The sequence below is a fragment of the Cydia splendana genome, chromosome 9 (assembly GCF_910591565.1).
Source record: "Cydia splendana chromosome 9, ilCydSple1.2, whole genome shotgun sequence".
NCBI classification, from domain to species: domain Eukaryota; kingdom Metazoa; phylum Arthropoda; class Insecta; order Lepidoptera; family Tortricidae; genus Cydia; species Cydia splendana.
In genome coordinates this window covers 5761059-5905237 of record NC_085968.1, presented here as the reverse complement: position 1 = coordinate 5905237, position 144179 = coordinate 5761059, and the positions used below count along the sequence as shown (strand labels likewise).

General features: G+C 36.6%; 6 protein-coding genes across 8 annotated transcripts; 5 read left to right on the top strand and 1 right to left on the bottom strand.

The window, feature by feature from the left end:
• Nucleotides 1-1019: 1019 nt before the first annotated feature.
• On the bottom strand, nucleotides 1020-6387 carry LOC134793979 (uncharacterized). The gene is made up of 2 exons (XM_063765691.1): nucleotides 6295-6387; nucleotides 1020-1938 (listed from the first exon to the last, which is right to left on the bottom strand). The coding sequence occupies exon 2, from the start codon at nucleotides 1936-1938 to the stop codon at nucleotides 1021-1023; it is 918 nt and encodes a 305-aa protein (XP_063621761.1). The 5' UTR covers nucleotides 6295-6387; the 3' UTR covers nucleotide 1020.
• A 5209-nt stretch (nucleotides 6388-11596) lies between these two features.
• On the top strand, nucleotides 11597-21030 carry LOC134793436 (cytochrome P450 4c21-like). Its single transcript, XM_063765008.1, has 10 exons — nucleotides 11597-11824; nucleotides 12786-12875; nucleotides 13205-13318; nucleotides 13872-14057; nucleotides 17482-17678; nucleotides 17783-17837; nucleotides 18230-18434; nucleotides 19884-20035; nucleotides 20442-20618; nucleotides 20803-21030. The coding sequence occupies exons 1-10, from the start codon at nucleotides 11668-11670 to the stop codon at nucleotides 20979-20981; spliced, it is 1512 nt and encodes a 503-aa protein (XP_063621078.1). The 5' UTR covers nucleotides 11597-11667; the 3' UTR covers nucleotides 20982-21030.
• A 12195-nt stretch (nucleotides 21031-33225) lies between these two features.
• Nucleotides 33226-46623, top strand: LOC134793438 (cytochrome P450 4C1-like). The gene is made up of 10 exons (XM_063765009.1): nucleotides 33226-33451; nucleotides 33904-33993; nucleotides 39730-39843; nucleotides 39991-40176; nucleotides 40678-40874; nucleotides 41138-41192; nucleotides 41717-41921; nucleotides 43730-43881; nucleotides 44513-44689; nucleotides 45863-46623. Exons 1-10 carry the CDS (start codon nucleotides 33295-33297, stop codon nucleotides 46039-46041), a joined length of 1512 nt encoding a protein of 503 aa, XP_063621079.1. The 5' UTR covers nucleotides 33226-33294; the 3' UTR covers nucleotides 46042-46623.
• A 23294-nt stretch (nucleotides 46624-69917) lies between these two features.
• Nucleotides 69918-86464, top strand: LOC134793433 (cytochrome P450 4d8-like). 2 transcript variants are annotated; one of them, XM_063765004.1, is made up of 11 exons: nucleotides 69918-70105; nucleotides 77704-77793; nucleotides 78327-78437; nucleotides 79113-79298; nucleotides 81708-81898; nucleotides 83247-83316; nucleotides 84016-84159; nucleotides 84341-84539; nucleotides 84954-85105; nucleotides 85424-85600; nucleotides 86252-86464. In XM_063765004.1, exons 1-11 carry the CDS (start codon nucleotides 69949-69951, stop codon nucleotides 86452-86454), a joined length of 1680 nt encoding a protein of 559 aa, XP_063621074.1. In that variant the 5' UTR covers nucleotides 69918-69948; the 3' UTR covers nucleotides 86455-86464. The 2 variants fall into 2 exon arrangements, with proteins under 2 accessions (XP_063621074.1, XP_063621075.1); XM_063765005.1 differs by lacking the exon at nucleotides 84016-84159.
• A 2860-nt stretch (nucleotides 86465-89324) lies between these two features.
• On the top strand, nucleotides 89325-99315 carry LOC134793439 (cytochrome P450 4d2-like). Of its 2 annotated transcripts, XM_063765010.1 has the most exons (10): nucleotides 89334-89636; nucleotides 94423-94512; nucleotides 94605-94715; nucleotides 95346-95531; nucleotides 96042-96238; nucleotides 96355-96418; nucleotides 96726-96909; nucleotides 97405-97556; nucleotides 98171-98347; nucleotides 99056-99315. In XM_063765010.1, exons 1-10 carry the CDS (start codon nucleotides 89480-89482, stop codon nucleotides 99232-99234), a joined length of 1497 nt encoding a protein of 498 aa, XP_063621080.1. In that variant the 5' UTR covers nucleotides 89334-89479; the 3' UTR covers nucleotides 99235-99315. The 2 variants fall into 2 exon arrangements, with proteins under 2 accessions (XP_063621081.1, XP_063621080.1); XM_063765011.1 differs by lacking the exon at nucleotides 95346-95531 and having other exon boundaries at nucleotides 89325-89636.
• Nucleotides 99316-100894: 1579 nt separating this feature from the next.
• LOC134793429 (netrin receptor UNC5C-like) lies at nucleotides 100895-112552 on the top strand. The gene is made up of 13 exons (XM_063764996.1): nucleotides 100895-101469; nucleotides 101569-101954; nucleotides 104375-104585; nucleotides 105116-105315; nucleotides 105517-105595; nucleotides 105785-105967; nucleotides 106281-106337; nucleotides 107803-107964; nucleotides 108329-108460; nucleotides 108631-108799; nucleotides 108980-109071; nucleotides 109696-109950; nucleotides 110620-112552. The coding sequence occupies exons 1-13, from the start codon at nucleotides 101388-101390 to the stop codon at nucleotides 111777-111779; spliced, it is 3168 nt and encodes a 1055-aa protein (XP_063621066.1). The 5' UTR covers nucleotides 100895-101387; the 3' UTR covers nucleotides 111780-112552.
• Nucleotides 112553-144179: the final 31627 nt, after the last annotated feature.

Sequence of the window (144179 nt, the reverse complement as noted above, 5' to 3'; positions counted from 1 at the left end):
TTAACCTCAAACATGGTAGTTTGAATGCACAAAAAAATATCGCCAAAGATAATCTATTATTAAAAAATATTATCCAGTAGCTAATTGTATCCGAAAGGCAATGTAAACATTTTGAATTTTATTAGAACAAAATATTGTCTAAACTAGTTTTTATGGTAAAATTATTTCTAGTTAAAACACTTGCACTTATTACTTAATTCATCTAGTTCCAAATATCATCATTAAATTATAGTATTTATCACTAAATTATAAATAAAACAACAAATAAAATGTTCTTAGCTACTTTATTTTAAACTTAAAAAGCCTGTGTCTGATTGACAACCCTATAAAAGACTGAACCGAGCGTCGCGAACTTTGACACTAGAGTTCAAAAGAGTTATCTATCAATCATCTTCATTTAAAGCCTTAAGGTGACCTCTTAATGCCATTTTAGTAATTAACGAACATAAAATACATAATTATATGTTTAGCAGTGTGCTTAGATTATTTTACATTATAAAATACGCTATTACATTTCTTAGTACTAATTAGGACACATTTATGTATTGTAATATCTATCCAAACTAATTAAATTGCACAGATTTATTTATCATAAGTTTTATATTAAAATTACTTAACGAGCCGCTCTAGGAAAACGTACTTTCAACTTATTAAAATTTTTCATTGCTTATATTCTACTAACAATTACGAGTTCTTTCGACCTGGTAATCACATTTGATGCGGTTTCTGAATATGGCGCCAGTGCAAGTGTGATTACCGCTTAATACTCGTAAGAAGAGTGTGAAATTTGTTTCTCTTACCTTTACGTACGTTACCGTCATGTACGAAGTATAAATGGAAAATGATACATAAAAGACGGAACAAGAAACGTTGTAGATCAGTTTAGTGCTTTAATCATTATCATACTCAATTAACCTTATTTAACTTTACTTACCTAGCTTAACCTGATCAGCTCGTCTGAACAAATACTGCTAAACGTAAATGTTAGACCACTATCATTACATGTCTCATAACATAATTTTAGATTGAAAACAAAATTTGAAATACATTCTTAAATGAACGTCCGCTGCGATCATCATCATCCGGATTAACAGTCGCTGTCTCACACATCATCATGTCCTCTTCTATTTTCGGTTTCACATCTCTGGCAACCACTTTTATGTCTTGCTTAACTTTCTTCGTCTCCGTTTCACCTTTCCTAAACTCTGCATCCATTATCCCTTTCTCTAATTTAACTTCTTGGTGTATATTGAAAACGTTCTGAGGTACTATCTCAGGAACAATGCTGCTTACGTTCTTGCCATCTTCTATTCGTACAGTTCCTTGTTTATAATTTTCATTGGTGCGAAAGTTTACAACAATATTTGGCGTAACGACCATGTGATAATCTTTATTTCCTATGTGACTTTCATCAGCCATTGTGTTAACTATGGGCACTTTGAGACTTTTGTTTCCATCGTCAACTACTGATCCCAGATTTGGAAATTTCTCTTTACCGGGTTTGGATGGCTTTCTTTTATTCTTCTGCGTAGTTGTTTTAGGTGGTTCAGATGTGCTTATAAAGATGACTATTTCTTCTTGTTTAGGTTTTTCATTGAGATCATTGTCCTTGGATTTTTCAATGGGGCTTGTTTCATTGACAGTTAAACTTTTAGGAAGCCTGTACTTCATGGATGGCAATGCGATTCTGTCGTTCCTTCTGGGTATGAATTCGGCGTCATTAGGAAGATGTATATCCTCGTTTTCGTATCCATATCTTTCGTAGATTTGACCGAGATTGTTTTCATCATTGCGATTAGTGTCTTCGGGGAGCTGGGCTCTGATCTTTAGAGACTCGATGACATCATGGAAGAGAGATCGCTGCTCTGGCTTGACATCGCGGCGCGGGTAGGCGCTGCAGATGAAAAACATGTACGTCACACAAATGAAGCACTGCATCTGAAATTAATAAGTCAAGGTGAAGATGACATTCAGACAAGTAAAATGTAATACCAATTTGATTCTAGTAGGTAAGTCGAATGCGAGTATTTATATAGTATAAAATCATATTTTATATTACGGGACGCGCTTAAAGGATGAATCTCAGAACGAGCACAAAAGTATAGAAAACAAAAATACTAAAAACGGAGTCAGTAGAAAAAAATATTGGGGATAAGTAAAGATTTTTTTTTTTCCAAAAAATGATTGGCCATTGTATGGAGGGCCGGCTTGGACGACCTAGCTGCCATATAGAAAATAAAAGATTTTACGATAAAAAAAATTCTTCTTCTTTTTCCTAATCAGAACACAATACCAAACATGCCCGTAAACGGATGCCCACTAGTTTTGTTAGGTACACTTTGTATGTATATCTTTCGTTGTAGGTACAATATTTTTTATTAAAATTTAGCCGCATTGAAGTCCTTGTACGTATGTCCGTATATTTTTGTATATTTTTCTTTAAACAAATCTGTTACGTTCGTCGTACTATCGAATCGATCATTTACTTACGGGCACATCCTGTAAGTATAGCTACTTTTTTTTAATACAATAGATATAGTCAAGCAAATCTTGTCAGTAGAAAAAGGCGCAAAATTCAAATTTTCTATGAGACGATATCCCTTCGCGCCTACATTTTTCAAATTTGCCGCCTTTTTCTACTGACAAGATCTGCTTGACCAACTATAATTGACATTTCACACTGAAACTGGTCATAACCGTCTTTATGACTACTCATTATGCATTGTAATAATTTCTAGACTTAAGAAGAAATTACAAATTGCGTAAGACGCCATTCATTTATTACGTAAGACGATTTAGGGGGAGAGGGGGGTCGAGCATTATTTTTTCTTACAAGGGGGAGGGAGGGGTTTTCACAAAAATGCGATTTTTTATTTAAATAATACCTACTTCCACAGTCTATGCTATCAAACACGGTGCAGAGTTAGCGGGCTCCAGTACCGTTGTAGGTACAAATAAACATTCCAAAAATTATTTTTTTGAAAAATAAACACTGAAACAAACCAAACGTGTACTATTTTTTTTTCCTTTAGATTCTTACGTAATATATGGTAATATAGGGGGGAGCTGGTCAGCCTCAAATCAACTTACGTAATAAACTAATAAATGAATGGCGCCTAAGAACCATTTAAGGCGCTCTTATACTCGAGTTTTACGTTTTCAAGGGGGTGAAGCAGACGCGTGGTAGAACGGGCAGGCGGGCGCCCCGCGCGGCGCACCGCACCATTCCCGCGCAGCACGTCTACGTCCTTATTCTGACGACATCGGTATTCTGAATTGTCAGTTCCGGGATTTTTTCCGGCAATTAATATTGAATAAGATTTATTAGCAAATTCGAATTTTGATGAGTACTTAATGAAATTAAAAATGGTAGGTAAGACGGTGAGTGTAAATAATTATTAATTATATATACAATATGAGTGTATACCGCGACAAACTGAGAATCTAATCAAATGATACCAAATTATTATGAGACAAATAATAGTTCTTACTAATAGACATTAAAAATGTAATAGAGCTAGACCAAGAAAAGTCTGCAACGATTTTGATTGCACACGCAGTGCAAGTGTTATTTTAAACGTCAAACTTCTATGAAATTATGTATAACACTTGCACTGCCTATGCTATCAAAATCGTTGCAGACTTGGTCTAACTCTAGCAGTCAATTTCGGGCAAGTAGGTAGTGAAAATAAGGAAGAATACTAGCAAAGCTAAGATAATTTAGCTATCTTCACAAAAATAATTATAACAATTTATAACTCTAACTGTAATTACTTACTATTTTTCTAATTTTGAATTGACGAGTAAAAGTCAAGCATTTAAAGATTGTAATGACAAAAAACACTTCTACTTCGACATTCGAGTTAGTTAATAGCTCAAGAAAATAAAAAAAATCTGCGGAAATAATTCGTATAATTTTGAAAATTGGCACAGTTATACCTTGTGGTGTCCAGATAACCATACTTAATGTCCTCGAGCTTAGCGGGTGTGCTGGGGGTGTAGGGGGGAGGGGAGTGAAGGTACCTTTTTCATATTTTTGCTCATATCTCGAATATCTGTACGAATAGCATAGGTACAAAACAATAACAAAAGTTTTAACATAAAATTTCCTACAAATTTGGATCTTTTTATTTTTACGTTACGATCAATACTTTAGGGTTGTTAAAGTTAACAAAGAGATAAAAAGTTGATTTAAGAAAACGTTTCGTCGTTCCAAATATTGATCCTAGAGAAAAGTGTTATGTTTTTCGTAGAAAATTGTATGCCGATTATTTATTTACAAGAACATTAAGAACTTATTTTGCTATGAGCCTTATTTTACGAATCATTTACGAAAACCAAAAAATAGGGACCTGGAAATTGATTCTAATTAACTTACCCCCTTTAATACCTCTTTAAATATTGATCGTAGCGAAAAAGTGTAAAGAACCTTTTTTGTGGACAATTTTATGTTCAATATTTATGTATAATATTTTTTTGCAACGGGCCACCGTTTACGAGTTATTTACGAAAAAATAAAAAAAAAGTGACCTGTGAACTGATTGTAATTAACTTTCTTCCTTTAATATCGTTTTAAATTTGATCCTAGAGAAAAAAAGTTCAAGATGTTTTTGGAGAAAATTTTATGTAAATTATTTATTAATTAAAACCTATTTTGCTATGGGACACCGTTTACGAGTTATTTACAAAAAACTAAAAAGGTACTTTAAAGTTGATTATAATTAACTTACCCGCTGCTTTGTCTTTTTTAATATTGATCCTAGCGAAAAGTTCTACATGTTTAGTAGGAAATTTTATGTTTATTATTTATGTATAAGATGCAATGAGTCATACTTTTCAAATTATTAACGAAAACATACAAACAATGAACCTTAGAATTTATTATAATTAACTTTCCTTTTTTATTATCTTTTTGAATATTGATGCCTGCGAAAAGTGTACTGAATCTTTTTGGTACAAAATTTTGTGTAGATTATTAACGTTTTATAACATTTTTTGATATTGGCCACCGTTTAGGAGTTATTTACGAAAATCTAAAAAAGGGGACCTTAGAATTGATTATAATTGAATTTCCCGCGTTAATATCTCTTTGAATATTGATCCTAGCAAAAAATTGTACTAAATCTTTCTTGTAGGCAATTTTATGCAGATTACTTATGTAATAGAATATTTTTTGCTATGCGCCACCGTTTAAGAGTTATTTACGAAAAACTAAAAAAAGGGTCCTTTAATATCAAATATCTCACTTCCAGTCAAGAATTCGATCAAGCAACCAGCAAATTCGGATTCAGCGGGCTCTAATTAGGTTAAAAAACCCGGTTGCCAAAAAGTAATACGATTTGCCAATTGAAATCGATTTTATGAAAAATATGACCAGTCTAAAATATTTGAATCCTGTATATCGGTGATCGGTCTGGGTGATCTATGTTTAAAAATTATTCAATTTGATTAATTTTATAGTCTTTTAAAATATGTTTACACAATTTATCAATCGTGACTGAATTCCGGATTGGTTAGATGGGTGTGTGCCTTTGCTGCCCAACTTGCTATAAAATGACAATATGACGGACGAATGTCTGAAATGTCACCGTATTTAAGAATTATTTTGCTTTTCTTCGCAAGTATTTTGAAAAACATTGTGTGTATAACATATTTGCATATTTATACTGTGATTACCCATTTTATGAAACGTCCGCTAAACTAGCATAGGTCCGACGCTGACAGTGGTCACGGGCGTACTGGCGTGAGGAATGGGCGCAAGGTATTGCCGCGTAGGATGTAATTTAGTAGGCAAAATGTTGAATTCATCAAATGATGAATGAAAAAATTAACGTATCGCTAAAAGGACAAGCAATAATGAAGATTTACTTAAAAGCTATCGACTGAAGTAAGTTTCATATACATTTTCGTCGTAGTACTTCTAACATAAGGAAATAAAGACAGTGTTAGGCATGTTTTCAACTTAAGATTCTATCGATAAAATAATGAGCCGTCGTGTTTCTGACAAGCAATAACGTAGTTCAAGGACTGAAGTTATACATACTAGAAAATAATGCATGAAATCCTTGTAAAAGTCTGTAAATATGGTGGCAAAAAAGCGCATTTTACTACACACCGCGCCTTAAGATACCTAAACGTTCTAGCGTTTGACAGCCTGATACTAATAATTGGCAGCCCGTTTATCACCTAAATTACTTGGAATTAAGATTAAAGGATGCAAATATTGGGGCAGTGTCAAACACTAGGATTTTTACATTATATCAAAGAAAATAAAAGTAAAAGAACGAAACTAACCTTGACAACGTCAGGTGCGCTCGCGCTAGTCGATCGACTGCGGGAGGGCGCAAAACTAGGGTTTACTGAACTTGAGCAACAAAACCAGGGGTAGAAAACTCTTAAGAATATCCTTGTTTTTTAAAATCTCTTTGATACGACACGACTAGTCATCATAGTAGATAAGACAGCATCAAAGATTGTGAGTGCTACTTAATTGAAAATTTTGTGGAACGCCACGATTAGATTCTTGATAATCTTCTTATAGTTTAAATATTTTTGAGTGAATACAACACGCAACCTACAAAGTGAATTGACGATCTACTCTTAGAAAAAATTGCATGGAAACTTGTGTCTGGTGCAAGCCGCTCTGAACAAATAACTTAAAAAAATATTTTTTTTCCCAAAAATACTCGGGTACCTATTTTAATATTTGCCCCGGTAAGCAGTCATATCACATTTTTACATTTTCCTACAACATTGCTTGTTTAATTAGTAAAGGCGTTAATCGACGACGAATACAGTGATCGATCGTTCGTACTCGAATGACGTCACATTAACGCCTTGTTCTTTTTTTAGGACCAGTTTATTAAATGTTACTTTACCTCAATCCCTAATTTCAAGATAGTCATCCTGCAAAAATGCATAAAAAACATAATATTGAATAACCTCCGTCCAAACTCTTGGTAACAACAAAAATGATTGAGATTACAAAATTTGCCATGGTTCACTTTGAAACTATCCATGTGTGGAGATTTCATATAAATAGGTACCTACATATATATCTTAGTTGAACCTGTCAATGATGTTGGCACTTAATTAGGTAACTTACTTACAATTTATTTAAGTATCTGACGTTTCGCATCAAGAGCAGTAAAACTAGCGTCTTCAAAGTTCTTTACGCTCGTCTTGACACTAGAACGCCATTCTAGCCGCAGAGAAGCATACTCTTCCCATTTGTCAGGTATACCGCAATCAGTTAGGTGGCGCTTAAGCACGTCCTTGTTACGTAGGTGCTGCCCACGCTGCCCACCTTGGTTCCATTTACCAGCTGATAGCTGGGAATAGAAGACGGCTTTCGGTAGTCTGCAATCACTCATACGCCAAACATGCCAGGCACACCACCTTTTTAGCTGACCCTTCACCAAGAGCGCCTCCATGCCAGGCATCTTACAACGACGAAGTACTTCTTGCCATCTTATACGCAGAATGATACGTAGACAATGTAAGTGGAAGCATACAAAAAACAATAATCTTCCTATAATATAGCGTTTTTCCGGCTATTTGCCACGGCTCGTGGGAGCATGGGGCCCGCATAGCAACAAATTCTAGAAATTGGCGTAGGCACGGTTTTTACGAAAGCGACTGCCATGTGACCTTCCAAATTCCAACCCAGAGGAAAAACTCGGTCCTATTGGGGTTGATCCGGTTTCATCACGAGGTTTTCCTTCACCGAAAAGCGAATGGTAAATGTCAAATGACATTAAAGTAGGTACATGAGGTCCGAAAATGTTATTGGTACAAGCCGGAGATTTGAAATGAAATGTCGTATTACAAGTACAAATTAAATTTGAGTTAGGAACTCTTAAGGGGCCGCCCACTGATTAACAGTCCGCCGGACGGTATCGGCCTGTCAGTTAGAACAAAATTTTGACTGTTCCGAACAACTGACAGGCCGATACCGTCCGGCGGACTGTCAATCAGTAAGCCCCTTTATAGAAATAAAAGAAAGTTCCAAATTCAAACGCGCAAAAATTGTCTTGGGTCTTACGAGGTTAAAGTTGCAAAATGTATTTGGCATAGGTTGGCGATCTCTGGATCGATTACACAGAAAATAGTCTATCCCAGACGGGAACTAAGCCCCATCCGGAAACAAACTCTTGTTTCTAAACTTACATTACATTCAGTTCACAGCAAATTAGCTCTTATTCCTTCTCTATAACGACTATAACATCTGCACACGTATCCTGCACTACCTGTATCTTGATCCATAAATGCATAGTTTTATGCCGATCGAGCATAAATATACTAGTTTTTTAGAGTTAGCACTGGAATTACGCAAGTGGATGTGTTTTTATACTTTTTATTCGTATTTTTTGTGAACCATATAACTTATAAGTAATAAAGACTGACAGTCTCCATACATATGGAGCAAGGGGGTAACATACATGATAGTTTTGAAAATTGCAAATACATAATATATGTGTGAGTTATTTGCAAAAAAAATGTGCATGAGTAGTTAAGGGCCAGTAATTAGTCAAAAGATAATTGATTCCATTGTGTTACGACATTTAAGTTATACACATGAAAGTGTGTAAGCGGCTTATGTTATGCACAATTTTTATGCAAATACCTCACATTAAGCGTATGCGTGTATAAGGGGCTGTCCATAAATTACGTCATCGATTTTTGACGATTTTGGACCCCCCCCCCCCCCTATAATCATCCAAAAATCATGCATCAAATGACCCCATTTCCTCCTACTTCATGCTACCGTCATCCGATGTCCAGATCCCCCCCCCCCTAATTTGAAATGACGTAATTTATGAATAGCCCCTAAGTAGATGACTTATGTGCAAACATCGGATTCTACGGGATCCCTATCCGTCATACAATTTGCCCCCTAGAATCCGATGTATGCTTATATGTCCGAATTAAGTATAAACAGTAAATAAATACAATACAATTTACATGGTTAATTTTCGTAAAGGGGCCCACTGATTAACAGTCCGCCGGACGGTATCGGCCTGTCAGTTAGAACAAATTTTTTACAGTTCCGAACAACTGACAGGCCGATACCGTCCGGCGGACTGTTAATCTGAATAAATTCGCAGCTTCTTAACTATTTAGGTACGCTTAATTACACTACATTTATTTTGCAATTCACCCATCTACTAAATTAGTAGCACTTTGTACTGTAACAATGTAAATATGTAGTTATTAACAAAGAGAAATATAAAAAACTTCAGGATGGAAACGAGTGACATTTTGCATTCCTTGTACTCCTAATTGTGATCAGTTTCATTGTTTACACTTTTTCCTTGGACTGCTACGTAAGTACAATTTATTAAATAGAAGTTTTTTATTGCAAGAAATTAATTGACCTAGGATCATTAAAGTAGCCTTATTCACAAGTCTTAGTTACCTAAGTGTTATAAGGGTAATTCTTATTCTTATGCATTTTTTGTGTAACACGTAAGAATAACATGTATTTTTGTGAAAATAAGTAAACTCTATATCAATATACTTAGCAATTTACCTCTAGTTTTAGGTCAACCTAAATGTATTGTCCTAAGAGTATTAGAAACATATTTAAAAAAAATTACAAGTGTGAAATGTCACGGACCGTGTAGTGTGACTTCCCCAGATTTTGTGATATTTGATTTTTTTTTGAAAAATATGAAGTGATTTTGCAATAATTTATATCAAATATAAAACACTAATCCTTATTCTACAACACTGTTTAAAAATTGTATGGATTTATAACGATTTTATATAATTTTAAACATGTGGTACTCGGTAGAAAATTATCTTTACTACTGGCAGCCTTATTAAAGTTTTTTTAAGAACAGCAACACTGTGTTGTTGTCAGGTTTACAAATGGCTGAAGGGAGAAGTTTTGTCGAAAATTATTAATTTGTCTTCATTTGAAAAAACGGTCAACCTTAACGCGTCACCGCCGTGTTAGAGTTTTAAAAGCAAGTTGCAGTTTCACGTTATTGTTTGGAACGTAAGATCTTACGTTAGGTATTATATTTTTAGGTATATATACCTCATACATTGCAGATTAAGCTAATTATTTAACATTTGCAAAATCAAAGGAAATGTTTATGTAATATCGAACATGATCCACATTATCACGACCGTGGCTTCAAAAATCTGTCACCGCCACGGACTTTTGAGTCCACGTTCATGACATAAAGACACGTGGTCGTGTCATTCTTAATTCGTTTGATTAATTTAGAGGCACATGCACTTTTCAGAAATGCATTTTTATTAGCTACAGATCATTTGCTATTATTGCCCGACTGCCAAAGCAAAAAAAATGTTTTTCGCTTGTATGTATGTATGATGTGTATCGAATTCTTTGTCACGCTCTGCAGCCTTTATAGTTTGACGGATTTCAACGTCTGAGCTGTCATTAGGTTTGTCGTAGTCATAGAAGTGACTTAGGCTATGTTAAAATAACTATATAAATCAAAATAGCCGAGTTGGCCACCAAAATGCCGAAATGTCACGACTGAGGGACACTTTGTCACAACCGTGTTTATGTACTCATTTTATTTACCTTTCCTGAGGGTATTAAGCTTGACCATATGCATCAAAAAATTGCTTTTTGTATGTACTTTTGATATATGTAATAATATGTAAAAATAAAAACGTTTATGAAAAAAAATTTTTTTTGGACACAATTTAAGAATCACCCATAATTTACAGTAGCCATGCACTTGAACGTGTCTAAGCTAGATGCAATTAATTAATACACGTCTTTTCTTAGCGATTTCTTAGGGCTATAATTCTTCACAGTCAAAAACTTTACTACTCCTCTATATTCATCAGGTTGTGTTCTGTGTGTGGCACCTATTTAAAACCATTTTCCTATATTATTACCCCCCCCCCCCCCCTGAAGCCCTCGCGTAATTAATGGACGCCCCCAAACCATGGAGGAACAATTCGAGTACATTTGCATGGAGAAATGACCACTCCATTAGCCTCTTAAGAGTTCGGACGAATTTCACCTTCCCATACAAAAGGAGTTTTGTTCTCATTTTAAAATTACGTGTTAGATTGTAATGAAACTGTGCACATACAATGACATGAGGTATATCTAGTTTATATAGCTCGAGTTTATAAAACAAACAAAATAGGGCAAAAATAGGTTTTGTATGAAAAAGTTAAATACGCTGTATTTTTTTACTCTTTTATCTGAAGCTACATAAACTAATTACAGGACTAGATATACCTTATCCTATGGTAAGTACGAAGTTTCAGAGTAATCTAGCTAGTCGTTTTAAAATGAGAGCGTAACTACGTTTGTATGGAGAACCGAGCTTGCTGGGGACTCTTAAAGGGGCCCACAGATTACCAGTTCACCGGACGATATCCACCCTGTCAGTTAATCGTAAAAAGGGACAGTTCCGAACAACCGACAGGCTGATATCGTCCGGCGAACTAGTAATCTGGCCCAAAAAGGAAACCATTGGCATATTTCTAGATTGCACTTGGTTATATTTTTCCCACGCCTTACAATAGGGCTTGTAATACATAAATAGTATCAAGTAATTAATCTTATTCATTTACCGCGAAGTAAGACTCTTGTCTAGTTGTTGCGACACATTGGCAGTTTCTTTTATATTTAATATAATTGTGTAACCAATTATAATTTTATAAATAATGACGTGGCTGCTTATACTGCTGGGATTATGGATTTGGTGGATGTCTGGATATAAACATAGAAAAAGACTGAGGCAAATAGTTAAAGAGCTGCCTACAAGTCTTCCAGCGATGCCGCTGGTTGGACACGCGTATTTATTTATGGGGAATGATGAAGGTAAGGAAGTTATTTAGATAAATAATAAAATTCGTTTAACTTTGTCTAAAGATGACATTTGTGTGATGACTGCAGTAGTCACTACTGTGGCGTGGTAGTTAGTGACCGATTGATCGTCCTAATCGTAACAGCTATGTGGATGTTACTGAGATGCAATTTATCAAGAAAATTTACAATGTAATCTACCATTTTCCGCTTTTGCAACACTGCAGCAGTAATTTAACCACTCACTTGCTTTTGGTAACTGTAGCTACCAGCTGTCACCCTTATTTTATAATAATAGAGGTCACTGAAAAATATCAAGCATGTGAGTGGTTAAAATACATGCTCCGTTCCTAATGTTATTTTACGCGGTTATCACACTGATGCGAATTTGCACGTCGCTCCGGTGTAATATGAGCGTGATAACGCTATGCGCGTATATAGCGATGTCCAGCTCGCACACCAGGGAGGAATATATGCGAATTCGCAACCAATGTGAAGACCGCCTTATTGTTAAACTTAACAGAAAAATGCTGGTAGAATAGTTCAGTAATATCAAAGAGTATAGATAGTATAGAGGGGTCCTGTCATAGTAAGTTTTGTAGTCACAGTAAATTTACTGCCATCTATCGACACACAACTAAAACTCAAAATGAAAACGTATAAAACTATCAAAAAAATATATATATATGGATAAATGATTTATTATTTTTATATCATTTTGACCCATGTTCATTCACTGATAACTATGTGTTAAAATTGTTAAATCTAGCCGACCATAGGCCAAAGGTGTGTGCGCCATCTATCCGAGAATGACTTTTTCTTGATTTCCGAGGCACGTTTTTTCCTTAGACTTTATTCATCTTATACGAAGTTACATATGTCTTTGGTAATATACAGGTAGCCTTACACTCTTGCTTTGAAAGTTAGGTATTAATTAACTCGATACAATGCCTCTAAAAAATAATTCATGTTGCAGACAGAATGAAAGGTCTCCAAAGGATTGGACGAGATGCCATTCAACAGGGCGGGACCATGGGATATTGGCTAGGCCACGACTTAAATATCGGTACGTTTTATTTTCGAATTATTCCAAAATATAACTACATACATTATTTAAAAGAATATTGATAGTTACGTGTTCCAAACTCCACCAGTTTCCTTATTAATTAATATACCTACTTAATAATATTTGTAATCCAATACTTGTGTTATCTACATTTAGTGGTAAAAGTAGCAGGCAATGAATTACAATTTAATCTAAACAAAACATAGAGGTACCTACTTAAGAGCGTATGTACAGATATTTGAATACCTCGTCCGCTCGCCACTTGCCCTGCTCGTGTGCTCGGTGAATTGACGTAAATTTTATTATAGTGTAATATTTATAATTTTTAGCCGTTGCGGACCCTGTGGTGGCAGACTTGCTTCTAAAAAACTGCCTGTCAAAACATGAAAGCATAATGAACTGCACACGTATTTTCACTGGCAATGGAAGCTTAGCTGCTCCAGGTTAGTTAAGACATTATGTTCGTATAAAATTCTGCAGATATAAAGTCTGATAATAAAGTACTGCTTTTTTAAATTTGATATTATATAACAATATTTGAAAAAGATATACTGATAAAAAAATATCTTATAACTTGATTAAATTGTGTAGCTTACTGTGTCAATTCAAACAAATTCGAATGAATAAAAATCCTTAGTGTTTAACAACTTATCAAAATGCCATCGTATCGTGCGATTTTACTAACTATAACATTTTACTAGTAAAGGCTCTCTTTATTATTCAAACACTGATGAGAAAGTTGCATTTTATCCACAAGACTCGCGAAGTATTTTGATGCAAATTAATTTAATTAATTTTCTTTTAGACATCACCAAGATACGATAACGTCGATAACGATATGTTTAAGATCTAACCTGTCAAATTCGACATTTTACTTATATTTATCGTCGAGCCGACCACAGATCAAAATTCAAAAGAGTCAGCCAGCGGATTAGCATTATGCAGTTCTGGAATTTAACCACGAACTTACCCTAAAATCTTGTATTAATTCCATAGTGCACATTTGGCGACCACGCCGTAAGATTCTGTCACCAATCTTCAGCCCGAGGAACCTAAACGCCTTCGTCGGAATATTCGCGAAGCAGAGTGCCACGATGGTGGAGCTTCTACGCCCTATGGCGGGGGCCGGGGAGTTCTCCATTTGGAAATACATGGCTACATACACCTTCGATGCTGTGACAGGTTAGTAGTTGGCTATCTGGCTGTTTTGTTCAGTAGGGGAGACCGAGGTGAGTTGTGACAGAGGAGAGTTGTGACATCATCGATTTTTTGGAATCAATTAACTAAAAACTACCCAACTAGCAAAATAGTCGTATAAGAATTGATTTACTCAGCCTGTAATCGTATAACAGCCGAGTTACGGTTGTTGAAACACCAATATATCGTATAATAGCGGTTAACTCGACTATTTAGCAATTTTCGCTAATTAGTGCTATAATCATGTCGTATAAACGTTTATAGCACTATCTTTTAGCACTTTTATTCCACCTTTTAATAAATGCTGAGTTAGCGCTACTAAATCACTTTTATTCCGCATAATTGTTCTATTAAAATCATATAACAGCTATAGAATAGCTAATTGTCTGAATAAGGCGCTTTAATACAACTGTTACTCAATTCTCTTCTCTGTTGCTATAAAAGCTTATTAAACGCAATCCAATAACCATTTGGCAACAATGCTGCTGTAACAGCGCGCTTATATCATAATTCGGGTAATGGGGTTCAAACCGCTGTTATAGGAGCTGAAGTGTATTTACAGGTTTTATTCAAAATGTATTCAGCTTAGAGTACTTTGAAAGAGTTTTGAACTACATTAACAGCACAAGTCAGCCATGTTGTCGTTTCAATATAGTCCGGTGGCCAACTGCATGAAACCCTACCTGATAAAAAAAATTGAAAAATCCTACTCTGTAGGGGTAGCTGACTTTTAGTAGCATCAACTGCTCTTGGTCGGCCGCGGCTTAATTTGGCAAATTTTGCGCAAATGGCAAAATAGTGGCACAAAAATTCATCAAAAAAAAACCCCATCGTATAATAGAATTGAGGACAGCAAAACAAAAGTGGTCAGCTACATCCTGTGTTGGCAGGTTCCTGTGTCCTACCGAATTTGTGGTACAACGTGACAGCTACAATTTACCTCATCGAAAAATAGAATGAAAAAAACTGATTGTAATACCTACATTAAATTTGTTGACGTATGTCTTGGTCGGTCTCACCTTAGCCTGGCAGCTTTTGCAGTCCGTCCGCATTAAAAAAAATGTCAATGGCAGCTATCCTACCATACAAGTGACATTCTATTTTTCGATGAGGTAAATTGTAGCTCACTTGGTACCACAAATTCGGTCGGACACATGAACCAGCCAACACAGGATGTAGCTGACCACTTTTGTTTTTTGATGAATATTTGTACCACTTTTTTGCCACTTGCGCAAAATTTGCCAAGTTAAGCCACGGCCGTCCAAGAGCAGTTGAAGCTGCTAAAAGTCAGCTACCCCTACAGAGTAGGATTTTTCTATTTTTTTATCAGGTAGGGTTTCATGCAGTCGGCCACCGGACTATAAATCCATAAACATGGCGACATCATGTGCTATAAGTGTAGCAGTAAACGCAGTTACTCGACTTATAGTCGAATTAATGAGATATAAGAGAAACTAGATCGTGTAAGCAAACTTTTACTTATTTTAATTAATATTTTTTTATTGAAATTTAAGAAAATAGACGGTCCATGAATATATATGAACCAGTGCCTTTAGTTTTATCAATAAAGTATTTTTCGCGCTAGGTTTTACTGTATTACGTGTACTTACAGACAGTAAAAACTTATGTACACAATCACGGTAAAAATAAATGTCATGGATGACAGCAGTAAAAAAATACTTAAGTACCTTTTTGTTTTATTAGACACGTGAAGACGATTAGGCCTCAAACATAATAAAATAATTGTAATATAATCGCTTACCTGAGATCGTTTTTAGCACATATTAGTTGAATAAAAGCATTTACTGCACTCTTACACATTTAAAATGCCGAGTAAAAGCAATTCGGCTACTTTTACGAAACATTTTTGCTGAGAAAAAGCAGTGCGGCTGCTTTTATAGAACACTTTCACTGAGTAATAGTAAATTGCTAATGTTTATAGAACGTGCAGAAAATAAAAACGTGCTCTCAACTTTTATAGCACATAGATTTGCTAGTTGGGTAGGTCTCAATAATGCGCGTATGTTAGTTCAAGTTACGAGCTAACAAACGCACACTGTTGCGAGCTAGCTAACAGTTATTAGATTCCAAAAAAAATCGACAGTGTCACAACTCTCCCCTGTCACAACTCACCTCGGTCTCCCCTAAATACGTAGCATTTTTCAACAGATTCTAATTGTTTTTTTTAAGTTTTCGTTAATAAACGTACGTACCAACGATCCACGATCTCTGCACATCTTTTAAGGGGCCCACAGATTGCCAGTTCGTCGGACGATATCAGCCTGTCAGTTAATCGCAAAAGGTGACAGTTCCGAACAACTGACAGGCTGGTATCGTCCGGCGAACTGGTAATCTGTGGCCCCTTTAGGATGCCTGTGGGCCCGATTCGGATTTTGAAATAGACATCTATTAGACATCTTTTAGACATCACCAAGATACGATAACGATATGTTTAAGATCTAACCTGTCAAATTCGACATTTGCGCGATTCTGGAGATACTGTTGAACGATTTCCACAGGATATGACTTAGAGATGCAATTCACATCTAATAGATATCTTACTCTATCTAACGTAAAAGTGACATTGGTTGCCCGAATTGCGCTGCAAAAGAGAACTAGTTGATATCTAAACTATAACGTATCTAGAATGGATCTAGTACGTGTCGTCTCTTGTGAATATCTTGAAGTTCGAATACGGCAGTGTGTGACTATGCGATCAATTCAGTAGAAATATGTGGATCTTGGACTCAGGATTTCATGCGAATTGTTGGCAAGTCGGTCGCATTACTTGCTATATTACACATACCTTTGGGTACTGTAAAAATATGGGTGTAGACAACTTACTCAAAAATATGTCCCATAGTTCTTAATTCACTGACATATTAAGAGTTATGGGACATATTTTTGAGATGATTTGTACAGCTATATTTTTAGAGTTGACTGTACCTACGTAATTATGTTTTTTTTATTAAATAACTAAAAAAATATCTAATAAAAACATCATGAAAAGGCGATTTATATAAAAGATTCTCTCGCATTATGGAGGACGATGAGAACATCTTTAATTAGTTACTGTAATAATCTCTATAGTGTAAAACACTTCCTGGTTTTTTTTATCTTTGAGAAAAAATAATCATTCTGTTATGGCGACCAGTTTCTAAGACAAAGACCTACTGTTAAACTCTGTTATGTACTCGGTTATTTTTCAATTTACTTTATTTTCACCTGATACTGCGACCTGTAAAACTTCTAAAATTGTGTACCTAATGACTACAGCCTACAATACCTTGGTCTGTAAGTCTATTATCTATACCAAATTATCTAAATCAAAGTCACGATGGTTTAATATCATAAATTAAGAAAACTTGGACTGAGATAGCCGTGATAGGTATTTTATTTAATTTTTCAGAGACCAATTTAGGCGTAAAGATGAACTCGCAGAAGAATATGGACCACCCATACCTAGATGCATTCGACAAATGTGTCAGTTTTATAGGCGCCAGAATGTTGTCACCTTGGCTTCATCGAGATTTTATCTATCGCATGGTGCCAAGTTACAGACAATGTAAAAGTTACGTTAGCTACATTGACAAATTTGTGAGTGAGGTGAGTGACTTGATACCGTAGGTACATTAGTAGTTACCTTTAGAGACATACCTACATTACGGGTATTAAAATAAGCTAACCTCTGGTTTTACATACCTTTTCAGACCATTTCAGAAAAGAGAAAAGCATTAAACGGATTACGTGGAAAGATAGAAAGTGGTAAGTGAATGCTGATGCATGATGTTGTTTTAGCTTAGACAACCAACCTCCAAGAGGGCACTGTTTCCACCAATTATCCTGGAGACCTATTCGAATGTACATTTTGATATCTAACTGATGTCATTATGTTATCATTCACGCGTACATTTCGCTCTACATGTCCGTACCGTACATATCGAGCGAGACGCACGGACGAATGATAGTAATATGAAATCATTTTGATGTCAAAAAGTTAGTTTAGATTAGTCTCCTAGGCTAATTTCTCCCGGTTTGAAGATCGTTTTCAGTTTAATTTAATACTATCGGTTAAAAAACCAGCTGCCACAATGAAAAATCAATGTTAAATTAATCGGTCTATTTATAAGAAGCCGTAAAACATTATTCAATTTCAGATGCCATGGAACCGAAGAAGATACGAACCTTAGTGGAGTTGTTAATGGAGACACCAGAAAATGAAAGAAAGCTTACCGACTTGGAGCTTGTAGAAGAATCGAAGGTTATCATAAGTGCAGGCACCGACACGTCAGCCATAGGAGCGTGCAACACATTACTCATGCTCGCCCGCCATCCCAAAGTCCAAAAAGCTGTTTATAAGGAGTAAGTAGGGTAGACCGAGGCGATTCGGATCACTGGGGAAATCGGATCAAAATAAGCATTTCTGTAAAATTTTAAAAATCGCGGTTAGTTACAGCCAGTCAATCAGCGTCCCGCGTTCGCTCTGTTCCTAACGCATGTCGCCACAGTTACTGCCATTGGAAAAGACTCACGCGTCGGTCACGGTGACACTTCCCGATGAGTCGGTCGTACAGGTGTATTGTGATTTTACCGCCGATGCAAAAAATGTGCAAATACAGTCCGTGATAAAAGTAAACGCAAAAGGCTAAAGGTTTGTAATTGTTGTTACTTATTGTTAATGGCGCATAGTGTTTCCTGATTTGATTTTGTTTTTATTGTATTTAAAGGTATATTCCGTTACGCGAAAATAATTCAAACATATGATATGGGGTTATTCGGATCATCTGATTGGGGGCGATTAGGATCACATTATAAAACAAGGTTTTTGGACGTTTTTTTTTGGCTTATTTTATGTTCGCATGTTTTAGATGGTGCGTACGTATAAAAAGAAGAGGTATCAGGGGGAATGGTCGGAAGAAAATATGACTACTGCTGCTAATAAGGTTTTAACGAAACCGCTGTCCCTACGTAGAGTTTTTTGTTACCAACAACTAATTTTCTCATTTGGGGTGAATCGGATATGTGTGATTTTTCATGTTTTGGTTTGCAAAAGTTTACAGTTTTTGTTTATTTTCATTTAAGTTATTTGATTTTGTTGCTAAATGGCCATTAGCATGTTTTGGATTTATTGTTAAAATATATAGTAGCATATAGGAGTGATATTATGTTGCGCTTTCTGTAGTTGGCGTGATAAAAATTGAACTAGAAAGGAGGAATAAAAATAATGCTCAAATGCAACATTAAAGATACCAATAATAGTTGATCTCAATTATTTGACCTTTGTGATTCTTAATCATATGATTAACATTGTTAACCATTATTAATTAAGATTTTATGACAGAGTTTTTTTGATCCGTTTTACCCCTTAAAATGGGGCGAATCGGATTTTTTAAGAGGTTTTGTATTTTATTTTAAAAATTGTATTTACTGACCGTCAAACAAAAAATGACCCGATTCGCCTCGGTCTACCCTATATCCTTTGTGCAGATGAATGAGAAATTATTAAATATATAAGTATAGGTTGGATACAATAAGCTCAAGACCGAGGAAAATGGCATGCTGATGAAGATATAATACCAAACAGTTCGTGAAAATAGTTGAAGAATAAGAAAAAGAGATATGTGGTGGAAATCTTCCGCAAGCGATCTAGAGCGATGTAGGCATGCCATTAAGCAATAGTCATGAGCGGTCACATAGATAAAATGTTGGGAATTATTTTCTAGAACTCTGACTTAAAAGAACTTTGCAATTATTTTTAATAATTTTCAAATGAACATAAAGCAAATAATTAACTTTTGTATTTGTCTACAGGCTGCATGAAGTATTCGGTGATTCAGATAGAGAGGCGACTATGGAGGATTTGTATCGTCTCAAATACTTGGAAATGGTCATCAAGGAATCGTTGCGAATGTATCCCCCTGTGCCAGCGATTGTTAGAGAGCCAATCGACGACATTAAATTGCGTTTGTATCAATGTTTCACTAAATTAAAGCAGCATTTCTATGAAAGTCCTTCTTGTTGCCTATGGCCGTCGCCAGGGCTTAAGATTTTCTCATGGCAAATTTCATCAAAATCTGTTCATTTAGCTGTAAAAAGGTAAGAATAGCAGCAAATGTATAATAGGTCCGGTCCGTAAACTTACCAAAATTAACAGCTTCTAAATTGAAAAATTGAACTCTCGTCGTCCTTTTTCTGGTTATTACATATCCTCTAACCGCCCAGAGACCTATAAAAAGGTCTCTTGTTCCATTCTAATTGGAATCTTTGTTTGGACAAATCAAAATTGAATTTTTCTTGGCAAATTTTGACATCTGGGCGGCTAGAAGTTATTATAATTTTTACCTATAGGTATGCATTTTTTTTGTGCAGCAAACGGAACGACCCTGCCTAAAGGGATCGCTATAGTGGTAAACATCTGGGCCGTGAACCGGAACCCTCACTACTGGGGAGACGACGCAGATAGTTTCCGACCTGAGCGATTCCTTGAACCCCTCAAGCATCCGGCCCAGTTCATCCCTTTTAGCTGGGGGATGAGGAATTGTCTAGGTAAGGACTTTATTATCAATTTAACTAGATCGATTGATTAAATTACGTGAACTATTAATTTCAATTTAATCCCTGGAGCTTTTGGAAAAGAAGGTCAGATCTTGAACAATCGTCTCGTCTTTTCTTTTTTTTAAAGGTATAAATTATTTGTGAATATGTGTCTGAATTGTAATATCTGTTTCAGGGTACCAATACGCACTGCTGTCCTTGAAGACGGTAACATCCACCATTCTGAGAAGATACCAATTGCTTCCACCTGCGGGCTTGGAGCCAGCCCACTATGAGGACCCGCTTAGGGTCAGATTTAAGGTCATGATGATGGATGTGGACAATTTTATGGTGCGTTTGAAGGAAAGAATTTGAATGCGGAACTAAACTTGGTTATTTTACTAAAATATATAATATAATAATTTCTAACTTTTTTTATTCGAATCGAGAATCCTGGAGTAGCATTAGAGAACTGGCCAAGAGCATTACAATAGGCTATTTAGGTTTAGTTGATATGATATGTTATGGAAGACTTTTTGTAAAAAATAAAAAACGGCTTAGCCGATCTTTACTTTCTTGTTTTTTTAGGGTTCCGTACCTCAAAAAAAAATGGAACCCTTATAGGATCACTAAAGCGTCTGTCTGCCTGTCTGTCCGACCATTCCTCCCCTCCCCTCCTTTATTTCCGAAACTACTGGGTCCAAAATTTTGAAAAAAAAAAAACACAAAATAGTTATTTTATTTACTTTTTATTTTATTTTATTTTATTATGGCAACAAACAGTCATTACATCAAAAGATACAAAGGATGGATTACAGAGAAGACAAACAGTGCCGAAGTTTACAAGTGTTATTGTAGAAACATTATAGGAGTTAATACTGAGTGGTAGAGAGAGATCCATCGTACAACCCAACAGACAGGCTCACAACATTTCAACTGACAATTTATTACTTTGTATACATAATTATGTATATTATAATATATTTTGAAAACCTGCCAGTTAAGTTGCCGACGAAATCCGGCTAACAATTTAAATGACAATGAATAGGAAATATTAAATGGTAAAGAACAAAGGTTCTTAAAATCTATATCCTTATGGTCTATGATATATCATTCATATATCATCAGGTTTTACATTATTCAAAGTTCCAATTATCAAGAGTTATTGAGTGGGATGTGTTAATAAGCAATTACATATTTCATTTTTAAAAGATGAAATGGATACATTAAAAGGGTTAATATGTAAAAATTTATTGTTAAGTATACATTTGAGGCGCACGGGAGAGAAAACAATTTTTTGTGTATTTTTTCTTAAAGTTGGGGGGTGAAATTAGATATTTTTTACGTGAGGAGCGAGCTGGACGATTACTACACGAAAGCCTTATTTTAGATAATAAATAAATAAATAAATAAATAAATAGGACATTTCTTACACAAATTGACTAAGCCCCACGGTAAGCTCAAGGCTTGTGTTGTGGGCATAACAAAGTAGGAGAATCGATTAGATTATTTATAATTTTAAATAAAATTGTCGCATCTGTTAAATTGCGTCTGTTTTCTAAAGATAGAAGTCGGTAGTACTGTAGAGATTCCTGGTAACTTGAGTTAATACGAAAATTGCGATAGTTGAGTATTTTAATAATTTTTTTTTGGACCTTTTTCTATTCTAGATTTATGGCACTGGAAGTAAGGGCTCCATACAATACTACCGAAGTCTAATATGGATCTTACAAACGAGAAGTAAAGTATTTTTATTGTTTTGTTATTTTTAAAGGGTTTACTGAGTCTATTGATGAGGCCTAAATTTCTAAATGCTCTTTGAACTATTTAGTCTATATGTGCATTAAATGATACCTTGTCATCCATTATAATACGTTATTTACCTATATATGACAGGAAAACCTATTAGAAGTGTGCAGTCAAGCGTGAGTCGGACTTAATTACTTAGTTTTTGATCCAACCCCTACGGACATTTCATTTACGTTCCACATAAAAAATACATTGTTAAAAATTGGGTAATATACGGAACCCTTGGAACGCGAGTCCGACTCGCACTTGACCGGTTTATAGGTAGGTTTTGCACCCATAGCTCAAAAAGGGGGGGGGGGGGACATATTTTTCGTTCAGAGCTATTATTTCCAAAAATATTCACTTAATCAAAAAATGGTTTCTGAATACCCCCTTTTAATTTGCTTAATTTGCTTGAAAATGCTTCGAAAATTTAAATAATTTTAATAGATGTTTCGTTTACTAAATTGTTGATAATAATTGGCCTAATGCCGTAAACCTTCTGTTTTTTATTAGTCTTCAGCCAATCATCAGCATAAAGCTGACACATAATTATAACAAATATTCTATCCTGAAATGGAGAGTGTGATCGATTTCTGTTACTAAACAAAATCGTGCCATTTGTAACAATTACTTACAACAGTTACAACCTTTAAATGTATGGCTGTTGAAATGATAGTGGAAGACTGCATCTACATACAAACGTGGTCCCCATAACCATTCTATGCCCCTTCGTTTATCTGTTATGGGCGAAAAACATACAATTTTAAAAACTCCCAATTCGTATTAACTTAAACACATCTAAAAAAATCATAGCTATAGTAAATACCTATACATGTGATGATGTGTGTGATGTGTATACCTACATCAAATTGCGTTAAAAAACTTTCTATAATATTTACATCCAGGAAGGAAAATGGGGACTGCGTTGTAGGTATATGGAGAAGCGGAAACGTGACGTGACTCCGTTCAGGACTCCGTCCGCCTATATAGTAGGAAATAGAGTTGATTTTGCGTTGTTGGAAAATTGAACGAAACAAAGGAAAAGCGACTGTGTTCCAATTGAATAGGATTTAAATTTCATCGAACTGAATACTGAATAGGTGCTATAAATAGAACTGTGGGCCTTAGGATGTTAAGTAGAGTCTGTGCGGAAAGAGAAGAGTAGTGGCATGTATGGGGTCCAATACATTCCACGACTCATGTCTTTTCGAACAAACTCTAATGTACGAACATTATCATGGGTGCCGCATTGCTTTTATAAATTGCGTAGGCGCTGAATTGTCTGAATAAGTCACAAGTGTCACAATACTCGTATGATTCTGCAATACGAATTCAGTTACCAGATAGGGGAACCAATGAAATTCTTTAATCGGAACTTGACTCTTAAACTTAATACAACTTTTAGAGCCTCAAATTTTATTTTAGTAACGCCTTTGAGTTTAATAGGTACCTACCTACTTAAAATTTAACTTGATAAAGTGAAACAATAAGTGATTTTCGGAATGCCCCAACATTCGGAGGTGATTCGGAATGCTGAATCGGGCAATTACCCGAATCCACCATAATGCTATTAGAAAGAAAGAAAATAGATTTACTCAAACACATCCTAAAATAGAAAACTAAGCATTATGACAATCAATGGATTCAACCAAAGGCGAAATTAATAAATTAAAGGCAAGGGAAAAAAACGATGAATAGACTGCGTTAAGAGAATCGTCGAAAAATGGGAAAGTAAGTAACATACAAATCATCAGATGAAGAATCGGAGCAAATGGAAAAGCGATAGATTGTAACGCCATATGGAGTAAGTATTAAGATTTATATCGCATGAAAACGCTCCAGATGTATTGTGTGGTAGGGACATCATCAAACAAGGAGGTAGTATAACAATGTGACAAGCAAACAAGCTTTACCTATATTTATATCAGCATGTTGACCATGATTAAGTTGATAATTAATAATAATAAGTACCTACCTGAACCCATACCAGTAAGTTATCAAAATCCTAACTACATACTTAGCTTAATGATAGGTTGAAGATTAAATACATTATCATTAATTTTATAAAATACGTATAGGTACAGTCGCCATCAGATATATCGGAGCGGCCAAGGTGCTCACAAATATCGGAACACGCCTCTATTGTCAGGGCGTTAGAGCGCGTGTTCAGATATTGTGAACACCTTGGCCGCTCCGATATATCTGATGGCGACTGTACACTGTTATACTTGTATAGGTATTTTATAAAATGAATGACTGTATTGTATACGGCAGTTAGCAAAATGATAATTTGATCTACCCGTGACTGTAATTTTACAAATAGGTACTGTTATTATATTTTATTTATTATAATTTTGACCCATTTGACGAAAATACCTGCTACCGTTGGCCGCTTTTCCGTAAGTAAGTACTAAAGTACCTACTTAATTATTATTATTTTCAGGCGTGTCTATAACAGGTAGGAATCTAGGAATTACTTAGGTACCGTAAACCGGGGTTACTTTGATTTGCGGGTCGACTTTGATAACAACTTCCCTCCGCTACTAAAGTGCTGGTTTTAACAAGTTGAAAAATACCTTTGCAGTTATTGTTTCTTTATTGGCAACACTGATAGTTGCTTCACGCGTAGTAATCGGTTGCGAGCATAGTCTAATATAGTGGGTCAAGCAAATCTTGTCAGTAGCAAACGGCGGCAAATTTTAAAAATCGCGGGTTAGCAACACTGTGTTCAAATAATTCGAAAATCGCGTGTCATCTGTGTTTTATCTGTGGAAGGTGGATCGTGAATGACAACCATCATCTTGTAAGTCTTGTTTGTTTACATTCTGAATCGTTTCTATATCAAGAGATATTAATTTCTGCTGTCACCATTAAATACCAATATAAGTATTAAATAAGATTGTGCATGACCTTAAGCAAAGCTAAGGCGCTTACAATGCCTACAGTGCCAACTGAGAAATAAAATAAAATATTAAAATCCAGGATGATATCTACCTGCGGAAGCAATGATTTTATTCATACATACATTCTTGTTTGACGGCATAGTCCGCTTCTAATTTTATTTTGAGATCTTCAAATTTGTTAATCATTTTGTTTAATTTCGTTTTCACACCGCTTTTGTCCGTCCATATTTAATAACAATTTCAAAAAATTACAATAAACTGCGAATGACAATTTGAATTGACGTACGTAGGGCGCGCGGAAAAAAAAGGTTTGGTTCGATGTACATTGCTGCTTTTCTTAGCCCAATGCTGCTCTTTGAGTGTTGCCCTACTTTAGTTTGCTTTACATTGCTACTGACAAGATTTGCTTGACCCACTATAAAACATGGTTTTCTCTTCCCAGAGTGACACAAGCCTACGTCACAATAACATTGCCACTTTATATAGCGCTATCGCATATTATCATAGCGCTGTCGCATGATGACGTAGGCTTGTGTCAGTTACGTGACCACGAAAAGACGGGAAGAGAGTACCAGGCGGAGTATATTACGAGTATTATACCATGGTTGCGAGTGTAATATTATTATTTCGTCTAGAAATAAATATTAATGGCGGGTACGCTTTTCTTCGTGGTTTTATTGGTTGAAAAACTTTGACTGTATTTGTACCGAATGTATTAAACATGTAATTTTATAGTGTCTTAGGTTAATCAGTGTTTATTCGTGAGTTTATAAAAAAATACCGGAATTCGACAACCTACACATGCGCACGTAGCCGGGGAATCCATGGGTCGGGGTGTCTTTGATCACTTATACGTGGTGAAATTGATCCAAAGATTAAAGTAACACCATGAATTATTTTGGCCGCTTACGATTTTTTAATGTATTTTTTCAATAGTTATATAATAAATAGGTATCGTTGAGTCAGTGGAAGAGGTAGAGGTTGTAAAATTATAAGTTTCTATGTAGGAGTTGATCTCCGGAACTGCTCATTTGATTTCAAATATTCTTTTACCCGTTTCTATAGTATGGAATTAACTTTCTCGGTGGAATTTGGCTATATTTTATCCTACGGCTTTGCTTTAGGTTTTTAATTATACGTGCGTGAGGCCACGACCCTACCAGGGTATTAATACTACAATAAATAAATATGATTTTTTTTATAGAAACAACGCCAGTGATTACAAAAGAAATATATCGGGTCACGAGACTACAAAAAATACCAAGAACAACAACTCAATGATGCACTCGCAAACATAGTGGCGGACACAAAATCTATTCGTGCCTCATCGAAAGCACACTATATTTTATATAAAACTTTATACAATAAGTATACCTAAAGGCAACATATCAAAAACCCGGGTGCACAGACCAAATTTACTGAAACGGAAAAGCTTGCAATTCAAAAATCTGTTGCTAAGTGCGATGATAAGTTAAATCCCTACGTCATTTAATAGTAAATAATCGTTTTATAGTAAATAATCTAATAAGCGCTTAAAGTTATTAATTTTTATCATTTGGTATGTTATCAAAGTAACCCCCACACCTTAAAAATATATAAAACTTAAAAAGTACTTAACAACATTTTATTTTATTATTTTTTACGGGCTTATTAGCGGGTCTACTTTAGATTGTCAGCAAAAAAATTAGTGGTTTCAAAGTAACCCCATTCTCAATATAACTTTGATCACGTTGTTTTTATTTAATTCTGAAAAAAATATAAGTCCTATTTTTTTTTTATTTGGCAGTCTGAAAGAAGAAGAAAAACCGATTATTATATTTTTATTTCATACTAGCTGTGCCCGCGGCTCTGCCCGCGTGGAATTCGGTCTGTGTCAGTAAGCGGCTAATTTCTAATCCTAATTTCTCTCCCTCTCCCCTGGAGGCGGAACTTGAAGTAGGTAAAGTTGACAGATGGATATGCTAGAGGACTGTAGTCCAGATAAAATATTTTACAATTAGGTACCACTAAATAAAACTACACTCCAAAGTCAATAGTTTTTTCGCCCTTATTCAAATTTTACACGTGATTTAAACGACAGAGTAGGTAGTAGGTGTATATCGGACGATACAGTAAGCCGTAAGGTATACGCGCGCGAGCGAAAGCGAAGCGGCCTGCCTGTGGCTAGACCGCCACTCACCGTGGTCTTCTTCAGACTCTTGAGGAAGACACGTGCCCCTTGTAACCTCAATGCGTTGCGAGACTTTCGGGAATGATTCGATTGTTTTCGGGAATGCATGGTAATGTGTATAAAATGCGAGTCCCAAATCATTTGACTCCGCAAACGACCAGTGCCGGATTAAGATATTTTGATACCCTAAGCATTTCTAGACCATGGTGCCCCCTCTCCCTAGGGTCATCAAGATTACATTGATTTTTTTTGGTAAATTGAGTGACGTTCATTGCCGCATTACAGCTAAGAATGGAAATTAATCACATCATTTTATCACGACAATTGACAGTGCCGCAGCAGTAACGTTGCAACAGAGTACTTAATGCTGCTGCAGTCGCCACCCGAATGTCACCTTTATCACATCTTAGAATGTAATTGAAAACGCGAGCGAAGCGAGCGCGAAAATGTTTCTATATAAAAACGCAATTTTATAGACAGTTGTACATTTTTACTTTTAGTATGGAAATCAGTCACATCATTTTATCACGAAAATTTAGTGCTGCAGCAATAACGTTGCAACAGAATAATACTGCTGCAGTCGCCATAGCTTAGAAAGTGATTGAAAACGCGAGCGAAGCGAGCGCGAAAATGTTTCGATATAAAAACGCAATTTGATAGACAGATTTGTACATTTTTACTTTTAGTATGGAAATCAGTCACATCATTTTATCACGACAATTGACAGTGCCGCAGCAGTAACGTTGCAACAGAGTACTTAATGCTGCTGCAGTCGCCACCCGAATGTCACCTTTATCACATCTTAGAATGTAATTGAAAACGCGAGCGAAGCGAGCGCGAAAATTTTTCGATATAAAAACGCAATTTTATAGACAGTTGTACATTTTTACTTTTAGTATGGAAATCAGTCACATCATTTTATCACGAAAATTGACAGTGCTGCAGAAATAACGTTGCAACAGAGTAATACTGCTGCAGTCGCCATAGCTTAGAAAGTGATTGAAAACGCGAGCGAAGCGAGCGCGAAAATGTTTCGATATAAAAACGCAATTTGATAGACAGATTTGTACATTTTTACTTTTAGTATGGAAATCAGTCACATCATTTTATCACAAAAATTGACAGTGCTGCAGCAGCAACGTTGCAACAGAGTAATGCTGCTGCAGTCGCCACATCTTAGAAAGTGATTAAAAACGCGAGCGAAGCGAGCGCGAAAATTTTTCGATATAAAAACGCAATTTGATAGACAGTTAGACAGTTGTGCATTTTTACTTTTAGTATGGAAGTCAGTCACATCATTTTATCACGAAAATTGACAGTGCTGCAGCAGCAACGTTGCAACAGAGTAATGCTGCTGCAGTCGCCATATCTTAGAAAGTTATTGAAAACGCGAGCGAAGCGAGCGCGAACATTTTTCGATATATTATTAATTTATTAAATCAACATAATTATTCAATTATTTTTGTTGATATCCGTGTCTTCTAAACTTAGAGTTAATTTGGCAAAATCTTTCCTCGGTGGCTTATTCATGTCACAACGTATTAAATTCAGCTCCATCTGTTAGTTTACCAGGGTACTCAATAGTGGTAGAACATATTTGAAAAAAGTTTGCCCCTCCTTCCTAAGTAGCGCCATAAGATTCAGGGGCAAACTTAAGTCAATCGTGTTTTGTGGCTACCCCCCCTTTTAGGGGTTGAATTTATATAGCCTATAACCTGGCCGGGGATTTTCTCGAAAGATTAGTAAAGTTTTCATCAAAATCCGTTTAGCCGTTTTCACGTGATGCGCGTTCAAATAAACAGACAAACAGATAAACAGATAAACAGACAAACAGACAAAAATTCTAAAAACTTTTGGAACGTGTTCTGTTATCGATTCTAAGTAGCCCCAGCCAACTTTTTTTCAAATATCTTCCATGTACAGACTTTCGACCGTCTTCAGCTTTATTATATGTATAGACATAATTATTCAATTATTTTTGTTGATATCCGTGTCTTCTAAACTTAGAGTTAATTTGGCAAAATCTTTCCTCGGTGGCTTATTCATGTCACAACGTATTAAATTCAGCTCCATCTGTTAGTTTACCAGGGTACTCAATAGTGGTAGAACATATTTGAAAAAAGTTTGCCCCTCCTTCCTAAGTAGCGCCATAAGATTCAGGGGCAAACTTAAGTCAATCGGGTTTTGTGGCTACCCCCCCTTTTAGGGGTTGAATTTATATAGCCTATAACCTGGCCGGGGATTTTCTCGAAAGATTAGTAAAGTTTTCATCAAAATCCGTTTAGCCGTTTTCACGTGATGCGCGTTCAAATAAACAGACAAACAGATAAACAGATAAACAGACAAACAGACAAAAATTCTAAAAACTTTTGGAACGTGTTCTGTTATCGATTCTAAGTAGCCCCAGCCAACTTTTTTTCAAATATCTTCCATGTACAGACTTTCGACCGTCTTCAGCTTTATTATATGTATAGATAGATAGATTTTTACCTATATTAGGATCGTCAAAAAATGGTGCCAAACTCTAAAATTGATCAAAGTAACCCCGGTTTACGGTATATATAAAAAAAAAATCTTTGTTAAAACAACGATAAAAAGTTCAGAAAAGAGTTGTGAATAGAGCATTCTACTCATAATTGTGTTCAATTTAATTTTTTACACTTATTTACTAGACGAAGCATATTTAATAACGTTAGGTACTAGAAAGAGGTATTTTTTGCAAGAAATTAATTGACCTAGAATAATGAAACACAGGTCCAAAGAGTTAATAGTGTTATAATTGGCAATTACCAGCGACAAGGAACGCGTGTAAGGGCCGATACAGACGGACAGCAACCCGACTGCAATTTGTATGGGAACTGCACGCCGACCGCGTCAAGTATACTTAGTTAAAAAAAAAAACAGAAATACCTAGCTACAAAAACTTGAGATTTCTATAAGCTTCAGAATTGTAATATAGTATAAACAACATTATTTGCGGTATTTGACGTCTGTCACTCACAACAGCAATACTACGTTAAATGTCTTGCACATCGAAATCACAAAGGAAAACAACTGCACTGCGAACGTTTACGTTCTACGTCTTTTTTTTTTTAATTTTAGGGTTGGCCGGACACCACCGTTATGAATCGGTAGTCGTCTAAGTAAATCGATATGAATTTTTAATTTTTTTTGAATAGAAATAAGGAAAAGGTGGATAACTGTAAATATGGATATATTTATCGTCACTTAACAGACAACAAATTTGACACAGAAATAACATAAATGTGACGTTCCACGGGAAAAGGTACCTTATGAGGGTTTCTAGTTTCGGAGATATTAAATGTTTTGTAAAGAGGTGAAAAAATGCTCAATTTTTTTTTATTGTGTGATCTGAAACCTTAATGCCTAACGTTTGTTTACCTGTTTTTATTTTTGTTATAAGTTAGTTATAAGCCTAGTAATGTCGTCTCAGAGTTTAGTAGAAAAGGTACCTTATGGAAAAAAGATTGAAAATTCCCAAAAAAACTAGTCAATACGGGAAAAGAAGTTTGGTAGAGAACTGTATTAGCATTCTGCAAAACTAATTTGATAATTTCAGTTCTGGTTGGGGCGCCTCGCAAATATTATAACCGTACATAGACCGACATCACAAATCCAAGTAGACTGCTATTATACCAAAGTTACTCTCGTCAAGTCTTTCTTAACTAGAATAATCTTCATTTGGTTTGGTCGCATGCAGTAAATCAGCCATTGGTTTGCTGAAAAATGCCAATACCCGACGCATTACCTTATGGAATATCTGAGGTCATTGAACCTCAATGCCGCTTATCTTCAATAGCAACCGAAATATATTATTGATAAGAAATAGACGATTTATACCATCTTAACCCCAAAATATTATTAGTTTATCCTAACTGTTCCATCATCATCATGCCTCATCATGTAACTTGACCACAAGGTACCTTTTCATTACATACAAATTATTGGTCTTTTTTAAGATTATTATGACGAAGAACTAATTAAATTGGGGGCAGTTTAATGTAAATTAATATTTTCTATTCATAAAAGATAAACTATAATATGATTGATATTTTGTAGTGATGTATTATTAGATTTATTTCCATAAGGTACCTTTTCGTAAATGTATGGAGCAAATACTGTTATTGTTATGTAAGTTTAAAGTGGCATAAGGGGTTAAATATAGTATTTAGTTGGGGTTTTAGGATTTATTTCATTTGAATGACAGAATTTCTTTCATATGTGCTCAGAAAAATTGATTGTGTGTCACATTAAAAGTAAAAATATTCAATTTTGTGATTTTATATGAAAAAGTCAGAAAATACATTTTCACCTCTAAATCGGTATTGTTTTTTGCTTAAACTGTCTGTCAGTGTCGTTTTCTAATAGATAAAATTTAAATCTTGAGAGCTCATTGCAATCAATCGTGAAAATGAAATAAAACTTTATTTTCAAGAGATTGGTTAGTGTACACATAAATCAGTCGATATCAAAAGTTTATATTTGCATTACAGAACAAGTCGCAATATTTTTTTAATCTCAGATATATAAGGCATTATTATTTGTAGTCAACTATGTAACTTACTTCAGGAACATAGTTTTTTAGGCGGCTAAACTTAAAACTTCTCTATCGTAAAGTTGCTCATTTCACAACATTATTTTCAAAAAATCATATCTCTGTAACTACGCAACCTAGAAGGTTGATCTTTTGTGTTATCGATAGCTTATTTATTGTAGATTACTGGGGTATGCATAACTCCATACCCGCCATAAGGTACCTTTGACCGTGGGACGTCACAAATAAACTTTAAAATAGATCCCCAGTTAGTTTCAATTTTGACAAAGGGTGCGAACTACTCGGTCGGTGTATTAAATGCATTTAGCTTACGGGAAAACCGTATAATTCTAGCTTTATTTAAATCTTAAATAAAAATTCATTATACATCACAATTCGATACCACAGTCTACGTGCCATCCAATCGTAATCGCTTGCTGTGACAATCGATTTGCGTTAGCTACATCTCTATATACGTCAGTCATAATGTGTCAAATACCGCAAATAATGTTGTTTATTACTATAGTTACGCATAATATTTATTTAAAATTCATCTTAAAGAATTTGCGCGTCATTTTGTCAAATGTTATTGGTAAAACCTCGACCTAAGCCTTTGTTATAAAAATAAATATTTTGCCCGGAAAATATACATATAGGTATATATTTATAAGAAATAGGTACTACTAATAAGTAATTCGGTCCCAAATATATAGTCACATTAAGTCGAGAAATTCAGGCCCTAAAATCGTTAAAGCTTTTTATGACAATTCCGCATTAAGCCGGGGCCCACAGATTACCAATTCGCCGGACGATATCAGCCTGTCAGTTGTTCGGAACTGTCAAATTTTGCTTTTAACTGACAGGCCGATATCGTCCGGTGGACTGGTAATCAGTGGGCCCCTTTAAGCCGCGGACTGGACGCAAGCGTAAGGGGTGCGCGGCGCCGGAGAGCGGCAAATCAAGGCCGTTCATACATTGGTCGAGTGCAATGTATGAATGGCCTTCATTTGCCGCGCGCCGCTCCGCGCTCCGTTTGCGTCCAGACCGCGGCCTTAATTGGAGCCATTGACATATTTCTAGTTTGTACTTTTTCAGTTACATTTTTCCCATGCTATTGCCTTACAATAGGGCTTGTAATACATAAATAGTATCAGGAAATTAATCTAATTCATTTACCGCGAAGTAAGACTCTTGTCTTGTTGTTGTGACACTTTGTGCAGTTTTTTTAACTTTAGATTAGATTTGAAACCAATTATAATTTTATAAAAAATGACGTGGTTACTTATACTGCTGGGATTATGGATTTGGTGGATGTCTGGATATAAACATAGGAAAAAACTGAGACAAATAGCTGAAGAGCTGCCTACAACTATTCCAGCGTTACCGCTGGTAGGACAAGCGTACATATATTTTGGGAATGATGAAGGTAAGTAAGGACGAATTAAAGGTTTTCTCGAAGAACTCAGCATGGGGTTCTTCAAAAAAGTAGTGTACAGGTTTCTGAAGGGTCGCGCGGCGACGCGCATGATGAAAACCCCTGAACTTGCAGGTGTCCAAATGCTACGCCGGCTACGGTGACCGCTCACCATCATGCAGGCCGTATGCTTGTTTGCCACCGACGTGGTATTAAAACAAGACCAAAGTGATCCCATAAGTGTTCCGTGAACAAAGTTTTGTACGGAACACTAAAAAGGATTCATTTAGCGGGGTTTTCTTAACATCCAACAGACTATTTAACCATATCATGTGCTCAAAACCACACGTTTCTTCCCAATGTTATTTTATTGTAAAAACTTAACCTCGGCAGTGGCCACTAAAGCTTAATGGTTCAGTGGGTATTGTTACTATACGGTCGGTAAATGGTAATTCATGTTTCAGACAGAATGAATGCCCTCCAAAAGCTTGGACGAGATGCAATACAACAGGGCGGGACCATAGCATATTGGATGGGCCCAGAGTTGACCATCGGTACGTTATATCTTGATTTTTTCCAAGATAGATATGTACCTATATTATTTTAGAGCGTTAGGTTGAGGTTTAGTTTACCCAATTCTTTATGCCTTTAATCTTAAAGGTTTTCATCTATTAGGTTGTTGCATAATTTTTTTCCCACTTCAAAATTTTCTTGATATTTTCAGTAGTCTCGGGAATATTCTAGAATAAATCTAGTGTATAGTAGAATGTTCTCGAATCTTTCACGTAGGGTATATAAGCGCGGGCTTGTTACAGAGATTTAGTTAAAATCGAAAAAATGGACCAACAACATCTTCGAGTGATTTACTTATACGAACACCAATTGGGAACCAGTTCGAGGGAAACAGCAAATAAGATTAACACTGCTTTTGGCCCAAACACTACTACCGATCGCACAGTACGAAATTGGTTCCAGCGCTTTAATGAAGGAGACACAAGTCTAAAAGACATTCCTCATAGTGGTCGCCCCGTCACGTTTGATGAAGAAGCATTGCGGCGTGACCTTGAGTTGCATCCGGATTCCACCACCAGGGTTTTAGAGAAAACTCTTAAAATTTAAGATGCTGATAAGCAATAATGTGTCAACTTACAAAAACTAAAAAAATTAGATTTTAATCCCATATTGTAGCTGGTCCGCTCGACTTTTTTTTTGCAAAAATGACCTTCGTGATTTAAAATTTATAAATATTCCAAAATTAGGAAAAAAGGTTAACACAAATCCGTTAACACATGTTGTCTGTTTTGCATTAATGCGTTTAGTACCTTAACTTATTGCAGTAATGGACAGAACGCATACTAAAATGTCAATAATGACTTAAGAGAGGTTAACTCATTATTGCGGAAATCACATTCCATTAGTTCTGTTTTACCAGAAGTGCTTTGAAGGTAAGTGTACTAAAAATTGTGTCTATAATAAGTGATTTTACGAATTTAGTGTACAAATCTATTAATTCTAGCGGTTTTAAAAAGGTAAATACTAAAGCTGATCGAACTAACGTATTTATAAAACGTAATCACACTAGTTTTGAAGGGTTTTGTTTTTGAGATAAGTTTGCCGAAATAAATTAAACAAAACCGCAAAATGCTGCAGGTTTCTTAGCAATTCATTTTAAATGCCAAGTTCAACAATTTGAATGTATGCACAATCGTAAAATAATTTTATTTTTATAAGTATAATGATTTTAAATAACTTGTTGGACTTGAATCATTCTTGCAAATCGAAAAACTTATCATATCGATGCTTTATGTGGCTTGATTGATTATTGCAAAACATGTATAATAAATTACATAGTATTAAACAACAACAAGTTAAGTGCTATATCATGTTGATTATAAGTTCAAAGGCAGATTAACACAATTAGCAAAACTGTGTTAAGTATAATGACACGTCCTTGAGAAAGTTTCACGTCATCGTGCAATTCGCAATAAACAAAAAGGGGTTTATTGCGACTAATCTAAATTTATTTCGAATATTATCATTATAAATAACTAGTATTCATTGTATTTAAACTGACAAATTCAACAGTTGGAACAAAATCCTAAATTTTTAGAACAAACACCCAAAAACCAAGAAATAATCTTTGGACGTCATTTTCTCAAAATGGTGCTCATGTGGGTTAACACTATCAGCATCCAAATATCACTACAGTACCATAGATCGCCATCTGCAGTCGATGGGTTACCGTAAAGTTTTGTCAGACGAAGTTTTGTGGAGACGAGTCCTGGGTCTTGTACGAGAACGTTACACGAAAAGCCTTTCGGATGCCTTCCGGTAAACGGCCACCAACACAGCCGAAAAGCTGTACGCATGGCCAGAAACTTCTCCTGTCAGTTTTATGGGATTCGCAAGGAATGTTGTTGTGGGAGTTACTGGACGACCATCAGACTATCAATGCCGAAGCCTACGTGGTATCACGTAGGCTTCATGATAATATTGATAATGCAAGACCACATACGGCGAAAACGACCTGTAAATTTCTAGTGGAGCTCGGTTGGACAACAATACCTCTCCCACCTTATAGCCCTGATCTAGCACCTTCCGACTATCTTTTTCGGGCTTTGAAACAGCATCTTCTTAAAAAGAAATTCGAAAATTCCGGCGACCTAAAAAATGACCTTGCCAACGTCTTTGTTTCTCAGCCACTTTCATTCTGGGCTAAGGGTATTGAAACTTTGCCTAGCAGATGGTTACATGTTCTAGATAATGATGGTGATTGTATTGTCGATTAATTGTTTCAATAAATAATTATTACAAAAAAATAGTTTTATTCCAAAGTGGGATAAGAATTATGCAACAACCTAATAAAAGTGGACGACAGCGCGAAATCTTATTTCCATACAAACGTAGTCCTATTTTATGTCTCTAGATATTAACATGATTGAATATATGTTTTGACACAATTGTGTCCCCTTCGTCCCGTTTCATGATGAATATATTTGTAATCCAATACCTGTAAACATACAGTTAGCAGCAGAAATAGTCACTTTTGTTGCTGACTGTACGTAGTTCGCTGCTCGTACAGTCACCCTACGGGATTGTTACAACATTTAGAGCTTTTGCTAAATTGGTAATTATATAGCGTAAGTATTGAACAACCAATTTAGCTGGGATGTTAAATGGCGTAGGGTAGACCGGGGACAATAGAAACACGTCATGATTGAAACAAGTCAATTTTCTCGAAAACTATAATACCTACGCGTCTGACGCAACACTCGGTACACGCGGTCGGCCATGTTTGAATCCTTGACCAGTAGGGCTCGAGCGATGGTGCGAGACAGGGGTGTCCACGAGCTAAACAAGTTTTTCGCGGTAAAAAGTAAGAACTTGCGCTCTCGTATATTTTCTTATAACTTCGTTTACTCTTGTATTTTGACTAATCTAATTATTTTGGTGTTCGAGTTAGGAATAAACGAATGTTTTTAATGGCCATTGATCAGCGTTCGAGTCTTTTTTTTATATAATATTTGACCTTGAAATGAAAAACGAGGTGTGGGGACCATAGAAACAACTTGCTTGTGGAGGATTGAAACGTTTCAATCGTCCTCGCGTTTTAATCGTCCCCAAAAGTAGCTGACTTCAAAATATAAGGAGGTTCTATATTCGATGCACATGTTTGTTCTATTGATGTTCACTATTATTTATGTACCTAGTTTTTGATCTAGTTGATAAATTGTGGATCTACGAAGTTTTTTTTAGAAATCTGCAGTTTTTTTATGTGAACATTTGTTTTTAACAGACTTAATAAAAAAGGAAGTTCTCAGTTTGACCCGTATGTTTCTATGTATGTTTGTTTGTTCGCGATATCTCGCGTTCGGCTAAACCGATTGTGATGCGGTTTTCAGAAAAGTATTTTGTTACTTTCTGGAGAAGGTTTTTGTGTATATAACAAATGGTTATTAACAGATTAAAAAAAAGGAGGATCTCTGTTTGACCCGTATGTTTGTAGCTACCTATACAATATAACAAATGGTTAGTAACTCATGCAGCTGCTCTCAAAAATAATCACTTGGTGATTGTGACGATAAGCTGATGATGAAGGCAAAAAAATAATATTTTAAATAAAAACAAAAATAAACAGATAAAATCAAATTTAAAAAATAACGGCCTTAAATAAAAACTGAAAAACCAAAAATAATCCGTTCATGTAGGTAAATCACGTTTTAAAGTCGGTGACAAACCTAACGTAATAGTTATTTGTTTTATAGAGTTTAGGGTTTTTTTTATTTGGCATATTGCCATGTTGTTTTTAATAATAAAATAAAATAAAATAAAATAAAAAAGCCTTTTATTTCTTGCAAACTAGTACAAAGTCAACTTATTTAGTTTAAATTAAGTTTAAAGAGGAATAAACATTATAATTATGATAGTTAATCAAATGTCATTATTTTCACAAAAATTAAATTAAAAATTGAATTAAAATACTATGCATATTCCTACGAAGCAAGAACCCCTTCTCGGGTAAAGGCCTCCTCCAGAGAGTGCCAGTTAGATCTGTCTTGTGCTGTTAGAGCCCACTTTTGGCCTCGCATCGCATGTAAGGTCTTCCATCTCTACGTTTGCCTACTGGTCCGGGCCACGTCGTTCTGGTTTGTCCATCTTTTGTCTGTCATCCGTGCGACGTGACCTCCCACTTCCATTTCAACTTTTTTGCATAATCTAGTGCGTCTATCACATTTGTTTTTTTCCTAATCAGTGTATGTCTAATTTTTTGTATCTTCTTTATGTTTGTAATACTGCGTTCCATGCTTCTCTGACATGTTTTTATTTTGTTTTTTACATTATTCGATTGAAAGTTTGTTCCAAGTTTGTGCGCCATATGTAAGTGATGGAAGCAGACACGAATCCATAAGGAAGACCTTTTAAAATTAATCGGTAAGTGCTTACTCTTGAGTACTTCTTTATGACTCCAAAATTTATTCCACGCAATCCTTATCCTTCTCTCTACTTCGCGTTCATTGTTGCTTCTGTCGAAAGAAATTTGTTTGCCAAGATATATGAAATCATTGACGTATTCTATTTCGATGCCTTCGATAATAAGTGGGATTATTTTGCTGTTTGTCTATTTTTGTCTTATTAAAATTTATTTCAAGTCCCGTCTCTCTGCTAGCTGTCTGTAAAGTACGTATCATGTAGTCTATTTCCGAGAACAGTTCAGAAACGAGCAGGATGTCATCAGCAAATCTAAGGTGGTGAAGGTATTTGCCATTTATTCGTATTCCCATATGAGTCCAGTTTAGTTTTCTTATTATTGATTCCAAAACTGCAATAAATAACTTTGGGGATATAGGATCGCCCTGTCGTACGCCCCTTTCAATTCGTATGGGCGGGCCGATCGTCTCTAGGTGCACTCTACTTATACTATTTTTGTACAGCTGTTTTAGCACATTAATATATTGAGTCACTACATGTTGAGCTTTCAGTGATTCTCATATAGACGAGTGGGACAGAGTATCGAAAGCTTTTTATCGAAAAATAATCAGTTTAAATTGTTTTTAATAAAACAATTTAAACTGATTATTTTATTGCGTCTATTATTTCATTTTACATCCCGACGTTTGCAACACTCGTTTCAGAGGGTAGGTACACGGAATGGTTGTGATTGAAACATTGTTATAGTTGAAACAAGCACTTTTGTATGAAACATGATTATGCTTTTTTCTGCGATTCTATATCGTTATATTTTATAATTGCATTAAAACTACTTTGGTTAAGATAAATGTATAAGGTCGCAGCAACAAATAAAACTGAAAGTAGTAAACTTTTTTTTTTCTCCCGCGTGGTTTTATCGAGATGTTCAGATGCTCATAAATTAAGAAATATTTATTTTATGCTTGCGAACTTTTGATGAGCTCATTGTATGCAGAGGTAGTGATGAAAAAGATTAAAACAAATATAAGTACTTGCATTGTGCCGAAGATATTCGAGTGTTTCAATTGACCTTACATAGTGTTTCAATTGACAGTCATGTGAGGTCAATTGAACCATGCTGCCCCATTCTCTTTATTAAATTATTGTCAAAAAACTATGGATTATAGACCATCCAAATACATTTCATTTAGGAACCAGATAACGTACATATTTCTACTCATAAAAATATAACGGTTACAGGCGGTTAAAGGAAAATTGTTTCTATTGTCCCCGGTCTCCCCTACCTAACAATCGCGGAGCGCGATGGTACATTAGGCAATTTGATGTAAAATTAATTTTAGTTTGATAATTAAAATTTTTAGGCGTCGCTGACCCTGTGGTAGCAGACTTGCTTCTAAAAAATTGCCTGTCAAAAGATGAAAACATGATGCGCATCGTACGCACTTTCACTGCTAATGGAAGCATTACCGCTCCAGGTAAGTCAAGACTTTATTTTGTTATATTATTAGTATTCACAGATTTTATTCAGATAATAATTATACTGCAGCAGTAATGCTAGAGTCTGAATTCAACCGATATCTTTAAAATCGTGCAAATATTTGTGACCTCATGCGCCTTCACAGTGCACCTTTGGCGGCCGCGCCGTAAAATCCTGTCACCGATCTTCAGCCTGAAAAACCTGCACGCCTTCGTTGAAGTATTCGTGAAACAGAGTGCCACAATGGTGGAGCTTCTACGCCCTATGGCGGGGGCCGGGGATTTCTCCATTTGGAATTACATGGCTACGTACACTTTCGACTCTGTGGCAGGTTAGTAGATCTGAGCTTCTGTGTGTAGTTCCGTGTAAGTACACACTTACACATGAATACTATATATACCACTTACAAGTTGTTGCAAGTTGATCGCATTCATACTTTCTATTATACATTTGGTTACGTGTGTAGGTAATAATGTTTTATTCATCAAATAACTAAAACCTATTAGAAGAACTAAAACAATAACCAACAATGATGTGAAGATGTGAAAGGTTCTCACGTTTTATTGTTGTAGACTTAACAAGGATAATGACAAAAACCTTAATAACTGAAATGGTCTCGATAATTAAATCCTGGTTTTTATATTTTTGAGAAAAAAAAATAATCATTCTCGCCTTCTATTTCCAATTGTTCAGTACAGTAAATATATCAGTTGCCTATTGTTAAGTACCTAGTCAGTAAATTTTCAAATTGCCTTCTTTCATCTGAAACTGCAGTGCTAAGTCTAAAACGTCCAAAATGTTGTAATGCCTAGAAGACTACTTGATTTTTCAGAAACCAATTTAGGCATAAAGTTGAACTCACAGAAGAATAGGGACCACCCGTTCCTGGGGGCATTCGATAGATGTGGCAGTTTTTTAGGCGAACGACTGGTTTCACCCTGGCTTCATCCAAATTTCATCTATTACATGCTGCCAAGTTGGAGACAGTGTAAAAGTTGCGTTAGCTTGATTGACAATTTTTTAAGTGAGGTGAGTATATTATTAGTAGTTTAGAGACATACCTACCTAAGTACACTACGAGTACTTATTAAAATAAGCTGACCTATGAAAAATTGCGTTGTCTTATAAATATTACTTATAAACGTTTTTCGGCTTAAAGTTGCATTTGATTTCATGTTTCTTTTCCTTCTGATTCATTTTTTAAACTGCTGTTAGTTACTCTGTCTTTTTTCTAGTCTTATATTCACATATTCAAATAATGGCGTAAAAATTGGTATGACTTACTTTTTCAGACTATTACAGAAAAAAGAAAAGCCTTAAACAGATTACGTGAAAAGAAAGAAAGTGGTAAGTGAATGCAAATGCGTTAGTTGTTTGTTTTAGCATAGACCACCGATCACGAAGATTTCACATGCGCTTGGCAGTCATTTAATTTAATCTGTTGAAAATCTTTATCAGTTTAATTTAATATAATACCGTTTAAAACGGTGTACTTTCATTTGGGCCAAATACCTATCGCCAAATTTTACTTCCCAACAAACCTATTGCAATAGTTTCATTTCCCAAATGAATCTTTAGCAAATTTACACTTCGCAATTAATTTGTTTGGTCAAATTATCATTTGGCATCATTTATATTTGTCAAATTTCATAAAGACAAAAACTTATTTAGCCAGCGTTTTTTATTGGCTAATATTATATTCCAAAACGATGTTTGGTCTAAATGGTTAAATTTGTATAGGTACGGTACAGTCGTTTAAAACAGACCGACATAATGGGAAATCGGTGTTAAATAAATCGGTATATTTATTAGAAGCCAAGGCAATCAAAAAGTTCGAGAGTCGAGATTATAATACAAAAATTTAATTTCAGATGCCACATCACCAAAGATGATACGAACCTTAGTGGAGTTATTAATGGATACACCAGAACAAGAAAAGAAGTTTAATGACAAAGAGCTTCTAGAAGAATCAAAGGTGATCATAGGTGCAGGCACTGACACATCAGCCATTGGAGCGTGCTACATTTTGCTCATGCTCGCACGCCATCCCAAAGTTCAAGAAGCTGTTTATAAGGAGTAAGTATGCCGTTATTGTAGTTTTGGTTAGGTGCTTGAGAAAAATGGTAATGTTGGAGACAAAGATTGGGGCAGGGAAAAGGGCGTGCTGATGAAGAAATACTAAACAGTGGGTGGAAAAGAGTTAAAGAATAAGAAGTAAAGACAGGTAGTGGAAATCGAATGAAGATTGTAGCGCGAACATTTTTTCTTCCTTCCGTAAGCGATCAAGAGAAATGTATGTATCATGTTGAGTCAGGTATAAGAAATACTCACAAGCTGTCACCTATATAAAAAAATCGGAACATTCTATTTGATACAATATTTTGTAGAACCGTCTTAACCCTACAATGCATGACTTTTTTGTTTTAAGAAATAAAATGATATGTGATAAATATATGTGTTTACTCTTAGGGAAAAAAATATATATACAACGCATATTTTGGAAAATAAAGGGTTTTTTATCTGTGTTCCATATGTGGAACTTCTGTGGAACTGTGGAAGGTATAGAGTATATATGACACATTTTCGTTTTTATATGTTCCGTTTCTTTTTGTAATGCTATCAACAGTTTTTATAGTTGTGGATTGCTTTTAAGTGACTTTTATGGATTTAGCGACCTCGTATGATGATTTTAATGAGATTTTTGTATTTTTACTTAGTCCTGATGAGGCCAGCTTGGAGCTCTAGTGGTGATGTATGTACCAGCATCAGCATTACCAAAACTTATGATGTTGTATGTGGATTCTACAAAATCAGAGTGTAGGACGTGTAGAGGTGATCATGGAACACATTGGTGACCTATCATTGAACTTGATGCCAACTCCGAAATTCTGACAGGTGATTCCGATGTATGGAGTTGAGTATTAGTTAAAAATAAGTCCTAATGTAACTGGCGTCAACTCAACTAACTCAGGAGATAACGATCGACTATTTTATGAATCGCTAAATTTTCACAGGCCTGATTTATGGTTGTCCGCAATATTTCAAAGTCAAATTCACTATCGGCACCCGAAGATCCCATCATCCTGACCCCGATTATCTTTACTTGCAAAGGATTCATAAATAATGCTCATTATCCGCATCCCGTTAGGATTACTTTCGCATCATCTAAAACTATACATAATTATTAATTTAATCATCTGTTATCAGCTCTAAAAAAAGGTTAATAATTTTGAACCTTATGTCTTGGACAGAAGTTCTCAAATGTGTACATATTTTAACGTGAGTGTGCCGTAAAACCATAAATAACCGTTCCTACAGATTACACCAGATTAAAACTTATGCCAACGTCATAAAGACTCTGACAAGTGCAAACGTTCCTCACTTGTTTTGTATAAGCAATATGAACCTCAATGCATGGTTTACCATATCGGGAACGTTTGAAAAATATTGCTCAACGTTATCTAAACATTGCAAAACTATAAAATTAAACTTACCATGGAATAATACACAGTTTAACATTCACAATATATATTTTTTTCTTGTTGTTTAACTTTAAAATGATTTGTTGTCGCACTTCGAAACTTATCAAAACTGATTTTTGCACCAACTCCCGAAATTTAATCGATCACCCGACACCTTGGATATTTACTGCTACCTAGCGGCAACACGCCGAACTATTGTAGTAGCCTTGAATGTAAAGTAACCTTCAAAGTATAACAGCTGTCGCTGCCTACCTGATTCTTGACACAATTCGCACATATTTCGGTTGTGCCATATATGGAACTGTATGCATTGTAGGGTTAATCATTCTTAACTTTGCAATAATTTTCTAATTATGAAAAAAAAAATAAGCAAACTAAATCACTTATAATTTTTTTTTACAGGCTGCATGAAATATTCGGTGATTCGGATAGAAAGGTGACTGTGGAGGATTTATCTCGTCTCAAATACTTGGAACTTGTCATCAAGGAATCTTTGCGAATGTATCCCCCTGTGCCAGCGATTGTGAGAGAGGTCATCGACGACATTACGTTGCGTTTGTATCAATGTTTCACTAAATTTAAACAGAAAAAGTTATATTACATAGTAATTTAAGCTAATTAATAATAGTTCATGCACATTGTTTATGGACTCTGCTGAAAGGCTAAATTATCCAGGTATTTTCCACATCACCTTTTTGCTGTCTATGGCCATCGCCAGGGCTAAAGATTATCACATGCTAAATTACACCAAAATCGGTTATTTCTATTATTTAGATGTAAAAATGTAAGGACAACCAAGACCAAATAAATACCTAGGTACTATAACTTTACAAAATGAATAGCCTCTATATTTAAAAATAAATCGTGTTGTTCCTCTCCTAGACCATTAAGAGTAGGTCAAGATTTTTTTATTTGCATAAACATATACACCGTATAAACTAAACCTAAACCAAACTAAGTAAATCAATTAAAATTAACTTAGAGCGAGCGTGTTTACATATTGATTAGTGTTTCAGTGCGTGTTCATATATTAATTACTTGCGTTTAGTAGCAAATATAAACTCTCTCTAAACACTGATCAATGTGTAACCAGGCCCTAAATTAAAAATCCTTTAAAACTAAAAGTGTATTTATAAACTTGCCTCCTATTCTATATGTATACTAAATGAAACTTTTTTTCTGTAGCGAACGGAACGACCCTCACGAAAGGTGTGAGTATAGCGATGTACATCTTTGCCGTGAACCGGAACCCTCACTATTGGGGAGACGACGCAGACAGTTTCCGACCTGAGCGATTCCTTGAACCCCTGAAACATCCGGCCCAGTTCATACCTTTTAGCTGGGGCATGAGAAACTGTATAGGTAAGGTTCAACGTCATTGTCAATTAAAGTAGATTGATCTAGATTTAATCGACCATTCTTACTGAGGGTACTCTCAGTTGATTTCATGGACTTTTTGGGTAAAATACTTCACATTTTCGTAAGTATTCGAGGGTGGCGGATACTTAGGGTCTCCCCTGATATATCGACGCGCATTCGGCAAAAGCCGATAGGAAAAAGCTTTATGTCCACGCAATAAGAGCGAAAAAGTCGTCGTTCGGCTCGGCTCGCATCAGCCGGCGCCTGCCGACGCGTCGACGGCTTTTTCGCTCTTATTGCGTGGACATAAAGCTTTTTCCTATCGGCTTTTGCCGAATGCGCGTCGATATATCAGGGGAGACCCTAATGCTTCAATCGCTACTTTAGACGCTGAAATATTCCATATGACAGTGGCAAATGTACTGTTCTCTGAATCTTACGGCTGATCGTCACTGCTAATCAATCCGTCACATGGTGCTAGAATGCCCCAACACCAAATTCGGTGGAAACATTGAAGAGCTCAACACCTTGACTGGGAAAGCCGTAAATTATTTTTAGAATTCTAGTTTTCAATTTAAATTTTATACTTAATGCTGTGACATGTAAAGATATGCCATACGATAAATAAATACAGTGACAACTGGAAATTGTACCGCGTTGTATATCGCCTATATGACTTCATAATTATAATACTTTAAAACAATCTACCTATATAACATGCTAGTTTTCGTTTTTTGCTATTTTTGACATTCACACTACAAAAAGACAAAGATTTTGCGACTAGAGGTTTTTTTTTATGTAAGTACCTACCTAACTCGTAATAAAATTTTAATCAGTGGCTATAAAACCAAATCACACGCGTTTCTGAAAACCATTAACTAGATTAAGGTTTTCCTTATTGTTTTGTTACTTTTGGCCTTAACTTCTTATTTTAGTGTTTATTTTAGATGAATAGAGTCATCAACTTAGAGTTTCCCTCCACAATAAAAAATCTTTATTATTTTACCAAAGTGAGGCCAATTTGGATAGGTGTATTATAATAATATTTTTCATATTTGGGAATGACGGAGTTTTGCTGTACAAAAAAAAAGACTGATTGACATGTCTTCTTTTCTTTTAGATATTTCAAAATAAATTCGAATAACCAAATATGTCTCTCTAAATTGCGATTTTTAGGGTACCAGTACGCAATGCTCTCCTTGAAGACGGTCATATCCACCGTCCTGAGAAGCTACCAAGTGCTGCCTCCTTCGGACCTGGATCCAGCCCACTATGAGGACCCAATAAGGGTTAGATTCAACATTATGATGAAAGATGTGGACAATTTTATGGTGCGCTTGAAGGAAAGAGCTTGAATGCGAAGCTTAGCATGGTCACATTCTATACAGTCATTCGACGAGGGGTGAGGGGGGGGGAAGGTCGCGCGCACCCGAGCTGCATACATCGCTGTCATCGCCATTGTTAGTAGCTCGGTACATGTCAAAGGCCGTCGGACCACTATTACTTTTTACACTGTGGCATGGTTATGGTTGTCTTGTTTCTGAAATGTATTATATTTATCAAATACAACTTTTTATTTTAAATTGTGAATCCTGAAATAATATAAAAAATAGCCTCAAACTTTAATTTTACTTTTAAGAATAAGTAGTTTTAAGAATAGTATGTAAAAATGAATAAACATAATTAAAATCAAATAATGTAAAATTTGTCAATTTTGTACAATTTACAAGTTTGTTAATTCATTATAGAATTGATAATATTAACTTCATTAACTTTTCATTAACTTCTCTTAGGATTGATTTTTTTAAATGTAATCTGGAAGAGCGAGGTCTCCTGATACAGGTAGTTTATACCTAATAGGAGGACTCGACCACTATGTATTTACCAACTAAGATTGAAATGAAATAAATTATTATCTTATCTTTAAAAAAAAATAACCTCAAACTATATAGAACGCGTCCTCCTTCACAAAATTGAAGTCGATTTTTTTAGCCAATTTGAGTGTCCCGTTGCTGGGAAAGGGCATCTTCCTAGAATTCTAAGCGGATTGCGGATAACTACCGTCGTTTGGTACCATACTATTATGCTATTAGAAAGGATGTCAGTCATCCGATCAGAACGAATGAAAGCGCTCCAGATGTTTGGGAGGGACACCATCAAACAAGGAGAAGGAGGTTCTATAAACAATTCGTAAAATGTAGGTGATAGGTTCGATATCCCATAGTAAGTTTGAATTTCGCCCCTATTTCTACTACAAAAATGGTTTGCAAGACTATAATTAAAAAAGATAATTAAATATACCTGTTGCGAACGCAACTCTTTATTTGTATAAAATTCTAATGCAGTAGCTATAACGCAGCCGTCGGGCTCGGCTAGTATTTGGAAGCTTTTTCTAAAGCACCAATAGAAGCGCTCCACATACCATGTAACGCGGCCAATTAGAGGCACCTAAATCTTAACCACCATTTCGTACATTCAAATTATGCAAATCACTCTTTCATCAGCCTCCATACAACAACCACACCACTTCTACATCTAACCGTTTAGTCAAGGAACCCTTGTAAACCAGTAACTTTGGAAATTATAATAGTTTACTTCAAATCGAAGCTTTTTATTTGAGTCGTCGAGATCCTGACCTGCACGGCGGCTACAATACCTAAGTCCAGATTAGTTCATAATTTATTTTAAAACCAAAATCCCAATCTCATGGCTTAAGAATATTTTATGTTCAAGAGTACGCCTCAAAGACTCAATTGTGTTCTTCGAGGTAAACTTTAAAAGAATACCTATATCTCAGTCAGTGATGATAATTTGAAATACCCGTCGCTCCAATGCGAATAGTTCCAACAAAAAACCTATTCATTCAATATTTTGATGTCTAAGGTCACGTTGCGGCCCACGTTTACTCTTCCACTCTCAAAACTAGTTTGCTCTAATCTAACGGTATTTTTTATGTTATATTGACTGTTGACCAAAGGTATTTCTTATATTGAATGTGTTTTAATTTTGCTATTGACCCTTGAGGTAACGATAGAATTATGGCAGTAATGCTGCCTGTGGTCGCAGTTGACTGCAGTGATACTAAGTTTATAAGTATCCTATGCAATACGTTTGAGTTGCAGTGATAGTCTCGTAGTCGCGAAAAAAAAAAGAATTATAGATACATATCTCGGAGTGTGACTCCAGAAGGACGGATTGTAGCGTTACAGTTCATAATTTTAGACGCCTGTATAAAATCGATTAGCAATGTTGAGCTACGCATTACTTGGTTGTAACGAAATTAATAAAGTTGCGTAGAGAGTAACGCCGTCTATTGGCGCATTGTTGAACTAAGATGACAGGTAAAAGGCTTTGGAACGTCAAGTGGTTTAACTTGCGTGAAGTTCGGTACGAGGTGGCATTTTTGTCGTTATGTTGGTAGACTGGTCGAGCAGGTTTGCCAACTTGGCTTTGAGGCGGGAGCAGAGAGGCTCCGCCGCTGGTAGTTCGTCTTGATCGGACCGCGCTAGAGATCAGACGTACTCGTTAGCCATACCTCGTGCCTAACTCGCGACGTCCCTGTAGGCTTATAACTGAAGGATTATTCTGAAAGCTTATAGAATCTAACGTTCTTTAACCAATTAATTAAGTGTTTTATTTCAAGTGTTATTTTAATTTCTTATGTTTCATTAGAAGCTTACTTTTTTGAAATAAAGAAAGGATGTGTTGTTTTGAAAAGATGTGTCCCGCTGAGTATGTTGCCGGTCCCATATAGGGCTAAATCTTCTCAGGTCAGAGGTGTAGGGTTGGAGCCGGCCTAGTTTGACTTGAATAAAGATTTGAACGGTTTTATGTGATTTATTTATTTTCAAATGAATCCTTTGAAATAAAAATAGCAATTAAATATTTTTATAATTTAGTACTGCAATATAGTAGGCACTAGTGTGGTTAACAAGTCCGAATGTTTATTTCATGCACTGGTAGCAGTGGTAGCATACTAATTTAGCTGTGAAGTCAATACATCGAGGGACTACGCCCATGCGCCCCCCCGCCTTTAGGACCATCGGTCTCCGACGCATATATAGATGGTTAAGCAAATCTTGTCAGTAGAAAAAGGCGCGATATTCAAATTTTCTATGAGCTGATATCCCTTCGCGACTACAAATTTGCCGCCTTTTTCTACTGACATGATCTGCTTGACCAACTATAATATATAGTGTAGTATAAAAGAAACATAGTGCAAAGGTACCCACTTAATACTTATATTATTATTGTGTTACACAGCAAGGCTTATTTTATTTATTTATTTTATTAGTTGGGGCCTATTTCTCGTACGTTACAAGTCTTGTAATACAAGTGTGTATCTATGGTAACGCTTATATTTCAATATTTTTTACAAGTTTCCGTTTCACGTAAATGTATAATTGTTACAAGAGCGGGGATAAAAGAGTTTTCACAAGTGTTGTTGTTTCACAAGTTGACAAACACTAGTAGATATTATATACTAAAATAGTAATTTCATTTCTCAAAAGCTGTACTTTATACTTGTAGCTTGTGACTTATCACGAAATAATGAGGAGTCTCTACAAACTGCTAATATGCGTTTTTGGTAAAAATCGATTAGTAAATAAATGAAGATATTGCATTTTTAAGATCTCAAACGCACTTCGAATTCGAAGTGGATTCGAGTTTTGAATGCACTTCGTTAAAATCAGTAATATTATTTAAATTTAGCTTTTATTCTCCAAAAAAAAAAAACAGTAAACTCATTCCTATGAAATTATTATAATTGGGAAAGAACCAGTAAATGACCAATAACATAATAATTTTTTAACGAATTCTCCCGTATTATAAAAAAAAAACTGACCCACCCTGAAGCTTGTAAACATTCATAGAGTGACTGACGAAACTGAGTTTGATTTTACACTTTTTTTTTTTTGTAATTGATAATTTTGAGAAACGCTTTTCATTACTACTTGTATTATTATACGCTTGTATATTCCGAAAACACAAGTCAGCACTAGTCAGCCATTTTATTTTCCTCTTATTAAGATTATGATGCATAACAGTGACATTGACATTAAGATAACATTTATAATGGCCATTGCATTTCCTTTTTGCATAGTAAACAAACCTCTTTTCTAACTTTAGACAGCCGCCTTGTAGCACTTGTAGTAATCATTCCTACGAGAAACAGAATTAAAACACACTTGTACAATTACATTTTAAATGTAAGCTTGTAGACTTGTGAACTTGTAACGTACGAGAAATAGGCCCCAGGCCGCATGCCCAATCATAGTATTCATATCGTATGTGATATCGTAGCATCGCCACGCAAAAAAAAAACGTATTCTACATTTAAATAAAATACCCGTCAGTCTTGTTTTCCACACACGCGTTCTCCATAACAAAATCAAAGTTCAATTTGTTTGCGAATGGTAGCTAAATACCTGTTTATAGTTTTACCCGTTTGACACATGAAAGAATGCATTAAATTCTTGTTGCGACGTATTAATTTTCGCGTGTAAGAAAAATTGTCAGTACCTACAAAATATGATGTCATTTCCTCTTAAAAACTGTTTATTTTTGTCATGAACTTTAGGCTATATTCGGACCTACTACCGCTGCAGTGGTGCTGACGGTACTGTACATATATTGTTCGTGCATAAACGTAAAATAAGTGTTGGCAAGAACTCGAGTCCACTGAGTCTGAATTTGAAGGACACAGCTCGTTTTTTTACAAAAAAATCAAAACGCATCGTTTTTATGTAAAATTCTCACGAATTTGGTACACAAATCATACAATAACGCCTAATTTCTTAATTGTTATTTAGGAAAAATCTATAAAATTGACGACAAAGTATTTATTCGGAGACTAGAGTTCTTTTGAGTTACTCTTAAATATTTTTTAATAAATAAAACCGACTTCTGTGGGGGCCGGTGAAAGATTATTGTAGATGGTGCACTATGTAGAAAAGGAGGTAAAAGCACCCACTTTTCTACTAGCATTTCGCTTCTGTAAGGGTCGTAGTTCTAGCCTAACCTAACCCATTTCTCTGATAGCAGGGATCGCAGTTCGAACCTAATCAAACCCACTTTTCAAGTAGCATTTCGTTTCTGTAAGGCTCGCAGTTCTAACCTAACCTAACCCTTGTTCGGTTCTGTGAGGATCGCAGTTCAAACCTACCCTAACCCACTTAACGGCGCATGCGGTGCGGTGTACGGGGGTTTGAGCGGGAGGGGCTAGTAAGATTGGCATCATCATACTTTATACCTACATTTTATGGTAGGTATGATTACCTAATCATAGTGGTTTATTTAGTTAAGTTATCATAGTGGTTTTCCGGGTCAAGGTCCGGGTCCGAGTCCGGGTCCGAGTCCAGGTCCGAGTCCAGGTCCGTGTCCGGGTCCGAACCGGATCCGGGTATGAGTCCGGTTCTGGGTCCGAGTCCGGGTCCCAGTCCAAGTCAAAATCGAAATTAGAAATCACCAAACGTGTACTATGCGTTGTTGAAGAGTTATGTTCTGATCATCATCAGCAGTTCCACTTCATCACATGCGTCAGTTTTTAATGAAAATGCTTGATTTTCTGATGAAAATACTAAAATCTAAGATATACGCATGCCTTTAAGATTTGAGGAGTTCCCGCGATTCTTCATGGATCCCATTATCAGAAGTCGAGCTTGATAAAAATGTGGCTTGAAAACTTAACTTGCTTAACGAACATAACGAAGAGGACAAATCGCCAAACGTGAACTATGCGTCGTTGAAGAATTCCGTTCTGGTCATCATCAGCAGTTCCACTTCATCAACTGTCACTTTTTTGAATGTATGCCTTTAAGATTTGAGGAGTTCCCTCGATTCCTCATGGATCCCATCATCAGAACTGGGTTTTGACAAAAACGGGACCAATCTGTTGCATATACATACAATCAAAAAGAGAATTTTCAAAATTGGTCCAGTAATGACGGAGATATGGAGTAACAAACATAAAAAAAAACATACAACCGAATTGATAACCTCCTTCTTTGAGATTTGGAAGTCGGTTAAAAAGACTCAACAAAGGACTCGACTCGGGACTTAAAAGACTCAGAAGTTTTTGTTTGTTTGTTGTCTCGTAAAAACGAGCCGAGTTCTTCAAATTCAGACTCAGTGGACCCGAGTTCCTACCAACACTAAGTACATTTTTCCCGCTTCAATGCCGTAGCAGTAACGTCGCAACAGTAACACTGCTGCAGTCGCTAGTCGTCATCTGAATCATCATCTTCCTCGCGTTATCCCGGCATTTTGCCACGGCTCATGGGAGCCTGGGGTCCGCTTGGCAACTAATCCCGAGAATTGGCGTAGGCACTAGTTTTTACGAAAGCGACTGCCATCTGACCTTTCAACCCAGAGGGTAAACTAGGCCATATGGGGATTAGTCCGGTTTCCTCACGATGTTTTCCTTCACCGAAAAGCACTGGTAAATATCAAATGATATTTCGTAGGTACATAAGTTCCGAAAAACTCATTGGTACGAGCCGGGGTTCGAACCCGCAACCTCCGGATTGAAAGTCTCGCTCTTACCGCTAGGCCACCAGCGCTTAGTCGTCATCTGAATATCACCTTTAATCTGCAGAAATAACGCTACCTATTGCATCCGGATGTGACCTTACCCTGCCAATGCAGACACAGACAAATAAATTACTTAGTTTTTCATTGAGGCCTTGGACTTATAAATACTACTTAGGTATTGTTTATTTATTTATTGTTCAGAACACATACAGTCATACATAAAAATATAGATATAACTTACGAAAATATATAAAAACAGACCTGGAGGTTCATAATGTAAACATCAAAAGATACAAAAGCGTTTTGCGATGAGAAAATAAGTAAAACATAACTGATAACTACCGTAGAGTTTCGTATCTTTGCCTGCGCTACCTATGTTCGCCTAGTTTGACATAAGTTGCCATTAACAAAATGTTTCTAATGTAAGCCTTACATAAAACTGCTAAATACAAAGTATTTTTTACGGGTGTCAACATTCTTCGAACAATCTGCGGCTAACTTCACACAGTTGACCTTTAGTGAGGTTTTTTCGTGACACCGACCACACGTTTTTCTTTACCAGTGTTTTAACTTCAGTTTTAAACGGTGATACGGACCCGGTAATGTTAAACTTTTTACATGATTTATATCCTATAACTATTTCTTTTTCATATGAAACTATTATTTAATGGCTAGCTTACGTTTAGAATTCACAATTGGATAAAACATTGGTGAGGGTACTTTGCGTCCATCTTGTTGCCAAATTTCGCCTACCCCTAGGGTTGACAAATTTTTTGTACCACATTAATTGGTGGATGAGATTACTTGTTTCCAAATTTAAATATTTTCTTATATTTGGTTATTTTAGTTTACGCTATATGCAAATGTTTATTTCTACTCTTACCGATGTTAAGTAGGTACCAAATAGGTATTTTTATGTCTCACTTTGTGTAAATAAGGTTGATTTGATGTCAATTACGTAATAACAACAATTTTGCAACCATTAAACAATTTTGTTACAAAAATTATTATTTTTTACTTAGAAACCATTACTCCTCTTTATTTGGCATGTTGGTTAATTTTTAGCAGCCCTAGCTTCATTATAGAAAATGTATGAAAACAACTTCAGACTGTTACCAAACTTCGCCTACTACCCCGTTTTTTAAATATATGCCTAGTCTGGTGTAGTTAAGGTTCACAGTATATTAGCACATTCCAAGGAGATACGGCTTAAGAGCGCTCTTACAAGAAAAGTCGAAATAATGCAAAATTGATGATACTAGTCGACGAAATTCAGGACTTTGCGCTCATTATTAGAAACAATGAGTACTTGTTCCAGTAAAAGCGTCTTCTTATCTTTATAAATATCGTTGTAAATATTAGAAAAAGGACTTATTAAATTAGTAATGATTTTTTTTCTGATGGTCGTTTCCGAAAAACCCCGTGAAGCACTGAATGGCGAGCTCTTATTTGGAAATGTTGAGAATTTTACTCTGCTAAACCTGGCTATTTTGTATTACTAATACCCTGTACTTTAGGCATATCAAACTATATTTTTCCTACATACCTTTGAGAAAGAGAAAATCAAAGTAAAACGAACTCGATTTTCTCTCCGAAACAAGTGTCAATTCCTACGAAAATCTACTTAATATCGAAGTCATTTTCATACTCAAGTAATCTGCAACGTTTGCTTATACTGTTGGTATACATTAGTGTTTATGAAATTCTACTATAATTTTTTGGCAATTTTTTGAAAACTACTCTATATTACCGATGACGCGCGCTGCGCCAGCTCAGTGCCGCGGCAGAGCTTGTAGAGGCAGGACGTGTGTCGGTCGACTCCGCACATTTTCAACGGCGACGACGAGGTTTTTTATCATTGTGTGCGGCGGGCGCCGTGTAAAACGCTATACTGTGTGCGTGTAAACCGCAACGAGAGACTTTGATCCTAGCACTGTTTTTATAGTATTATAATTTATAATGGTACAGTTTAATAAACTACCGGACAGGATTAAAAATATTTGAAACGACCTGACATTCTATATGTATTTATTTGACTCAAGATAGTACTCAGGGTCTGATGATGGAGCCGGAAGGTGGTCACCGGTACCAATCAACCATGCAACTAAACCACTTCGTGTTTAGGCTCGTTTTATTCATCTCAACAAGATCTTTGACACAAGATAGTACTCAGGGTCTGATGATGGAGCCGGAAGGTGGTCACCGGTACCAATCAACCATGCAACTAAACCACTTCGTGTTTGGGCTCGTTTGATTCGGCTCAACAAGATCTTTGACTTAAGATAGTACTCAGGGTCTGATGATGGAGCCGGAAGGTGGTCACCAGTACCAATCAACAATGCAACTAAACCACTTCGTGTTTAGGCTCGTTTTATTCGTCTCAACAAGATCTTTGACTTAAGATAGTACTCAGGGTCTGATGATGGAGCCGGAAGGTGGTCACCGGTACCAATCAACCATGCAACTAAACCACTTCGTGTTTGGGCTCGTTTGATTCGTCTCAACAAGATCTTTGGCACAAGATAATACTCAGGGTCTGATGATGGAGCCGGAAGGTGGTCACCGGTACCAATCAACCATGCAACTAAACCACTTCGTGTTTAGGCTCGTTTGATTCGTCTCAACAAGATCTTTGACACAAGATAGTACTCAGGGTCTGATGATGGAGCCGGCAGGTGGTCACCGGTACCAATCAACCATGCCACTAAACCACTTCGTGTTTAGGCTCGTTTTATTCGTTTCTATAAGATCTTTGACACAAGATAGTACTCAGGGTCTGATGTTGGAGCCGGAAGGTGGTCACCGGTACCAATCAACCATGCAACTACACCACTTCGTGTTTAGGCTCGTTTGATTCGTCTCAACAAGACCTTAGACACAAGATAGTACTCAGGATCTGATGATGGAGCTGGAAGGTGGCCACGGGTAACAGTCTACCATGTAACTGAACCACTTCGTGTTTGGGCTCGTTTGATTCCTCGCAATAAGATGTTTGAGACAAGATACTACTCAGGGTCTGATGATGCAGCTGATGATGATTGACAGGTACCCGTCGCCACCTTCGCGCTCCATCATCAGACCCTGAGTACTACCTTGTGTCAAAGATCTTGTTGAGATGAATAAAACGTGCCTAAACACGAAATGGTTTAGTTGCATGGTTGATTGGTACCGGTGACCACCTTCCGGCTCCAACATCAGACCCTGAGTACTATCTTGTGTCAAAGATCTTGTTGAAACGAATAAAACGAGCCTAAACACGAAGTGGTTTAGTTGCATGGTTGATTGGTACCGGTGACCACCTTCCAGCTCCATCATCAGACTCTGAGTATCACCTAGTGTCAAAGATCTTGTTGAGACGAATCAAACGATCCTAAACACGATGTTGTTTAGTTGCATGGTTGATTGGTAATGGTACCTTCCAGCTCCATCATCAGACCCTGAGTACTGTCTTGTGTCAAAGATCTTGTTGAGACGAATCAAACGAGCCCAAACACGAAGTTGTTTAGTTACATGATAGACTGGTACCCGTGGCCACCTTCCAGCTCCATCATCAGACCCTGTGTATCTTCAGTGTCAAAGATCTTGTTGAGACGAATCAAACGAGCCTAATCATGTTACTACATGGTTGATTGGTATCCGTGACCACCTTAATCATCATCAGATCCTCAGTACCAGTTCGTTTTTAAACCCTCGTTGATACAAACTTTACAACCTATAGGTACCAAATGCAATGACGAAACATGTAAATAAGCGAGTAGGTACCTATAATTTCTTTCGAGTAATATACCTTCATAAGTACGAGTATGGGGCTATTCATAAATTACGTCGTTTCAAATGGGAGGAGTGGGGGGGGGGGGGGTCTGGACATCGGATGATGGTAACATGACGTAGGAGGAAACAGATTCATCCGAAGCTTGATTTTTGGATGATTTGAGGGGTGGGGGGGGTCAAAAATCGTCAAAAATAGATGACGTAATTTATGAACAGCCCCTATGTACATTTGCACTGCATTTAGTATTTTCGTACTTACCAAATAACAGTTTTAGAACTTTAAAAGTTAAGTACAGTTAGTTTTGTTATGGTTGATTTCAATATGCTTCGCGAAGGATCAAGAATGTTTAATCCATCATTGTAGTGCGAGTGTGGTAGAAGGGATCGGCGTACTGAGCTCGCACGGCCTGCCGCAGCGCGTAAAATACCTAAACTCGCTCAACGCCGAAATGTAATAGCGCTCTTAACATGTGTAAGTCACAGAAAAGTAGGTATTAGCGGCAGGGCATGCCATAGGCGAAGATTGGGAAAAATACCCAAACATCGCCTATTGCCTTTGGGGCCATTTTTTACCAACTTAACCGATGAAATTCGAAGTTTTAGTGGTGTATACTAATAGTTAAGAGTACTAAAAAACGTTTTTTTGCCTTAACGGATTAAAATGCTTTCAAGTTTGAGAGATTTTTTGGGAAAAGTGTCAAAACCCAGGCGAAGATACGAAACTCTACGGTACTACTAATTATAGTGATAATCTATTTTATCAACAGCAGTTTGGATCTCGTATGTTCTTTTAAAGCTGCAAGAGAGTGCATAAATGCAAGAAACCAAAGACACAAGTGATTATTAACCTGTTATGTTCAAAACCTGATGAATACAATCACCCTGGTGAATATAATCACCTGGGGCATTATGATATAATATACACAAATAACACTCTCTATAAATGTTATACGTATATTGATTCTCAACGCTCGACATCAAAAGAGAGCTAGCAGAAAACGTGGTTATTACAAGTTCGTCACCCGGCAGCTTGTACTTTTTGAATGGCTACATTTAGACAATAGCCAAGAGTAGTACTTATAATATGTAGGACAGAGAAAGCCCTCTCGAGCAACTTTTTTGTAACCATTTTTGAAGCACCATCTTCATTTCTGAACCAGAACTATCGATGACTTTATTAGATAAGATAAGATAATATTTATTCATTTAAAACGTATGCTAATTTGATTGATACAATGGTAGGTAATTATACAAATATACAATTTATAGTTAAATACTAATTCATTTATGGATTCAAGTTAAAATAGGTAAAGATCAATTTAAGAAATTTAATACCGTTACAAATGTGTATTTTCTGTATCTAATGGAAATTTGATAACAATTCATTCTTCATACTTCACTACATGAACAAATTCATGCTTATATTATAATATATTAAATACAACACAGCAGTTTTTTAATGAAGTAACATAGATGTCGCCATTTTTTTTTAAATAAAAGTCGTTTTATACGGCTGTCCCCCGGGACAGTATTCTCAGGGAAATGAGCTTCTCCTCATATTTTAGTTATCTTTCAAATACCTACCTAATGATTCAGTTATTATAGATTAAGTACGAGTATATTGTCCTGAAGGTGCCAACATTTTCCCAGCTTCCCTTATTGGAAGTCAAAGACATACCCCCTTATTCATAAACGCGCTACACCAGCGGTTCTCAAACTTTTTTGGTGACGGAACCCTTTTGGAAAGCGAAATATTAGACGGAACCCCAAATTAAAAATTTTCGTTCGTCACTGTGGACCAGATATACACCTATAGAACAGCTGGTTTTTTTCTTATTATTACAAGTATTTTCGCGGAACCCCAACAGAGGCTATGCGGAACCCTAGGGTTCCGCGGAACACACTTTGAGAATGGCTGTAGCGAATCCTTAATTACCTAAATAATGATTTGTCTTTATCTGTCATTTTGACTTATGTATTTGTAAGGAAGGGATAAAACATAATTTAACGAAATCAGGCCCGTAAAGTTTTATGAATTTATTGAATTTATACAATTTTGCATGTTAGTGTCAGTTTTATTCAGTATTCTTTAAATGTATTGTCGTTTTAATGATATGATTTTATGATTACTTAACATTGCTTAACATAATAATTTTGTGTTTTGCCAAACACGCTAAGTATTCGCATCGACCACCAGTTGGACCAGTCTGCAACTCAAGGCTGGATCTGGATGTGATCTTGAAGTTTAAATTATTGCATTTCTAGAATTGTTTAACGACAGATAAGCCCGATTCGGGCCTCGCCACAGAGGAGATGATAGGTATAGTTTATAATTATAGAAATGTGAAGTGATGTACGTAATTAATTTGTAAGTGAGATCTGAGCTAATCTGTAATGTGTATAAGAAAAGTTAATTCTGGGTTCCTTGCAGAAGGTGGGGTGGTTAGAGTAGCGCTACCCCGAGTTTTACGCAAAATATGCACAATGGTTGTCGACTGAGCAAGTGGATAAATGATAATGCGGAAAATGCCCGGAAAAGTAAGTTACTAACTAATAAAAGTTACCTTTTTGACGACCGGTCTGGCCTAGTGGGTAGTGACCCTGCCTGTGAAGCCGATGGTCCGGGGTTCGAATCCCAGTAAGGGCATTTATTTGTGTGATGACACAGATATTTGTTCCCGAGTCATGGTTGTAATCTATGTATTTAAGTATTTATATATTATATATATCGTTGTCTGAGTACCCACAACACAAGCCTTCTTGCTGAGCTTACTGTGGGACTTGGGTCAATCTGTATAAGAATGTCCTATAATATTTATTTATTTACCTACGCAATTTATAAAACCACATTGTATTATCACACAGGTTATACAAAACCATAATTATTAACCATATTAATGTTATATTAAGTTATATAAAACAATATTTCCCCAATCAAGTAGTGTTTTACCTTAGCGAAAATAAAATAGCCTACCACAGGCTCCGATTCTATTTCTTGTGATGTAAGGATCAAAAGTCACAAAAGAGTCAAAGTCTGACATCTGCCTCGACGACGCTCATAACGATTTTTATTAAATTATACGCCACGCCTATTTTAATAGTCGTCGTAATTGGGGTTTGCGTGACGGATCTGAAAGGTATGGGAAGATCCGTGGATCCGGATCCAGATCCGGATAATTTCATACATTTCGGATCTGGATTGCAAACCCTAGTCGTAATCTATGGAATAAAAAAATGCGATCATGACTGTGAAATATTGCGTTTATGTTTAATGTATATATAGTTGTCATACAATATATTTATTACTAAAATATTATAACATTTATAAGGAACATAGTGATACAATGTTTTTCAATTATAAAAAAAAATTGAAAAGTTTGAGGTCTTGTATTTGTTCGCACCTGGCTGTTGTAAATCCGCACTTAAACACTGCACTTTAAAGTTCACTTTCCTATCACTAAGCACTGTTACTTTTACTACTATACTTCACTGTATCACTGTCACTTTACTTTTGGTTACTGACTTGACCATGGAAACTGTTTGACACCATTGTTTTTAATAAACATACCGTTAGCTAGTTTGCATTTTAAAAAGAGACATCTAGCGATCAATTCAGTAATTAATTTAGAGTATGTACATTTATGCGGCAATTTTAAATCTCAACATCCTCCGCCGCCAAGGAAGTATTCCTTGATTACTAGTTAGGAAGTCGACACAGCTTGGTAATCGGCCGTTGTGTAATCCCGAAAGCTGTACGAATGTCATACATACGAGTCAATCCATCAGTGCCAGGGTACTTCTTAAGTACTCTACCTACTCTCCAGTTCGCTGGTGGAAATCTTCCATCTTTGATCAATACCAGTTCTCCAACTTCTAAATCCTTCTTAGGTGTATTCCATTTTGGACGCAATTGCAAACGAGAAAGGTATTCGCTTTGCCATTTAACCCAAAAATCTCGTAGCATACGTTGGGTCAACTGCCATCTCGATAAGCTGGATATGTTACTCTGCTCATTACTGCGATCTGGTAAGCAAATCAAGGGTTCGCCGACCAGAAAATGTCCTGGTGTCAAATAATCTAAATCATCGCCTAATGGAGCCAATGCACGTGAGTTAAGACACGCTTCAACTTGCGAAAGGACCGTATAAAATTCTTCGAACGTCAGGGTTGCGTCTTGCATTATTCTTTTTAGATGATACTTCGTCGATTTTACACCGGCCTCCCAAAGTCCTCCAAAGTTTGGTGCTCCAGGGGGAATATATCTCCAACGAGTTCCTCTGTCGTCTAAACTTTTGAGTAAGCCTTCTGGGATTTCGTTGCGACCTTGTTGCCACATCTTCAATAGTTCTTTTTCAGCTGCAACGAATGTTGTACCATGATCACTCCAGAGTTCCTTGCAATGACCACGTCTAGACACAAATCTTTTGAAAGCAGCGATAAACGCTTCTGTGGTCATATCGCTGACTAGTTCCAAATGTATGACTTTGGTAGACATACACACAAATAAAGCAATATATGCCTTGTATGTCTTAGCTCCTCGACCTTTACTCATTCTGCATGTGATGGGACCGGCAAAGTCAACACCGCTGATAAGGAAAGGTCGGGAAGGTTTCACTCGAACTTCCGGTAAGTTTCCCATCAACTGAGTATTTGTTTTCGCATTGTATCTTGCACACGTTATTTACTTCTTGTAAAACTGCCTTATTGAAGAACCTCCTTTAATAATCCAGTATTTGCTTCTCAAATATGGTGTCATGAGATGCGGCCCTCCATGGAGAGTGTTTTTGTGAGAATCATCCAACAAAACAGGTAACAATACGTTGTTTTTAGTTATAATAATAGGATGCTTTTGATCCATACTCAACTCTGCGTGTTTCAGTCTTCCTCCTAATCTCAAAAGACCTTTATCATCCAGATAAGGTGTGAATTGCAGTAGACGACTGCTTTTCTTAATAGTTTTTCCACTTTTCAGGTGATCAATCTCTTCAGGAAATTCTATCCGTTGGGACATCTTTAAACACAAGGTAAGTGCTTCATCTTTTTTTTCACAGGTTATATGTTTACTAATATTCTTTTCTTTTTTCAGGATCTTCAGCCATCTTCTACAATATGAAATCACGTCCAGAAGTTTTTGCAGTGACGAGTATTTCTTTAGTAAGGTAAGCTTTTCAGAGTCTGTTTCTATGGTTGTTGTCTTACATTTTACTAACAAGCGTTTCTCTAATTCTGTTTCAGGTATGGAGTCGACGGGTATGGTGAATTCAGGTTCACGTAAGAATTCCGGACCATTGAACCATAACTGATTTTGTTTCAGCTTGCTGGGTGACAGACCTCTGGAAGCTGGATCTGCTGGGTTATCCTTGGTATTGACATATAACCAGTGTGTGTCTAAATTGCTCCTTATGTCAATCACTCTATTCTTGACATAGGGTGTCCATCTGTTAGGGTCTCCTTTTATCCAGGCTAAAACCACTGCATGATGTGGAAGGTAGACTGTTTTCTCATCTTTCTCAGGCTTGCCTACCGGTTCCATGTGTTTCAAGGTAAGGTACTCTTTAATCACGTTATCTTCCTCAGTTTTCAATTTGCTGTTGTGTGCTAACTTCCTCTCTAGACATTCAAGTCTTTTGACAGCAATTGAACGGGAATTTTCGGAAACAATCGGTGTATCTCGTACGAATGGTAGTCCAACAATGAATCTTCCATCCTCATCTCTCGCTAGTGTTTTCTCATAAATCTCTTCAGCTCTTTTCTCTAGATGTGTCAGAGTGTCTTTGCTCTCATTATCTAGCGTCTCCGATTCCCAAAATCTTTGCAGCATGTTGTCTAGGCTCACACTCAAATGCATGCTAACAATTCTTCCATTCTTCCCGTGCTCTTCAGCGGGTGCTCCGCCCGAAATTATCCATCCGAATAACGTCTGTTGCGCTATCGGTGATCCTGGTTTGCCCTTGATGACTCCACTCATTAAAATGTCTGTATAGACATGCACACCAAGTAACAAATCAATCTCTCCAGGATTGTAGTATGTGGGATCAGCTAACTCCAAGCCATGTAGTTGAGTCCATTGTTCTTTATTGATCTTCGTAACAGGCATTATGTCAGTAACTTTTTTTGTCACGTAGGCGGTGCAGTTTAGCTTGTAGCTCTCGTTGATTCTCGATACTATTTGAATTTCCGCCGCGTGCTTGATTGGAGTCGACATCTTCGCAACACCTGTCACTTGACCCTCCACCCTTGTTCGTTTGAGTTGTAGTTTGTTGACTGTTTCCTCTGATATAAATGACTCTTCCGAACATGGATCTATGAGTGCTCGAACTACTTGTGCTCCTCTGTTTGTCATAATATTCACTAGTGCTGTAGCTAAAAGAGTAACCCGTCTCTGAGAGGCACAGTGAGATACTATGTTGATTGTTGGTGTAGCTTGCTCTTTGTTTTCTTTCTCTGGTTTTTCTTCGAGTGATACAGTGTTAGGTTTCGTAACGTGCAATAGTGTGTGATGCTTTCTCTTACAACGCAGGCATGAAGTATTACGCTTGCAAAATCTCACGCTATGTCCAGGCCGTAGACAGTTGAAGCAAAGACTCCTTGTTTGAACCTCCTTGGATCGTTGCTCGGGATCCAATTTAGCAAACTCCTTGCAGTTGTAGATGTAATGATCTTCATTACAGAAACCGCATTGATGGTTGGAGTCTGTGGTACTGCTAGGCGTAGCAGTTGCATGGAACGTCTTGGCTCTAACTTGAGACTTCTCTTTTGGGTGTGCAGTTTGAACCATCTCCAAAACTCTAAATCTTCCCTCCAAAAATTTGTTGAATTGTTTCAATGTCGGCAAGTCTTCCACAGATAATGTCTTCAGATCCTCTTCCCAGTGCTTGTGTGACTCCGTATCTAACTTGTGCACCAATAGATGTATTATGATTGGATCCCAGTTATCGATACTAATGTCATTGTTCTTCAAGCTGTTCAGACATTCTGTAGAAATATCCAGCAATTCTTTGACACCTTTGGCAGATTCAACGCTCAGTTTCTTTTGACCCAAAAATCTATTCAAGATTGAGTTAACCATAATCCTCTTGTTATTGTATCTGTTGTGTAAGGTATTCCATGCTATTTCATAATTTTTCTCAGTAATTTGAATGTGCTTCAGCAGTTGTTCAGCTTCGCCACTAAGACTACTCTTCAAATAATGCAATTTCTGCACTGGGCTCAATGAACTCTGATTATGAATGAGAGATGTGTAGAGATCCTTGAAAGTCCCCCAATCATTGTAATTTCCATTGAACTGTGGTATATTAATCTTAGGTAGCTTCACTTCCTGGCTCTGTGGTCTGATGGATTGCTTCTCCGTTCCTGATGTATGACTCGTTTGCTCTCCTTCTAATTTCGCAAGTATCTCCGCTTTGGTATCTATATACAACTCTTCTCCAATGTCGTATATCTCTTGCGTAAAATATTCGTGACTATTTCGTTGTTCTGTTGTCGCTATCTTCACTATCTCTCGGTGAGTGTTTTGAAAAACTTCCCAAAGTTTGTCTAAATTCTCCACTCTGACTTGCAAGTATGACTTGGTAAGTCTCGCCTTGGGACACTTCTTGAAGTTTGTAGCCGTTTTCTGAAGAAGATGTAAGTTATCCGCTTGTACTACGAATAAGGCTTCCATTTTGACTGAGTCCAAATTCCAAGAATTTTCTAAGTTCCTAACTTCTAAGGCAAGATTAGTGAAAAATATTCAGTCTTTTAATCACAGAATTTTTCTATGTTCTAAATTCTATGAAAATTTTCTAAGTCTCGGATACTCGAAAATTAGACTATGTTCAGAACACTACGAAATATTTTAAGTCCCAAATATCGCGGAAAATTTTACAAGTTCAAAGTACACTTCGCGAAATTCTACAAGTCCAAATAAACGGAACGATCTTACTCAATTATAGTCCTTAGTGCAATGCGATAGAGTCCACTTTGCACTGCACTATCACTCGCGTCACAGCCTGATCCAACTCGAATAGGACCAAATGTTCGCACCTGGCTGTTGTAAATCCGCACTTAAACACTGCACTTTAAAGTTCACTTTCCTATCACTAAGCACTGTTACTTTTACTACTATACTTGACTGTATCACTGTCACTTTACTTTTGGTTACTGACTTGACCATGGAAACTGTTTGACACCATTGTTTTTAATAAACATACCGTTAGCTAGTTTGCATTTTAAAAAGAGACATCTAGCGATCAATTCAGTAATTAATTTAGAGTATGTACATTTATGCGGCAATTTTAAATCTCAACAGTATTTTTATATCATTTTTTTATTCCACTTAATTACTATTATCTTGCTAAATTTGTACGTACTTAACTAAATTATGTAATTAAATTCTACACGTGTCATCATTCCTACGACACATTTTAGGCACCTTGCTTTCTGATGGTAACGTGACTCAGCATTAAAACTGGTTTCACAATTCCTACATACGAAACGTTATATGTACAATTATAATGATCATTATAATCAAATGTGTATGTCTCTCGCTCAATTACTTTTACGGATGACTGGACAGGGACAATAGTAGATTGTTAACCAAGGGTTGAAAGGCATTTCTGTTGAGGTAGTTTGGCGCTCGAACGCAGTGAGAGCGCCAATAATCCGAGACGGAAATGGTGCCTTTCACCCGAGTTAAACACTCTATTTTTCATATCGAATGCGAGGAAACCAAACAAGACAAGGCAATTTCGCAAAATCAGTAATTGAAGTACCTAATAGACCCACGGCCATGATTTTTTTCCTTAGGACTTACTTGCAATCGGAGACTTTACATGTGTGAAGACCCCTAGCGAAAATCATTTAGATTGCAATATTTACGACAACACACATTTTTAACAAAATGCAGTAATTTTAAAATTATTTGTTCATTATAGTATGAAAATTAGCGGTAAAGCCTCTTACTTTTTTATTTTATACTTTTTCGTTCTAAAAGCCGCAACAGACTACCGGACCGCACCGCGACCTTGGTGCGCCGCACCACGTAATAATATAATAAAAGTATTTTAAATATTAAATAACAATTTAATTAATAATATAAGAAAGTTTTATCTTGTTTTTTTTATTTTATTTTCATGAATATAGTGCTAAATAACTTTAATAACCAATTTAATATCGTACAAACGTTTAACTGTGGCTGTATAAGATTCTGCCTTTGCTCATTTACGCAAGTGTAAGGTTTAAAAAAATATTTTTGGTGTATTCCTTTTGGTTCCCGCCTTATGAAATCGAGTAAATAGAATTCAACAAAGAAATCAAGAATAATTTGTTTTTAACAATTTACTTACATCATTTTTTATAAAAAAAAAAGTATCAACGTGGGATTAGTAAAATTAAACAATTACCAATTGTTCCAGGCGAGGAAATAAAGACATTATTTTTCCATTTTGTTTCCACCCAGTTGTTCGTGGGACAGGAACGCAGAGGAGTACACCACTTTTCTGCGCTAGAGCATAAACGTATTACTTTCTGCGCACCTTTTAGAACAACAACGACCCACTTTCAGAGCATGAGATATGGAAAATACACGAATAGGTACCTACGATGCGCGTGCGTTGATATGATACAGGCTGTCGCGTCCAGTGCAGATCAAACGACAGTCAGCAACCAACAACGGTAGATGCCGATGCCAGGAAATTAAATTGATTGAAGCCTATATAAACTATTATTGTCGTTCACTATTGTATTTTTTATTCATTATTTTAGGAGCTTGGTAGCGACTAAATAAGCTCCTAAAATTATTAGCTCGCTTAGTGGAGCGATTACGGCGTATTGATTTTTTTTTATTGTATTGATTTTTTTTCCATAATACAGGAAATGTTCAAAGAAAAATAAACACAAATACTTAATTTGCACACTTGGTCCAGCCATACTATGGATGCCAACATTGCCCACCACCAAAAACGGCTTAAGAGGCTCACTGATTAACAGTCCGCCGGACGGTATCGGCCTAATTTTGTTCTAACTGACAGGCCGATACCGTCCGGCGGATTGTTAATCAGTGGGCCCCTTTAGTATTGTCACTTTTGACTAATTTACCCAACATCGCAAGTAAAAGAAGGTTATGTTTGTATTGTTTGTACACTAAAGTAAGTTAATAAATATATACCTACTGTATTTAATTGATCTTATTATCCCTTATTTAGATGTTTTATCCCTTTAACGCTTGAACAATACAGCAAAACTCATAATTTAGGGCATTAAACTATTGTAACAGGTTTTCTCTAAAGTGGCCACCCTAGCCTTTGTAAGATGCTTAGGTGAGTCTTGTATGGAAATGGCCAAAAACGGGTAGGCAACATTGCCCACCAAATTTATATATTGACTATTACTGACCAAATTGACTATTGACTACGTATACTACTTACGTAACCCTTAAAAGGTACCTAGTTAATATGTAGGTACGTATTACGTACTTTTATTACACTTGATATAATATACTAACCTTTTTAACTTCAACAAATTCGACTCGAAGAAAAGTAAATAATCAAGTTGAATATTCTAGGAAAACTGGTTTCATAATTCCTTTATACGAAACATTATATGTATGATTATAATGAACACACCACCCGCTCAACTACTTTTACTGATGACTGTATATACACTGACAATATACATGAATACCTACGACGCGCGTGCGTTGATATAATGGCTCCTCTACACGATGGGCAAACGCCGGCCACTCCAAAGGGACGCATTCGCTATCGCGTCCAGTGCAGATCAAACGAAAGTCAGCAACCAACAACGGTAGATGATCTTAAGAGCTATGTATTTATATATATTTATTTAACCCAAATGGATTTTCAGCGAATATTAACACTATCGAAGAATTTATCGAGATTCGTCACTTTATAAAACGACTGTCTGTTGCACACGAAAATGTACCCAAATTTATTGTAAGTTCGTTTTGGTCACTAGTGTCAAAAACATACAGAAATTAAACTTGAGTACAGATTCGTCACTGCTGACGAAAGTGCACTAAAAATACATAAACGCGTTTTTAGGAACTTGGTCGAAAAGTGACGAATGTGTACGGGATCACACATTCATAACCCTAGGAACAGATGGAATCTGGTTAACCCTTTGTACGCTAATACGACTGTCGTCTGCGGCGCGTCATCGTGAACCTTTTCAAAATGCTCGAAGGTTGATATTGGTCTTTGTCGGTTGGTTGCTGTTAAATACTTTATCATTTCGTTTGACACTTTATAATATGAAGAGTTTTTGGAATATTACGCTTTAACCCTTAAACAGGCCTGACGGATTTTTTACTTTTGATTACTGATTCGGGTAGGTAATAGCGTAAAAAGAAAAGTAATTTCTTGATTTTTTTTTACTACCCCTAATTCAATAAAAAAAACCCGGTGGTTTTTATATTCCCACTGCTCGTTACCAATGGTGCTACATGGTCCTTATATGGCCACTGCCTTGTTAGCCATACAGAGTAGTTTTAAGGGTAAGTCATGTGCACATCACATCTACACTTGCTTCACAAAATGCACTAACTGCCAGCACTCTCTTGGCTCGCATGGATGTCATGGCTCGTAAGATTGACCGTTGAATAAATATTTAATTTAAAAACCGGGCAAGTGCGAGTCGGACTCGCGCACGAAGGGTTCCGTACCATAATGCAAAAAAAAAACAAAAAAAAAAGCAAAAAAAAAACGGTCACCCATCCAAATACTGACCACTCCCGACGTTGCTTAACTTTGGTCAAAAATCACGTTTGTTGTATGGGAGCCCCATTTAAATCTTTATTTTATTCTGTTTTTAGTATTTGTTGTTATAGCGGCAACAGAAATACATCATCTGTGAAAATTTCAACTGTCTAGCTATCACGGTTCGTGAGATACAGCCTGGTGACAGACGGACGGACGGACGGACGGACGGACAGCGAAGTCTTAGTAATAGGGTCCCGTTTTACCCTTTGGGTACGGAACCCTAAAAACCAAAGGAATAGTTATTTGTACAACAAGAGATCAAAGTTTGATATTTCTTCGAGTGCTTATTTTGAGTCCCGTGCAAGCGAAAGATTCTATAATAGATTCACGAGCGTAGCGAGTGAATCTAATTTAGAATCTTGAGCGTAGTAAGGGATTCAAAAGCGCACGAGATGTAAATAACTTTGATCTCGTGTAGTACACAAAATTTTTCACCCTAAGCAGTGAGAACATACCTAGAGGGACAGAGATAATAGAACCCAAGTATATCGAACTTGTATTAGACCCCGCATGTTGAAATGACTATAAAGGTCACTTGAATGTCATTTTGTCTCACTCAGTGAGCAAAATCGCATTTTGCTCACTGAGTGAGACCCAATCAGTGAGCAAAATGCGATTTTGCTCACTGAGTGAGACAAAATGACTCAGTGAGCAAAATCGCATTTTGCTCACTGTTTTTAAGAAGCAAAGTACCCTTGTTCGAGCTGCTGAGGTGAAAAATATATTACTTTTGTACTATGAGGGTTCATTCATAGTAATGAATCTTACCCTTAAATGTCATGTAAACTCCCTGCAGGGCAGAGGCCACTTATAAACCACTCGAACGTGCCCCAGACGGGCAGAGGGTTCATACGAACCACAAACTTTTAGATCGAATATTTTATCAGAAAACCATAACTAAGGTAAGTTATGACTTACTACACATACATTATGTAATAATCTACCATAAAAATACAAAACAAAATACTTACAGTACTTTTTTTCGGCGTAGCGAACTTATACAGCGGGAGAAACGTACAAAAACTGCCATTTGTTGTCGATTTGAACTTGACAACTAAATTGTCAAAGAAATTTGTTTTGACACCTGTAATTTTATTACGTTCCGATATCACCCACTTTACGGCAATGACATTTTGCGGTACTTGTATTTACTCAGCTCGCCAAAAAAAAATCATTTGCTATGTGGTACTTATAGATACACAACCTGTTTAAGGGTTAAATATTTTGAACTCCTAATTATATAGTTGTGAATATACCAGCATAAACCATTACCACTCGCGTTAAAATGAAATTCGCAAGAATTTATTTCAAAAATATAAAGGGTCCACAGATTACCAGTTCGCTGGATTATATCAGCCTGTCAGTTGTTCGGAGCTGACAAATTTGGCATTTAACTGACAGGCTGATATCGTCCGGCGAACTGGTAATCAGTGGGCCCCTTAAGATAATGCGTAGTCAGATAAGAATGTTGCTATTCTACTGTAAAATTAAAGTCAGAGGATAGTGCGAATTTACGTCAGAATATTAAGTAAGTATAAAACTTAATATCATAACTATTTATATCAAAACCGATTTAAAAAAAACACCTAAAAAAAGTATTTAATTAATCAAATTTTATTAGAATAAAAAAAACAAGAACAACACATACTTTACTTTCAAAAATTACTAGATATGGATGATTGGTCAAAGATTTTGTTTTTTTGCAGACAGTTAACCGGTTCGAAAGGCCATTTTATTACAGTGAAACCTCGATAGCACGAATTTCAAGGGAAATGCCAAAAGTGCGTGTTAACGAGTTTTCGTCTTATAAAAGGTGTCGACTTAGAGAGGTCTTTTAGGGTTTTGTTCGTTTTTAAAAAGAGGTTTCTAGTTACAGAGGCAAAATTAATGAAAAATTATACTTCGCCTTAATAAGGTTAAATATTTCGAGTTATAGAGGTTTCGGACTATGAAAGGAAGGGAATAGCATTTTATTTCGTGTTATCGCGGTTCGAGTTAGCGAGGTTCCACTGTATTAACAAATAGGTAACTGGTAATATATACAGCTTAAAAAAACAATCCGTTTCATATCAACATTGAGCCTAACGGCACCAAGTCAATTTATATTTTGCGATTTTTTTTTAAGTTAGTGCAAACTTAAAAGTGTTCAACTTTTTATAAGTGTTTGAGTTATTTTTTTAAATTACTGAGGATATCAACATGTTTTGGTTATTTATTGTGTTGATCGGCTGCATGTATTTTGTGCGTTACAAACAGAAAATGAGGAAATTTGAAGAGTTATCTAAGAAATTACCAGGGGAACTGTTACGCCTGCCCGTGGTTGGTCATGCGCATTACCTGGCCGGAAGCGACGAAGGTACATTAAGAAATATATTTTTTGTTTAAAATAATTTATTTATATTTTCCCTATTTATTTTTCTTCTTTACCCATTTATTTATCTTTTCAAATACATAGGTATTTCTCTTTGTAAAGTTTTATTTTTTAAATCAAGGTGAGTGACCTTAACCCTGTATAGGGCATATTTAGATATTAAGTGGCATACAGTGACCTCCCTACAACAAATCGTCCTTTTGTATAAGTAGACAGAATAAATAAATAAATATTATAGGACGTACACAAATTGACTAAGCCCACAGTAAGCTCAATAAGGCTTGTGTTGTGGGTACTTAGACAACGATATATATAATAATATAAATATTAAATATTTATAAATACTTAAATACATAAAAAACACCCATGACTCAGGAACAAATATCTGTGTTCATCACACAAATAAATGCTCTTACCGGGATTCGAACCCAGGACCAGGACCACTAGGCCAGACCGGTTGACAAAAAAAAAGAATTAAAATCAAAAGATAATAATTAAAAGTTGCAAGATAAGCAAATAATGAGTTTGCAAACCATACGTTATATTTATTACAAATTTCAAACATGGACACTTCATTATACTTCACTCAAAATAAATAAACAAATACTAAAATAAACAATAAATTTCATTCAATAGTGTGACGCAAAGGTAATGAACGTCTTCTGATATACGTACGTAAGTGTCATTTGCACTAATTCCTACTGTGATGGATGGACGTACCATTTCCTTTCACTGGTATCATCACGCTTCGCGACTGTTGCGCCATTTAGGGTCCTAGCTAAATTAGTTGTTCAATACTTACGCCATAGAATTTCTAATTTAGCAAGAACCCTAAATGGGACACCAATCCAGTGTAGTGACTGTACAGTCACCTGCAATAAAATTTTACTCTTCGAAGGCCGCAAAAACATCTGACACGATCTTATTTGTAGAGCTATAAGAGCGTGTCACATAATTTTTGCGGCGTTCGAAGAGTAACATATTACTGTAGGTGACTGTACCTACGCGTTTGCGTTAAGTCACATTTTGTATGGGACGCAATCGCGTACGTCACGTCACTCTATAGAATGAAATTTACACTAGAGGTACCGGTCTTTAACTCGCCTGTAACGTTGGTATAACAGAAGGTTAAACACATATGTTTTTGTAAAACAAATAAACAAGTTATTATAATAATTTGTATAAAACCTAAAATATACAGTGTGGAAAGATAAGTCGGGCCCTGGAGGGAAACTACCTTAAATCCCTAAGCTGGCTCATTTTACTTAAAGGAGACATTCCTTTATTTTTTAAAAGAAACAAAACTGCATTCAAAGATTTTTCTTTTTTTTCTTCAATTTGGCTTGTCTAAAAAAATCTTGAGTACTAAATATTAGATTTTATGGATATTTTGTATGACAGACGAGTGTAATATCTAATGTTTCTTGGAGAAATGTTATCATTAACATTAACTGTATCGACTAGTAGAATAAAATAGCGTAGGTTTATTTTTTGGAATTTTTAGTAAAAATAAAGGAATGTCTCCTTTAAGTAAAATGAGCCAGCTTAAGGATTTAAGGTAGTTTCCCTCCGGGGCCCGACTTATCTTTCCACACTGTATACCTAAACATCTGTCATATGTATTGTAGCCTAAGTCTTACGTCTTTAGAGCCTTTTTTTCATCGTTTTTTTTTTAATAGTTTGGAGTTGACTTTCTAACTCACAGGCTGATTTTTCTAGCAAATATTTACTCTACAAGGTCATCTTTGTCTGTTTGACGTCACTCGAAGGTAAAAGATCAACCTAAAATTTACATTTACTTCCCATTAACAATAAAATAAATAAATTTTTTTGAGACCGCAAATATGTTTTACGTTAAATATTAAACTTTTTTGCTGTTTTAGTAAATAGTAGGTACATACCTAATGAGGTAGTGCAATGTAAAGACGTAAACGAATTGCAAAAAAAAAAACAATTTCTATGACGAAAATCAAAAGTTCATAAAAAATCAAAATCAGATTTATTTTATGTATGTTATTAACTCTTCTTCCTCGCGTTATCCCGGCATTTTGCCACGGCTCATGTGAGCCTGGGGTCCGCTTGGCAACTAATCCCGTGATTTGACGTAGGCAGGGCCGGATTAACCCTAAGTCAAAGTAGGCAACTGCCTAGGGGCCCCGCCTCGGCCAGGGGGCCCCGGCGGCTCAGCGCGCACCAAATAATATTTTGTTCCATAGGGTCAAAATTCATGCGTAATTTTTTTATTATTATAAAAATTTATATGCTTTGTTATTGTTTTTATCGACCCATTTAAATTAATGAAATACCTACTGTAATCAAATTGAAGCAATACGTTACAGTTTACGGGGCGTATTGTGCGTACCTGTTGTAAAGTTGTAATAATAGGGGTTTTCGGGAAAAAAGGTTCACTTTTTTTCGAACAACCAATAACTTTTGGGTTATTTCGACTCTGAATCACGAGGACTATTGATTAAAACAAAGAAAAAGAAAGTAGACAAAACTGTCCCCAGTTTTTCATAGGAATGCTCGACCTTCAGCCTCATTTTTTACCTCAATTTACCATTGATTTGTGTTCCACATCTCCTCTACTTCAGCTTAGCCTTTGGCCTCGTAGCGCCAAGCTCGGCCTGCGGTCTCGTTTTTTAATACAATGAGAATTGCTGGTTCGTGTCTGTGCTCAACTATTTATCCTGAAGCCTGATGAAGCACGGCTTTGACTTCGCATGAAAGCTCGCCTCACTGGGGCACTTCGGACTTTTAGGCCCAAATGAAGATCGATACCCGGCCCTTTTTGTTAACCCTTCAAGTGGCGCCAGCGAAAACGCGAAAAGTAGTCAAGTGGCGGGGCCCCGGTGGGTGGTCAGCGCAGATTAAGAAAATTTTACAAAATCGTCGATTTAAGCTTTTTTATGTTTGAAAGTATATTAAATCACATATTGTTAGAATCAGAGTTATATAGGCTATTTGAATATAGCAATTAAATTATTCTAATGTTTATACATTTGGCCAGACCTAATCATACTCCGGAAGAATGACAGTTTTCCAGCTTCCTTGTTAAAAATGAAGACTTTTATCTTTAAGATTAAATCAATAAAAGGGACCTAAGATACAATTTCTTTTACAAAACAACCTCTTAATAAACGAGACTGACCTCGGACTAGGCGGTCGCTCCCGAATCAATGGTCCTCACCAACAAATTTTATACCAAGTGTTTTTGTATTTCTTATGGTATGCTATCCTTCTCTAACTCGCTAACTGAAGGGTTAACAAAAAATTTCGTGCTCGCTGCGCTCGCGTTTATATTTTGGTTCTTTAGTTGACCCTGTATCTACATGTTAGCTTGACTGGTGAATGAGTAGAGTTAGACCAAGAAAAGTCTGCAATGATTTTGATAGCATACGCAGTGCAAGTGTTATTTATACGTCATCATTTCATAGAAGTTTTAACGTTTAAAATAACACTTGCACTGCGAGTGCTATCAAAATTGTTGCAGGCTTATCTTGGTCTAACTCTAGTAATTTAAACATATGAAAATTCTTTATTATTAGGTTGATTCTAATCATGTGGCTCGGCGTTTGGTCGTATGGTCGGACAATCGCTGTTCAGGCTCGCAAAATATTAACTTATTGAAAAAAACAATTTTACGGCACCAGTTGAGCTTAGCTTTTAGCCTCGCTTAAAATTTGCCATTAGAGGTAGATAGGAAAGTGACGCTGAAGCTCACACCTTTGGTATTCCACTGGGAATTGGCCTTAAGCCTAGAGGCTCTCCCCACACTTGACGCGACGCGGAATCGGCAAAAACCGATAGAATAAAGCTTTACGTCCACGCAATAAGAGCGAAAAAGACATCGTTCTATTTGGATCGGCTCGTCCGACGCCTGAAGATTGAAATTAAAAACGCAAACTTATTTCCCTGTACTGAATATGCTGTGTGCAGAATTGACTGTAGGGGGCCCGAGCCTCGCACTGCCTAGGGGCCCCGACATGCTTAATCCGGCCCTGGACGTAGGCACTAAGTTTTTACGAAAGCGAATGCCATCTCATCTTCCAACCCAGAAGGGAAACTAGGCCTTATTGGGATTAGTCCGGTTTCCTCAAGATGTTTTCCTTCACCGAAAAGCGACTGGCGCATATCAAATGATACCACCAGCGCCTTAACTGTCATTAACTCATTAATAATTAACTCTACATACATACAAATCCCGATATCGCAACAATGCTGCAGCAAAATTGCCATACTTATACGATGTTTGCTTATAAGCCATAACCTGCAATTCAAAACTCTTATTTAATCTTATAAATTTGCTGTTATTTCAACCATCACTATACCTTATAAAACAAAGTCCCCCGCCGCGTCTGTCTGTTTGTGTGTCTAACGGATTTCCATGCGGGTTTCATCTATCGATAGAATGATTCTTGAGGAAGGTTTGTATGTATATAATTTGTTAACCCGTGCGAAGCAGAGGCGGGTCGCTAGTTAGGTATATAGTTCAAAACTCTATATAAAGAACAATTAACCATTGCAGATACTTTTGAACGCTGACTGTCGAGATACATTTTATAAATAATAATAATAATTTAGCCTATATACCTGGGGTGACCCAAAAGTAATGATAACTGAATACTTATTGAATCGGATTAAAATAAATAGGTATGCCGTTACTGGCCATAAAGACTCCTTAGTAAATAAAAAAATGAAAAATTAAAAAATACATATTATATGTAATATGTATCTGTCAGAGTGTTGCAGCTGTTTTTTCACGAGCAGGCGGAACAATAACGCAAAAATGGAGAAAACTGAGGTGAGAGCGGTTATTAAATACTTCTGTTTGAAACAAATGTGTACTAAAGATATACAGGGTGTAATCGTTAAGTGTAGCCAGGCGATAATTCCGTAAATATAACAGATATCAGAAAACTTCAAATTGATATCGAAAGTGCGTTATCCAATGAGTAAAATTACATTAATAACTTTTTCGACCGAGCGAGCGAAGCGAAGTGAAGTTCTTACATTCGACTTTGAACACACGGCTGGCTAGGGGCACGTCCCGGCATTTCGATGTTTTTAAGCTGAACTATCAGAGGATAGTTTGATACTCGATAACCTAAGTAAAAATGTTCTAATTTAAATGAAATTCGGTGAACGTATAGTTGAGGTCATTATATTTTAGTCATTAAATTTTGAGCTGGCTCGAACAAGAGGTTATTGAGCTAGAAGAGCTGAAAGTGCTAAAAAGCTATTTGTGAGGGGTCTTGCTATTCTGGTCATTTTAATTGCAAGAAAGTATGGTCGAGTTTGGTATCAAATGAAAGTGCTCGGTTTACACATTTATTATTTTAGGTTGTATTGTAGGAACAATTGCTTCATAAGTCAGAAACGCGCATGTGACACCCTTAATATACAAACATCCATAGACTACGAAAACCGCTTAGCGTTACTTGTTAGTCTCCATAGGCTACGGTGGCTAAAATCGAGAAAAAAACTGTTTAATAATTGAATTTAGCAAGGAGCAAGTACCAGGGCCGCATGAGTTACGAGAAGGTGTCGTTGACCAACCCGCCGTGGGGCGCGGGGCGCGGCGGCCGGGGCGCGTACCAGTATGAAGGTATCGCGGCTATATACTCGCGTATCTTAGCTGTATACTTTTGGTTTGGTTTGTTTGTATGATTCTACTAGTTTAAAGACTTTAAAGTACTATTTTTGTTGAATTGTAGAAAAAGTATTGTATACAATAGTGATGTAGTCAAGCTTTTCAGTCTCGTGCCTACTTGGGCAAACTCAGCAAGCTTCATTGCCTGAACACGGTGCTCGACTGAAAAGCTCTCTATTGTATCGCGATTGTATGAATTACTATTTTTTATATGAAGATTTTTTTTAATGATGAAAATTTTGGAATCCATGATGGCGGCCATGCACTATGTCATAAAAGTCGTCATGGATGTCGTTTTATAGATTTTAGGGGGCCCCGATTTCGAAAATGATGACCATTTTGGAATCCAAAATGGCGGCCATGCAGTATGTCATTAAAGTCGTCATGGATGTCGTTTTATAGGTGTTAAGGGGTGCAGATTTCGAAAATGATGACCATTTTGGAATCCAAAATAGCGGCCATGCAGTATGTCATAAAAGTCGTCCTGGATGTCGTTTTATAGGTTTTAAGGGGTGCAGATTTCGAAAATGATTACCATTTTGGAATCCAAAATAGCGGCCATGCAGTATGTCATAAAAGTCGTCCTGGATGTCGTTTTATAGGTTTTAGGGGCGCAGATTTCGAAAATGACGACCATTTTGGTATCCAAGATGGCAGCCACGCATAATGTCATAAAAGTCGTCATAGATGTCGTTTTATAGGTTTTAGGGGGCGTAGATTTCGAAAATGATGACCATTTTGGAATCCAAAATAGCGGCCATGCAGTATGTCATAAAAGTCGTCCTGGATGTCGTTTTATAGGTTTTAGGGGCGCAGATTTCGAAAATGACGACCATTTTGGTATCCAAGATGGCAGCCACGCATAATGTCATAAAAGTCGTCATGGATGTCGTTTTATAGGATTGAGGGGGAGCCGATTTCGAAAACGATGACTATTTTGGAATCCAAGATGGCGGCCATGCACTAGGTCATAAAAATCATCATGGATGTCGGCTTATAGGTTTTAGGGGACACCGATTTCGAAAATGATGACCATTTTGGAATCCAAAATGGCGGCCATGCAGTATGTCATAAAAGTCGTCATGGATGTCGGCTTATAGGTTTTGGGAGGCACAGATTTCGAAAATGATGACCATTTTGGAGTCCAAGATGGCGGCCACGCATAATGTCATAAAATTCGTCATTGATGTCGTTTTATAGGTTTTAGGGGGCGCAGATTTCGAAAATGATGACCATTTTGGAATCCTAAATGGCGGCCATGCTGTATGTCATACGATTCGTCATGCATATCGTTTTATAGGTCATCGTCATCGTTTTCGAAATCTGCACACCTGTTTCAAATAAGGTATAGATGCATCCTAGTAAGTCAACAACATCTATATCTACTATCGAAATGTACTTTTGATAGTAGTAGTAGTACGAAATGTAATCTGAAAGGAATCAAGTAATGCACTTCTGTAATGAGGAATCGACATTGATTCCAATTACTAGTATTGTAATATTTGAAAAAAATATTCCTGATTCCTCAAATGGAATTGTACTTAGTAATTCGGTATTGTTAGATTACATTTATATTGTTAGATTATATTACAGTAATCTGGGAATCGGTAATCAGATTGCAAAGTAATTTCAAGTAATCGTGGAATTAGGAATCAATTACGAAATGCCCATCTCTAAGACTAAGTAGCACTGCATTCAATTGATCTTTTTGGCAAACCGCGAGTTCTCAGTTCGGGGCGAACTACTAGTTTAAATAAAAGCCGAAATATCCTAAACATTAACTTCAAACCCTCCCATACATTTAGTATGACGAAAAGAAGGGCGAAAAACATACATACATTTATATATTTTTTAATATTCGAGGGTCGCATATACTTTTCTACTCATACGCTAGTTTTGTTGCTGACTGTACTGACACGTTAATTTGCAGACAATATGAAAGTCCTTCAAAGCGTGGGAAGGATAGCAGTGAAACGCGACGGCCTTGCAACCTACTGGATGGCCCATAAACTGTTCCTTAGTAAGTAGACTGGTTACTTTATTCAAAGATTTTTCCATTATCCTCCTGAGACCCAAGAGCAGATGTTTTGTTTTTGAATTTTCGAACTCGATGGGTAGGATGACAGCTGTCATTTCAACGCAATTTTGCGAGATTTGGCGCTTTTAGGTTATAAATTATATGGAGACATCTGTCACCTACCCTTCGAGTTTGAAAAATATTATACTTACTCTTTAAAAAGTTCAGTACCTACCTATAGATTGTGGAATATGTAAAATTTTTTTTATGGGTGGTCTCAGGAGATTAAAATAGATCTAACTAAAGCATTGTAACCTAAAATTTTAAAGCAAGTAAACACACCACACTGAAGAAAATACAATTGCAATCGCATAGTTTGTTTATTAATTTTTCTGATCTGCATCTTTGAAATGCGTCGTAAAAATCTAGGGCAATTCGAGATAAAAAAAGAGATAATTATGGTAGATACAATATTTTTTTGACGTATTCACATTTAGTATCAATATTCATCCATCTTCATGTTCTTTATATTTCAGTTGTGGCCGATCCTGTAGTAGCAGAACTGATGCTAAAATCGCATCTAGAAAAAGACAGTTCAATGGAGATCTTACAATTCCTTGTCGGTAATGGAAGCATTTATGCACCAGGTTTGTTTAACGAGAAAATACGTACAATAATTAGTAGATACAGTAAATTTTACATTGAAGTAGAGTAGGCCTAATATTGTCTAAATTTTTTTTTTACACACCATTGCCTTAGGGTCTGGGTACTTTGACACTACAAAGTACAAGGTTACTTTGTCAACCCATGAAAACCTATAAATAAATTCTTAAAAACGACATTACGAGATTCATCTGTTTTTTTGTCAGGGATAAGTGTCGGTTTTAAGAATTTCTGAAGGCAACTGCAAACTTAAGTTTGCACCTTAATCATAGCCACTATTCGTATTTGTTAGTTCAAAATTAATTCAAAAGTATTCGTAAAACTAGTAGGTATTTGTTGCATCACTTGTGTAATGTATGTAACAACTAGTGTTTCTTTTTGTATAGGTATGTAGTGGCCAGATCTTAGGATTTATCATTTCATGATATGGCAATCATTTCATGAAATTATTGGTCAGCCACATTCTGAAAAGGTCGAACCTAACCTAACCATATCACGAAGTGACCAAATCTAAAATGGCAATTCACAAAATTATCAAAATTATCTGGCCGCCACATAAATATACAGCCTGACGAGACAAAATAACAACAAGAAAATTTTAATTCACCTAAATACTATAAGTATGTACAGCGACTACATTTTCTCATCTACCCATGCAGTTTCCATTTGGCGGCCCCGCCGCAAGATCTTGGCTCCAACCTTCAACATCAAGAAATTGAATCGTTTTGTGGACGTGTTCGCCAATCAGAGCGCTCTGATGGTGAACAAACTGAGACCATTGGCTGGAAAGGGGACGTTTCCCGTTTGGAAGTTCCTGACTAGCTACACCTTTCACTCTGTTTGTGGTACGTAACGTTTTATTTAAATTATTTTGCGTGCAGGTGCAGTACCGGCCTTTAGAGCCGTCCCACACTAGCGTCTCCCGAGCGTTGGCGTCTAGTCAATTCTACGGCTACTGCTCGATGCAACGTTGACGCAACTGCGCAGCGATGCCATTTTCCATAGCGCTGACTAGACGCCGACGCTCAAAAGACGCTAGTATGGGGTGGCTCTTAAGATGGGAGAACGCTCTTTTCTTGAAGGTTTGAAGGCATGTAAACAACGATTGAAAAAAGTGAGCCATTGAAAGGACCTAGTGGTTGGACCTAGTAAAATAGATTCAAATAGTGTTAATCAATAAAATATTTATGATGATATCCTCCCAGACGTATCCGTCGACGGCGACATCCTGACAAGTTTTTATTTATTTATTATGAGTATTACTTTTATTAAAAGGGGTTTACTTAACTATTACGAGCATGGGCGCGAGCGTGACTTGCAAATCCAAATTTGAAAGTCCGGCAGCACAAAACACAGTAGAGCTGTCCAGATGAGTTGTATGTGTAGTTGTAGGAGGGCTTGGGCCGAGTTTTTCGGAGCTGGCGTTTGGCGTCAAGATCTTCAAGCCGAGTGCGTTCAAAGTTATCAAGACCCGTATTGATAGCAGTTCGCCAGTCCGATCTCCGTGTTGCAAGCTCCTCCCACGTCTCGCATGATATGCCGGTGGCTGACAGGTGGCGTTTTACGACATCCTTGTAGCGCAGGTACTGCCCGCCAGCCTTGCGTTTACCTGAGGCTAGCTCAGAGTAAAACACTGCTTTAGGCAGTCTCGATGGGGCCATACGCACAAGGTGCCCACACCAACGCAATTGGCCTTTCATGAGCAGACACTCCATACCTGGTATACCCGTTCGACGTAAAACCTCCGAGTTTGGAACACAATCCTGCCACCTCACCCGTAATATTGCTCGGAGACATCGTAGATGAAATGTGTCCAGACGTTTTATGTCCCCTTTGTACAGACACCATGTCTCCGAGGCATAGAGCAGCAAAGGCAGAATAATTGCTCTATAAACGGCGAGCTTTGTGTGAAGGCTAAGATCGTGCGATTTCCAAACTCGTTGGTTCAATCCACCAAAGGCCGCAGCAGCTTTGGCAACCCTAGAGGAAACTTCGGACTCTAGACGATTGTCACTCCGCAAAAGACTCCCTAGGTATCTGAATGTACCCACTTCGTCTAGTGCATTGCCCCTTAAATAAACAGATGCATCGCTCACAGATTTCCCTTTAGCAGGTTGTTTAACAATCTGAGTTTTAGATGCACTGATTACTAGGCCAAACTTGCTACAAGATTCATCCAAATTGTCCAAATAGCTCTGTAGGGCCTCCATGCTATCAGCCATAAGACAGACGTCGTCAGCGTACAGGATTTCTGTAACCGAGGCACACTGTAGTTTACGTTTAGCCCTGAGGCGTGATAGGTCAAAAACACTCTTGTCCGTGCGAAAGTTCACCGATATCTGGTTGTTGCATTTCTGAAGTGCATCATTCAACACCGCTGAGAAGTAAATGGCAAATAGGGACGGGGCCATGACACAACCTTGTTTAACGCCACTTGTGACTGGAAATTGCTCTGTGAAGGCGCTTTCATGACGAACGCGAGCAGTCATACCCTCATGAAATTGGCGCACTAAGTTGGTAAACTTCACAGAACAACCACACTTTTCTAACACTGTCCACAAAGCCGTTCTAGGCACACGGTCAAAGGCCTTTTCGAGGTCCACAAAACATAAATAGAGGTCACGGTGTTGCTCAAAACTTTTTTCCTGCATTTGTTTGACTACGAAAATAGCATCAACCGTACCTCTATTTGCTCGGAATCCACACTGAGATTCGGGAAGGAAGCTTTCGGCAAGTGTGTTAAGCCGCTTATTAATGATATGGGCAAGTATTTTGCCTGCCACAGAAAGCAAGGCAATGCCTCTGTATGAGCCACAATCTGAGAGGTCCCCCTTTCCTTTATAGAGCTTGGTGATAGTCGCATCCTTCCAGTCTTATGGTATAACCTCGACATCCCAAATGTACTTTATGAGGTCAAATAGTCTAAGAAGAAGAGACTAAAAAAAATATTTATACAATGTTTACGATCGCTAAATTCTTTAAGTAGGTACTCGTTTTAGTCAGTCATTTGCTGATCTCTTCATATGTATCTAGTTACTAATTAAACACTCTTTTGACCTTGACTAAGGAGAAGTCATCATAGTTACATTGGAAGTATGTATAGGCCTATATAGCCTCCGACCTAAAGGTTTGACATAATCCTTACAACAGGCTATAAAAACATTGTGTACCTAACCAGGATAATTTTTTTTCAACTACTGTAAAAACGACTATGACAAAAAAACGTCAAACCGTTTTTTAATGCATTATTACAGAAACCACACTAGGCGTGCATACTAACGCTGATGAGGACAAACAGTTCATTGAACCCTTCGAAGAAGTTGTAGAGCAAATGACGTGGCGCATGCTGCAGCCCTGGTTGCACCCGGACTGGATCTATCGGCTACTTCCCCAGTACAAAAAGGCGGACAATTGCAGACGTGCTATGTACCAATTTGTTGACAAGGTATTATGGCGTCTCCTCTAACTGTCACTGCCGACGTTGTACCACTAGATTCTAACAGATGGCGTTAGGGAGCTAGAACGCAATTTGGTAGAAACCTACATCGCGCTTACGGAGTTTCAATTGTCACTTACTATGTATACCTATACTCCTTCTGAGTACCTCTCAGAGGACTTCGGTCCCCGGGCATAACACCTGCCTATACTCTCTTTCTTCCTACAGTATTTAATTTTACTTTTAATGCTTAATAGAAGGATTTTCAAGCTTAGCCCCGTTGTTGTGAAACAATTAAGAACTGTGTTCTTCTTTATATTTTATGGTGATAAAAACACAATGATATCTTAGGCACTAGTCCCACCAAGGGCGAGTAAGCGATAAGCTATCGACTATTTTCTCGCTCAAGAAACAAACAAAAGATAGAGATTCCGTGTCGGTAAAAGAGAGAGGTATATTAATAGTTGATCGCTGGCTGTTCACACTGCCGGCGAGGACTCTCTGTACACTCTTTACTCGCAGCGATAAAAGCTATCAACGATAAAAACGCTCGATGCTCGCTTGGCGGTCGGAGAGACCATGCAACTAGCGATCATTCTACAGTACAGCGTGGATTTGAGAGAGACAAAAGTTTTTTGTTTCCTAGTTGCGTCAACCTCTACGCACCTAACATGAAAAATACGGCATTCCCTTCCCTTCAAAGCCAAAAACCTCAAAAACTCGTAATATTTAACCTAACTAACACGAATTAGGTACCCAGCGATTCCCTTCACGAATATTCAGTACATTTTTTACCTCTATAACTGGAAAAATAAGTTTGAGCTCTACAACTCGAAAAAATCTTTAACAAGAACCTCTCTAAGTCGATGTCCTCTATAAGACGAAACCTCGTTAACACGAAGTTTTTGGTGTTTCCCTTGAGATTCGTCCTATCGAGGTCCCACTGTACTTTTATTCTGTGACTAAGGTTACCATAGCAAGGTACTTAATTAATTCTCGAAGGCTGATATTTGCTAATTGCTTGCTGTAATTTCATACAAAGTTTTAAGGACAGTAGACCTTATTAACCTTAAATACGGCGATTTAAAACGTCAAACTCTCATAATAGGGCGAGTAATCGCCCATCGCATCCTAACACTCGCTTTATAGCCGAGCGACAAAACTATCAGAACTACACTTGCTGCTCGCTGCTCGCTAACTCGTTTCTAGTTTCTATCTCTAATCGCTTCTCGCTCTCGTTCTTGGTGAGACCATCTGTGCCTAAGAGTTATTTTTTCGTAAAGCATTCCGTGCGTCTCTTTCGTGCGTGCCTTCTTGTTACGGTTAAATAGAAACTACTTCATGTTTTTTTTTCTAGGTTGTCAAACTGAAAAGGCAGGAAATGGAAGATAAGCAGCGCGAGCAGGTTGGCTTTGCGCCTAAGCCAGGTAATTAAAGATAATATGAATGATGGAAAACTAAAAGAAAAATAGTTGTCTGTTACGCCCGGTTGCACCAGCTGGACTGGCCACGGTCACTCAGCAGTTAACTATCAAAGTTCCCAATAAGATTTAGTGAACGGTGACAGACGGTGTGGTACAACTGACCTACCCTAAGGCCGAACTGGACGCACAAAAGCGGCGCGGGCGGCGCTTGTGTCCCTGTCCAATCCGCGGCCTAAATATTTAATTTATTTAATTTCATTTAATTAAAATCAGTATCATCATTGATAGTAAATTATTGTCGAGGCTAGTTATATTTCGATTAAAATAAATTAAATATGAACCATTTTTGGGGAGTAAATTAGATTTTTTTTAATAAAGATTTGCAAACCTATATAATTTGATAACTCAAATGAAAGGGCTTGAAAGAATCTCAAATAGGTTTAAGATATTATTCTTGTATCTTTAAGGTAGATAATGTAAAAGTTAGTTAATAATTTAGGCGAAAAATTACCATTCACCTTGGGGCGCGGGTACGACTACTCACACAGGGCCGGTTTTTTACGGTTAAGCCGTTCCTTTCGCAAAACCTACTATAACTTCTATTAAAAACGCGAACTCAAAAAGACATATACACGCTAAATGCCCCGTTTTTAATAGTATTTATAATGAGTGATCATTGACCATGTTAGCTTGATATCCTAGAACCAACATCTCCATCATCATTATCAAACTTTGAGTTTGAGATTGCAACCCGGCGAGAGGCGCACTATGTGCCAATTGTTGCAAAACCCGTTGGACGGGTTCTCGAGCCGGATTTAAAAAAATCGCAGACTATTAAATCATGTGGTATGTATAAATATTAAATAGGTTCTTGAAATATGATTTTTGAAATCGCTAAAGCCGGAACATCTTTATTCTACGCAAATTGATAAACATGAAGCATGTAAATTGCAAGATAGACGAATATTTTTTGACCATAACCCACACCATTCTAAAATTTCAAGGTCATCGCAATCATCATTTACAGATTCCTCCCTCGGTTTCCAGTCTCTACTAGAAATGCTTCTAGAAACATCCCTCAAAGTCAAAGGTTTCACTGATTTGGAACTGCGCGAAGAGGCCTTGGTGATGAGTGCAGCTGGCACCGACACATCGGCTGTCGCCGCATCGTTCGCGCTCGTTATGCTGGCACGGAACCCTGAAGTTCAGGAGAAGGTGTTTGAAGAGTAAGAAGCCAAGCCAAAATAATAACAATTAGTTTAAAGTAACAATAGTAGGTTTAGGCCACGGCGACTGGATTTGTACTAGCTATTGAGTATAGCGCATTTGGATACATATGCTCGCAAAATTAGACGGATTAGATTGCTTTTGATTTTTTTTTTGGATTTTTTTAATATGAAAGGTTTTAAATATTTTGAGCATTTACCTATCCATTTTTCTTTCAACCTGTAGGTGTTGGACTGTAGAGCTCGATGTAATTTTCGTCTTAGTCTTGAATACTTTGGGTCAATTCTTCCCAGTCTATCCCCAACACACATATTGGTTGCTCTTAGCAACGACATCAAATAAATTTAGAGCTACTATATCTCCAACACAGAAGACAGGAAATCTCCTCATATTAATAATCAATATGTCCACAGATTGAACGACGTATTGTACTGCTCAGATAAAGCTGTAACAGCCTCAGATCTCCCAAACCTCAAGTACCTAGAAGCTGTGATAAAAGAAACGTTGAGGCTTTATCCACCAGTGCCAATAATTGTCCGGAGCGTTACCAGTGACACTAAGCTACGTTAGTATCCAAGAAAATGGTATTTCTTTAGTGTTTTTATTGTATCCTAATTTCCGATACTTGTCAGCTTGTACTATTTTGAAAAATTTGATTCTCATGCATCTTGTTACAACCTAAATAACTCATAAAACATCACGAAAATTACAAAGAATCAATTATACCTTAACAAATGCACAAAAAAAGGCTCCAACGAATTGAGAATCTCCTCATTTTCTTGAACTCGTTTCACAAGATTTCCATCTGAATAAGTCAATTGATATTTGTAAGGCTAGGACAGTTTATAAACATGCGTTTCATAAAACAACGTTACTATTTCAGCATCTGGAGTGACAGTACCCGCGGGTACGGGCATTGTCATGCACATCTGGGCGACGCACCGCAACCCTCGCTATTGGGGCCCAGATGCAGACTCATTCAGGCCGGAGCGCTTTCTAGAGCCGCTCAAGCACCCCGCGCAGTTTGTGCCGTTCAGCTTTGGCCTGAGGAACTGCCTTGGTCAGTAGGAATAAACATTATTCAGTTAAATATCGAGGTCCACTACGAACTTCATTTTGGAAGGTTTAACGCAACCACGAAGAAAATTTTATCCGCCGTTTCATTTGCCAAATTTTAATTTGACCGAACGTGTTTTTTTCAAAACCGTCAGATTTTAGGCATTTGGCAAATGAAACATCGGATAACGCATTTTGGAAGTTGCAATAGGATACTATTTTGGGAACTTTGTGGGATAAATCACTTACTTACATAAAATTTGGGAAGAACAACGGACCCAAAATTTCTCGATCAAAAATGGGGAAAGCACTTAAAAGAAAGGTATAATAGACACTAACGCCAGGTTCGAACTGTAAGATACGTCAAGTATTATACGACTAGATACAATATGGATTAGGTATATCAGTGTCAAAAGTCAGATTTTTGTTTAAAGAAACGTCACTCTTCACACTGACATATCGTATATCGTCGTAATATTTGATGTATCTTAAAGTTCGAATCGGGACGTAACTCATTCAAACTAGAAGTTTCTTTGTTATAACCTGCTCTTATTAAAGATTCCTCCTTTTCTAAATTATTTAATGGAAGTTACATAACTTTTTTTAGTGCAAGACTAAATACCCAAAGTTCATAGACGAAATTCATCTTTTTCAGGGTATCAATACGCCATGATGTCCCTGAAGACAGTGTTAGCAACGGTCCTGAAAGAGTACCGTGTTCTACCACCAGCTGAGGCTGACATAAAGAGCCTAGACGAACCCATCAGGGTGAAATATGACGTCATGATGAAAGCAGTGGACATGTTTCAGATACAGTTAGAAGTCAGATCACCGACCAATTCTAGAAACATTGGATGATTGATCTGGTGCTGTACTATGGTACTTACAATGTGCATGGAATTCATGACAGCATCATGCTCCCAAGCAGAGCTACTTTAGCTTTAATGAATTTTAATACTTTGAAAAAGTTTATGCTTGTAAGATCTATGAGATTTAGAAACAATTCAAAAGTAGATTAAGTACAAATTTCGTTGTAAACTTTATTACATTAATTGTGGGTCCACAGACAGACTGCGTCGGTAGGCTAGTTAAATTTAGAATTATTAAGTATAGAATTATATGGTGTCATAAATGAGCTTATTTATATACATTAGTAAATTTATCACGTTGGTTCTGAAAAGAGATAATCTGAGCGATCTGTCTGTGTCTTTTTGTGTGTTTACGGATTTTCATGCGGTTTTCACCTATCAATAGAGTGATGCTTGAGGAAGGTTTAGGTTTATTTGTTAACCCGTGCGAGGCCGGGGCGGGTTGCTAGTGAAATTTAAAGTAACAAGTATCTACTGACGTCTGGTATTAGTTTTCTTACTATGAATTTTTAATACTAGGAGAAATAGAGCCAGTAGAAGCAAAAATTTAAAATCATAAGTTTTAACGTCCTAGTCTCATTTTATAACAGTGCCTGATAATTTTTATTTGCAATATATTTTTAACATACATTTGTAATTGGTTTTATTTCCCCAACCCATATTTATGTTTTAATTTTGAAAAAAAAATGTATAGCCTTGTAATAAAAAAAGGTTTCCTGATCACATGTTATGATGTCATCATTTCTGCCCTAGACAATTATTTAAAAATTAATTGAGAAGTCACGGAGTCAACGGATCAAAGCTGTCACCATCTATAGGTAGGTGCTTGTGTCAGAAATAACTTTGTAAGTATGAGAATAAGTAAGTATTAGAGGGGGCCAGTGCCCACTGTGCGCAGCAGGGGGACGTACTTATATAGGTTGAATTATTATTATTACCTCTACTATAGATTATGAGTAGGTATGTTACTCGAATGGAGGCAGGTAAACGCAGTGTTACCGGAAGACCAATTAGATAACACGTTAGACGTTGACACGTTATATTATTATATATAACACTTATATATTCGTACCTATAGTTTAAGTTTAAATGAACATGTTGATTTGCGAGTGTTCCGCAATTTGTATGGAATTTGCAAATTCCATTATAATTACAATGTATAATAAATAATGTGGTTCTAATCCAGCTTTAAAAGATTTTGTTATTTTTTAAACAGATTTTTTTTTGCATATATAGGTACCTAATATATTTTTTGAGTGAGTTTAAATCATTAAACCAGTTTGAACACACTTTAACACATTATTTTTATGCTATATTCGAATCGAAATATTTGAAACTATAAATTCAACACGCACTGTACGTCAAAACTGTCATCTCCGTCTGAGATTTAATAGATTAATTTACCAGTAGTAGGCGAAAAAGAGAAGTAGGTAAATGACATTTTTATACATTCTTAGTATACTACGAGTACAAACTACAAGAGACATTGTACACTGTTTAGTTTTTTTGCAAATCAATTGCTTAATCCATATCCTTACCTACTGCCTACTAGAAAATATTGTGATTAGTATAGCTTCCAAAATACAATTTAAATTAAATAATTTTGTTAAACCCTATTGGACCCTAAAAATAATGATATAATTACAGCACGACTAATTATATAACATAAACGACTTGTTACGGTAATAACACTAATAACTGTCTATGTATTTATCTTAAAGTACCTGTTTCAATATTCCAAAGTCACATAATATTATTTAGATTTTACTTAATGCATGTTGTTTCTTGTGTATTATAATTACATCTTATCTTTTAATTATAGTTCCATTAAATAATTCTTCTGGCCAGTAATACACGCGGTAGTGTTTATAATATATAAGAGATCATTCAAACAATTAGTGTGCTAGAAATAAATAATTAATTATAATAAAGCAATAATGCATCTTATACAGGATGGCCCAAAAATACGGTTACAACGGTTTTCTAATTATTTTATTAAGTACTTATGTAACTAGTACAAAGTAAGTTAAAAATTAAAGCTACAGTCTTTTTATGCAACAAAAATTAATTGTCTTCAAGCCTCCTTTCGCTTTGATACACAAGCGCAAACGTTTGTTAAAATTTTCAACGAAATGCCGCAGCTCCTCCAAGGATATTTTGTCCCATTATTTGGTAAGTGATGCTTTTAGAGCGTTTACACTTTTGGGTTTAGTAGCACAGGCCCTTGTCTCTAAGATTGACCACAAACTTTAATCCATTGGATTTAGATCAGGCGAGTAGGGTGGCCACACTTTTGAACTTATGAATCCGGGAAAATGATCTAAGCACCACTGCTAATTTTCCCGGATTCATAAGTTCAAAAACACTCAGGCTGAGTGGGTACTGCACTATTGTCATTTTTAAGCAGCCGTAGCTATTATGTCATCTTTCTTTAGTTTATACTTATACAGTCACACGTTTCCTCGTAACTCGTAACTGGTTCATAGTAATAAGGATTTGTTTGTGCCAGCGGTGAACTTATGACAATGACACGCATGGTTACGAGTTCAGAGTTAAGTGAAATTTATGCGCAGTCCAGTGCGCGCGTGCGACGGTCAATACTAAAGGTTTATAAAAAAAAAACATAAAAAATAAGATTTCGTTTTCAAATTATACCGTATCAGCACCTGCAGTATTTTGATTTCACAGTAATTAAATGACATGTTTGTTTGTTTGTGAATAAAATAAATGTATAACGTCGGTAAATAAAGGTAAAAAAATAAATTCGCGATAGACCCGTCTATAAAAGTAAAATAAATATATTGTTTCCTAAATATAAGATTTCGATTTACAAGTGTACTTTAAGCGAAAGAAATACTTTAAGTATCAGTTCATGAAATCAAAGCTATTATCTAAATATGAAGACAAATTAATATTTAAAAATTGCATGAAAAAAAATTGTGTGACTTAATGAAATAGTGTAACTAATGATTTTCAACTGACTTTTTGAAAGTTGGTGTAGTGTTTATTTAACAATGTTTTGGTTGCTATTGATAGTGGCCTGTTTAGTGTGGGTAATGAACAGCAAACTGGAGAATCGTAAAATTGTTGAACTGTCGCGGAAACTACCAGGGGATTTACCATCATGGCCCATCCTTGGACATGCATATTTGCTACGAGGCAGTGATGAAGGTATTTATAAGTGTTCTTAGGTTTTAATTTTTTAAGCTTAGAATAAATTTAAACGTGGAAAAATTACTGTCTTGGGTGAGACTTGAATCCAGAGGCCGTGAGTTCAAGTCTCACCTAAGACAGTAATTTTTCCACTTTTAAATTTATTCTTAGGTTTTGTTTTACACTAACGTGGTTTTCTTTATAAGGTTGAGTCTTTATAGGTCTAGACCACTGCACTTTATCATTGTTTTCATTAAGAAGGTAATTCCTTAGGTCAGGCAACGAATGCCCAAATTTTTTTTTTTTTTTTATTTATTTAGGATCACCAACAGACAATACATCAAGAAAAAAGAATCAGTAACTTACATAACATTAAAGGTAGACGTTTGTCCAATTATAGGTAACCACAGCTTGCTCCAGTATCTTAGGACATACAATATAGGTACATAGGACATTTAGACTTAAACTATTAATAAATAAAATTTAACAAATATATATATATATTTTTTTTAAATAGAAGAGAATTATGTATAAATGAATGAATTAATTAATTGGAATACATTCGCACTTTGTTATAGAGGGAAATGTTAGGAACACAATTTTAGACTCCGTACCTTTGTTTGGACTAGTTAGGAGGTGAACATATCAAAAGTCCCCGGCCGGCGGGGGGAAATGACTTTTGGAGCCATATCAGAATTTAATCGCTGGCACAATATTTGTTTAGCTATATCTTTGGAACAGAATTTCATCATCAACAACGTCAAAATCTTTCATCCAATTAAAATATTTACAATTATGTATGATTTAAAATAAGATAGACCCAATTTACCTACAAGGATAACTACCATTTAAACTTTATTTATGAAAGCTCAAGCCCACAATTAGCCCACTAGTAATATTGTAAAAACATTTTTAAATTGTACTTCATAAAGTTCACTTTCTAAAATACCGGGAAACGAAGATAGGTATAAACTTGAGAAATCATTCAACGTAGGCAGTGAAATGCAACATGCATAATTACTTTTATGCAAGGCAATCGAATAACGCGACTGACAAAAAAGGCGGATTAGTTTTCCTAGTATAGCCTGTCCGATTTCTAAGATCAAGTTCGCCATAGACTTACTATGGCCCACTTGATCTTAAAAAAAAACGGACAGACTATACACATAGGTACTCGTATAAATTCTAACGAAAGCAAGGTGTTATATTTGTGTTAGTTGGACATAATGGACATGGACATAAAAGCCATAATAATGTCATATAGTCATATGTAAGAAACTGAGTTTTCTTAGCTTATATTATTTTTATGTCATTCAAAGTCGTATTACTATCATTGTTTGCGAATCTAGACTAACATCATTTCATATAGCTTTTCTAATACCTAAAATTTTGTTTGTAAAGCAAAATTACTTATATTTCTTTACAGTTACAGACCTATGTTTTTAGTGAAAAAATTGGATTATAAACGTAGTACCTTAATCATCGTGAAATAATTCATAAATTAAATATTTTCTGCTTCCTTTTCGTACAGTAAAATTAATCCCAAGATCAAAATAAATACCAAAATTGCCAAAATACATATGAGCTTTTTATGCGGTCACTGCAGTGAACTGGCATGTAATCAATTTAAGATTACATCAAGACATTTTACCACATTAAGTACATTAACCGAGTTGTTTAAGGCCAGTTGTTGACAGAAAACGGGTCTTGCATCCAAATTGCTCAGTGTCAAGGACGCATGTACTTGTATTTTTTGGACACATTGTATCTTAACTAGTGTAGTGGAGTAAATATATTTAATATAAACTTTATTAGTGTTATTCTGGTTGTGCATAAAATGCATTTTATGGTACAGCCAAATTTTTTTCGTGATTTCGGCATTAGTCCCATAGTAAAGTTGTTCGGTATGACCTATAAAGTCACTGCGCAGAGTATGAACGGAGATCAAAATTTAAAATGACCCAGTATTACGTACTTTCAGTGTTGCCAACTCGAATTTTGAAAAAATGCTAGGTTAATGTCTAGATTATGCCAAAATTATGCCAAAGTTTTTTGAAATATGTTAAAAAAAATGCTAAAATGTCACTTGAAATAATATGGTGTCTAAAAATATTCAGTAAAAAAACACCGTACTCTGTCAGTAGAAACGGCGCAAAATTCAAATTTTCTATGATATTGAATCCTTCGCGCCTACTTTTTTTTAACTTTGCCGCTTTGGTTTACTAACGGAAATGGCTTGACAGACTATAGTTACGACGGTTACGAGTCTGCTGTTGTTTGGCAATATAGGCTGGCAACAGACGCACGGAATTTTCATTCGGTTTCCGGACGGTCAGGTATGAACAGGACGTCGCTATACACATAACTATACATGTCTCGTTTGCACCTGTCATTCCGTACGGGAAATTCCGTGCGTCTGTGGCCAGCCTTACTATTGACCAAGTGAGCTCAAAATGCGAGTAAAGCTTCTCCGTTTCAGGCGTATAACCGCGAACATCGAAAAAGGGAAATTTCCCAGGAACTATCTCTGTCAATCTAATTACGCCTTAATTGGAGTAAAAGAGTCATTTTCGTTATCGACGTTCTAGGTAGGCCCTCTGCTAGGACTAAAATGCCGACTGCTGCTGTCCCATCCCAGCAAAATAGCAAAACAGAGATTTGGCTAAATTTATGTAAGTAGGTACCTAGTACCTACAAGATCAGTGAAGGCCAGTCCAGATGGGACAATTTTCGCCCAACCTGATTAAATTGTCTGATCAAATCTGCAAAACGGAACTCAAGTATGTCAATCCACAAAAAAATCAGAGGTCAATTTAACTGAATTTATTTGCCATTAAAAAAAATATATACATCCGTCGACGTCCATCCGCCCACAAAAGTCAAAATTCATATGAACCACATAAGGCGATGGCGCATATTGTTGCTGCCAACTGCCAAGTTGGTGCAAACTTAGCTTAGACAAAATTATGCTAAAATATATGCCAGATGCTAAATGGAAAATTTTGGTGCCAAAGCGAGTGAAAATATGCCAAAACTGGCATCATTTATGCCAAGTTGGCAACACTGCGTACTTTTACGATTTTTTACATCTAAATCAATCGATACTTTGTTTCCAAATTTATCTGCACCCTTTACCAACTATAAGCCTACCAATTTTAGCGCGTTAAAATTTACGTGACTTATAACAATATTAACATGCCTCTTAATAATTTCCATAATGACCATATAAATCACAGTTTACGAAAAGTTCAGACACATGATCACATGAATGCGTCCTCGACATTGTGCATATGAATGCAAGACCTGTACGTCTACCATCAGTTTTAACATTGACATAACGCTCACGTCTACGTAATTTACTTTCTGTACATCTCGCTTGCACTAATATGCGAGTACGAGCGAGATGCATAGAAAGTAACTTACGTAGACGTGAGCGTATATGTCAATGTCAAAACTGATGGTAGACGTACAGGAGACCTATTCGAAGTTTTAAAATGGCAACTTTAGATTTTATTGATACGAAACGAACTTGATAGGTACGACTCGATGCGGACGCGCTCGTGCTTACACATACGCACGAGATGCACGGTCATGTCATATTCGTATCATGTTAGCAATAAAAAGTTAAGATGTAAAACATTGAACTTCAATAAATCGAAAATCGTGGCATAATTTCTTGATATTATATCACATTCCATGTTTATCCGCTGCAGTGACCGCAAAACCTTGATGTACTTTGGGTATTTCCTTTAATATGTGACATTAATTGTTTGTACAGGAAGGTCATGCGTCATCTTGTACGACTTAAAGGCCACATGATGTTCTATATAAAGTATTTTTTGTAATAGAAATATTTTTATATTTTGGTAGTGAAACAGTAATATAGGACGTAGGTGTAATAAGCATGAGTAGTAGCAAAGACATATGTAACTCCGTATAAGATGAATAAAGTCTAAGAAAAAAACGTGCCTCGGAAATCAAGAAAAAGTCATTCTCGGATAGATGGCGCACACACCTTTGGCCTATGGTCGGCTAGATGGCGTTGACGACACCGTTTTATATTTAACAATTTTAAAACATCTGTATCAGCGAAAGAACATGGGTCGAAATGATATAAAAATAATAAAATCATTTATCCATATATATAATTTTTTTCGATAGTTTTATACGTTTTCATTTTGAGTTTTAGTCGTGTGTCGATAGATGGCAGTAAATGTACTGTGACTACACAATTTTCTATGACAGGACCCCTCTATACTATCTATTCTCTTTGGTAGTAGGTATTACATACATAGAGCGCTGGTAGCCTAGCGGTAAGAGCGTGCGACTTTCAATCCGGAGGTTGCGGGTTCAAACCCCGGCTCGTACCAATGAGTTTTTCGGAACTTATGTACGAAATATCATTTGATATTTACCAGTCGGTTTTCGGTGAAGGGAAACATTCTGAGAAAACCGGTTAATCCCAATAAGGTCTAGTTTACCCTCTGGGTTGGATGGTCAGATGGCAGTGGCTTTCGTAATAAAAACTAGTGCCTATTGCCAATTCTCGGGATTAGTTGCCAAGCGGACCCCAGGCTCCCATGAGCCGTGGCAAAGGGTACGGGATAACGCGAGGAAGATGATGAGTAGGTATTACATGGAAAAAATATTTCCGTAATATAAACTTCAGTCCTATTGATAACTTCCACAGATTCTATAGATAATACCTATTTATGAGGTTAGAAGAGCCTTTTCATTTAATTTCTTCCTTTTTACAAGTCATAAACCTTTTTTATTTCTAAAAATATGATTTTGTTGATTTCAGATCAAATGAAGGTGTTCCAGAAATCCGGACGATTAACAATCAACCGCGGGGGGCTAGCGTCTTACTGGGTAGCCAACCGACTTTATATCAGTAAGACAGCTTATAACTTATAATTAACCTACTATTTCATAGATTATATGTCATTTTTCTACTATACCTATATTTCATTCCTCTCGCTTCAGTGGTAGCAGATCCAGTGGCTGCAGAGGTGATTCTAAAAAAATGCTTGGACAAGGACTACGTCATGAAGTTTCTGCAATTTCTCGTTGGAAATGGGAGCATTTACGCACCAGGTATTTTATAGAACAGTGGTATTAAACGGCATAAGACCCTTCATAAGTAACAGTCGCCATCAGATGTATCGAGCGGCCAAGGTGCTCAAAAATATCTGAACATGCACGTTACCGTTAAAAGTTAACAGACTGTTCTGATATTTGTGAATACCTTGGCTGCTTCTAACTGTCGGCTAACCCTACGATATTTTAATTATAGATGTGAATTTAAGTATGTAGGTGTGTGTGTGTGTGTGTGTATTTAAGTAGGTATGTAATAACTTAAAGTAAAGAATAAAAACAAAAAGGTAGAAAGGCCTGTTCCTGCTGATGCATAAAGATTTTTGTTTCTCTATATGTTTATTCTTGTGAGCTGATTCTCACAACAGTCAACAGATCTACGGCGATTATGCGCCCGCGTTTCACGCCATGCCCTGCTTAGCTTATAGGTATTATGATTTCTTAGGTGGTTGCGTATAACTCATTATGACGCCGTAGAAGTTCCAAATGACTGATGTGTAAATACAACGAACTACCATATAGATATATTGGACGTTAGTTTACAAGCATTAACGCCTTTCTCTGTTGTCTAATCTATCTGCGGTTAATTAGGATAACTATGAAAACAAATATTTTCTACACAATTTCCAGTATCAATATGGCGTCCTCGGAGAAAGCTTATAGCTCCCACATTCAGCATGAAGAACCTGAACCGGTTTGTGGAGGTGTTCGCCAGGCAGAGTGCAGTAATGGTGGACCAGATCGGATCCTCTGCTGGACGGGGTACCTTCTCCGTGTGGAAGTTCCTCACCACTTATACTTTTGACGCTGTTTGTGGTACGTAAAGATTGTAATGAGTACGTTTATTTAGTACTTATAAAAAAACTGTTTTTCTTGCTTAGGTATATTATTATTTAATAGGTCTTCTACGGAGGTATTTATGCCCGGATCAGCTAACCAATCATTCATATTCATTAATTGACATAATTCTTTAATACGGCACGATGACGTAACATTATTATACCTCCTAAACATTGTACTATTGTACAATATTTTACTTTTATCCAACACTAATGTTGAGTTTTTGTCATTTACCTACCTATGAATAGAACATCTGGCTACAACAATAGTGATGGATGTTTTATATAAGCATAAATTTAAATTACTTTGGTAATTTGAATAATTGATTAAATTACAAAAACTCGAAAAAAAATTAAACCATCTCAGATGGTAATATTTTCGAGGAAAAATTTAAGAAGTGGCAAAAGAATTCATTACAATTTTATAAAAATGGTCATCTTACCGTGATTGTTTTCTTACCCCACAAAATCTTATTCGATTTTGCAGAAACCACATTAGGCGTCCAAATGAGAGCCCAGCTAAGTCCCAACCAAGCGTTCCTAGACGCCCTGGAAGAGATTACGCAATTAGTGGCCACCCGCATGGTGCAGCCCTGGCTCTATGCTGACTGCGTGTATAGTCTTCTTCCTCAGTACAGGCGGGCCGAGAAGTGCCGGAGTCTCATGTATGAGTTTGTAGAACAGGTGGGGAAAAGTTCTATTTTTTAAATATAATTCCTGAACCGATCCTATGGGTTCAGAGAAATCTCCTTCTGATATTCAAATATTCACTTAAAATATTAATTCATTTACTTTTTCAGGTCATAAAGACAAAGAGAATGGAAATGGAACAGAGAGCTAAGACGAATTCACAGCAAGACCCGGGTAATAGATTTTTTTGTCAAAGTAATCTGATATTTTATGATTCCATAATAAAATTAAGAGCTCTTTTTATATCGCGATGTGTGCCCGTTAAATCTAACGACTGTTAAAGTTACATCGCTCTAGTACCAATGTGTAGTACAGAGTACCTACAACAAACCTACAACCATTATAAAAACCCGTTTTAAAGTTGGTGCATAACATAAAACAAAAAACCTATGGTTCACTTCAAATAATAATATTACTCACGTATGTGAGCCGTTTAAAAACATGCATCTTAAAGGAGGCTATTAATTCGGTCATGTTACAGAAGTGTTCAGCCCACAATCATTCCTCGAGATGCTTCTAGAATCTTCCCAGCTGACTGACCACGAACTAGCAGAAGAGGCGATGGTTATAAGCGTCGCCGGAACGGACACTTCTGCTGTTGCCGCTTCTTTCACCGTCCTCATGCTGTCGAGGCATCCTGAGGTCCAGGATAGGGTGTACGAAGAGTAAGTTTTGAATATTTTTAAGGGCAAAATATGCCTAACTTCTTTTGTGGTTCTCTTTAGGCTGTTATGTGAAGTGTGTGGTGTGGTGGGGGAAATAGAAAGGATGACAACACTCAGAAAGAAAATGAGGAGTGGGACGACATCTCATCCTATTTGACAGCTAACTATTCTGTCCCATAACCGTCAAAGCGGCGCCAGTCATGCAACGCATGCTCATTTTAGGTAAATATAGAGGGCCCCTTTGTATATGTAATCGTGTGCATTGCATCAAGTAGGTACCTACGGAAAAAAATGTAAATACTTTGTCACTAAAATCCTAATCAAATATTTAAGTATGTATTTGAGAATTAAACAGGACGTGAAAAAAAATCCACGTCCGGCTTAGTTCTAGAATGTAAGATAAACATCTAACATTCCTAAAAGAGATAAAGTTTAACAAAAAAAAAACTGTTTAAACCGATAATGTATTTACAAACATTTGTTTGGTGCCTTTAGGTTGTGTGAAGTACTCGGAGACTCCAACAGAGATATGACGGCCGAAGATCTTCCAAGACTGAAGTACTTGGAAGCTGTGATCAGAGAGACACTGAGGTTGTACCCACCGGTGCCGATCATAGTGCGATCTGTTGAGCAAGACACTGACTTACGTAAGTTGAAACAAGAACATCATGTGAAGAAATATTAAGTATTGGCTTTTTGGTAAAAAATACATCGTACTAAGATGGCTTCCTGCATTGCTGGGATTTACCTATCGGTGCCACTCATAGTGCGATTTATTGAGCATGACACTGACCAACGTCAGTTAAAACTAGACATCATTTGACGAAACACTATTAAGTACCGTTAGCTGAGATTTCTGTGGCTCTAGCAAAATTTTATTTTTGCATTACTGGACCGATGTACCTTGACGATGAACGGAACTGTCTCTTAAATTGAGGCTATTTTGTACTCATCGTGAATTTACGCGGTATCTCTTAGGTCATAACCACAGAATAAATAACAGAAGGTTCACTCTCTAACAAAACGCGTCTATTATGACCGCAAGGTGACGCGAGAGATATGACTGCAAGGTGGCACAAGCGTGAGCAGGCGTCCTAGCTAGGCTACCTAGGCTAGACACAAAAATTGGTGTGGGCCGCATGTACTTGTAGCGACGCGACTAAATCGCGGAGTGAGCCATGCCTGTCATAACTGTTAAAGCGATTTTCCCTCAGTCAAAATAAGCGAAATGCGTCATAAAACTTTCAACCTATTTTTACAGCTTCCGGTCTCACCCTGGTAAAAGGAGTTGGCATAGTCATCAACATCTGGGCGACGCACCGTAACCCTCGCTACTGGGGCTCAGACGCGGACGTATTCAGGCCAGAGCGATTTCTGGAGCCACTCAAGCATCCAGCGCAGTTCATGCCCTTTAGCTATGGCTTGAGGAACTGCTTAGGTAAGAGCATTAGAACTAAAAAGATAATTACTTACAGACATAGCTAAGCCTCCTATCGTAGTGCGCATATCGGCACTACTTTGAAAAAATCTCGTATCTCACACTTCAAACTGCTACTCGAAGGCTCGAACTCGAAGTTGAAGGCGAAGTAACTCGGTATGCATCCCATACATTTTTCTTTTGATGGATAAAATAAGATACGAGTTTTATTCAAAGTAGTGCTGATGTATTTAGCAAAGTCAGTGGAGGTCAGTATTACCATACTCGCACTACAGGGGCGCATACGTGGATATGTTCCGACTGCTTCGACGTGTTCAAGTAATTTTGTACCCTTCGATTAAATTATGACATAATCATTGCTGATTGTTGGTTGAAGCGCATCCAAATGCAATTTACGCCCTATGCAATGTGCCACTTCTCCTTCAGCGAGCTCTCGTAATTTTATTACCATACCTCTTGCCTCTTTATTATCATTGGCAAAAGAAAACTAGCATGCGTTAAGTAATACAAAATATTGTAACCGCTCACGTCACAACTAAATTAAATGGCGCTTTACTGATTTTTTTATGGTAAATGAATTGTCAAACGCTTCACAGCCTAATTAATTGCACTCGTACCGTACCAGCGCCATAAAATATGTGTGGTTATAATATTTTGTATTACATAGTGTCTTAATATTCCTCCGTCAAAGTTACTGCCCATTTCCAGGTTACCAATACGCCATGATGTCCATAAAGACGGTTCTAGCCAGTCTCTTCCGCAAGTACCGCGCTCTGCCACCAGAGGGCGCAGACCAGACCACCCTCAAGGAACCTTTACGGCTCAAGTTCGATATCATGATGAAGGACGTTCATAAATTCCAAATACAATTAGAAAGTAGACTTTAAAATCATAATTCAATGTGCTCAAATAATTCTGATTATGCACTTTATCGCGCTGAAAATAATTAATAGGTACCTATTAGTGGTGTTCAAATATTATTTCGTTGGTGATACACAGTTCAAAATCAGATTGACGTGGCGTTTTAGTGTTACTTATTTTAAAATGAACATAAATTATTATTATAATTTTATTTGAATAAGATAATAATAACGCGGATAGCATAACAAAAATAAATGCCAACTCTCTTAACTAATACTATATTTGGTCATCAGCGCCATCTTTACGAATTCATAGGAACCTTTTAATCAAGCAGTTAGTAGTATCTTGACGTGTGTTTTGTGTGGGTAATGTTGTGGCGTATAGTGAGTCTCAGCGTCTCAGTTTAGTGTTTTCACGAAAAGTATTCTAGATAGCGCTTATTTCAGCTAGTAAAATATAGAATTAACAGTATTGTAATTAATTATTATCTAAATAAAAGCTACCTAGTTATAAAATTGAAAATAATAGATATTCTTAATTATTAATAAACATCTGTCATAAATTATTGTAACTTAATAATTGTATAAGTATAAAAGTCAAGAAGAGATTGTTTTTCTTCTTAATAACTTACTTGCCTTTTCGCAATCCGACTCGTATGTAGCTACAATTGCCATCAGATATATAAGTAAATATGTATAAATGCTGTAGAACTAATTTTGGAAAACTGGCTAAAGAAATAAATGGATAATTAGTACTTACTAAAATAACATTCAAATATTACTTTTAATTAATGTCATACTCGTAGGTACAACGTACTAGGTACTAATTTGATTTAATTTTTGAAAATTTTTATACCATAGGTAGAGTCTGTTCGGAAAGAAAAGAGTCGTGAAATGTATTGGGCCCCATACATTCCACGACTCTTCTCTTTCCGCGCAAACTATATAAAAATTTGCAAAAATTAACTGTATACATACTGTATTTTTATTATTGGGTTCCTAAACTCTAGATTTATTTAAACCTCTACCTATCCTTCTATTTGCATGCCTATATTAATACGGTCTACCCCATGGCGGTTGCGGGTTATCACCCTGGCATCGCATCCGAAGCGCACAGATGGTCGGCGAAAACTTATTATGGTTATTAAGGTTGGGTTGATGACTTCCCTTAGTGTGAGTGATTCTTATTATGTTACTCGTATCGTATGTAACTAATTGGATAGGTAAAAACATACCTATATCAAAGTTGTTTGATAAATGTTCCTATAGATAGACACTGGGTTAATTATCTAACTTAATTTACATTCGATAACATTTTAACCCTTTACCAGGTTAAGGGATAATATTTCAAACATACGGCACTTCAAACATGTGTTCTATTTTCGATGAGTAAGACTGACATTCGATTGTCAATTTTGAAATGTCAGCCTGGTAAAGGGTTAAACTAGAAAACTGTGTTCCAAAACTTGCGTTTGAATTTAATTTTTAGTGAAATTTATTTAAACATTTAACTTTATATCTCAACTGTTGTCATGTAAATATATTTTACGAAATAAATCCTGATGGTATAAACAATGTCCCTTAAATTGCAAGGGTTATTAGAAAAAACCTTTTAACTGCACTGCAAATTTGTTACTACTTTATACAGTTTTGTAACTACCTAATGAATACGGTACATGTTTTTTACAGCATATATGAGACTTGTTACTTTTTTCTACTAAACCAAAGCTTCTTTACAAGTTCTAGGCATGCGCGCCGCAACCCCAACAAAGTTCTCGTTTTCATTCATCCCCTTCGGCAGTCGAAGTTGGTCCACCACAGGGGCAGCACCTTCGTCATATTCCCGGGAATTCTCGTAAACTTTTACGACTTCTATACCATTGTGAAAATTCAGAAGGATCTAACTTTATTGCAGTTTGTGCGACATACGTTGTTGATGGAAGCCGTTATCGATACATGATTTTAGTGCAGTGAAGTTTCACGAAATTTGCATAGTTTTATGACGCTCTACCACGTCTTATTGGATTTACGTAATATGTTACGGAACTGTAGAAATAATCACAAATCCCCAATACTATGTGATTTTGTTCTGCGTAGAATGTAAAGTGTTTAAGTAGTAATGGAACACAATGATCCTGATGAGTATGATTTTGTAAACATTAAAATAATAGAGTGTATAAATGGAAGTGAATATTTGGACCTATTTATTTCTACTGCAAATACAACTGACGTTATATGTAAAAGGAGAGGACACAGCAAAGCGTAAGTAATTGAAATTATAAGTTATTATGATACATTTTAATAATGACAGGAACTTAAAGAAATGTATTTGTCAAGTCATTAAGGTAAAATTATTTGTAGGTTCTTGGACGCAAACAGATGATACTACTGAATCTACGGACGATCTGCTAGAAAAACCATTAGATTTCTTAACTAAACCGAATGCAGCCGCAAAAGATTACTTTCTTCCCCCTGTTTTCACTAACAACGAAGACATCGAAGATGTAGATGACGATGATGACAATCTATATGCAGATTATGATTATGAAAAGGAAACAAATTACAAGGACTTGCCAGAGAAAGAAAACGTGAAAAGCAAAGAGAATCAAGAGCATACGCCTGATGATAAGATACCACTTCACACGGCCAAAGACAACCTTCCAATTTTTCTTTTGGAGCCGGAAAATACTTATGTAGTGAAAAATAAACCGGCCACTTTAAAATGCAGAGCAGCTAACGCTTTAGAAGTAAGTATGCTTTTAATAACTAAGATTTCGATGCTAGGTACTTTTGTAATTGATTTGCCTCCTGTTGCGGAGCTGCATTTCAATCAAAGTAATAGCGCAGTTTATGAGATGGGGTCGCAACAGGGGTCTTTATAAAGAGTTTTTTTTTTCAAGGTCATAGTGCATTCATTCGACCCCTTTTAGGTATCATGTAGACATTTTAATATCTCTTTTTATAGCTACCTACATATTTACACATTTATATAAAAGTAATTATTTTAAAAGGTAGACATATAAAAACTATTCAAATGTATGCCCTTTATTAAACTAATCAACTTTGCCCGCTTTATTCGATAAAAACATTTATAAATATTTTTAAAATTCTCGAGTTAAGTTAAACTATTTTGTACTTACTAAAAATAATAGTGTAAGCTCTTATGTATAAATTACATTTGACAACGTAAACGAATTTGTTGCATAGTTGGCAAAGTTGGCCCTTGGAGGCAAAGTTGGCAAGTTTGACGTTACACAATATTCGTAGCACAAGAAGCCTCATATCGTAGTAAAAAATCCAAAGCCATTAAGAATAATGGATATTTACGAATGTAGGTATATATATTATGTAAGCTTCAATTACATTTCAAAATAGGTTTTATTTAAGTAAATATATGAATTAGCGTATCGCCGGTCAGTTTCCTAATTCGTCAATTTTGCTGATTCAACAGTTTACCTTCTGGTAATTTTCACTAGGTTGACAATTTCGCTAGTGGGTCATTTTCCTAAACCTTCAGTAAACTCTTTCGCCAGTTTTGCTAGGCTTCAGTTTCGTAAATTTGCTAGTTTCCTTATGTGCTAATTTAATTATTCGTCAGTTTGGTCAAATGGTCATTTCCCCTAGATAATCGGTTTCTATATTCGCCAGTTTCAGTAGTTGCCAGGGTCTTATAGTCGTGTTTCGGTGTATCAAATATACCTTGGGATTATTGTGTCCCGCGTGCCGTAGTGCATTGTATCACCAAATAATCTCAACACAAGCCTTATTGAGCTTACCGTGGGACTAGGTTGATTTGTGTAAAGATTGTCCTATAATATTTAATATTTATTTATTATTCCATCAGTTTTAGTGTAAAATAAGACATGACTATGTTTTTTTAAAAAGAATACGGCAATGTGGTTTAAAAATATTAAACTTACATTTCGTGACTTTTAGCTGAGTACAAAAATATGTCTTGTATCGCCTTAAGATCGCCTTAAAAACAGCTGGGTTCCTAGTTTACTACGGAACCCCAAAAAAGTAGCAAATCATAAACATGACGAGATGGGAAAACTGACAAACTAAACTATCAGATGAACAAGGAAAGTAACGGATTAGGAAAATGACGAAATAGCAAAACTGACAACTTAAGATAATTGAGGAATAAGGAAGTTTGCGACTCAAGAAACTGGCTTAATAGGGGCTCTGACAATTTAGTGAAACTGGCAAAAAAGGAAATTGGCGAATTAAGAAACAGTCTAATCATTAAACTGTTGAATCAGCAAAATTGACGAATTGGGAAACCGACCGGCGATACGCTAATTCAAATATATTAGTAGCATTTTTTTTTACATACCTACATAGTGTTAAACCGTTACCGCAAAAATGATTTTACAAATTTTCAACCTGAACGACGATACGTGACAGTAATTAAAACATCCATCAATATTACATTTCTTGAGAACGTGATTCGCGTGAGAGTATGAGAGATAAATCAATGTCTGCCAACTTTTGTTCGGCACGGGTGTCAGGGCCATTCCATAAGAGTGATGTCGTCCTCGACGTCTCTAACGACATTGGAACTACCGGTAACGCTTTGTTCGATGCTTTTAGAGGATTTTTCCTCCAGCCATATAGACTATTACCCATGGGTAGTTTATGGATGGGCGTTACATGTTGTGAAGTCAATAATTCCCATAAAGTACTAACAGAATGGAGTTTTGGTGAATTAATAAATCAGGCCAAAAATGTTGTGAACTATAATTACTCGATTCATTTAGGCTGCTGGTGACACCGTTAAAACCCATGAGGAAAAACGCGTTTTCCATAGTTAAAATTAGTTTTTAGTGTCTAGGTGAAAATCTGTTTTCACTAGTTAAAAATGGTTTTCGTAAGACCTCGGTGAAAAATAGTTTTAATTTTTCAGTCAATATCAAACTAGTTTTCGCAAAGTCCCTTGGTGAAAAGTAGTTTTGACTAAATTGTTTTCAAGTATTTTGCGATATAAATAAATAAATATTATAGGACATTTTTACAGAAACTGACTAAGCCCCACAGTAAGCTCTAGAAGTATTGTGTTGTGGGTACTCAGACAACGATATATAATAATAAACAAATACTTAAATACATAGAAAACACCCATGACTCAAACACTTTCTAAGATAACTAGATTATTTTACTTTCCTAGGTGTACTTCAAATGCAATGGCGAAAAGACACATGCACTAAACTTCGCATTCGTCGACCCCCAAACAGGGGTGAGGATAATCGAGGGAGAGTACAACGTGACCAGGGAACATGTGGAGGAGTACTTCGGGAGCGAGAAGTACCAGTGCTCGTGCTTCGCCTGGACTAGCCGAGGGCATATTAGAAGCCAGCCGGCTACTGTGGAGCTTGCTTGTGAGTTCTTTACCTCTTCTAGCTGCCAAAAGGCCTATAAAAAGGTGTTCTAATTTGAATTTTTACAAATCAATCAATCCAAATTGCATTTGTGTAAGTTTGGTTGTTTATGCGGCTATAAGCCTAATTTTCCAAGTAGGTCATATGGTCAACAATCTCTAATCTGTTAACATATTTGTGTCACAATTTTTTTTGTCTCAGGGCACTTATAACGCTTTATTTAAAAAGTTTTTTTTTGTCCGGTGAAATTGTCCCTAATGTTTTATTTCATCAACTTGTACTAGCAAAAATTTTGGATTATTAACTTTTGTTACAATTGTGAAGGTGTTTACTTTGTGTACCTATATTTTTAGAATAAAAACATTAACGACAAATGAAAATAGCAAAAGTTTTAGTAGGTACCTATTTAAAAACTTTTTGTTTTCTAGACAAACCCCTATAAAAGGTGTTTGTTAAAAGAGGCAACCTCATAAAAGTCGCACTGTACATACCGACTGAAACCCGAAATGGACCCTCATAATTTCTCCCAGATATCAAGAAGCATTTCACCTCAGCCCCTCAATCCCAGTTGGTCAAACAGAGCGCCCCCGCGTCATTCCGATGCGAGCCGCCGCCCGCGGCGCCGTTCGCACAGCTCTACTGGTTGAAGAACGGAGCCCCCATCACTGTTGGTGACAACATGCAAGTCACTAAAGACGGGGAGCTGATCATCAAGCAAGTTTCGCTGCTGGTAAGTCGTTGACACTTCTCACACGTATAAAACTATTGCAAGTTATAATTTCTGCTTCGAATCAGGCACCGCACAGGAGGTGTATTGTGATTGTAATAACAGGTTATGAATTTGATATGGATATGACTTAGAAATATATAATATAAAGTATCAAACTGTAATCTAAGAGATAACTTTTACTTAAACCTGATACTGTTTTAGGATATGGCAAACTATACTTGCGTAGCTGAAAATTTAGCTGGAAAACGAATATCTGAACCAGCACTGTTAACAGTTTTCGGTAAGTTTCCTACCTGCTTTATATGTTCATTACGGCCTATAAATTAGTGAACAAATTTATTTAAATTACATAAAATTCATCTATTAGACGTTTTTTATTAGTAACAGTTTTTTGGTCAGTCAAGACCAAAAAACTATTAGACTACTAACAAATATTTCTAAATTTAGAATCTTTTGCTTTTCCCACTAGTAAACGGGGGTTGGTCACCCTGGTCATCGTGGGCAGAATGCTGGTGCAACGGTCAAACGCGCGAGGGTCGGACGGGACGAAGACGAGTCCGGTCCTGCACCGCACCCAGGCCTATGAACGGAGGCCAACCATGCTTGGGGTTTAGTGTGCAAAAGACACCGGACTGCTTGGAGTGCGATTTAGGTAAGTTGCAGTGGCAATAGTCCATTTTCACTAGCTCGCTAACTTAAAACAGAAACGAATTAATATTGTGAAAAAAAAATGACGAAAATGCCGATGACAGGGTCGAGTGGAGAGGGGAGGCCTTTGCCCAGCAGTGGGACACCAAAGTAGACTAATACAAAAAATAAATAAATAAGATAATGATAAATCTTGTTCGTGGTAGAACCTTTTGACCAATTTTTCTATGCTGTCGAATTGTCGATTCTTTTCTATGATATCTTTCATCAATATTTTAATGGTTAAACTTAATGTTAATTCATATGTTTTATTTCAGATATGTATGTTGATGGTTTAGATGAGTTAGCAGATCAGTCGTCTGATGTATTAATAGGTAAGTGGGTTTAAAGGTATGGCTAATTTACATTGTTATAATATGTAATTGCTAAACCTCACTACTCCCTAGATTCTATCATAATTATCTACAATTTAATTGAATAAACCTTTGCTAAGTATATTTATCGCGATCATCAAGGTTAAAAGAACCTCTCAAATTTTTGTACCTAGGGTAAACCCTCCAGTGAATGAACACCCCCCAGTGAATGAACAAAATCACGTTTTTTGTCTAAAATAAGAAATATAGCAATTTCTACCACTTGTCGTATTTTTTTTCTTATTAACAATATATTTTCTATGCAATTTCAACCCCTGATAAATTTATTTTCGACCAGTTTGAACGTGACTGGCGTTTGAAGTTTACGTATTTCTGGTTTTGAAGTTTTGTATGCAAAAATTATATCCCAGATAAGAACAGTGTACGTTTGGAGCAACATATGAAGTGCTTATTTAATGTTTACCTGTACAAAGTTTGATTATTTCGTTAGATTAAGAGTTAAACCTTCTATAAATGTACACTTTGTCGGCGTATTATGTGATTAAGTCTTTATTTTTTATAGTTCCAATACTGGCTTATCAAATGTTCTGAAACCAGTAAATGAACGGTGTGTTCATTTACTGGTGTCGTCTAGATTTAATTTTTTTTCTAAATTTATGTGTAAATGAATTGGTATTGAGCTTGTTTTTCGTGATCCAGCATAGAAAACGATTCTGATTCTTTCAGCCAGTATTGGAACAAACACAATTTCTATAGTCCATTTACTGGATATTTCATGCCTATGTATGAACAATACAACATTTGGGGTGTTCATTTATTAGATTTCTACTAATTCTATGTATGAACAATGTAACCACGAACAATGCAATGACAAGTTAATTATTTTAAGCATTATTTGCTGATCCTAACCTTTTTTGATCAGAATATGCTCGTTATTTCTTGTTTTAAAAATTGATTCTCTTTTTCTTATTAATATGTATTAGGTTCTGGTGAATAACCATCATTTTATTACATTCTAATATATTTGAAATCAGTATGGAGGGGATAAAAATATATTAACACTTTCGCTATACCTACTAAAATAGAGCTGGAAACGTTTTTTGTGTTAAAAATGTTTTTTTTTAACTGATTAAAAAGATCTAAATGATGTTCATTCACTGGGTTTTGCGGTGTTCATTCACTAGTTTTTATGTTCATTCATTAGGTTTTTGGGTAGTTTTTGATAAATTCTGCTATAACTCAAAAACTATGAAAGTAATAAAAGATCGCAGAAATTACTTTCTTATTTATTAAATGAAGATTCATTAAATTGCAGATAATTATTGAAATTATTAATGAATGCTGAGAAATGATTTTTCAAACTTGGATAATTCCTTAAGTGTTCATTCATTGGAGGTCTTACCCTACACTAAATGTTCAAAATGACGTTGGTATCAAGTCAAATTCTAAAATATACTGTTTGCAGGTCGCTGGTCCCAATGGTCAGAATGGTCGCGTTGTGACACCGACTGTCTTCAGACCAGACGACGGCGTTGTCTAACCAGTGCGGCCTGCCTTGGGAAAGACTATCAGATGGCTCAATGTCCCATGTGTGTGAGGACATCCAAAACTGATAAGGGAAACGATGGTAATATTTAATTGAATATACCATACCATACCATTTAAAATAAGTTAAAATTATTGAATTTTGGATAGCTGGTAATCGTGTTCGTACATTTTGTCTTAACTAGACAATTTTTCAAGATGGAATATCATCATAATTTCAGTCAGTAAAATCTAACGAGATCTGCATATGATTTTATACCTAGTAAACCAAGGCTGTAATTAGTGTTACCTATACTTCTCTTAAAATATTTTTAAGAATTAATAAATCTCCAAGGTATTGAAAGATCCAGTCTTCACAGAATTTTTTTTAGTAACTCCCAAATATTGTTTCCCAATTATAATTTCTTGTAATTTAAAGAATTATGAAGATAATTGATTTTTTCCAGTATCATCGTATTGGGCGCTTCTGGTAGCATTGTCAATTGCGTTTTTGATTTTAATAATTGTTGTCTTATTGGGAATAAAGTACATGAAGATAAAGATATCAGAAAACTCGCCTTACGTGAAACCTCCACCAGGTAATAATGTGATTGGAATCTCTGTGAAAATAATACTAAACAGGCATAAAATTTGTTTTTACTATTTTTTGAACTTAAAAATTTCCACAAGTTTGCCTTTATTACCGTTTCCAGAAATATAGCATCTGGTGGTAGGCAGCCCAAAATGAACTAACTAGGTTTTCTTTCAGGTACAAACTACTTTGGTAGCGTAATAAAAAGGACCTTAACCAACCAGCCAGACCTAACAATACACGAGGAATTCCAAACAATGGACTCCAGGAGAACACACAGACCTATGAGCACCTCCATCAATTCAAGGCCAGATCACTTGTATGAAGTACCGCAATTAGCCAATAGGTAATATTCTAAAAGGTTAAAATTCATAAATCTGTACTCATCATTGTGAGATTTAAATTGATTGCTAAAATCCCATTAATTATCGTATCTCTCTTTTCTATGGGAAAGACTTTTTTCCCGTCGTCTAATATTTGTTTGAAGATGAATCTACTAGGATGCTAATTGCATCATTCCCTTCAGTTACATGTCTCCCATAGACCATGAGGTAAGACCGGACATCGGACGCGCCGAAGTGGAGTCAGACCGTTCTGATTCCAGCTGCTTTTTGAGCTGTGAGTCTCACGTACTAATGCACGCTTGCTTTCTTTCTATGTTGCATGTTCGTTATCTACAACTTTTGTGTAAACTAAACATTCATTCTCGGTAGATAGGTACATTTTTCGTTTGTGATAGAATTGATATTATTTATAAGAACCTTCTAAGTACTTATGTATGTTGTACTAGAATTTGTATTTACTCGCTTTACTCGCATCACCCACTTTTTATCAGTGTTGTTTTCTTCAGATTTACATTATTCATTTAAATTGGATTGTGCTTTCAATGTTAATGCTGCTTGTGCCGAATAACGTGGTTACGAAATGTTTTTATATTATCTACACCATGTATACTCTGACCATGCTAACTTTGCATACACATTCCTATAAACCCCATACTTGACGTAACACTTGGTATGAAAGCTTAGCGTGGTCCTACTTTAGTAACTTATTGTTGTTGTGATGTTTCTCTTTCTATGTTATGAAATTTTGTTCGTTTTATTTACAATTTTTCACGTTTCGACCCTCTCACAGTCTCTATAAATAGTAACAACTTCTTTATCTGTATCAATTGGTTCCTATTTTTATTATTTTTATTTATCTTCAAGAGATGTAACATCTTACTCATTTAAATGATTACAGCGGGCTCTTCATATGGCAACGAAAGTGTAGAAATGTCACCATCGCTAAAGAACAACGCTTCGCTACACTCTAGAATGAATGCCTCCCATTTCGAGACGACCACGTCGAAAATAGTCAATGGTGATGGCGATTGGTTAATAATGGACAAGTGTGGGGTCAGTCTCTTCGTGCCTGACGGTGTGGTAGAAAAAGGAGAGGAGCTGTTCACGGTCGAGGTGACGGACGAGGAATGGAATAGGCCTTTTCTTCAAGAAGGTAGGTACCAATAATAGGCCCTTAACCACTACTTAATACAGAATTTTTACAGCATTACTTTTTTTATCATTATCTCTCATATCTTCTAGCCCGTATGGATTATGGATTAACATCGTGTCTTAGATGATATTTCCTAATTTTTTAAGCTAGACCAACACATCTCCATATATATCTTATATGAATGTCGTCATATTTATGTACAACTGACTAGTCTAAAATTGCAAAAAGCTTTCTAAAGTAAAATTTGTTCATGAATTTCGTTACGAATAAAACGAGTTTCACAGCTCCCAATGTAACGTCGTGAACTTTCGACCCAGTTCTTGTCTATTTGCTACCTCATACTGTGCCCCCGTTTTATATTTGTTCGAACCAGACGGTACGAAATAGGCTTTAACACAGTTTTCAACTTGGCTATTATTGGTATGGAACAGTTTTCCAATATAAGATTAACGGAGAATAACCTAAATCGAAAGTATCCGTTGTGTAAATAATGGTTCGGATTGGCAGAACTTATCAGCTTTTGCTTTTTATTGTCAATACGAATCTTCTATTCAGTTTGTCTTTTAGATAAAAAATATATTCTTTTATATCTTAAACTTTTTACAGTTATTTCTTGTTAAAATATTATTCAAAATTGACTGTGGTATCATGACACAACTTTTTTTACAGGGGAAACTCAGCTGAGCCCAGTCATTCGTTGCAGCCCGAAAAACTTTCACTTCCGCAAAGGGGTGATTCTTTCCTTCCCTCACAATGCATCACTTAAAAACGCCAGCTGGGTCCTTTCCATACTTCAGAAACCAGAAGAAATCAACACACGAGAATGGAGAAAAGTTCTAACGCTGGGTCAAGAAACTCCCGGAAGCCCCATCTTCGCTCAAGTCGATCCTAATAAAGTTTACCTCGTGTGCGAATTTCTAAGCGACTTTGTTTTAGTTGGCCGTAGCTTCACCAGCCTGGACACAAAACTGCTCAAACTAGCCTTGTTTGTTTCGAAAAAAATAGACGAGAGTTACTACAGTTTAAAAGTTCATGTGATAAATGATACCCCTTATGCCTTGCATGACTGTGTTGAAAATGAAAAGCGAATGGGTAGTTCTTTGCTAACTGAGCCAAAAACTATTTATTTTCAAGAAAGTTGTTCAGATTTATGTATCAATCTTAGAGATTTAGGCGTGGGCTGGAAGGTAATTTCGGGAGGCAAATATCAGGAGTTATCCTACGCGCATGTATGGAATCTTGGAGTTAGATCTTTACAGTGTAATTTTATCTTACAACAAACTGACGCTATCAGTTGTTTTGAGTTAAACTTATCCGCTTACCAAAAACAAAAGCAATCGAATTCGGTTAACTTCACTTTGAAAACAAACGATTTCAACTCTAATTTGACTTGCAACAAGCGGTTTAGCTCCTCCAGTGTCGATTACAACATGCATATTGTAGAGAACCCGTTTAATTATTCTTCTTTATCTAAGAAAGAAGGCAGATACGATTTTGTGTACAGAGGTAACCATTATAGAAGTAACTTAAGCGTGGACAATAACTACCGTATGAATATTCTTACTAAATCGGACCGAATTATTTTGTGTAAATTACTAGACTCTCAAACTCCAAAAGGCAACGATTGGAGACTTTTGGCAGAAAAACTAAGGATAGTTTCATACTACTATTACTTTTCAAACACATGTTCTCCGACGGAGAACATTCTGAATTTGTGGATGTGTAGGAATAATGACGCTCACATGTTGGTGAATCTGTCGAAAGTATTTAGAGAAATGGGCCGGATTGACTGCGCCACTGTTGTTGAAAGACGATGTTTCCCCAATTAGTAATTGAAACTTCGACACAATAAGTTAGCTGTAGACTTAGAATTAGATCAGAAGACACCCTAGGCTACTTTTATACGAAAGAAATTGGAATGCTTAAGCAAATAAAATATATCATACTATATTAGATGATAATGATGACTAATTATTAGTTGATATTAATTTCCATTATAAATCGCTAATTTAAAAATACAGTTGTCTTAAAAAATTGAATATTATGGTGTTGATTGTAGTAACTAGGTATATTTGTTTATATAATGTAGATTCAAAACATTACTAGTTTCAACTTTTGTACATAATTAATAGTCATAGAGTTCAGTATTATTTCACTTAAAAGGCTTCAATATTTTAGAACCAAATATGAAACATTAGTTGTGTCTGCACCTTATCACCTACAGATATACTGTACCTAAATATAAACTATGTTAATATAAATAACTGAGAAGACTCATGTCCTGATTTCTTAAGTAACTCTTAAAAACTGCAACAACTAGGCACTTACTAAATAATAATTTGAGGTTGTTTCACCATAGACATTGAAATACTATGATAATTACTCATTGCTTAAGATTTAAATAACTTCACATAAAAAGGAAGCCGTTTTGGTAAAAAAGAAGAATTACTTAAATTATTCTAGGATGAAATGCCAATATTTTATGGACTAAGCTCGTATGACAAAACAGAGTACGTACACCGTTTTATAAAAAGTGCCAGACAAAATTTGTTGCCCTAATAATGTAGGGTTCCTTTTTTATTAAAATAAAAGTTTAAGCAAATCTGTGTTTTATTCGCTCAATCATTGTATAAATCATCTTCAACTGCCCCATTACAAGCAGCTGGTATCTAGCAACAATATTCTTTGAAGAATGGTTGTATACAAGTATATAGGTACATCAACCAGTATAACACCATGAGAGGCTGTTGGCCCTACTTTGCTCCAATTCCAATATTTGCTCCAAATTAAAGGAATTATAAATCGTATTTCGTGCAACAGGTACATAACAAGGGTTCTTGAAATTCAAGGGCCGAAGGTACAAAAAGAGACGAAGTCGAGTTTTGTAATGACAGGCCCGAGAATTTAACACCTAATTATTTACCGTTGCACACAATATTTTTTCTAAGACAGAAGCAAACACCTAAACTGAGAAACAAAATCAAAGTAAATCAATTTGGTTTGTAGATCTTAGCCTAGAAAAGAGAAGAGCGTATTCCCATCTTAAAAGCCGGGACCGCACCCACTATATACCCCTCTGGTCCATGGGCGGTGTTAATCGCTTACCATCAGGCGATTTGTCTGCACGTTTCTTGTATATCATAAAAAAAGACAATATGTAGAATGTTGGAATAGAAAATGATTATACAAACAATTCGTTATTAAATTATATTCAGATGAATTGAAGAGATCTTCAAGAAGAGCATCCTATCATATTTTATCGGTAAATCAACATTATGAAATAATTTATTATACATAATATCTAAACCATTAAGGAGCAAAAGGGAGATTGGGTATAGACTGTTGTTCAAAATTCAGAAAGCAATTCAAAATATATAGTCATTTTCGTTTACCCAAAAATGTGCATATTAACATAAAAATATAATATTTGAACATATTAGCCGTTAAAATAAATCATTTTACTGAATTGGAGCATAAATAGTAAATACGCTCAGGGGAACAAAGTAGCACCATATTACGGTACTATTCAACATTCTTTAATAACAGCGCACGAAATGGTGACCATGTTTTTGTACCCTTGACGGAACAGAAACGGTATAATACATTTAAGATAAGAGAATGTGCCTTTATGTACGTGTGTGGCGTGTGGGTATACAAATGAAACTTTCCATCGACTGATTAGTTAAGATGGAATATATGTATTTGTGATACACCAACGATGGTTCCTAGATAAGTAATCAAATGATGGCTGCTACTGCTATTATATAGCAGTAGCAGCAGTATGTCAGGGTTTCCAAATTTTAAATTAGAATAATGTTACGATGTGACATGTATGTGAAACGTTGAAACTCATGTCAGTCATGTCATGTCCCATTGACCTTATGTTTAAAGCATGTTTAATTGTGTACGGTGAGTTTCATCAGTGGCTACTCATAGAGTACGTCTGATTGTCTGTCAAGTTAAACCAGTTTGACAGCACTGGCTTCCCTCGAATTGGCCTACTTATGATCATCATACTACCCGGACATGACCATCGCTGGACATAGGCCTCCTCCAAGGATCTCCACAATGACCGATTGTATGCTGCCCTAATCTAATGTTCTCTACGATTTTGACCAGATCAGTGGGTACCTACATACATAGTTTACTGTGTTCCACTCAAACAAATACGAAAATGCCAACGTTAGGTAACAACGCAATAGCGAGAACTACTAAATTATAAAGTGTCATTAAACTTTTACTGCACAGAAGAGAAGCACGTCCTCAATTCCATGTGTGCTCTCTATGGGATCCCCGCAGAATTTCAATGAGATAAAATTCTAGGAAATGCATCTCAAAGTCAGTTACCAGGCTATCAAAGTAATCATCTCTGGGTATGAAGACTGAATCTCATAGGAATTTTGCGGCTACTAGACATTTTGTTTTATAAATTTTCGTAGATACTTCCAATTTTACGCGGGGTATCGAGTAATCTTCCAAAGTAAAACGTTTTATACATACATATACTAACATACTTATTTATTTACTTTCGTATTACAATCCCCAACTAAATAATCGGGAAACAGCCGCGTATGGCACCAAACGAACACATGGTATGATTAAATAAAAAAGAGAAGTTTTTTGTGAATCATTAAGAACTCGATGATAAATGCCTGCTAAAGTTTAAAGAGAATGAATAGCAGAAGGGAGAGCTAATATGGAGAGCTATAAGGAAAGAGAGAGAAATGCAAGTAAAGCGAGATCATTGATATAGTAAAAGTAACAAGTAAATCGTGCTGAATCAGACTCAATGAAAAGACGGAACACATGTATGTACCTATATACATAGAAATTACTCCGCCGACAATAGCCCGACCCTGAAAAATATGACCATTATAATTATTGATATATTCACCTAAACCATCTCATATCTAAGCAATCACCTGAGCTAATAACCAATTAAATCATTAGTTCCATTATCTGAACAGGGCATTCCCTAGTCTCCTGACCCACATACTGCGTTCAAGTATTAAAGCTAGGGTTGCGGGCAGCCTTCATTGTTTAATAATTGAGTCCACGTTCCGACCTTTCACTATATTGGATCGTGGTCTGAAATAGAGACGGATAGCGAGTGTCTTTCTTAAAACTTATGCTTGGACTGTTTATTTTCTATAGAACGAACTTTAGGTAGTCATATATTAAAGTTTCTAGATTAAAATTTACTTCAGGCTGTGGGACACCCGCGAACGTCGGACTCCGAAAGTCGTATATCTCTGTCTCTATTCCTCTTTCCTCTATCTCTTCTCGAATATATTTGAGTATGCTTTATACATTAATTTCTGAGGATGCACTAGACTACATAATTATTTAGATATAATTTATTCGATATTAAATTAATCGAATTCATTCATCTTACCTTACAAACAAGTAAAACAATGCTGCCGCCTTAAGGAAAAAAACCATAAGTGTCAATTTTTGCGAAATTGAGTTATGACACCCTCGAAATCATGAAGAAAAATGTGATTTTTCTATGTAGCAGTTATTTCTTTATCTCTAACAGGTCACGATTTAGACAAGCATAACTACAGGCCATTTTGGTAAAGTTACTGCCTTTTTGAGAAAGAAAAAGCATACGTATATATTTATAGACAGAAAAGTACTAAATTGACGACTCCTTTGTCTTGAATTTGAGCCCAACAATTATTTCACAAGAAGAAAAACCATATATTGGTATTATATAAAATTGCTATGTAAAAAACCCATAAGTTGACAGAAATGTTTATTCTTGTTAGTATAAAATAATTATTAGTCATAACTCTCGGAATCTGAAAAAACATAAGTTGCACGTTATGTTTTTTCTATCTCGTATGACTCTTCCTTATGCTTTTTCTGCTTAGTGTCGGTTTCAAAAAAGTAAACTTGTGCTTTATTTATTAAACGTTGTGGTCAGTTATGCTTTATCAGGCTAGTAGGTAGTCCCCCTCCGGTCCCCTAAAGGACAGATTACAGCCGGTTCACTCCTAGTTACTTTCCTTCGGAAGAGGTTGCGCGTACGACGCACGTATTAATTACTCCTGTGCCTACTTCGAAAAATATTAGAAGTGTTAATGTGTATACGTGATTGTGTCTAAAATTATTCGTAAGTATACTTATATCCATGTTACGTTTCTCACCCTGTCGCATATTCCAGATTTTGCCTATATTTTTAAACGACTTTAGGTATATTTATCCGTTCCGGGAGTGGGCAGTCAACGTGAAAAAATGTTCAATCACTGGAAAGTGCAGGGGTCAAAATGTCCATACGGAACCGGCTTTCTATGTGGCAAAAAGTATTAGGTAGGTTAGGTTCGTTAGGTAGCTTCAGATGCCCGAAGGGCAAACCGCCCAGAAATAGGCTAGGCCCGTCTAGTTACGTCTAGTTACATAGACAGCCGGTTCCGTATGGACATTTTGTCCCCTGCACTTTCCAGCGATTGAACATTTTTTCACGTTGACTGCCCACTCCCGGAATCTATTTATCGCGGTCATTATAGTACCTACGTTAAGGCTTGGCGCGCGTATTAAAATGTATATGCGCATCTGGAATTAATATTATCTACCTATTTATTTATATTGGTGTTAAGTAACTTGTCTATCAGGACTGCTGTTGAATACCTACCTATTTTGTACATAACCTAACCACGAATTTAAGGTAGGTACAATGGCTTAAAATAACGTGGCTTTAAGTTTCGGTCCTATGTATGATCACTCCGGCACCACCGAGCTTTATGTATGTTGCAAAATAACACGCACAGTTTTACATTGGCACATGGCTTTGTTTTAAAGTACGGGATACACCGCCCAAAGTCATGCTTGTTCATGAAATAGGCTTTTCCCAACTACTAAGCTTATTTTTCATTATGTTTGTTTCATGAGTATCGCTTTGTTGTTATTTTTATGATTGCAAGTTTTGTTATAATAAAATATAATTGATAATTTTCTGAGTGTTTAAGCTGCATATATCTAATATTCTAACCATATTTTATTCTAAAACTCAAAGGATGTTTGTGCTTGCTTCTTGGCTGTGGGAGTACGTTTTTTTTTTGTTTTGGTTATCAGATTAGTAATGATGCGGCAGTCGTCCAGGAGCAGACGGTTGCTTCTTATAGCCAAAGGTGAAATTCAAGAAAATAATGACTAGCCACAATCATCAGCAGCATCTCAATAAATTAAGGACTAGTGCTTAGTACAATCTACTTGTACCTCATTTCAGTTTTGTATTACATTATGACATTTTAATGGTCTCTAATAGCAATTGTACTTAGGTAGTGGAATCTAATTGTGCAATTTTTTTAGTTTTTGTATGACATTTTAATTTAAAGGTCTCTAATAGCAATTGTACTTAGGTAGTGCAATCTAATTGTGCAAGTTTCTAGTTTTTGTATTACATAGATCTTTAAAAGTATCTCGTTTGTTTTCTTTTAATAAATAATTCTGATTCTTCGTATTTTTATGAATTCCTTTAACGAGATAATTCATAATTTGATTACGTTAACTAACCAAAAAAAACATAAAGTACCCAATTGTGCTTTTTCGGCTTCGAGATCGGTCAGTAATATAAGCACAACTGTGTACTTGTGTTTTTATTTCAATATCGTAGTGCAAAACTAACACAAAAACCATAAGTACACACTTATGCCATTTAATGTTAGTAAAGATAATTTTATTTTATTTAAGTATATCAAGAGGCAGTAACTATTTATATATAACTTATTTAAATAAATAGATAATCGAATAATTTACAACGCATAAAAAATCTTTACTATTACTTTGTTCATTAACAAACGTTTCAACTTTGTACTTTGAATTTAACATATTTGAACAGGAGTGCAAAGTTTTTTTGGCTTTTTCTCGAAACTTACTTTTTGTCAGATATGGTGTTTTTTCTTAAGGCGGCAGAATGGTACCTAATCGTATTCAGGGGTACATTTACAGTTTCACACGCAGAGCAATATGCCTGGATTAAATAAACTAGTTTATATTATAACATAAGTACCTACACGTATTAGTTATTTGTTTTACAAGGGGGCAAAGTTGTTTTTTAACCGCTCGTGCTAATATTGATACCCGAGCAAGCGAAAGATTCCAAAATTGAACCACGAGCGTAGCGAGTGGTTCGAAAAATGGAATCTTGAGCTTTGCGAGGGTTTCAAAGCACGAGGGTTAAACAAAATTTGCCCCCGAGTGAAACACAAAATTTTTCACCACACCAACCCGAAGCAAATATTAAATGTCAAATATCAAACAAAATCAAATTCAAATGAATGTTATTTAATATTTATCTGGGGAAAACTCATTTATTGTAAAATAAGTGTTATAAAATGAATACAAAACTAAAATTAAGTACAACTAAAAACTAAAGCTAAAAACTAAAAATATTTATCAAAACTTTGCGCCCTTGGTAAGGTGCCCATCACGCAGGCAGCGTTCCCGCGCTGGATTGCTATGGCCAATCTTTGCGCGAGAAAGCTGCCCACGCGAGGGTCACCTGTGGCCTGCCTTAGGCGTTTGCTGAGCTCCTTGTGGAGCCCCCGAGCCCCCCTACCCCACGGACCTAGAGTCTCGACGCCGAAGGCTACAAATTCGTAGTGTGCGCCGAGACAACTATATTTATTAACCTTGGAACGTTCTCGGACGTCAGCCGCCGCCCCGGCCTGTTTACTGGTGGCTGAAATGTAGGACGCCGCCAGCGTGTCTGCGCAGGTGGCGTCCCACACCAGCGCGCGGCCCAACCGCCAGGGGATCAACGACATCCCGTCGGGGCGCTTGCCGTCATCCCTTGCGATCTGGGGCTCCAGAGCCGCAGGGACGTCGGCGCTGACGAGCGCTCTCCTCAGGATGTCGTTAAGCGCGGCATGACGGGATAGGCGGCCGGCGCCCGAGGAGCAGGCGAGTCCGTGGTGGCCAAGGCGATTAACAGGGGCCCCACAAGAGGCGCAGCTATGGTCTACACATACATCGGCCCCGACCCGGAGTCCGATGGCAATTCTTAGTGTGTTTGGCTCTATGAATGTGCCGGTGTGGGGTGATGGGTAGGCGTGTAGCCATTGTCCAGACTCTGGTCTGGACACAGCTAAGAGCCTTGCGCGGTCCCTTCCCGACGAACTGTCAACTAGGGATTTCATGACGGCGGTGCAGGCCAAGTTGTCCCAGGCCCTTTGCCTCTCGGGTCTAGGTGGCACATCTCGCAGTTTGGCTAGCCAGGCATTCCTGGCCTCATCCAAGCACGCGATCTCGCAGTTTGTTGTTTTAAGGATTTTACCTGCGAGATCAGACGTGCTATGGATTGAGGACAAGAATGCCGGCAGAGCAACACTCGATATTTTGCGTGTTCCTAAACCGCCAAACCTAATGGGCAAAGAAGCCTGGGTCCAAGCTGGTTCGTTAAAACGGACATTCAAAATCGATTCCAGTTGTGACTTTAGGAGACTATCGATAGGTTGGACTAAATTAGCGACTTTCCAGATAGGGCAGCAACGGAGCAAGTACGTAAATTTGGGAACCAACAAACAAAACTTTAAAATAAATAAGGCTGAATGGCTACTAATTTTGATTAAGCGGTCTGAATTAACACGAAATTTAGAAATAGATTTGGCCAAAACAGACGGAATAGCTTCATCGAAAATGGGGGAACCGAGAAGGTGGAGATTATCTTTTGATAAGATTTTAATGTTTGGGGCTAAACTTGAAAAACTTTGAAGTACCTGGGGTGCTAAAGAAGGTTCTAAGTTTTCGGAAATGTACAATTCACATTTGTCGAAGTTAAGTTTCAGGCCGATCTCGCTAAATTTCTGTATAACTAGGGATAAGTCTGCCAGGACCGATTGTGAGTCTCCGCCGATGGTGCCGTCGTCCAGGTACCAAACATTCAGTTTGGACGTGAGACTATGGATAGCTGAATTGATGGCCAGACTGAATATGGCGGGGCCCAGAGGATCGCCCTGCTGGCAACCCACGGCAGAGAGAATTTCGTTACCCTTGTGAACTAATTTGGACGGACTATGATAACATTGGAGTAAAAGGTTATAAATTTCAGGTACATGAATTTTGATTACACTAAGTAGGGTATCTCTGTTGACAGAGTTGAAGGCGTTTTTGACATCTATTTTTAAGAGAACCTCACATGAGTCTGTTTGGACAAATGTGCGTACGGCATGGACTGCGGCCTCACAGCCCCCGCGAGTGCCGAAACCAACCTGCACAGGCTCGAAGAGTTTTTGTAGTTTAGCTCGAGTATGTCGCACGCACACTTTGGCTGCTAACCGCCGGAATGTGGAACCAACAGCAATTGGGCGCACGCCACCGTCCTTCTTTGAAAGGGCTATGAGGTTGGCTCCATAAATAACGGCAGTCACGTCTTGGCAGACATCCCCTAGAAGCATAAGATTTATCAGTCTGGTAATACTATCAGTTAGCAACTCGCCAGATATTCCAGTGCAGTGACTAGTGAGGTCTAGTAGATGTTGGGCGGATATACCATCTAAGCCTGAAGCCGACCCTTTTGTGAAGGATGCAAGAGCCGACATTACATCTTCCGGTGAGGCGTGCAGACAAGCTGAAGGATCTGAGGGAGTGTCGGCAAAGATAGGGGTGGAAGGGCCTACAGGGTGCTTAGCCTGCAATGCAGCCACTGATTCTGGGGTGTCTGGTGCGAGTGTGTCATTTGAGAAAAGGAGCCGCGCCGCTCCTTTTAGGTCGCCGTCATGAACTTTGTCTTCCACTTTTTTGCATAAATCATAATTATTGTTACTTCGATCCCGGGGTGATCGAGTGGTTGGAGGCAGGTTAGGCGCAAGAATATTATTTTTAATTTTCTGAGTGAGGCTAATTTTGTCGTTATTGTCAGAAACATATAAAATTTTAAACGAAAAGGTTAAAAGGTCACGCCAGGAATCTAAGTTATTGTCTTTCAAACAGTTGTTTATTGTGGCGGTTAGTGCTTCAGCCACTGCGGGCCTAGCACCACGCGGTATGCGCTTTATTAAGGGCGTTGACAGTTTAAGTTTGCCGAGAAGAGTTTGGAGTGGGATTTCTGGCTGAGGTGGTGATGTAGATGAGCAGTGGGTGTTTTGTGGACTCAGAGCGGGTGGGACGGGGTACACGCGAACATGGTGAATGCGAGACTGATGTATGTGTAGGCCTTTTGTTGTTGAGAAAGTCTTTTTACATACGCAGCATTCCATTGGTTAGTGTTGGGCTGCTGTTAGTTCACAGATGATTAAAAGCTACATAAAAATACTTAAAATACTTACTCTAAAAACAATAACTAACGTTAACTTTAGATCACTTCTTAAATATAAAATAATAATAAATTAGTAATAGAAATCACTTCAAAAGTCAAAACATGACACAATAGTAGACGTTGTCAGGGGGGCGCAGCCCCGGTGCGCGTTTCAACCTTCTTTCTTGAGATTTCAGCACGGCGGACGCTGCGTTGTTTGCACATTCAACGAAGGTACAATTTAGAAGGTGGAAGGTAGATACCTAAAGTATCTTCTTAGGTATCTATAATGCGTTGCCAAGGATTCGTTTGGATTTTATTCCGATTGCGAAGAAAATATTTATAACTTCAGAGGCTCGAATAGGAGGAGCTTTCTTTATATTATATCGAGGTAGATATGGGGGCTTCAGCACAAATCGTTGCAAAACTGGTGATATTTCCCATGATTTAAATAATAAAATAAAATTTTCCTAAAAAATTGCGACTTGACAGTCCATGTCAGATTTTCGTAATCCAAAATAATCGTAATCATTTATTTATCATCCAAAATTATCATTTAAATGTCAATTCTACCAGCAAACATAAGAAAACAACTCACATTTGCATTTGATTACTTTGCCTCACATGGATATTACTAATAGCAAAGTGCAACTTTGCCATCCGTTTTTGAAGTGCAAAGTAAGCCTTTCCGAGCTGGTGTGGTGAAAAATAAATTACCTATTTATAGATTCAATCAGGTATATAAATGAAAGTTAATTGCTGTTAACGGCAAGGAGTTAGAAATAGTTATTTGTTTTACAAGGGGGCAAAGTTGTTTTTTAACCGCTCGTGCTAATATTGATACCCGAGCAAGCGAAAGATTCCAAAATTGAACCACGAGCGTAGCGAGTGGTTCGAAAAATGGAATCTTGAGCTTTGCGAGGGTTTCAAAGCACGAGGGTTAAACAAAATTTGCCCCCGAGTGAAACACAAAATTTTTCACCACACCAACCCGAAGCAAATATTAAATGTCAAATATCAAACAAAATCAAATTCAAATGAATGTTATTTAATATTTATCATCCAAAATTATCATTTAAATGTCAATTCTACCAGCAAACATAAGAAAACAACTCACATTTGCATTTGATTACTTTGCCTCACATGGATATTACTAATAGCAAAGTGCAACTTTGCCATCCGTTTTTGAAGTGCAAAGTAAGCCTTTCCGAGCTGGTGTGGTGAAAAATAAATTAATCGCTACACAGGATGGGTAAAAAATAACTGCATTCTTGTTGCCAGTGAGGTTTTGGGATTATACTGAGCAACTTTTAATATGAAACCAACCCCGAAATCGCGAAAAAAAATTTGGCTGTTTCATACATTTTGGCTGGTCCATTTTCTATGGGAGGGTAAATATTTTTTTCGCAATTACGGAGTTGGTCCCATAGTAAAAGTTGCTCAGTATAATCCCAAAACCTACCTGGCAACTGGAATGCAGTTATTTTTAGCCACCATGTATACGAAGGTGTCCAGTGGTCTATAACCTCATTTTAATATTTACTGGTAACAAAAAGAAGAGGAGCTCTTCACTTGCACCACAGCTCTATTAAAGAAAACCTTTAATAAAGATGAAGGTGTTATGCGAGCCTAAATCGCCTCCCACGGCGCTGAGTTGAAAGGCACAATTGAAAATTTGCATTATTAACGCTGAGGATGTCCCGGAAGGTTTAATGATGTCACATTTTCACCTGATTATGGCAAAGAGGTCTTTGTTCATGAGCCTTTGAATTAAATGACACCTTCCCAGTTATTTCTTGAGACACTACTACGTATGTGATTAATATACAGAGGGGCTCAAAAATACGTTGACATTTGTATATTTATAATTGTCGCTAATCGTACATACTTGTCATGAATTTTCATGTTTGCAGAAATCTTCCGTTTTCAGCGAATAATGTACAATACCAAAATTACATTTTGATTAGATGCGTACTTATTAGTAATACTTGTTTGTGCGGTAGTATCAAATGAGGTAGAATTGGAACTCGTCAATAAAATTAGTCAATTTGTCCCAGGATTTCCTGTCGCGACTCATCAAACGTACTTTACTCGAGGAAATTGTGCCGAGTTTGATTATTAGATAAATTTACTTCGTGTTTCCAACTCTGAAAAAATTTAAATATCTTTATTGATTTGTAATTCTAAGTATCTATAGTTAAATATTCAAATATATATATATATATACAGGGTGTCCCATAAGTGACACGTCACAGTGACACTGAAAGTAGACCAGGCCAAGAAGATCCAAACCAACTTAACATGACCCCAGTAAAAGTGGCACGGTTTTCGAGTTATTGCCAAATTAAGGTTTTTCATGAATTTTGACCGTTTTTAACATTGTTAGTGCCTGTGTGCACTCGGAAAGGTCTCGAAGTTAATTTTTTTTATGTGTACGGCATCATGAATAGTTAACTAAGATAACAGAATAGGTATTTTATCGATAAACAATGTAAACTGCAAAAAAGTACTGGTTTAATCTTGAATTAAATTTACAGCGAATCATTAATTTCGACTTTGACCACCTGTCGTGAAAAAAAATTACTAGAAAAGTAATGAGCAAATAACGTCAAGCTATTGAGCATGTTATGCAGATTCAAAATTGGTATGACACATGTACCTTCATGCAATAAAATAGGATTTATTATCATCTTTCGAAAGCCTCATAAAAAATAAGTTAAAACTAGGAAACCTGCAATTCGTTCCTACTTGGTAAAAATAACGATTTATGTTAAGATATCTAATTCTGGATACAGAAATAAAAAACACGCCTATTCAGTATTTGCCGAATGCCTAAAATAAAGAGATGGAAAATGGTTATCTCCCTTTTTAAGGATATCATTGAGTTGATAAAGATTCAAAGAAAATAAAATACTGCAGGTTGAAATTTTATAAATTTATTAAAATAATTTTATTTTACAATAGGTGCTCGAATTGTTTTACCCGCTTGGCACCGTCTTGTAAAACTTCAAGTTAATTTCCTTGTCAAGTTAATTTCCTTAAATAAATTTCGGATATGTTTCCTTCTGCCTCGAACATACGCCGCCGTAGTTCCTCTTGGGACCTTATTGGCTTAGAGTAAACTTTATCTTTTAAGCATTTTAAGCATCCCCAATGAAAAAAATCTAATGCGTTGGTCCGGGGAACGCGGCGGCCATGCCACTGGTCCCAATCGGCTGATCCATCTGGGAATTTCTGTGTGAGGTGATCACGGACATCGCGAACGTAGTGTTCTGGGCAGCCATCTTGCTGTGGTTCCAGCTCCAAGAAGATGGATCGGCCGACCAGTGGTATGGCCTAACGTTCCCCGGACCTAAACCCATTAGATTTTTTTATTGGGGATACTTAAAAGATAAATTTTACTCCAAGCCAATAACGTCCCAAGAGGAACTACGGCGGCATGTTCGAGGCAGCACGAAACATATCCGACATTTATTTAAGGAAATTTACTTAAAATTTTACAAGACGGTGCCAAGCGTGCATACAAGCCGGGGTAAAACAATTCGAGCACCTATTGTAAAATAAAATTATTTTAATAAATTGGTTAAACTTCAACCTGCAGTATTTTATTTTCTTTGAACCTTTATCAAATCAATGATATCCTTAAAAAGGGAGATAATCATTTTCCATCTCTTTCTTTTAGGCATTCAGCAAATACTGAATAGACGCTTTTTTATTTCTGTATCCAGAATTAGATATCTTAACATAAAACTTTGTAAAAGTTATTTTTACAAAGTAGCAACGGATTGCAGATTTCCTAGTTTTAACTTATTTTTTATGAGGCTTTCGAAGGATGATAATAAATCCTATTTTATTGCAGGAAGGTACATGTGTCATACCAGTTTTGAATCTGCATAACATGCTCAATATTTGACGTTATTTGTTCATTACTTTTCTAGTAATTTTTTTTCACGGTAGGTGGTCAAAGTCGAAATTAATGTTTCGCTGTGAATTTAATTCAAGGTTAAACCAGTATTTTCTTGCATTTTACATTGTTTATCGATAAAATACCTATTCTGTTATCTGAATTAACTATTCATGTTCCCGTACACATAAAAAAAATGAACTTTGTGACCTTTCCGAGTGCACACTGGCACTAACAATGTTAAAAACGGTAAAAATTCATGAAAAACCTTAATTTGGCAATAGCTCGAAAACCGTGCCACTTTTACTGGGGTCATGTTAAGTTGGTTTGGGTCCTCTTGGCCTGGTCTACCTCCAGTGTCACTGTGACGTGTCACTTATGGGACACCCTGTATTATATTATTTAATTTTAAAATAAATAGGTTAGAAGTTCTTTAAGAAAGTAGCGAGAAAAATTGACCATGACCCCGCCCCCTTATCCGCCCTTTATCTCCGAAACTACTGGGTCTAAAATTTAGAAAAATATCCCAAAATAGTTCTTTACTTTACTTTAATGTGCAATCAAGTGTGAGTCGGACTTAATGTACGGAACCCTTGGAACGCGAGTCCGACTCGCACTTGGCCGGTTTTTTATAACAATACTGTATATACCTACGCCAAATTGTCTTAGGATTAGACAGTCAAGTGAAAACTGAGCTCCTAAATGATGCTATATTTAAACTCAAAAATGGGAACCTAAGAACCCAAGCCTGTTGAATCCTACACTAAATTTATTTACATCGTGATAATCCTATATGAGTAGGTACATTTAGACCTCCAGAAACAAATGACAACCGTAAAATCGAAATATTTTCCTCTTGTATATTTATTACGCAAGCATTCGAGATACTTACATAAAGCACTACCCTCAAGACAAACGGACCTCGTTCACGAACAAAAGACGTAACAAATTGCGCTTTTAACATGTACTCGTACGTTTGGGTAAATGTGCATTGTTTCTGATTTATTCTGGTCGTCAAATCGGTGAGCCGAGAGTAAGAAGAGGTGACGGTGTGGCAGCGGCGCTAAATGAGATGTGAACTGTGACGGTAAAGTTTTGAGGCAAGCGGTTGATTTTGTGTTCTGTAGTGCAGTGCTAATATTGTCGAAATAACAATCTCTTTACCAGTAAAGATGAGAGTTGCTTGGAAGTTTTAATTGTAAAACATTTGAAACTTCGTAGCCGCAAAGTAGAACAATATTGGCACCTCATAAAAGTTTTAGTTCGTAGTGAGGGAATAAGCATGGTAAAGTCATATTAGTAGCTGCGGCAGAACGCTAGAAATAACAGTTTACAAAAAAACGCCAGTGTTAATGCACATACAGTCCTTGGATCATCTCTCTCTCGGACAATACCTACAATCTTGTCTTGGCGGGGACATGGTCAAGCCCTCAGATAACACGACTACCTACCTATTTAAAAAAAAATAACTCTGACTGGGCGATAGATACCTACCTAATAATATTATTTTATGAATATTTCCCATCATTAAAACTAAAACAAGATGGTATTTAGTATAATAATTACAGTAAAACTAAAATGCCTTTTAATTTCGTTATTATTATTAAGTAGAGTTAGACCAAGAAAAGTCTGCAGCGATTTTGATAGCCCACGCAGTGCAAGTGTTATTTATACGTCATAATTTCATAGAAGTTTGACGTTTACATTTAGATAGATAAATAATTATAATAAATATTTGACTATTAAATAGATATATAATTATAATAAATGTCAGAAACTCTGGAATAGAACTGGACATGTCAAACTCAAAAGTTGTCGCGACATACCAATTTTACACCTGTATTCACAGTGGTGCACCACAAAGTTCTAATCTATTTTTTAATAGCAGAACACTGATTCCAATTAACCATTTCGCAGCTGTCATCACGGATGGCCGGTCTAACACGGAGCCCTAAAATACACGGCTATTCACGAAAGTACGCTGTAAACGGTGCGTGCGGGTCTATTTTGATTGCGTTTTCATTATTTATTACGAGATCGCTGCCGCGTTCTGACTAAATAGTACACCTTAGTTGTTTACCCCTATTTGTGATTGATTGGTTCGTTCAATAACTCACTACTTTTGGATTGGGTAGAGCGGAGTTGGGTAGCTTAGATAGTTCGAAATAAGGTGTGTGATGAACTATATTTTTTTTTCTATTCTTTTTTCTTCTATTTCGTCTACATCATGGTTATTTAACATTTCTAGACGACCTAGATGTGCTTGATGAATACAAATGTAACATTGGAACATCAAAGCGCCTGCTTTAAAGTTAATTTGCTGATTCTAAACTAATTAACATCTTCAAGTGTAGTTCTTTGATTCTTTTTCTCTTTTAGAATCTAAAGGTCAAAAAATATCACTACACCTTATAAAACAATGTCTCCCGCTGCGTCTGTCTGTTTGTGTGTATGTATGTTCGCGATAAGCTCGAAAACTACTGATTTTCACCTATCAACAGAGTGATGCTTGAGGAAGGTTTGGGTTTATAATTTGTTAAGGTTTTGTGTAACCCGTGCGAAAACGGGGCAGGTCGCTAATTTGCGAATAAAGTAAACAGACCAATAAAGTTTTCTTGTGAACAGACAGGTCGAGTTTTTCGCAGCGGGACGAGCGCTCTCCAAAAGACGTATTAGAGAGCTCGCGAGCCGAGCCCCCTCCAATTAGACGGCCCTACAACTCTTCCACTAATACGGGAAGCTATAAAGAATGTTGGTGTTTAGTATTGTGTCGTCCCCTTGTTTAAACTTGACGTGCTTTTGTTAAAAGGTTTTTATATTTCCTGGGAAATATCACTTTGGGAAATATCAAATTTAATAATTTGATTTTGATAGCTGCAACGTTACTAGATATATTTAAGTTTGTTTATGGAATCTAATAAAGAACAATGCATTTTGTGTGGTTGCAATTTCCTGTTGTGGGTAAGGCAGTGGTGCAACGTGATGAAATACCTTGGTTGACACTCGCCAGCCAACTGATTTATCAGCGAAAAAACCTGCATTGCATACAGTGCAAACATTAAGTCTCCCATGAGTCTCCTATCAATGGCTATCATACACTCAAAATAACAATGATCACCTTGTAAAAATCATAAAATGTGACCAGTGTGTAGTTAACTAGTTAAAGAATTGCCATCGCAATACAGTTAGGGAATGCTGCCTGTGCAATGGGCACCTTGCAGAGGGGCCTAGGCTTTGAAGGGTAGGTTTTAGGGATAATTATTTTTTAGTTTTAGTTATTTTATTTTATAAGAAACAGCGCAGAAATCTGTAAGACGTTTTGAAAATTAGAAATAAACAATGTGTAGTTATTTCTCTAAATAAAATCTCAAAATATTGTTGTTTACTGCCCAAGAAATTTAAATAATGTCCTTGCCTCTCTGTCAGATGGTTAGGTAATAAAGTACCCTGTCAATAGCAGCTCCCTACTGTTCAGAAAACTATTATCCTTTATGTCTTATCCCAATGTTCTTAAAATGATCATGCAGGTAGCCACACTCCCAAAATAGCGATATAGCCAAACGCTTACAGCGTTTAGGCCCGACTTGTATTAAAACTAAAAGACTTCATACAACTAAAACCTCTATGATGTTAAGCTGTTTTAAACCTAAACTATTTTCTTCTAACCATTCACTAGACGATACAACGCCGTTATGCAAATGGACTCCGGTTTAATCGCCTGAATTTCCACAAACTTTGAGAATTTCCCCAAATCGAAGGGTGAATAAATTTAAAAACCTCTTAACGGCTAGGTGCCGAAAATTTTGTGTTTATAAGAAGTTAAGAACTGGTAATACATTTTCGATGGATTATTTTGACTAGCTCTCAACTTGTTTTAAGCGTTAAGTTATATTTTATCCTTTATGTTTTTTAATTTAAGGTTGGTTATCGTAGAATGTGATTAAACAAGACGCGAACCTTTAAATATTTTTGTTTTACTTTCCACTCTTTTATCGATTTATTAATAATGCACAAGTTTGAAAAAAAAAGGAAGTTTTTGCATTTAATATTGAAGCAGTTAAAAGCAATTTTTAAAAAGTAGGTAGAGGATTTTTAAACAATTGGGTTATTCTTAACAACGGGGTTTCGATTAGTGTTTTATAATCGTAATTTAGACGACATAATGTACAGAATGTACCCACTATCCCAACACGACCTGTAACTTCTTGTTATTAATAAAATATTTGTATTTGTATTTGGATTTGTTAGTTTTCAATGAGCGTTTTTACAAACATAAACAATCACCTTACTTACGAGTTTGACACTGATATATTCGCTAGAGTATCCGTAACTTACTTTCTATGCATCTCGCTCGTACTGGCATATTAGTGTGAGCGTGATGTATAGAAAGTACGCAGACGTTAAGGGGCCCACCGATTACCATTCCGCCGGACGATATCAGCCTGTCAGTTGACCGCAAAAGGCCACACACTAACTAAACAGTTCTCTGTCAGTTTTCGGCAAGGCCTATTGACTTCCTTGAAACGATGTGACCCTTCAAAATTGTATATGTGTTGTCCGTTCCCAGACGAAATTGCCAGTAATTAACATAACAATATTTTACTACAGCAACATTGCTAGAACTGGCTTTGTCTATAGATACGATTTCTAGGAATAAATGAAATTATTTTATCAAATATATTTTGATTTGTATTTTATGAAGTAGTCATATGTAAATTATTATTTATTTTTTGATATATGTAAATTGTTATCTATTATATTTCAGTTTGTCTTTGTCTATGTTCATAAAATCTACGAAGGGTAGACGTGCCTCTACCCTCCTTAATAAATTAAAAAAAAAAACTTTGTCAATAGGCCCATAGTCTAATAAAACATGGTCTTCCATTCCCAGAGTGACACGGGGCTACGTCACAACAACATGGCCGCTATATATAGCGCTATCGCATATTATCATATAGCGCTGTCGCATGATGACGTAAGCCCGTGTCAGTTAGGTGACCTAGAAAAGACGGGAATGGAGTACCAGGCGGAGTATATTATTATACCATGAATAGGCCTCTTTGATAGACCTTGATTTGGGTCTGGCCGGTAAGAACATAGGTCATTACAAAAGTCTGTAATGTCAATGCTGTCAGTAATGTAATTTAACGCAAAAATATCATATCAGTTTTCATATAAAACGATTTATTCACTTGAAATATATTTATTTAGGTTCCTATTAATTTTTAAAATAAAAACTATTCATATGTACGAGCAACATATCTAAATGCGTCTTCGCACAGGCTTAGTTAAAATTAAACCGTTGTCTCTCTTCCTTCCTTGCTGTATCCGGCAATGGCGACTTTTCAACGATTCTTATCCGGATTATGAAAAGCCCTAATGTGTGTGTGGAAACCGTTGTAGTAAACCAGAAACAGCGATAATTTCAAGGTAAGAAATATATTAATCTTTAAATAAAAATGAGCGTACTAATGACCAAATTCAAATATAATAATTTAATCTTACTATCCCCGTAAACCTGCGGACGTTATATCGCGTCCGAAATTATAATCAAAATTCATCATAGATGTAAAACTTCACATTGTTTGAGCTGGTAAATTTTGACCCTAGGAATTAACGATGTTAGTAATTAGGAAGTTTGATTATATTGTTTAATTTGTGACTATTTTGTTTTAGAAATTGAATCAATCAAATTGATGGCTTGAGCGTGAGATAATAATATAATCCTGGGCCGTCATATGGTTTCTTGGAAAAAGCTCAAAGGGCACGTATCTGCCGCATATCCAGACTAGTTTCCCGGTGATCAAGAACGCTGCGTGGAGCTGTGAAGCAGAAAATGTCCGATAACCGGATAGATGTAATAACAACTTGTAACCATTTGCCATATCAATGTATGTATTCATATGTATTACTCCTAACATATATACAGTAATGCTAATAGGAATGAAAATATTTATATCTTAATACGTAACTTTTTGTTACCTTTCATATTTGACGAATTTCTAAATATAGTTGGTTATAATAAAATTAAATGGTTAAAATCATTATCTTTTAACGTATTTTTTTATTTATTTGTGATATGCTAATTTAAGAGCCCAACAACGTGCACACTAGCGCCACTGCTAAATAATCGTGATTATATAAATTTAACGACAGGTGTTTAAAAAAAGGGCCGCTACGGACTGTATTGTGTATTTAAGTACCTTTTGAATACATCAAACTAGTATTTAAGTTGCTGGATTTGTCGATCTATGAGCTCAAAACAAAAACGGCCGTTTTAACTTTGGACGGGTAGATTGACGAATCCAGTAACATAAAAACTAGTTTAATGTATTCAGTAGTGGCGCTAGTGTGCATGTTGATGGGCTCTTAAAAACCTGACCCCAACAAAAAAGAAAAAAATACAAAAAGAAACTCCCTCTACGGGATTCGAACCCAGGACCATTAGCTTCCTGAACTGGATTACTGCCAATACCCGCTAGGCTAAACGAGTTGTCAATTCTAATTACAATGGTATCCTACCAGAGCGCTAGTAGTATAAACGAACTTTTGAAAGGGACATTTTTCTGTATGAAGTTATCGTTCTTCTCCTAGTGAGTATTATATTCTTTGGTTTTCGGCCTGACGACTTACACGAACCGATAGTGTGTGGCCGCCTGACGATTCCAGTCAGCGCCGACAGATATCCGCCGGACAGTCCGTGGCCTCGAGTCCAGTCAAACACACATCATGAGGTAGCCGGCCGGCGATCGACACACGTTACAGCATTAGTAAATTCTACTTTATTCCTAGTACTTAAGAGTTCATAGTCCCTAAAATAAGCATACGACTTTTTGTCTTCGAACATCACGGATCCAATACTTAATTTATGACGCTGATATTTGCTTGTAATTTCATACACAATTTTAAGGCCAGTAGACCTTATTAACCTTAAATACGGTAGGGCTTCTGTCAAATTGAAATAGAATCAGTAAAAAAAAAACAGATATGTACGTTAGTAAAATTCAACTTTAATTCTAGTATAGTTAGAGTTCACAGTTGGTTCATAGGCATCATTTTAATTTTAAGGCATGAATACAACAATGCGAAGGTTGCATAGTATCTAGTTTGTCAAGACTTTTCTTTATTTATCATGTTGTTACCTCGCAACTGTTGTTTACTGTCAGTCAAAAATAAATGTCATAGAGAGAATTATAACATAAACCTTATTTTTTTCTCTATTAATTTTAAATGTGACATGTTATTATTGTATTTGCATGGCTTATATATTTGAAAATACAGACTTGATTATTGATTGCTGGAAGAGTAAGTAACCGAGTAAAAAAGGAGCAAACATTGAAAGATTCAAATAGGGAAATTAGCGTCCCAATATACCAACACTGGTTAAAATTTTAATAGTTCTCAAGACAACGCCGGGAGGTATACCTTCGATGGCGTTCACGGCAGCTAGCAATGAAAAGACTAGCTATTGTGCGTTTTGATTCCGCTATAAAGACACGTGGTAGAAACACTAGCGCAAGTATGGAGGTACCTGCTTAGACAAGAGATAAGACCTACGCTTGAAATTCTTCAGCTACAAGTGGGATCCGAATTATGACATCATTAATTCATTCCGTTTTAAGTTAAGAGAATATCTGGAGCAAACTGTGTTCGGAGTTACAGAGCGTGGCGTGGCGATATTACCTACCCGAAATTCTCGTAATATGTGACAATTATTACAAAAAAAGGATATGGAGTCACAAGCTGCAAGCGGTGGATTCAACATACTTTTACTTACACCGGCTCTTATTTAGGTACTATCTATGTATACCAAATTGAAAAAAATGAAAATACTTTACTGTTATGTTTTTGTTATATTCATTCTACTCTTTTAAACCTTTTCTACATAATATTAGGTCTACTTGGCCGTTACCCGAGTGATTTTTTTGTTTGATACCTTGTAATAAATAATTTGGCCAAGCCCGAGATAGCTCGAGGCATTTAGTGTTCCGCTCGCATCGTTATATTTTACAGAGGTTGTTTGCCTGTTTTTAGGATTCCGTATTCAACTACCCTATAGGAACCCTTATAGTTTCACAACCCTTCTAGTTTTTACTATATATTTAATATATCATTAATTCTTCTTCGGCGGGAACGGACTCGATTAGATGCATAGCCTGCATCAAAAGTACGTCGCGGGGACGGTAATTTGTGTTTTGGGAAAGTATCCTATGAAACTCAGTGACACATTCATCCTCGATGTAATCATTTGCAAGTATATACGAAAAGCAAGCCATTGTATTCGACAACAACCTAGTGCGTAGGTGGCACCTTTGTGGCACATACAGTAAACAAACCACATTGACACATCACACGTCACGTCAATCACATGGCCTACCGCGAAACAAGAAAATCGAAATTTCGTTATCTAATCTCTCTATCACTCTTGCATATTCGAGCGATAAAGAGGCAGATAACTAAATTTCGATTTTCGCGTTTACCGGTAGGCCCTTGTTAACAAACCGCCTTGATGCATCAATGTCATATTTTATTGTCTGTGAAAACTTGTCAAAAACAGTTTAAGGCACAGTATGTATAAGTTAGTCTATGAATTTACTGAGTCGGTAGTGCTGCACTCTGGCGGCAGAACATTGCAGTAATATCCCCTTTTAACCAGGTTTCACTATAGTAGTCAAAAATATGTTTACATTTTTTGCCTTATTACAAAGGAATAAGGTCCAAAAGTGTAAACATTATCTTTGACGTCGACTGTCCATTTTGATGAAAAAATTAAACTAGTTGAAAAACATGAAACTGAAGGCTCTCGACTGACAGCAGATGACGGCCAACAGGCCACCGGCCGGCTATCTGATAATGTGTGTGTAAATTGGCCTGCAGGCCACGGACTGTCCGGCAGATATCTGTCGACGCTGACCGGAATCGACGAGCCGTAGTTCGAATAGCCGTCAGTCCAAAATCTGAAGTAGAACTGTTAATGTGTGGCCTTTTGCGATCAACTGACAGGCTGATATCGTCCGGCGAACTGTCAATATGTAGGGACCTGTCAAAATTATATCAGACTATTGCCGGCGGACGGCCGTACGGTGGGAAACTGACGACTCGTCTGTAGTCGCAGAGGTGGCAGCAGACCATTGCCGGCCGGCAATAATCGCTTATGTTTGTGGACGTTATTGGTCTAGGACGGCAGGCCGCCCGATAAGGCCAGAGACTGCAGGCGGACTGGTAATCAGTGGGCCCCTTTAGAGAATAGGTATGTCAGTGTCAAACTCGTGATAAGAATACAAGGCTGTAGGTATAGTGAATGTTGTTAGGAATACTGAAGGTATCAAGGTAAGTCTGCTACCACCACCTACTATGGACTCATCAATTATTAATTAAAGGACTCATCATCCTCCATATTTTATTTTGTTGTTAGATGCGAAATGTAACTCAACCGGTGATGACTACGATCTTAGGGTCGACCGACCGACCAAAAAAAGAAAGAGTAATCAATGGATTTTTTCACAAATTAATAACGATGGCTTCTCAGATATTTCTGCGGTTATGTCTAGTACCACAGCTCTTTACTTGAGGTAGGAAATATTAGAAATATAGACGCCTAGCCATATCTAAACAACCATTCCGCGTGGCTGGCTATGAAAAGGCCTACGCTAGGAATCTCATTATGATAAGACCCGAAACGAACGAATATCCAAAAGGCTAGTAATCGATAAAACCCGTACTACATATGTTTAAGATTAAGACGACGTTCCATGTAGACCCTGCCTATTTTACCAACCGTGGCTCACCACCGTTTTACCCTCCGGTAACGGTTAAGTTAATGAAGAGGTGTCAATAAGTGTGAATGAAAGGATAGCTATACTGAACAGTGAACATTGTTGCAAATCGATGCGAAATAATGATTGGACACTTAATACGACACGACCACTTCTTTAAAACTATCCTGGAGGGGCGGATAGACCGCAAGCGGGGTAGAGGAAAACCCAGACGCAGATTTTTAGAACAAGTTTAGTGAAAAAGTAGGGGTCGTGTCGTCAAAAAATCAAAGAGCTGGCAAAAGATAAGGAAAGCTGAAAGATACTCCACCGACAATATAATAATTCTTAAGTTAATGATGATGAACGGTTAGATAGAATCGGATTGCAACATTTGCGACTGCAACATCGTTGCTACTACAGCGTTGCTGGTGCATAGTCACATGGCGATATATCAATTTTCTAACACTTGTATTCAGGGCCGGATTAACCCTAAGTCAAAGTAGGCAACTGCCTAGGGGCCCCGCCTCGGCTAGGGGGCCCCGGCGGCTCAGCGCACACCAAATAAAATTTTGTTAGGGTTCCATTAGGGTCAAAATTCATGAGTATATTTTTTATTCTTATACCTAATAATGAGTATTATTGCCTGTATTATTGAGCTTTGTTATTGTTTTTTTTTTCGATCCAATCTTTAACATTAAATTAATGAAATACTGTAATAAAATTGAAGCAATAGGTACGTTACAGTATACGGCGCGTATTCTGCGTTGTATAAAGTTCTCCTGTCATATAAAGTTGTGAAAGTGTCCCCAGTTTTTTAATAGGAATGCTCGACCTTCAGCCTCACTTTTTACCTCAATTTACCATTGGTTTGTGTTCCACATCTCAACTTCAGCTTAGCCTTTGACCTCGCTGCGCAAAGCTCGGCCTGCGGTCTCGCTTTTTAATACAATGGACATTGGTTCGTGTCTGTGCTCAACTATTTATCCTGAAGCCTGATGAAGCACGGCTTTGACTTCGCATGAAAGCTCGCCTTACTGGGGCACATCGGACTTTTAGGTCCAGATGAAGATCGGTACCCGGCCTTTTAACACGCTTTTGTTAACAAAAAATTTCGCGCTCGCTGCGCTTGCGTTTATTTTCGTATTTAGCTTGACTGGTGAATGAATAGAGTTAGACCAAGAAAAGTCTGCAATTATCTTGATAGCATACGCAGTGCAAATGTTAGTTATACGTCATAATTTCATAGACGTTTTGACGTTTTGCGAGTGCTATCAAAACTGTTGCAGGTTTATTTTGGTCTAACTCTAGTACTTAATAATAGGGGATATTACTGCAATGTTCTGCCGCCAGAGTGCAGCACTACCGACTCAGTAAATTCATAGACTAACTTATACATACTGTGCCTTAGACTGATTTTGACAAGTTTTCACAGACAATAAAATATGACATTGATGTATTAAGGCGGTTTGTTAACAAGGGCCTACCGGTATACGCGAAAATCGAAATTTAGTTATCTGCCTCTTTATCGCTTGAATATGTAAGAGTGATAGAGAGATTAGATAACGAAATTTCGATTTTCTTGTTTCGCGGTAGGCCATGTGATTGACGTGACGTGTGATGTGTCAATGTGGTTTGTTTACTGTATGTGCCACAAAGGTGCCACCTACGCAGAGCTTTGCCTAATATTCCCTATTTAAGTAATTTTAACATATGGAAATTCTTTATTATTAGGTTGATTCTAATCATGTGGCTCGGCGTTTGGTCTTATAGTCGGACAATCGCTGTTCAGTCTCGAAAAATATTAACTATTGATAAAATCAAGTTTATGGCACTAGTTGAGCTTAGCCTTTAACCTCGCTTAAAATTTGCCATTAGAGGTAGATAGGAAAGTGACGCTGAAGCTCACATCTTTGATATGCCACTGGGAATTGGCCTTAAGCCTAAGGGCTCTCCCCATACTTGACGAGACGCGGAATCGGCAAAAACCGATAGAATAAAGCTTTATGACAACGCGATAAGAGCGGAAAAGGCATCGTTCGATTCGGATCGGCTCGGCCGACGCCTGAAGATTGAAATTAAAAACACAAACTTATTTCCCTGTACTGAATATGCTGTGTGGAGAATTGACTGTAGGGGGCCCCGAGCCTCGCACTGCCTAGGGGCCCCGACATGCTTAATCCGGCCCTGCTTGTATTGATTCAGCAGATTGTAAATTCTGCTTTGGGAATACAGCCAAGTTAGTCCCAACACGACTCGTCACTTCATTCCCTCAGTCAAGTGTTACGGTAGAAACGACTGTCAATTGATGGAAACCAGTCAGGGGCTGTGATATCGTAGGGGGATGCTTCCAGAACGTACGAGTACTTATTTATGACTAAAATAAAGTGAAATAGAATATTGCGTTACGGTCGATTATTGTTGGTAAGGCAGGGTTAAGTCAGCTTTGAAGTTTTTCGACAAAATTAATAATATTTTATTTATCGTTTAATGCGTTAAAAAGTGTGTAAAGTACTTAAACATTCAATAGAATTTGGGCCTTGAATATAAGTAAATATATCATATATTTTTAGGTTCCATTGTGAACTTAATAAGGATTTGTTTATTATATGTAAGTAAAAAGTGTCAAAAGAGTGACTTATTTATAAGATTCAATATATTAGAAGCTTTTGATTCACGAGAACAAATCGTACAGACAAAGGACAAAGACACAAATGTACCGGATTTGTACATAATGCAGTAACATCAAAAATATATATACACGTTGTTCCTTATTTCAGTGGAAAAAGGTTGAAAACTGTGAATATATTTTTGGCGTGAGGAACACGCTCGTTATTCATCCCGCTAGCGAAGCGAATCTTTTGGAACTTAACGAATGAGTGACTTTGGGAGCCGGAGAGATATTACTGTTGCATTCTGATTTGTTCACCCTTACTTGAGCACTACATACAGTAGGTCCTGTACATACATAGGTACATAATGTGGATCTGTGGCGTGAGCAAAAATCGTAATTGTCTAATATAGGTATATAACTCTTTATAAGTACTACGTTGCAAGCGGTCTTAACAAAAAGACTGTATTCCGTAAAAAATGCTTGTTACTATATAAAATTATTATTGCATTGCACTACATAAAATGAATTAAATTAAATCATAGTGAGCAATTCCATGTTATGACAAGTGATAAAGTTATCCCTAGCGATAAACAGCTATTAACCACAACCATTATATCGTATTTAGAGCCCGTATATCTTAATTTCGTCGCTTTTCCCCCATCGCTTCCACTACATAACTTCTATTGCGATAAATGATAATTATTTTATTGTTCAAGTATTTCGATGTAGTTGAATAAAATGAGTTTGGTTAAAGTGATAGGCGTACGGCGGATAATGTAGACGTATTATTGTATGAGACCGCAGCCGCTCCCTTCAGTTGCGTTTCTGTTTGCAACGTGTAATTTTGTACGTTAATTACAAATGTCAACCAAAATTCAGTTATAGAAGCTACATTTAATTAAAAGGGTTTCGTTGTCAAAGCCAATTTAAGGATACAATACAGTCGGCTACAACTAGAGCATTCCTATAAATGTATGTGCACAAATGCCCTTTATAAGCTATAATTTAACCATTGTACCTTTAATTTCATAATTAACAAAACAATTATATATACTCGATCATACACTACCACCATAAAATTATGGTAGTAAAAATATACCGCGAAAGTACATATCTAGGTGTATACGGAATTAAGTGAAGGTATGTGCGCCAATCAACAACAAAATCGTTTAGGTCGTATCAAAACCAGTCCAAAGCATAACAAATAGTTAAATCCGAATCGGATTCCAGAGGTTCGTTTTTAAACAGTGCTTCTTGACTAATCTCTTCGTTCATGACTTGGACGCGATCGCGAAGTTGCAAAGTTGGCAGCCGAATGCTCGCTCGCCTCACCGGCCACGGCCGAGGGGAATCGGTATTAAAGGGGACCGCGAATTTGGACACTTTAATGCGAGTTTTGATGTTTTATGTTAATATCGACTGTAACTTTGCCCGATAGTCATTGAATCGGTGCATTTGCCCCCGAAGTTTGCTCTTTAAAATTATCCGAATCCAAATAATCCTTTTTAGGAATATTAACTCTTTTCAACCATTGCACTATGACTAGATCATCACTTATATCATATTGTAGTAATTTTAAATGAGGTTGTGATATAACTGTTGGAGCACAATTACCCGATGTGGAGCAAAGTAGGCCATATTTTACGGTAATGTGTATTCTTACGAACCGTTGGGTTTTCTTTGGATGAGGTTTTTCTGCATCTCTGTAAACGGGTGTAAGTCTGCATCATGCCTAATTTGAAGAATAATAAGACGTTTGAATCTGGATATGATTTATACACTTTATCTAGAATAGAAAAGAATAGAATATAATTGATTTATTCGTAAGCACAAACAATCGATACAATACATAATATAAAAGAAAACACAAAATAAGATTAAAGTGCCACGAAATGGCCCCATCTCAGCATGTTGCTGGTGGCTTCCAGCGCTGATCTTCCGATGAGACCTTCAAGTGAGAAGAATCACGGAAGGTAACAGACAAAAAGAAAAAGACATAGAGATAACATACCGTAAACAAATAGTTAAATAAGAAAAAAGTTACACAGCAAGAAGATACAACATCGACTATTTTACAATTAGGATTATTTAATACATTATGCGTGGTCATACATAAAATATATATATATATATATATATACGCGTCGACTTGAGAACCTCCTCCGTTTTTTTTTTCGTCGGTTGATAAAACAAGCATCGTGCTCGCAATCGCTGTATCGATCCGGTCCAAACATACCTTGGCTGAGCATTACAGCTGCATATACAGCTAGCGCCTACGGTGGCTACACTAACTAAAAAAGCAATGACATACCGAACCAATATCGAGCGTTCATGAAATCTAAGTTAATAAAGATCTTATAAGATTAGCTTATTAACAAAACAGCATCGTAGGATGACGAATCTAGACCTTTATACACTTTATCGAACCCTAGATGGCTTATATATAATCGATACGCATCCAATAAGGGTACATAGTTCCCTATACAGTCCATAGGTGGCGCTGTAATCAATAGTAATAGATTTAGGCTAGTGAATTCAGATATACTAGTCTTACTTTCCCAATATACGTGATACGAAGCACATGCTTGTTTGTTTCCAACTCCCTCAAGATCCTTCGACCGCCGCCCACTTGCCACTACAAAAAAAAGCTTTCTCCATTTGGATATCTATTGGTTTTAAAATGTTAGCTAGGTATTTATTGTCTAATGGATGAAACTAAAGCAACAGATTGTTATTTAGTTTCACCATTACCTAGTAATAAAACTTCTTGTTGGCACCTACAGCTTTATTTAACTTTGTTCCAGTTCTATTAGGAAAGTTAAAGAGCTCAAAGTGTTTCAAAGTTTCTTGTCGCAGTATCTAGGATAGGAATCAAGACGGCGAACTCTTTTATAGTACATAATGGGTTTTACAGTAGGTGCATAATAATATGGAGCGGTAACTAGCACTATACGTGCGTATGTCGAAAATTGACGAAATTGTAAACAGCCATATGTATTACACTGATTTAAACTTTCACGATTATTAAACATTATCAAACTGCACTCGGGACTTTCGGGACGAGGGTTTTAAGATCTCATCCACATGGAATCCAGTCATTAGTAAATGTAAGCGGAAACGAATATCGACAGTCGATAAATCGAATATCGTTAGTGTTGTGTTGTGTCGACAGAGTAACATCCCTAGTGCGCAAAACGTTCAAACTGATAAACAAGACCAAGTGCGGGTAGTTCGAAAACTCGCGCGGCTAGAAGATGTTGATGTCAACTTGAGCCAGTCTTCTCCGAGACCACGGTCCTCGACGCCGTCCTCGAAACGTCGAAGGTAAATTTTAAAAGTTTTAAAACTTAAAGGGTCAAACAGATCACTGTGTTATGTCTTTCCTGTAGACATACACAAGAGTTAAGGGCTATAAAGGTTAATTTTCTTATTTAACCCTTATCCACGTGAAAAGGTCCTCCTTTTATTTAGAGAACTATGATAAAATCATTACTTACATGCCCACAAGCTGTTAACTATTGCCCACAGGAGAGAAAAGTAGTGTGTTATCGCGAACAGTACATTTTTCTCTCCTGTGGGCAATAGTTAACAGCTTGTGGGCATATAAGCAATGATTTTATCATAGTTCTCTAAATAAAAGGAGGACCTTTTTACGTGGATAAGGGTTAAATAAGAAAATTAACCTTTATAGCCCTTAACTCTTGTGTATGTCTACAGGAAAGACATAACACAGTGATCTGTTTGACCCAAATACGCGATTAAGTCCCGAGTGCAGTTTGATAAAGCCATATGTATTGTTGAACGTTGTACAATACACGTGCGAAAAGGTAATTCGCAACTTTATTTGTCGCCCCTCGTTGCGAATTTCCTACTTCTCGCACTTGTATCGTAATGTACTATTTGTGCAAAATCTTAGTCATTTCCGTGTTTTATTAAAATACTTACATTCTCTAAGGTGGTAAAAAGAGATTTAAAGTTTGTATCGAAATCGTTTTTCTTTTAGATGAACTTGAAACTTCGTAAATAAACACAACATTCGGAACAAGAAAAGTAGTTTTAGCTTTTTTGAAATTTCATCCTCTGAAGATTCTACTGCTTGTCTGCCCTATGCATCATTCAACCGCTTTTCGCGGTAGTTTTCGATATGCCGCTACCAAATGCTGGAATGACATACCTCCACCTATTCGCACGTTAAAAACCATTAACAGTTTCAAACTCTCAAAACATTTAGCGGCAGCATCAATATCTTAAAGTTCCCTCCTTTTCTTTCTTAAATTATCCTCGTTTTTCTTTCTTACTGTTTTTACATTGGGCAAAATGTTTACATTGGGCAAAATTTTAATATTTAACTTTCTTATGTTTAACTTACTTACTTTATGTTTTGTCTTATTGCGGTAGGCCTCATAATTTGTTATTTTCTTAGTTACTGCTATGTTTTACTTTTTCTCTCTATGTGTTGTCTGTTTTTAATTTTATTATTGTCTGTATACCCTACTAGCTTTAAATTAATTATAAGGTAGGTCCCACTGAAAATCAGCGCTGCGGCTTGCTGTAGGGTTAAGCTGAGTGGGGGTCCATTTAACGTCCATCTGACCTATATCTTGTTTTAATTTAACTGGTTTTGTAACTATGATGACGTCAATAAATGTATTTTCTTTCTTTCTTTCTGAAGAGGTTAAAAAGGTGTTGAAAGTTTGTAACGAGATCTGTTATAGTGGGCGACTTGAAATTTCGTCAAAATGCATTTTATTATAATATATTATGAAAGTAATTACGAATGAATGTGGAGGGAAGTACGAGGAAAGGAAAACCGAGGAAAAGGTGGATGGTCTGTGTGAGAGATGATATGAAACGAACGCAAGTGAATGATGAAATGACGGGCGACAGAGAGGTGTGGAAGAGAAAGACATGCTGCGCCGACCCCAAGTGAATGGGATAAGGGCAAGAGAATGATGATGATATTATGAAAGTAATTTCAGCGTTTTTAATAATTCAGACATTATCATTTATCATCAATAGATGCGAGATGCGGGATACTTCCTAAGTTCCGGCTATGGGACGAGTTATTATGATTGATTTATTCAGTAGGTACATGCTGGTTCAGAGCGGGTTTGGGACACAACCTCGCCAAAAGCACATTTCTACATACCTCGAAAAACTAAATAACTGTTTATTATGTATGAGCCCTGTCATGTGATGAAATTCAAATGAGCCAAAATATTTTTTATGCGTTTGATGTCGTACCCCAAAACGGGTAATATGTAAACTTCTCTGGGCGTATTTATTCAAGGCTTTTGATGAAAGGTAAACACGGCATTATTCTATACTTTTAAGAATAGGTATATTTTGTTTATTGATATTGAGGAATATTATAACATTTCTTAGGTAGCGGCAAATGGTGATACTTTGTGCTTTCATTGATTGTATTGTATGTGACTATCAGTCACCTGTCAGTGATCCAAATAAAAAGTAGACTGTTAATTGCGAAAATAGGGAATATTACGTAAAACTCTGCGTAGAGGGCGTCACTAACTCAATGACATGCATGGCCAACCGTGAAACAGGACAATAGAAAGTTCGGTTTCTTCCTGTCTATCACTCTTGCTTATTCGATCGACAGAGAGGCAGATAACGATATTTCGATTTTCGCGTTTCGCGGTAGGCCACCTGCAAACAAACCGCCTTGATGCATCAATGTCATAGGTAGTTAAAACCTGTCAAAAAACTGTTTAAGGCCTAGTATGTATAAGTATGGTTTACTAAACAAATTAGTGCTGCACTCTGATGGCAGAACATTGCAGTAATACTCCCAATTTGATCAATCTAGTTTTACCCAGTACCCACTCCCGGGCAACATCCGGGCAATAAATAATGAATGACAAATTTTCAAAAGCTCATCTCATTTTTCTAGCACAGCAGCACAGGTCAGTCGATACCTATGGTGAATTTTTAACAACACAAGGTGCTTCATTTTTCAATCTTAATTTATAAAATAAATATAAGTAAATAAATAAATATTATAGGACATTCTTACACAGATTGACCAAGTCCCACAGTAAGCTCAAGAAGGCTTGAATGTGTTGTGGGTACTCAGACAACGATATATATAATTTATAAATATTAAATACATAGAAAACAACCATGACTCAGGAACAAATATCTGTGTCATCACACAAATAAATGCCCTTACTGGGATTCGAACCCAGGACCATCGGCTTCACAGGCAGGGTCACTACCCACTAGGCCAGACCGGTCGGGAATTTAATAAATGACTTCCCGAGCAGACTATTTACGACCACACGGAGCTCCCTATATTTATAATACAATTATTTAAGTTACCTACACCTATTCTTTACAAATCTTATCTGGTTTAAAATAATTAACTTGTGTGTGTAAAAAAATGTGTACCTATGTAATATATTACATAGGTACACTAATGTTTTTAAGTGTATAAAGTATAAGTTAAAGTTAGCTAGTTACATATTGTAAATTGACATGTCATTTTATATTACCACTAAATTGATTATGATTATGATGTACCTACCTAAATAATATATTTTAAAAACAATCGTTACGTTAGAATCTATGAACATTTTCAAAGTGTTAAAAAAATAACGTACAACGGAAACCTTCACATAAATCGGCGTTGGCGCCACGTCGTCGCAACCGCAACTAGGACGGAAAACGGGATATTCCCGCCCCGGGATTTATTTCGAA

Excerpts from the sequence above, each read along its gene's own strand:
- LOC134793433 (XM_063765004.1), top strand. The coding sequence starts at position 69,949 with ATGTTTTGGTTATTTATTGTGTTGATCGGCTGCATGTATTTTGTGCGT. Across the intron at positions 78,438-79,112 it reads TGGAAGCATTTATGCACCAG|TTTCCATTTGGCGGCCCCGC; the intron begins GTTTGTTTAACG and ends CTACCCATGCAG. Across the intron at positions 84,160-84,340 it reads GCAGACTATTAAATCATGTG|ATTCCTCCCTCGGTTTCCAG; the intron begins GTATGTATAAAT and ends CATCATTTACAG.
- LOC134793439 (XM_063765010.1), top strand. The coding sequence starts at position 89,480 with ATGTTTTGGTTGCTATTGATAGTGGCCTGTTTAGTGTGGGTAATGAAC. Across the intron at positions 94,716-95,345 it reads TGGGAGCATTTACGCACCAG|TATCAATATGGCGTCCTCGG; the intron begins GTATTTTATAGA and ends CACAATTTCCAG. Across the intron at positions 95,532-96,041 it reads TACTTTTGACGCTGTTTGTG|AAACCACATTAGGCGTCCAA; the intron begins GTACGTAAAGAT and ends TCGATTTTGCAG.
- LOC134793429 (XM_063764996.1), top strand. The coding sequence starts at position 101,388 with ATGGAAGTGAATATTTGGACCTATTTATTTCTACTGCAAATACAACTG. Across the intron at positions 105,968-106,280 it reads CTGCTTGGAGTGCGATTTAG|ATATGTATGTTGATGGTTTA; the intron begins GTAAGTTGCAGT and ends GTTTTATTTCAG. Across the intron at positions 108,800-108,979 it reads GTACCGCAATTAGCCAATAG|TTACATGTCTCCCATAGACC; the intron begins GTAATATTCTAA and ends CATTCCCTTCAG.
- LOC134793436 (XM_063765008.1), top strand. The coding sequence starts at position 11,668 with ATGACGTGGCTGCTTATACTGCTGGGATTATGGATTTGGTGGATGTCT. Across the intron at positions 11,825-12,785 it reads ATTTATGGGGAATGATGAAG|ACAGAATGAAAGGTCTCCAA; the intron begins GTAAGGAAGTTA and ends TTCATGTTGCAG. Across the intron at positions 14,058-17,481 it reads CACCTTCGATGCTGTGACAG|AGACCAATTTAGGCGTAAAG; the intron begins GTTAGTAGTTGG and ends TTAATTTTTCAG.
- LOC134793979 (XM_063765691.1), bottom strand. The coding sequence starts at position 1,938 with ATGCAGTGCTTCATTTGTGTGACGTACATGTTTTTCATCTGCAGCGCC.
- LOC134793438 (XM_063765009.1), top strand. The coding sequence starts at position 33,295 with ATGACGTGGTTACTTATACTGCTGGGATTATGGATTTGGTGGATGTCT. Across the intron at positions 40,875-41,137 it reads TTGACAATTTTTTAAGTGAG|ACTATTACAGAAAAAAGAAA; the intron begins GTGAGTATATTA and ends TTACTTTTTCAG. Across the intron at positions 43,882-44,512 it reads CATCGACGACATTACGTTGC|CGAACGGAACGACCCTCACG; the intron begins GTTTGTATCAAT and ends TTTTTTCTGTAG.